The sequence below is a fragment of the Melospiza georgiana genome, chromosome 1, assembly GCF_028018845.1.
Source record: "Melospiza georgiana isolate bMelGeo1 chromosome 1, bMelGeo1.pri, whole genome shotgun sequence".
NCBI classification, from domain to species: domain Eukaryota; kingdom Metazoa; phylum Chordata; class Aves; order Passeriformes; family Passerellidae; genus Melospiza; species Melospiza georgiana.
This window is the reverse complement of record NC_080430.1, coordinates 119,899,448-120,015,440: the sequence shown is the minus strand read 5'-3', so window position 1 is coordinate 120,015,440 and position 115,993 is coordinate 119,899,448. Positions and strand designations below refer to the sequence as shown.

General features: G+C 38.3%; 2 protein-coding genes and 1 non-coding gene across 8 annotated transcripts; 1 reads left to right on the top strand and 2 right to left on the bottom strand.

The window, feature by feature from the left end:
* The first annotated feature begins 14,133 nt into the window (after window positions 1-14,133).
* On the top strand, window positions 14,134-88,939 carry PDE7A (phosphodiesterase 7A). Of its 2 annotated transcripts, XM_058042506.1 has the most exons (13): window positions 14,134-14,310; window positions 53,895-53,955; window positions 61,117-61,200; window positions 73,755-73,906; window positions 75,547-75,610; window positions 77,903-77,998; window positions 81,025-81,125; window positions 83,174-83,305; window positions 83,598-83,689; window positions 84,303-84,447; window positions 85,287-85,383; window positions 86,362-86,442; window positions 87,722-88,939. In XM_058042506.1, the coding sequence occupies exons 1-13, from the start codon at window positions 14,173-14,175 to the stop codon at window positions 87,931-87,933; spliced, it is 1,455 nt and encodes a 484-aa protein (XP_057898489.1). In that variant the 5' UTR covers window positions 14,134-14,172; the 3' UTR covers window positions 87,934-88,939. The 2 variants fall into 2 exon arrangements, with proteins under 2 accessions (XP_057898489.1, XP_057898554.1); XM_058042571.1 differs by lacking the exon at window positions 61,117-61,200.
* Window positions 88,940-91,467: 2,528 nt separating this feature from the next.
* MTFR1 (mitochondrial fission regulator 1) lies at window positions 91,468-115,489 on the bottom strand. 5 transcript variants are annotated; one of them, XM_058042809.1, is made up of 8 exons: window positions 115,476-115,489; window positions 109,072-109,214; window positions 105,808-105,906; window positions 100,551-100,669; window positions 97,017-97,258; window positions 95,013-95,274; window positions 94,743-94,911; window positions 91,468-93,127 (listed from the first exon to the last, which is right to left on the bottom strand). In XM_058042809.1, exons 2-8 carry the CDS (start codon window positions 109,135-109,137, stop codon window positions 93,068-93,070), a joined length of 1,017 nt encoding a protein of 338 aa, XP_057898792.1. In that variant the 5' UTR covers window positions 109,138-109,214; window positions 115,476-115,489; the 3' UTR covers window positions 91,468-93,067. The 5 variants fall into 5 exon arrangements, with proteins under 5 accessions (XP_057898792.1, XP_057898645.1, XP_057898949.1 ...); XM_058042662.1 differs by having other exon boundaries at window positions 115,447-115,487; XM_058042966.1 differs by lacking the exon at window positions 115,476-115,489 and adding an exon at window positions 115,141-115,379.
* Window positions 103,253-103,325, bottom strand: TRNAV-AAC (transfer RNA valine (anticodon AAC)). Its single transcript has one exon. It is a non-coding gene; the product is annotated as a tRNA-Val (tRNA).
* Window positions 115,490-115,993: the final 504 nt, after the last annotated feature.

The following is a 115,993-nucleotide window of genomic DNA, read 5'->3' as shown; positions in this document are numbered from 1 at the left end:
CTTGTTCATTCCAGTAAACTCAATTCAAAGCTTTGGCAGACAACTTAAGTGACAAGACATAAACATTTTTTTTCCCGGCAATTTAAACTAGAGGCCCCTGACATGATGTTTTAACTAATAGTAATAGACTTGACTTTTTCAACAATTTACTTGGGAAACACCAGGAATTTTATTTCCATCTGTGGTGTATGAGAAATTTCTGAATATCCTCCCCAATTTAAAGTGGGTCATGGAGGTAGCCTTAACTAAGATGTAAATCACAATAATCTGTCCATCTTTTAATTAAAATAGGAAGTTTATTTAGCTTTGACAACTCAGAGGTGAGTTTTCTAGGTCTCTGAGTAAAAGTGAAATAAGAGAGTTCCCGAATTCTTTATTTTGGCAGTGCTTTGGTAATTTACTTTGCAAGTAGCTGTAGTGCTTTAAGGCAGTATTCTACAACTTCTTATAGTAAATTTACAAATCCACTGTTCTGGTAGCAAGGTTATTCATTTTAGCATGGCCTAATCAGCTACAGCAAAGAATCAGGAAGATTAGCTTGAACAGTATAAATAAGTGCTTTGACCTATTTCTCAGGCCATTTTACCAGAAACATATTAGGACACAGCAGTACCACATCTTCACAGTACTGGTTCTTTGGGAATCAAGACTTGCTTTTTGTCCTCCCCAGCAAATACAACATTTCTTCAGCACCAAACAGTTCTCCCCCGTTGTTCCTCCTTCACATAGTTTTCATAATTCACCCTCTGACATCTCCTGCAGTCTTTGTCTATGCAAGCTCTTTCTCTACCCTGCACCTACCATTCAACTGTTCTCTCCAAAATTCCTGCAAGCTGGCTGCTTACGTAGATAGTTCCCAGGAGGGAGGGGATGCAGCAGGGGAGATAGCAGGCAGTGGCCATTTCTCTCTAAAGCTTCATTAATCCCCACATTGGATTTATTGCCCTGTCTTAGAAATGCTCACTTAATTGATGCCTGAGAAAGGTAAATTCTTTCTGAAGTGCTGATGAGTAACTATCTTATCTAGAGCCAGAAAGGAATGCCTGTTCAGTGGCTGAGTTACAAGTCAAAGAATTAAAGCAAAATGCAATCCCAGTTGGGGAATTACAGATTAACGGATGAGAAAACAGAAGTCTAAGTTATTTTTCTTTCCTGAATGTTACTTACTGTGAGAAAGTAAAAATTTTTTTTAAGTATTTCATTAGCATAAACATTTCACCAGTAAAGTAAATAAGCAAAGGCATAAACATGAATGTTATTATGCACATAGCTACTGGAAATATTTCGCAATGGTCAGAAGACTAACATTTCAGTAAATTAGTAGCTTCATTGTTAACCATTTATCACAGCTGTTCTTAAGGGTTTTTTTTCCTCTCTTTGTTATGACAAGACCTTTCAGCTGGAAAATAGTCAGAGCTGAAACTCAAAGTCTGAACCTGTGGGATCACAGTTGGCTCAAGTTAATCTTAAGGCTGCCAACAAAGGAGCAGTGCAAACTTTCACTGATTTTCTTTCTTGCTATTATTTTTTTCCTTAGTTTTCAGCAAAATCAGCTTTCTGGTCTGACTCATTCCACAACTGGCATCATTACTAGAGCTGATGCAATGGAAGCGGTGACATCACACCTTTTCAGCAGCAGTAAAGCCTTACATTGTTTTCAGCTCACCACAGAACTGCACCTTAAGATGGATACAGGAGCCAGAACACCATACATGCATGAAGCACAAGTAAATTCTGTGGAAAATAGCACAAATAAGGAGAATTAAGACTGCTCTGGACTTTGTGGCTAAAGGATAGGCCAATGTTTAACTATATATTAAACACATTGGAGACCTCTGCTGCCAGCTTAACACTGCCATGGGTACGTGACACAAGGTGCTGTTCTAGTTGAAATGTGCTCTGCCAATTCAATTTGTTCCAACAAAACTCTGGCAGGTTACCTTTGCCCCAGCAGGATTAGTGCTGCAGCAGGTATTGGTTGCCCACACGGCCCTAACGCTCTGTGGTTCCGGCCCAGTGCATTTCCTCTGCAACCAGGATAAAAGCAGACAGGCGGCAGAGAATCCTCACCGAGCGCTCTGCTAATTTGACAGAAATGTAATCGTGTGCCCACACCTGATCCAGATCAAATTTGTACTGCTGGGTGATGTGGCATGGCCCAGAGCCAGCGGTAATGATTGTGGAACCACAGCAGCCGGCGAAGGCTTCTCCTGCAGAGGAATTGCCCGTGCAGGAGACTGCACACAGCGAGTGTGGCCTATCGCTGTGGAAACAGCCTGTGCAGGCTCCCCAAACATGCCCCGATCCGCACAAAAGAGCCAGAGCCAAGCCCTTGCCAAACCACCTTTCTTTCTACCCTCAGAGGCAGAGTGCTGGGTTAGCTTCTGACTGAGAGCATTAGGCACGGGAGTGGAAAAAAAAAAAAAAAAAAAGGAAATTACATGTCTGAGGTTTTTCTTTCGGGCAAGTCTCTTATAAAAATAAAGGAGTGTACAAATGTCTTTGTTTCCCTGCCAACTTTTATAAGAACTAATTAAGACCAAGAAGAGCTTCATTTTCCTGTTTATTTCATAGAGAGAACAGCTAATGAATTTAACCTATTGATGATTTTGCAGCTGCCTGCTTTAATTTGCTTATGATTGGGAAACAAAAAGTTAGTGTAACAGCAAAGAGCTGCCAAAGGCGGTGAGCGGTCACTGGTGCGTGACCAGTGATCCAGCTGTGTGATCAAATTTCAATTAGGCAGCTGTGACAACAGAGCATGGGCTGTCCTTCCGAGCAAGAAAACAGAACTGAAATTAAGGCCACTGCTTAGCACTTGCTTATTTTCAAGTCGGCTGATTTGCCCATAATAAGGTCAACATAACCATAAAGGTAGAGACTGCTGGCATTTATTCTCTGCCAAAGAACATCTTGAACTTTTCAACTTTATGATTTATTGATTGATTGCAATAGAAAATTCAGGCCACAAAATGCAGTGGTAATTGCTATCAATAAATGAGAAATTCTGCTTTACCTGAAAACAATTTTCAGAGGGAAATATTCACAGGCCTTAACATAACTCGTATTTCTTAGTTCAGACCAGTGGATTACATGGCATTTATTATATCAGGGAGTCCTATGGGCTTTATGGAAATTGTCCAGAATTCAATAAAGATTTTTATGATTGTTATAAATTCTACAAAATATTTTTTAACGTCCTTTTGATTCTGAATGTGAGATCCCAACCCTCTATAAATCAGTGACAGAACTCACAGTTGAGATTGACAGAAAATGAGCACCCAATAATTTGCAAGTCTTATTTATAAAATTTTCCATAAATTACTGTACATGACTGGGGAACCTTATGGGTTTTACTCACAATAAACTTTATAATGTTTTTTTTTTTTTTTTCCAAATGTGGCAGGGCGAGGATGATTCACTTCAGAGGAAGTGAGTTACTTAATTTTCTTGCTTTCCTTAAAAAAGAGCTCTTCAAACTTTTACATGTTATTTCAAAACAATTTGCAAATATTAGCCAGGGATTCCCAAACTCTGGTATCCTAGCAGCAGACTACCTAAGCTACTTAAGAAGGCATGGGAACTACTGCTGCCCTGCTGCACCATCAGTCCCCAGCCAAGGTTAACCCTGCAGCAGCTTCTGCATGAAGCTTTGTACAATCCTAACAACTGGAAATTAGACTATCAAATAATAGGTAACTCTCAGATTTCCACTGTTAATTTTATTCCAAAATCACAAATCTGAAGCTGCGGAGCTTTTTTCTGGGAATCAGGGCAAAAGCCCTTAGAGCAAGTAGAAATTGGCCACCAGAACTTTTTGGTTGGAATGTAGCAGTATTATAAAGACTTATAGGGTGTGGATGGAGTCTGTGCCATAGAAAGGGGAAATGGGTTGCTGCAGAGTGCATGTCAAATCCAAGGAGAACAGGATCCATATTATGTATCACTTGGTAACATTACTTGGTCAATATATGCTGCTACTGTTTCACATCACAATCCTCTTTGCTGGTGCCAGGCAATAGCAGATTTCACCCATTTTCCTTTTCCTATTTAATTTGAAAGTCACATGAAATTTAAATTAATGTATTGTTACAAATTGCATAGAAAACAATGGTTTTTCCTACATTTGATAAGTAGCAATTATGAATAAGTTTGCTTGATGAACATTTGTTTATTTTTTCCAACTAGTGTTTAGAAAGATCTATTTCATCAATTGTTTCCACAAATGGACATTTATGCATACAGATATGATAAAGTGACAAGGAAACAAAAATATAACTGAAAATTGAATTATAAAGCAATTTAAGCTTTGAATATATTTGCTGTTTGGGACCGTAGCTTCAGACTGTACATTTATCCACATTTTGCAATAAAACAGGCACTTGTAATGCAAATAGTATTGACTTGCAGTGTATTAGTATTAATTCTGACTTCCAACAAATTAAATTCTCCCATTATCTGGGAACTGATTATTTTGGCTACAGATGCAATGACATGTCATTTGCCCACAGATCATCTATTTCAAGATCACAGCAAGATAAGCAATCTTTCGCCAAATTAAGCTTTTTGGGCCTGTTCTCAATTCTTCATAGTCTGCAGAAATGTCAGCACTTCTATTGGGGTTTTACACTCATTCCATCTTTTAAGACAGGGCTTTCTACTTATTTTGTGTAGTCAGAAGTTGGGTGTGTAAGTAAAACCTCCTGCATAGAACTAAACAGACATTATGGTTTTTCCTGGTTTTAGGTATTCTATAAAACATGCTGCCTTGCAGGTTTGGAACAATTTGCAGACTAGCACATTTGTTCAGATTTTATACATTTTAGTATGAAATTTCTTACTAAAGAGTTCTCTTAACAAACACCCTGAGTCCAGGGTAAGATGAAACATTATAAAAGCTGCTTATTTTCTTAGGCCTATGCTTGTATAAAAGTAGTCTAGAAACTCCTAGTAATGTAATTTAATCTAGAAAACTGCTGACATGGTATTGATTTATGTAGATTTAACTGATGTTCTGACACGACTAGAGGGTGCTCTCCATAATCCCAGCTCAGCAAAGCATGTAAGAACACGCATAAAATTAAGTATATGCTTTAAACCACTAACACTTTATGCCAATTAACCCATATTTTCACCACAATTTCTGCTATGCCTATCTTGTATCATAAATATATTACATAAATATTTAACATATGTAATATATTCCATACATACATTACACATTGCTCTTATCTGTTATATATTTCAGTATGTTACTCACGTATTCCAATGAATATATTTCTGTGAGATTTTAAAACTAGATTTTCTGAAATGAACCACTTTTTAAATTATGTGGTATCTGAGTAACTCCTTACATAACGCTGATTTACACCATGTAGGTGAGTTTTTATGACACAGATGATGTGGTCTAAGGTAGGCTGACTCCAAAAGGGGCACTCCCACTGCTAGTTACATACCTGCACCTTGAACCACCTGTGCTGTTTGGCTGGTCCCACGTTTTATGGGGGGCGAGGAAGGGGGGGTGGGGCTAAGAGTAATTTTTTTTCCAGTTTAGCTCTCTAAAACTCTCTTGGCTTTCTCTAGAGGTGAGCATCAGTGCTGGTAGGAGCAAACAGGCAGGAGGAGTGAGATGGAGGGGCATGGCCTCTCTGCACAGCAGGATCTACTTTAGCACAACGTGTATTAGCAAAATGTGCATTTGAAAACCACATTTCCAGTGCGCTTCACACCATTGCAGGGCTCAGCCTCTTTGTTTTACTGCACTAGTCTCTGTTTCCCCACCCTCTCCCCCATACAGCTTTTAAAACACGAGACTTGTCTCTAATTAACTGCAAAGCTGCTTTTAAGAAATTGATGAAAAAATGTTCTCCTAATACTCAGACTCTCTTTTATCTGAACATAAAAGTTTATCAGAGCTAATCCTTTTAGTATGCCCTAGTCTTACAAGAACAATTTTCTTTCTTTTGGTCGAGACAAAGGAGTGGAGGAATTTCTGTAAACTAACCCTCCCATCACTTTGTTGCATTTTTGTTGACACATTGGCAATATTCCTTCCAGTTTTAATGGCATTAAGCACATAGAAATTTAGTGAGTTGTAAATGTGACAGGATGCCAGTCACCTTTTCACAATTGTTGAAAACAAAAGGTCTAGCAAAGAATAAACCTAAATAAAAGCATGGCTAGTCTCTTGAAAGTAATGAAATCTTTTTGCTGCATTTGTTCAGGTAGTTAATGGGAAGACTGGCAGAATGTCAGATGCTTTTCCAGACTTGCAGGAGAAGTCATGCTAATGCTAACCCTGACACATTCTTTCCTTCACAAAGAAATGTCAGGATGCTACATGGCAGAAAAACAAGAGTAGCTTCAAATTTTAATCCTCAAACTTCTATTGCTGTAGGATTTGATAGAAGAGCAGTTCCACCAATGAGCTGAAAAGGAAGAAAAAATATTTAAATCCTGATTAGTTTCTGAAGCAAGCTCAAATTTAATGGAGAAACTGAGGTAGTATGCTTAAGCATTTTTTGAAAAGGCAGAAAAATAACTGCTTGGCATATAATGAAGACATTTTATTTGAATACTAATTAGTATCCAGTTTTACTACTAATGTGATCTTCTGAATGAGATTGTTAATTCTAATAGTAGTTAATATTAATTTCAATTTAACTTTTTTGTGAGGGAATAATTGCACACAATAGCCCTTCAATAAAAATAAAATTGAATAGTAAAAAAGCCAAAATGCAAGAGGAATGTAGGTGTAAGAGAAAGACAGTAGGTTCCTGTATGTAGTCATCCAAATTTTCAGAAGTGCAAATGCTGCAAGTTACTCCAATTCCCATTTCTGATTTTCTTCATACACCAAAGAGAGACTGTTGTTAAAGTGTCCTTTTGTTGCTAGAAATTTTTCATTAATTTTAGCATATATAAAAAAGCAACTAGTCTACATTTTCATACAAATAAGCTTCTGCAACAAGGGAGTGTGCTCATCTTTAATACAACCAGACATAAATTAAAATGTTCTTTGTCTGAAGAAATTCTAGTGTTACTGCCAGCACTGGTCCTATAAAAACCAGGACTAGTTAAAGCTCATGCTTGATTTATTTATTTTTTTAAAATAGGAATTGCATTAGCTGCTTCTCCTGTGGGCTCATTTCACTACAGAACTTTCTGCAGAATTAATTCAGTGGAAAGCCCCTTCTGCCCTAGAAGATGGCAGGACCCCAAGAAAGGCCTAATTTTTGACCTATAAACAGCAAAGTGCTTTCCTGTGATTTTTAACAATACAACACAATGAGATTAAAAAAACTTTGTTGCTTCAGCCTAGGTGGTAAGCAGCAACTTTAGCTCATTATTTCACTTCTGTCAGCATTTGATAGTCTCAGTTTAAATATTACACAACATCTTTAGTATATATCAATAGGCCAGTAAAGGATCAGCTGTAACATCAGGAATCTTTTGACCTTAAATATGACTTCCAAATCCAAACCTAACTCTAATCCATAATTATAGATAATTTTTTATAAAATAAAAGTCAAAATTGCTTTAGAAAATCCTTGCAAAGACTGTGTTGAAAATTACACCTTCATGTAAAGAAATCTAGAAGGACGTGCAGTTTTAATGAGGTACTGAGGCATAAAACATAAAAAAATAGCTACCAAACAAAACAAAATAAATCACTAGATTTTCTAAAGATAGAATGGGAGATTGATGCTCTATAGTTTATCATGGAGGCTGCCAGGTACTGTACACTGAGTGGCATGCTAAGAAGTGATTCATCTGGTGAATGTGCAATTAATTTGCTACATCTGTTCATAGGGGTCCAAACCCACCTCCATTACCAACATAAAAAGCTGTGAATTTTCAGATTCTAATAACACCATTAAACTTATAAACTGCACCTCGGAAACTGCACCTGGGGTTCTCATATCCTCCCACTCTGATATTAAAAATATTCTGCACATCAGCTGTTATTATTCATGTAAAAATGACACAAAGAGAAGCTTTCTCCACAGGCTTAGGCTGACACCAACGCCCTTAGTCATTTAAACTGTAGTCTAAGGATTTTTGTCCAGGTAAACGCAATCATCAGAACTCCACTGTTAAGTGGAGACCAGTTAAGCTGTGTGCACTCCAGCAAAAGCTTTTTAGAAGTGCATTTAGAAAGAATTATTCCCAGTCATATGTTCAGTGGAGTTACAAAAAGCTGGCTTTGAACCCATATTAAATTTGTGACAGTCTGTAGCTGTGTTTAGAACTGAATTTTGTTAGCCTGTTTCCACAGTCAGACCTGTTCCTGGAGGCTATAACTTGTCAGTAAAATTCCAGTCTTAAATTAAGCATAGAGGATGATTCTTGGGGCTGGAAGCAAATTAAAACTTGAAATGCTCTGGGATCACTCTTTAACTTTCTCCTCCAGCTTGCTGGTTTTGGCATAGAATTGGTGCATATCTATTAGCCACTGTCAGCTTAGTGAAACTGAAGTTATTACAAACATTGGAAATATTCTGAACAGGTTTCAATATAATACTTAAAATACCAGAAACTGAAGCAAAAGCAAACAAGCAGTCTGCCCAGACAAGTCAAACCAACTTTATCTGCCTCTCCAGCAGAGTGACAAAACCTGTAGCTGATGGGAACACAGCCCACGTGACTTAGCTTGTCCCCGCTGACGCCGTCCCTCGCCACGGCCCACCCTGACAGTGCCATAAACACCATCGCATATCCCACTTCATCTGATTGCCTGCACAGACACTCACTGAAGCACACTTAAATTGGCAGAAAGGTTACGCCACGTTCCTTCCTTTCAGTAAAGAGAAAGACGACTTCAAAGAACAACTTGAAGGGCCTGCTGTCTTTCCCTTAATTATTGACTGTGAAATTAGCCTTAGGCAACTACTCTCCAAGTTAAGCCTCTAAAGTCAGGAATGATGAACCTGGGCCCTAGAAAAGATAAAGCTATTGCAATACGGGTGCAAAAAATGACTGCAAAACATTCCCAGAGGAGTTAGCATGAGTTGACAGGATATACTGAATACCATTCTTCAGATCTCTTCCAGGTCTTAGACTAACTCATTCATGGAATTTTTACTGCTGAGCTGTTTTGAGAGCATGCTTATTAAAATTGCAGATGACAGAGAGGCAGGAAAGTCTGAAAGCATATTGAAGGACAGGACTAGTATTCAATCTTGACCAACCAAAAAAATGGGTTGAGGAAATCACAGTACACTCAGGTGAAGACAAGTGCAAGTTATCACACTCAGGAAGAATGAACACACTGAGGGGATGATGCAAAGTTCTGCAGAAAATATCCAGGGTGCAGGGGTTGTCGAACCAAAGTGGAGACAAGAATGTTGTATTGCCCAACAACTCAAAGGAGCCCGATGCAGACCCAGGGCAAGGCAGAGGGAAGGGACACACCAAACAGGGAGAGAAGTATATTTCAACTGAGCTGCCAGATGTCTGAAATTCCTATGGAAATATACAGTATTCACTCAGACAATAACTCTGGGTAGAAGAAAAGGACTATCTGGTCATATGCCAAAGAGATGACGAAAACAATGTCTAAAAATGCATTACTGGGGATGTAACAAACAAAGACACTTTTTACTCGTCTAGAGAATAACCCTGATTTTTAGACTACATAACTTCTTCAGGTAAGAATAAAAGCTAAAGCGTCTTGTGCTTGTTTTGATCACGTACCTGTACAAATAAATATTTCCTCTGTTCTCAGGATGTTTTCAAAATACAAGCACATTATGCCTTTGAGGATGCTTGTTTTCCATTTTGTACAGAGAGCACGGGAAAAGCATCCTCTTCTGCTCAGACTGTTCAGTTCTGCTAGTGTTAGCTGGGTGTGCCCCAGAGAGGCACTCTGTGCTGTGCAGTTAATCCTGCAGAATGTCTTGCTGGAGTACCTGTGTGATTTCTTCTTTTTACTGTAACCAGGAAACTAAACTAACTCTGATTTTGTGATCTTCCATCTCCCCAGTTTCACAAGTGCTGCTCTTTGTGATAAATCCGGCCATCAGGAATGCTTCTTCCTTGCTAGACAGCACCCTGAAAATTATAATGATGTGTAAAAGACATTATTGCAAATGTGAAAAGAAACACTGAAACATTATTAATGCTCCCTAGATTTGAATATTCTAATTAGTAGCTGTATCTGCCATGATAAAGAATTCACAAGACACAGGGCTTACATGGCTGAACTGTGGCACCTCACAATATCCTTTGATGCATTTAAGACATGCATCACCATGGTACTCAAAGAACTCCATGGTTGAAATTTAATTCAAACAAAATACTCTGAAGAAATACTTTAGAGTTGTTTAACCTCTATGACAAAAATCAATAAAACCCTCTTTCTTTTTCTACAAGATCTTAGTGAGTGGCAAGTGAAGACAACAGACAGAATAGGCAGAATGCAAGTCACAGAATATGCATTCTTTTTGCAACAAATGTACTTAGGCTGAAAATACGTGACTTACCCCATAATTTTAAGGCTTTGTCTGTCCTCCTGAGGTAAGATTGGGGGTTGGAACTAGATGATATTTAGGGTCCCTTCCAACCCAAACCATTCTATGAGTCTCTAAGAGTTTTTCTCAAGAAATAACATCAGGCTAATATTAATAATTTCTGTATTTATTAAAAAATAGTAATTTGTGTACTGAGTACATCTCACTTATGGAAACAGTCACTGCCTGGAAAATCTATGCTCACTTCATAACAATGTGTTTCAGTTTCCTTAAAGGTATTTGTGTAACATTAATTAGAGATCAAAGATAATCTGAGGGGCAACACTGGGTACGTTATTTAAGGATATACTGTCTCAGACTGAAAATTAAAGTGTCCTTAAAGAACTAATTTCAAATAGTCAGATGGAAAATATGTAGAGCTGATAGGAACCATAAAACACACTATCAATAATCTTCACTTATAGTTTGACCATACAGGATTGCAATTTACACTACTTATATTATGAAAGTAAGAATATACCTTTTTTTCCCCCTAAAAAACATGGCATATTTTTGATGAATTGAATTTCAGATTGACTAGAATAAAAATCCATCCTACCTGAGTATACAGAAAACAAATTCTTTTTCAGTAGAAAAGAACAAAAAGTAATTTTGAAAACTTATTAGGAGAGGGAAATCCTGACACCAGTGAAGCTGGTGGAATCCTATCAGTAACTCGAATGCATTGCTGATTTAATGTAAGCAGGCCAAATATGAGTAAACTTTCAAAGAATGCACAAGAAAACCTGACATGTCTTAATTACTGGGGAAAAAAAAAAGCTGAGTATGTTATTTTACCTTGAACTACTGTGTGCTTATTGTATCTTGAAATATTGCATGCACGCATTATAAAATATTGAGAATGCTTGTGAGATTTTTATTTTTTTAAAAAAAGGGAAAAGCAGTTGAAAAAAGCTCTTAAGATACAGCAGTTGATCCATGTCCTCTTCATGTGTCCATATGTTCTTCTGCCTATCCATGAGACAAAGTGGGATTACAGCTCTGCAAAAGAATGAGGTGCATTTGTTAACTTCACAGCTCAAGGTGAAATGGCCATCAGTCCGCATGTATAAAACTACTTGCTTCTAGAACTAGTTCAAACAGATGAAAATCCTCCATACAAACCACCTATTCTTTCCAAATGGGTTCCTCCAAAGCTGTGTCATTGCCTATAAATAACCACTATCATGTGAAATCTAAACCTTTCTGCCAGTAAGCAAGCACTGAGAAGAACAATGTATTATGCAAAATTAAATCATATGAATCATTTTGCAAAATCTGATTTTTAAGTGGGTACAGGCACTTCATATATTATTCAAAGAACAGAAACGTTCCCTTACCTATCACGCTATATTTAGGATTTTTTTATGATGGAGAAATAAAAGAGATGAAAGGATGGGGGGGAAAAAAGCAGTTACAGAGAGACAAAGGGAGGCTTAGTCCTAAAAGAAAAAAAAAGCAAAGTTTATTTCTAAGTGTCCCAGCTAATATGATGTACATAGCTATGGACTAGTAGATCATGTCATGGATAATTCCTTTTCTCCCTTAAAGTGCAATTCTTGGAATTGTGGAATTGTGTTGTTTGCAGGAACCTTATTTTTTATGTCAACAAAAATTGCATGGTTTTACATCTTCTTCTTGCAAAAAATCCCACCTCTCCCCACTCTAAAAATGAACCACAAGGGTTCAAATGCAAATACAAGCTCCCCAGTGTATTGCATTTGATGGATGATGCATTTTGAAACAAACCTATCTTTCCACGTTTGATTTTCAAGCAGCTGTTCAAGGCCAGGCTGTACTGACCGGTGCTCAGCCTCCTGAAGGAGCAGCCACAGAATCCAGATCTGACCCTGGTGACACCACAGCCCCCTGAGTGCTGCTCCCCAGTGTCTGGGCACAGCCTGTGGGATGGGCAATGGGGAACTGAGGGCTGATGGACACAGAACACCCTGAGTTGGAAGGGATCATCACAGTCCAACTCCTGTCCCTGCACAGCAGGACCATCCACAAGAGTCCCCACGTGGTGAGAGCATTGTTGGAACACTTCTTGAGCCGCCAGGCTGTGACCACTTCCCTGGGGAGCCTGTTCCGGTGCCCAAGCACCCTTTGGGTGAAAAACCTTTCCCCAGTATCTGACCTAAACTTCTCCTGACAAACCTCCTCCCATTCTCTTGGGGATGACATGTTATGACACGGGGGCACTGAGTCAAACTCTCCACTTACCACCGTTCTGGCCCTGGGGTTCCAGGAGCCCTTGGGTCTCACCCAAGCAGCGCTGCACCTCGGGTACTGTGTCCAGTTTTGGACCCCTCAGTTCAGGAAGGTATTGGGGTGCTGGAGCAAGTCCAGAGAGGGGAAATGTAGTGGCTCAAGGGTCTGGAGCATGAATCTTAGTAAGAGCAGCTGATGGAGCTGGGGGTGTTTAGGCCCCTGGGAGGGAAGGAGGCTCAGGGGTGACATTACAGCTCTCCACAGCTCCCTCAAATGAGCTTGTAGCCAGATGGCGGTCGGTTTCTTCTTTCAGACAACCAGCGACAAGATGACAGGACGCAGTCTTAAGCTGCATCATAGGAGGTTCAGGTTGGCCATTAGGAAGAATGTCTTCACAGAAAGGGTGGCTAGATACCGGCATGGGCTGGCCAGGGAGGCGGTGAAATCACCGTCCTTGGAAGTGTTTAAGGAGAGATGGACGTGGCACTCAGTGCCATGGTCTAGTTGTCACGGTGGTGCTCGGTCACAGGTTGGACTCGATGCCCCTAGGCCCTTCCCGGGCCGATCCGTTCCAGGGCTCCGCGGCTCCAAGAGGAGCTGAGGGAGGGAGGGAAGGAGGGCGGTGCCGCCCCCCGCCCCTGCGAAGGCGCGAGGGGGAGGGGGCAGGGCGCATGCGCGCGGCGCGCGGGGCCCGCCGAGCCGCCCCTGCCTGGTGCGCGCGGACGGGGAGAGTGTGGGCAGCGGTGACGTTATGACGCCGCTCTGCGCGTGTCGCCAGCCGCGCGACCCACGCACGGTCCGCCGGGCTCGTGCCTGCTGCTCCAGCCGGGCCGCCGCGCGCGGGCGGGGCGGAGGCGCCATCCCTCCACCTCCTCCTCCTCCTCCTCCTCCTCCTCCTCCTCCTCCTCCTTCTCTCCGTTCTCCTCCTCCTCCTCCCCCTCCTCCCCGGGTCCCCTCTCTGGCGGCCCGGCCCCTTCCCCTCGGCAGAGCGGCGCCTCCTCCTCCTCCTCCCGCTCCCGGCTGTGCCGGACAATAGGGGCGAGCGCGGCGCGTGTCTCCCCCAGCGCGGCCCCCGGCCCTCCATGCGCGGCGCCGGGCAGCGGGGCTGACAGCGGCTCCCGCCGGCGGCAGCGCGCCTGAGGGAGGGAGCGGCCGCGGGCTGCGGGCCGGGACTCGCCGCCCCGGGCGCTGACAGAGCCGTCCCGCTCCGCCGCCTCCCCCTCGCTCCCGCCGGCGGCTCCCGCCGGGCTTTGGCGGCGGCGGAGCACAAAGGCGCGGGGCCCGGCGCGGCCCGGCCCGGCCCCTCGGGGGGCGCGGGGGCGGCGAGGAGGCGCCGGGCCCCCGCGGGGCTTCGCCGCCCGTCCTTCCCCGCTGCGGCGAGCCCTGCGCGGGCAGGTGCGGCGGGCGAGGCCGCTGCCCCGCGGCGGGCCGGCGCACCGAGGCTTCGTCAATGGAAGTATGTTACCAGCTGCCCGTGCTGCCGCTGGACAGGCCGGTGCCGCAGCACGTCCTCAGCCGCAGAGGGGCCATCAGCTTCAGCTCCAGCTCCGCGCTCTTCGGCTGCCCCAACCCCCGGCAGCTCTCGCAGGTAGGCACTGCCGCTGGGCCCGCCGCCCTTGCCCGCCTGCCCCCCAGTACCGGCGCGGTGGCGACAAAATGCAGCATTTAATATTTTTATGACTGGTTATTGGCGAGGTTATTTATTTAGCATCGCTTGCGATGCGGACGGCGAGTTCCGTGGGGTTTTTTTTTTTTTTATTCTGTAATTTTTAAGCTAGGACTGTGTTTAGCTCTTTTATTAGCTTGGGCTTTCTTTGAAGGGTCCAAATTTCCTATGGGGTTGCCAAGAGCTGCAGCGACTTTACTGAAATGGTGAACTTGCACTGCAGTGTTTTATTTGGGATGCTCTGCTTTTTCTCTCTCCAAGTATTGAGGCTTGGCAATTTGTCTAGAAGAAGACAAAGATCCTTGGCTTTTTCGTTTCCACGGTATTGCTCCCAGCCCGTATTACATCAGTCACAATGTGAACTGTACTGTATTTTGTTTCATCTGATCGTGTTGGAAATACTGTGAAAAAGGTCATTATAACTCTCAAGACAAAAGGCACGTTTTCCTTGTGAACACTGCCCTAAATTTCTGGATGTGCGTTAGTATGGTTTCCCAGCACCCAGTGATAAAATTATATTCTGGCGGAAGTCTCTGGAGAAAATCTGGAATTATGGTGGAAAGCATATGTTTTAGTGGAGTCAGCCCGTTTTGGCTTCGAGGGATTTCCTATGTCGAGATTGAAAGGTCTATTTAAGTGTTGTGAAGTATGTTGTCCTTACAAAGATGTTGTCTTTGCATGTGTAATGGTAATTTTTTGTTCTGTACGTTTTTGGTGTATCTTATTAAGTTATTCTACTTTTTTTTTTCATGACTTGCTGTGCTACACATACGTCTTTGTGGAAAGTACAGGGCTGCCAGTCGCTTTTGGCTTCTTCGCCTGTTCTGTAGCAGTGGAGCTCTGTGTGTGTGTGAGCATTAGGCATATGTGTATGTATGTTTGGACAGGAAAAATCAACAAAATACTGTGTTAATGACCAGGAACTTGTATGCATGTGGAAACAATTATTAGCAGGCAGATGAAGATGAACATATGTTGGCAATACTTCCTTCCCTGATATACATGTAATAATTGCCAAAAAACTTTGGTTTTATGGCAAATTAATTTTCCATGGCAAAATTAATTTTTATGGCAAATTTAATTTTATAGCAACCAGGTTGAGATCTTTTCCATTTGTACTGCTTGTTCTGAGCTGTACTTGGTGATGGTGGCTTTTCCATATATATAAGTCCTCTTGAAGGTCCAACATTTGGTTCTGTGGAGATAAGAGTCTCCCTTCTTTGAGGCATTCATGGTTTTCTGAAAAGGAATGGGCAGAATGGTCAAGGTGATACATTGTATTTCTTTTTGTATGGTCTCCAGAACAGGTGATGCATGAAGTGTACACAAGCTTACCAAATTACATCTGGTATTGACATTTAAAGTGCTTTTTCGTTAACTTTCAAGCTTCTCAATGGATTCCCTATTTTCTGGCTAGTATGCCGCTCAAAGAAGAGGTACTTGAATAACCTGTAAAAAGAGAAACTATTTGTGCTTAACCAGGTAGTATTTTGTCTGCATAAACTAACGAGTGACCAAGTTTATGCAGTAATAATAAGGAATTAGGATATTTAAATGAGGAAGCCTTTGCTGTTATCTGACATCTGATTAGCTTTACCATTTTTCCTCTTTCCTTGAAGTCTCCTGCAGACAATAGGAAGTGAATAGGTCTGCCAGACCTGCAATCACGGGCTGGTGTAAATGATGGACTAAGAAGCATCACCAGTGAGATTCGTGATTCTGTGTAACTTGTGAATGTAGCTTCACCTTACAAGTCTTTTGTGAGACATTCCAGTTTCACTTCTGTCCAAACAGAGCTGAACCCTTAGCAGTTTGTCGTTTTCAGTCCTCTGCTCCAGCTAGCTTTGAGCAATAGGAGTAACACTGGAGATATGTACCCAAGGAGCTGGTATGTACAGCCAGCATTTTACAACTAAGAGGCATTTAGCAGATTTTCTTGGAAAATGTAAGGCCTTGAAAATTACATTCCCACTTACAGATTAAAAATGACTTGACATGATTGAGTCATAAGGTGTTTTAGGCTTATCCTTCCAGCAAGAAGGTATTTTATATAGGAAACATACATGAGATTGATGCACACTACATTAGACATAGCATTTAATTGGACAGTCCTAAGCAGGCAAATATTTATCTCTTAATTTATTAAGTAGAATTTCAGTTTTGCTGAAGTTTCTTTGTATGGATTCAAAATGTTTTCAAAATTCAAAATGTATGTTTTTTTTTAAAGCTTACATAAAGTGGTGCTGGAAATGACCTCGAGGATTCTGGTTTACTCCTCTCAGCCCTAGGAAGGATAAATTGTACTTGCAGCATTATTGGCAGATGTTTGTCTAATCTGTTTGCTTAATCTATTTTTTAAGATATAGTCTTATGGGATGCAGTGAGTTGACATAACTCATTATTGCTGAAGGTTAAAAGCCCTGACATTGGGCACGTGTTATTACTGCTTCCTCTATGCCATCTCTGATGCTTGTCAGGTGTTTGCTCATTCAGTTCACTAAAACAGCACAAAACTAGCACAAGGAGGAAATTTGGCAGCTTCCTGCCATCACTTGGAATAAAAGAGGCTTATTGAAGGTTTTCAGAACTGATTTAAAGGAAAAGATGGCACCGCTACACTTTTGAAAGTCATAAAAGCTTTAAATATTAGAAATTACTCAATCTCACTAGTCAACTGTTCTTAATAGTGCTTAACACTTCTTGTCATAAAACAATTCTTTCTTAATACTGGAAGTCTTAGTTGTGGTGATTTGCACCTTTTACTGTATGCAATAAATGCAGAGAAAGGCTTATTCCTTTTTCCTTGTAGTTTTCTTTTATGCATTAATGATTTCCCTGTAGTCTTAATTTTTGTCAATTTCAAAGTCTTTACAATATAAATAATAAAGGTAACATCTGGAGGTTATTTGTGATATCTATTTTTTAAGTCCAGTCAGGTGAAAAGCTGCTGTTGTATGGGTATATACAAATGTTTCAGTTAATAATCCTCTTTAAATATTAAATAATTTTAAGTGCTATTGTTAAAAGCTGGTTTTGAGGGTATTTGAATGTGTAAGTGTGGAAATGTGGATATTTCACATTGATGAGATTTGAATTTAGGTTCACTATGAGATCAGGTGGATGTTAACTAGTACCTTGGATCATACATTCAGGGTGTTCATTCCATATATTACAAAATTATGTTTTTCAAATTAAAGCTGAGCTTTCAGAGAACAATTTTTGATTTATTGCCTCATCTAGTTTTTAACTTGGGTTGTTAATAGAAGTTAAAAAGTTTCTAGAATTGTACTTACTTAGTGTGAAAATTCTTAGTCTGCGTTTTTATGAATAAGAATTTTTAATGAAAACCACTTCACAAATGTAGCTGCAAGCTACTTTTAGATTGCCCTGCATTGCACTCCCCCTCACCCCACGTTGAATTGACATAAACATATCTAAATGAGTAAGAAAACTTTGGCCTAACCTGCTATTTTTGACTCATTCCCATCTCTCTACTTTGTAACTGGTTCTGCAGTCTCTTTAGTTCCTCCAAAAATGGCATCAATGGTATCTAGTAGCAATGTCTGAATAGAAGTAAAGATCTAGCTTTAGGCTTTCTGTTTTTAAATGATTGAAATTGATGATGACAAAGAAAGATATGTCCTAATGATGAAATTGCATGAAGAGGGAATGGAGCAAACAGTAGAAGACTCCATTTGAATCTCAGAAATGCAGGCACCCTCTGCAGCTGAAGTGCCAAGTGCTGCTGTGCACCAGGCAGTACCATGGCCTGCAGCCTGGTATTCAGTAGCCCAATTCATGACCCTTCTTTGCATCTCCATTTCATGCAGGTGAGCAATGCAGTGTCAGACTCGGTGACTCTCATACCTGAACAACAGATTGTACATCACACATATGGAATCCTATGGAATTGGCTTGGGGGATGAAGTGGGGGGAAAAGTCACAAAGACCAGCTAGAAATATGCTGCATTGGTTGATCCTTCAGTGAAAAGTGTATCCTTCCACTTCCCCAGCATTAGCAAAGTGCTTAGACTACCTTTTTCTGTACCTTTTTCTGCATCACTGTCACCTGATGTGATCCAAACGTGTTTGCTCTGCACGTAGCACGGTAAGTTAAAAGATGCAGTTGAGAGGAGTATTTATATGGTCTGGACGTAGACACTGGTCTTTAATCCCATGGTTGCACCTTTTTGCTGAGAGAAGTGTTGGCATGACCTATTTTTCCATTGCAGCTGCTCATTTCTACTCCTGCTCATCTTCCTCTTAGTTGTGTCAACTTATTTTTTTTTCCTTATTTTTTTCTTTTTTTTTGATCAGGTTATTTTTCAGCCATGGCTGACTCATAGTACAGTTTCATAAATGATTGTGACTGTTAGTGAGGAGGAAGCAGCACACCACAAGGCTAGACTAGGAGTAGAAGAGCAGTAGAGCAGCAGAAGGAATGCCTTACATTGGTCCTACTACTGAGTGTGAAACCTTGTCCTCAGCCCCTTTCTTTTCTCACCCACCATTTTTCATAACTTTTCTTCTATACCTTTCTAATCCTCTTCATCAGTGCTTCTCAATTGCTGGCTCTTTCATTAGATCTCGCCTGCCATTTCCCGTATCTCTACTGCATGAATAATTAATGAGTTAAAATAATGAAATAATTTTCACATTGTGATTCCTAGCCTCTGGAATGAATTCTGTGTTGCTGCTCTGCTTGCCATTCCCTTCATCTTGTATTTATTGTGTCTGGTTGCTGAGATTGCATCTATTCATATGAGAGGGAGAGACTGACGCTGACTCTACACACAGCACAGACAAGTTCTGAGTGAGGCTTTCATACACTATAGTAATTTTATGTGGCAGTTCATTTTTAAAATGCCCTGAGTTTTATGACCAATTAACTTTTCCATATGTTCTAGTGTAAAGCAACATTGGTACTTCATTCAGCAAAAAGGTCATAGCAGCTTCTTTCCTGGCCTATAATTGTCTATGTAAGATCTAAATAGAATAATAGTTTAAAGTCCCCATTAATTAGATTGTCTTAACTCACCAGAAGTCAATTCTCCTTTGTCCAGATTGTGTAATAGTATGTTTGTGCTTTGCATGAACCTCAATTTTTAGATGCTATCTTTAAAGAGAAATTGATTTGAAAAAAGAGATTATAGCTATGTGCTCAAGTTGGGAAATACGGAATTTTAACCATAAAACAATTTTACAAGAAGTCAGCATTAGTATATGAATATTCAGTATTCTATATGAACTAATTATATAGTAATAGCAGGCAAATACAGATTGTTGGAATTCAGAGTGTTTTCTGTGGGATGTCTGTTTCGGCAGCTTTCCTGAAAAAATCCCTATTTGCTAGGTAAGTGTGTTTTTCTAGGTTGGATGAGAAAAGCAACAGTGTCCAAACTCAGTTAATTCTGAGTCAATAAGCTCTGTTTTGAGTTAATAACATATCATAAAATAATGTAATTTTTCAGACATGTCCGTTCTACAGTTTTGGAGCATGAAAAACAATGCTGAGGACATCTGCATTATGAATCTTTATTTCTTTAAATCTTCTGTTTTTGAAAAGCCTACAGTGGAAAAAAATTGCTGGTAATAGAATGGTGATTTGTTAGAACAGTTCTCTATCATGTCAATAACCATTGGCTTCTTGTTTTCTTGTGTTTCCCTCATCACTTGGTATCTGCAGCTTTTCCCTGGTTTTGTGCTGAAATTGTAGATTTCTACCCTAACTCAGTAATTTTCTTGCATTGGAGATCTCAGATTCATGGCTGCATTTCCAAGTTGTGCTAGGTTATGGCTCATATATATGAAACACCTTTTGGATTGGAGCAAACCTGTTGTATTTGCTTTTGTTCACTGCACCTGTGTGGGAATAATGAGTAATTTGACAGCTCAAGTTAGTTTGATGGTTTGCCTTTCTTTTTTTTCCTCCCAGAAATGTGGAACCAGAGTAGCTTGGTTGTCCTTTACTATGTAAATATTTGTTAACACATGTCAGTATTTTCCTCATGTGAATTTATACAGTTGTGTGTCTAAGATACAGATTCATGTATCTTATGATTGAAGGAATGTAGTGTGTTCTGTTAGAATGTCTTTTCTTTGTAAATGAGGGCACGAAGATGGACAGGCTAAAAATTGGAATCTTAATCTTGGTGGTCATATTACATAAAGCATTTAGAGTAAATCATAATTTCTGTGCATTCACAGCTGAATGAAATGTTCAGTTCTGCTTGAAAAAAGTCTTTTATATAAGCAAGCACAAATCCATGGTGTGGGCATGCACGTGCATGTAGGGTCTCACAAGAAGTGTGTGTCTGGGACCAGGACTTGAACACAGACTTCTCAAGTTCTAGTTCAGAGTTATGCACAAAATCCTCCCTGGAAGCCTTGAAAGAGTTTGAGTTTCATCAGATTTGAATTTTTCTTCAGTTTGTTCTGATTATGTCATTAACAAGTAACTGCAGTGTAAATAACCACCCTGTGTAATCCAACAAGGCAGCCTGCCAAAGAAAAAATGTCTTATTATAAAAATGCAGTTATGGGAAACTAGATTTAGGGGTTAGTTGGAGTGTTGTTGTGTTGTTTATTTGTATGTTTGTGTCCTGGCTGTATTGTAAGGAATTTGTAGCCAAATATTTTGTTTTCTCTCTAGTTGAAAATAAATTTGTGGCTGTTATCTTGCCTTCCCTGCCCTCCTCCCTTCCATACCTGGAGAATTTTTTACTTCTGTTACAGCAGCCTGACTCCTGTTTTCCTCCCACTTCCCCCCTCTTTGTACACCTTTGATATGGCAATCTGATTTATTATCTTCCTGACCACACTCCCACAATAATTATAATTAGAGATTCCCGGAGTCTGCTTTTTATCACAAGGTAGAGGGTGAATTCTTTTCTCAGCTCGTAGCTGAAGTTGTGAAGGAGCCAAGGTTTGCAGCCGGCCTTCCTCCTCTGCCTGTGTGAGCAATCAGAATGTGTGCTGCCTGTGTATGCAGCAATGAGAGTCTGAAGAAAGGTCTGTATTAGTAGAATATTTTACTATTTCTTCCTCTCCTATCTGCCAGATGAGATATGTGGAAAGAAAGACACTGTTTCCTTTACCAGTCACAGGGATTTTTTCCTGTTTCTCCCCCCATGACGGACATAGCTGGAGGCTACTCTGACTAATAACACTGGATATTTAATACATGTGAAATACAGCCTGTTGCCCCCTTTAGGGCAAGGGGTCAGTTCTATCCCACAGGGTAAAGAAAACCAAAGGAAAATATAAGAAACTTATTCCAAGGCTGTGAAGGAAAAAATCACAATGGGAACTTAGACTTCAGTAGGTGGATCAGCCTTGGAACAGAAAGGATTTAGAAACTGCGTGGAATTTCTCTCTGATGTGATGGCTCTTAGTTGTCTTAAGAATGGAGGTACTTGTGGTGTTGGGATGATAGCAAGCAAGTAACTTTGCTAGGGACTCAGTTATATCTAGATCAGAAAAAGTTAACACTCCCACAAAAACTGCTTTGAATAGAATACTCTGGTAGTGGAGGAACCATCGCTGTCGTGGCAGGAGCGGCACTGGCCAGTGTTGCTTCTTGCTTTGTGTTTGTAGCTAATACACCCCATATATTGATGCTGCAGTTGATCACATGCACAGGAGGAGGTTTCATGTTTAGTCAGGCATGAACTTGCACTCCATTTTCTTAAACTTTCCAGTAAAGTTCATGTGCCACAGTAATCTCTTGAAATGTGTGTGTGTGTGACAGGGGTGCGTGTCTTATCAGTAGTGCCTTGTCTTCTCTTTTGCAATGGTAAAGTCCTGTAACCAGTTTTCAAAAAGCCTGTAACGCTTAAATTTCCTTGATTATTATGTGTGGAATTTTAGACTTCAGCTGCAATAATTGAGCTTTTTCAGGTTTTGAGCAAAAAATAAAAAAACATGTAGTTTTTTTATAGCTGCAAACATAGTGTGAAACTGCTAAATAATAAATGTCTATATATGGATGGTAAAGGTCAGGTTTCTTGATGGCATTGTTTATTATGAGATTTAGACTGTACATTTGTAATGGAGTTCTGCCACTGTTCTGTTTCTTCTGTTGTGAAGTCTGAGCTACATTTCTTTTAATATGGCAATAATAGGAATTTCTGCACTTTACACTTAATTTAAACAATATATTTAATAAGCTTGTCTTAACTTCTTTTCATTTGGACAAAAATAAACTGATTATATTTTTGTCCAGATAAAACAGTGTTTAGCTCACAAATTGGTAGACAAAATGGTAAAGCTTTATTGCCTGAATTAAAACCAAAAAATAATCTTGAATTTTTAACCTTGAGAAGCTCATAGTGTCCCAAATGCTAAAAAAATTGTTGTCTCCTCAATATTTTTTCCTTTTCTTTCAAAAAGGATAATGGTTGTCCTTTGCATCTAGTCCTTCTGCTTATATCTTTGTCACTTGAGATTATTGCAGGAGTTTTGCAACCTACCATAAGTGAAGACTAGAAATCAAACCTAGCAAATTGCAGGTACTAAATTCCTGAAGTTTTGTGTTGGGCTTGTACTTTGGGATCTGTATTGACTTTCAGGTTCTTTTAAGGAGGAGAAGGGCTTCATCTCCATAAGGGTGTTGAATGGTTGAAGCTATAGTTACCTTGTATTTTTTCTTTTCCTTGTGATATTGTGATGTTATTTTTGCTATGTCCTTCCATCTTAAGTTCAGGCCTGAAGGGATTTTTTTGTTTGTTTGTTTTAATTAAAGGCCTCTGGTTAAAATTCTTCACCTATCACCTTTTGATACAATAGCCTGTAAGTGAAATAATCAGCTGTGCACTATGCAGCTAATCCATTTTCATGAGCTTTTTAGGAAAGATGATTTGAGAGGATTAGACAAGGAGCAATTATTCATGATTGGCTGAATAAATAGAAAAGACAATTAAGACTAATGAAGTTTAAGACATTTCTCATCATTCTTAATATTGTTGTATTTATATGAGAACATGGGAAAGAAGCTGTATGCTGAAAAATTTGATCGTTTTGGAAGCAATTTGTGAGTCAGGAGATGAAATTTTTCTCTTATGCTGAGCGTGGGTGATGAAGGGTCTGGGTAAGGTGGGAGAAGAGAAAGGTCAGTAAGGCTAGAAAATGCATCTTGAGCTCATTTCTCAGTGTAATAATACATGTTACAGAAGGTTTTTGTTTCTGACTCTCCTGAAATTAAGATTGTAAACATTAAGTACAATGATTTTTGTGTTTAATGTGTCATGAGAAAGAGAAGGGCAGTTTTTTAAATTCTGCCTTGACATGTAGTAATGCTGTGCTTGGTGCTTGGAGAGGCTTTGTGGTTGATGATTATTGTTGACAGGAGCCATAGTTTTTATTACTAATATTATTTTAAATGGAAATTCTTTTTCAGGTATGAGTTTTATTTAATGTCTGCAGTCATAGTTCCAAGGTGCTTTTGGTGTTAAATGTAGAGGCAGTATTGCTTGCACAGTAATTGCTTTTAGCTGCCTATCTTTACTCCTGCTCTAGTGCTGACAGTTGCACTCCTCTGACCCTGTGGAGAGCTGGTTTGCTGAGCTGCAGCAGCAGAAAGCCCTTTAATTTTTGTAGCAGTAATTTTCTGCTCATTTGTCTCTCCCTGGTTTTCTTGCAGGATCTGAGGAGTGTTGGTGCACGGGAAGGAGCAGGGTTATGCGGGCAGAGGCCACCCAGAGTATGTGGCAACACTGACTCAAGTTGTTTCCATTGCAGTTGGAGGAATGTCCAGAACAGCTGAACTGTGTGGAATTGTTTCACTTTCTTGGCAAACAAGAGTGGGCTGATTAATTCCGTGGTGCTGTTCAAATTAAGTAATGCCCTGTATTCAGGTATTTAGTATTTCCGAAGACGCGTTGTGCACTCTGTGTCTTTTATCTATTATTATTCACATGGCTTCAAAATCTGTAGTTTCATCTTTATTAGGTGAGTCCATGGTTCTGTGTGTTTCAGGTATTAGACTTGGCTTGTTTGAACACTTTAAAAGGACTGTTGATAACTTTTGAACAAATTGATTGTACTTGATTAAGTACATTAAGTCAAAAGAATCTGTGCGGTTTTTTACCTGTAAAACATCCAATTTCAAAATTTGGGTTGTTTGACTTCAAATTATGAACAATTTTGGTTTTCTTGTCTGTATGAGTAGTGATTTAGAAATAATGTATAAATGAAAGGTAGTTTTCCTGTGAAACTGGAAGTGTCTTTCCTCTCTGCATATTTTTAATGAAAAGTGGCTATGGTTGCTAGAGTTTATAAATTAAGTATGTGAGAACATGAGGCTCAATCCTGTCATTTGTCTTTGGAGAATTGTTTAGCATACTTAAAAGGCTTGCTAGTGTGTGTTTGTATGTGGGAGTGAGTGTGTATATATATAAATATATACATATGAAAATAAATATATTGATATATATGAAAATGTAACTGAATAAGGATATGGTAGGTGCTGTGTAGGTTCAGAAAAGTGTAAAAAACAGTATTCATTGTAGCATTTGCTTCCATGTTGTCCTGTCTCCATCAAGTCACAAGACAAAATTATATCTGCAAGATAACAATTTTGGTAATATTTGTTGCTCTCAGTTGATCTTTTTGATCTTTTAAGTAAGAAATTTTACTTACTAGATTGCTAGCCTTTATCAGTTATAGTGAAGTTTTAGAAGCTTTTGGTCAGAATGACATGTTTGTTGTACAGTTGGGAGTGTTTCAGGATGATGTCAGGTAACTGTCGCGATTCTTCTTCTTAGTCCTTTTGGTTTTCCTGGTTCCAGGTTACATGTTGTTAGATATCTCCTTCAAACTTTGTAGAGCTTGCCCTGAAGTGTGTCTTAGGCCAAGGACAGTCTACCACAATAGCTGTTCTTCATGTTACTGAGTTGCCAAATCAAACAAATCTGGATTGACTGTGCACATGTGTGCACAGTTGTTCAGCCATCCATTTCTGCTGAATTTAGTAGAGATCACAGGATGCTGATTATGTTGATTGGCAGAATTATTTTGAATCATGTCCTGAAGTGCATTCAGTCCTGTGGAGGTATTTGTGTGTGGGTTCATTAGAGGCCTGTGGGGAACTCAACCCCTGGCCTAGGAGCAGTGCCTTGAGCAAGTTGGGATGGCACATGCCCAGAGTCTGCCCAGAGTAGCACCAGGAGAACATTCCTGGGAACTGTCAACATACAGCAGATAAAGTAGGCCATACTGCCTGATACGTTTGCTGGATAGTGATAGAGGAGAAGAAGCTGCAGCAGTAAATGTATTTGCTTCTATGTCGTGCATGCTGGCATTTGACAAGAGAATGGATCAGTAGCAGATGATGGCTCCGCAGCTGAAGTAAAACTTGAGGATGGAAATGGTGATGTGCATGGCTGTCCTCTCTTAGTAACTTTTCATCTTTGCTGTAGAAGGTACCTCATGAAGGTTATGCCTGAAATCTCCTTTGTAGTTTTTGTGAGAGCAAAGACTGAGGACTGACAAAAGGCATTATGAGAGATGTGCCACCAGTGCCTTTTGGGGTTTGTTCCTCTTGGGAGAAGGTGAAGATCAGATAATTGTGTGACGTGCGTGATAGCAGAATATTACCCCGGCATGAGATTGTTGTGAAAACAATGTGGTTTTGTTGAATGCACACATTGATCCACATTTGTTTCACCCATTGTATCCTCTTCCCTCTGCTGCCTGCTTTGCAGCATTGCTTTCTTTGTGTTGGTACATGGTGGCTTAAGCCCAGATACAGCCTCTCTAAAACCTTCCGTGAAAGTTTTAAGTGTCTTTATGAGGCCTGGTGCTTCACTTCACTCTAAAAGTGCCAATGGAAATATTTGGGAAATAAAGAAGATGGACCTATTGTGAAAGTATTATTTGTTAGAATAATATGTTAAAAGGTTTTAAGCAGGTTTCTGCTCTTTAGGGCTTCCACTGATCAGTGCTTTGGGAAACAGAAGGAAGCGGCTCTTGTCAGTAAGAGAGAGCTGTGAGCTTTTAAATCTTCCGTGGACACCTAGGTGGGTATGTGTGCGTGTGTAATAGTGGTGTATGCTTTCATCCCTGCTTCTTGTGACCCGAGATTCTTTGCATGTGGATATGGGCTGTGCTGCTAATTCTCTGCAGGGAATGAGAAAAAAAAGATCGTGTGCTGAGTATGGCAGTGCCTACACAATAGAGGCCCCCAGTGAGGCAGTAGTTGCTGAGTTACAGTTTCCAACACTGAGCTTGCTTCTCAGTTGCTTCTTCAGTGCCTCTGTATTAGTTTTTTCATCTGTGTTGACAGATTTTACTCTTCTGTTGCAGTGGTCTTTTAAGCCTCTTGTGGGTCCTCACAAGGATGTGAACAGCTTTGCATGTGTCTGGTCCATGGTGTTTTCTCATAGGTGCTGTTATTATCTCTGCCTCCAGTTTGGGCTCCCTGTGCTGCTGCCTTGTCTCAAATTCCAGCAGATCCAGGACTGCTGACTGCATGCAGCTGGGATAAAGGGGCTGTATTTGAGGTGTGCCTAGCGCATAATTCACCAGCAGCTTCAGCAATCCTGCTTCTGGATGGCAGGCTGACTTTGGGTGGGTGCAGGTATGAGAACTGTACTCTAACTATGGGGTGACAGGATCTTTCAGTGTGGCTGTTAAAGGGCTTAGTCATTTGGAAAGAGGAGTAGTTTTTACTTGGGGTTGAAGGGACTTGAAAAAGGAAGGGCACAGGGAAAGAGAGAGAATCCTGGTTTTGGAAGTGGACCTCATTCTACTGAAAGTTCAGATGGAGACTTTGTTTACAGTTTCTATTTTCTGTATTTTTTTCTTAAACTATACTCTTCCTTTGACTGCTGTCTCAATGTCGAAATCAACCAGTTGGGAATACAGGCCTGAAATAGCTTACAAAGGGAGGCTGTGGAAATGTGATTTTGTCCTTAGTCCACAGATTAGCAATTGGAAAGGGTTTGGTAAAAGTACCAAGGCAAGATGTGGGTTAATTAGACCCATAACAAACTGAAATAATTCTAAGTTTCATCCTTGACCTGACAAAACTTGGTTATATGCAAAAAGGGAATTAATATCATATCCTGTCATTGCAGTACTTTCTCAATACCTTTTTTTTTTTAATATTCAATCCCAGGCATCCTGCAGGTTTTCAACGTTTTATGAGTCCATGGCCCTACACTTTCTGTTTCAGGAAAGTGAAACATATTAGTGACAATTCCTTGGTGCATTCAAGACTGTATTGTTTGGGTTAAACAAAGATGGAGATTTGCAGTTTGCTAGGCAGGTGAAATGGCTGTGTAGTTAACATAGGTAATTAGTGAATGGATTATGTTTTTTAGTTTTCTAGTATGTAGGTCTAACCCCTATGTATCAAATTTTTTTTTTCCAGTTTGCATTTCTGAACTAGCAAGTTACACTTACTTGGCTAAAATGTGCATGGGTTGTCTGCATTTTAAATCTTTCTCAGTACTGTTCTGAAAAATAATGCTGCAGTAAAATTAAGTCAAAGTACTGTTAAACCTCTGCTCTATGGCTGAGAAAGAACGATTGTAGGTGAGATAAGGGATGTGGTTTTCTCTGCCCTAAAAGCAGTGACCTCTCATGTCCTGTGTGATGTGGTTGAAAGGCACTGCTGAAGTGTCCGTCTCCTTCAGCATCTCTGTTCCAGCCTCAGCTACACAGACACACAGAAGTGCATCCTTTCACTCAGATGTTTTTGGAGTCTCTCCTCTTTCATAAGTTCCCTTTCCTTGTCTTACTGGCTCTCCTATAGGCTGTTTTGTCTACTGTAGAAAATGGGAGTTCTGCTCCTATACTTTAGAGGGGAAGAGGGAAGAAGGGTCTGGTTAGTCTGTCATCCTTCATGCTGCTGTTTGAGATGGAAAAGAGTTGAGCATGAACGCGAATACTCTGGGGTCTGAGCATGTAAATGGGGGCTCCAGAACCAGTAGTAGAGAATTACTGGGGCACATACTGCAATAAGCATTAGTGCTGGCCTCTTTAGTGTTACTTTCACTTTTAACTGCAGTGTATTGCTTTTTCACTGAATGAAATGAATGTGTTTAGGCTTATTTGCGAAAAATTGCTCTGTTAGAGAAGGATATGTCTTTGATGATAGCTTTTTTATGCTGTTTCTCCAAGACTTTCTAAGCCTTCAGCAGCAATCATGGGTTATTCTGATTACTGGGAATGTTTTTTGCTATGGAGAGCAACATGATGTCTTCTTATTCTGTTTTAGACTAGAAAGCATCTCTGGTTTTAAAAAGTTTTCTTAGTAATTCATAGACACTAAAATACTCTTGGCATGATACGCAACTGCATTTATCTTTCATGAATGTTCACCTTCCTGAGTATATTTCAAGTATTTAAGTGTCAACTTATTATTTGACTTATTAGTAACCATTTTGAGGAAAGGACTGTCAAGCTGCTTGTTTTTAAGGCTCTAAAGCAGTGTTTGAATGAAACTAGCTAGTGGACAGATGTGTAGGATCTGTGCTCGGTAATGCTGAGTCTTCATCATGTGTGTACACTCCAGTAATCTGTCCTTCTTACTCGCAAGATGAAGCACATAAATTTAGTATCTCCTGCTTTCTTGTCTAAGAATGTTGGTTTGTCTTTTTTTTTAACTTCACAACTTCAACTAGAATTCATCAAGCAAACGTGGTATTTAGAAGTGTGAGCTGTACTTTTTGATATTAAAAACACTGAGGTAAAATATTTCAACATTAGTGTGAAGGAGAAAAAAACCTGGATGTGTAAAACTAGTAGGAAGGCCAGGCAAAAGGCATAGCTGAGTGTGTAATTTAAAAGGAAAAAAATATAGGTGGGGAAGAGGATTTTCATGGGTAGATTTTTCACATACTTGAGAGAGGAGTTCCTCTGTAGTGGTGTTAAGAACTGTACATTCTTTACTCTTGTCCTTTGATTCATTGTAAGGGTACAAAGGTGGCCTAAGTGCAGCCCTCTGGCTTCTGTTGGCAGTGGTAAAGGGACAGATGAGGTTATTGATTCATTCTCTGTGTCAGGCACACACTTCAGCAAGAAAGGAAGACATTAAAACATGGTATATGAGGATGGACCAGTTTTGGAATGAAGAAATCTTGGAATTTAGAATTTTCAGATTTGCTACTTTAAATTGTCCTACAATCATCAAACCATGGCAGAAAGGTGCCTTCTTAAAGATGATTAAGGAGTTTTAGGTATTCCAAGAGCAGCTCTTGAGGCTATGAGGCACAAATTAATTCTAATTAGCCCATGGGTGGAATGTGTCATTGAGGTTTTTAAAACCTGTTCTATATGGTAGATATCCCAGCATGTTTTTCAAGATGTTTCACCATGTTAAAATCCACACAATACCACCTGGAGGGTTCTTCTTTAAATTGCCAGTCTGCTCGGTGATGTGTATCTCCAAATCCAGCTGACAGCTCAAAGCTCTGAACATCTGCAGTGACCACATTACATAAATGTGCTGGCACGGCTGTCGGTTCCTCCCACGCATTCAAATGAAGCTGGTATGGATGTACTGTATCTTTTTAATCAGCTTTGTCCGGCCATCTAGGTGATTTGTCTTTGGAAATGATGTCAGTTACTTAAGAATTTGTGGTACCTCATGTATAGGCAAGGAAAGTGTGCTTGTAAGAAACTGAGCAGGAGGAATGAAAGCTGAATAACCTGGTGATTAAGGTCCTTTCTGGCAGATGAGACCTCCATGATGTTTTCAGTATTTTGTCTCTTTCTGAAAACTGTTTTCAGGGTATGCAGGTAAGTGAAAAAAAAAGGAAAAGTTTTTTCCTGAAGTGATCTTCTGTCTGGTAATTTTTGGTGGTGTCTGTTACGTGTTGTTTGGAGAAGTGAAGTAACTGATTTTATGGGTAGTACTATCTCTGTTGGTGTTGTCTGGAATATAAGGATGGCCATGCAGAGAAAGTGTACAGAGCAGTGTTCCAGAAATTGTATCTGGACTGACAAATGTAACAACTCCAGTTGCAGCTTGAATATTTTTTTACTGAGTTTCGAAGGTCACATAAACTAGTTAAATACTTTCCTTAGAAGTTAACCCTTATACCTGTTACATAATTTGATGAGTTCATTATATTTGCAGATCAGAATGATTTAAATAATTTTATTTAAAAAATGCTTTTTGCATCATGGCAAATAAAAATTATTTTTGTATCCTGTTGTTTTCATTCAAATACAATAGGTGAAGCATCATAATAGCAGCTATTGGAATTTACTTTTTTTTGTTCCTAGGCTTTTATTCCTAGTAGTGGAGGTCAGTTGTTATCCAGTCCCTCACTTTTTAGCTTTTATTTCAAGCTTGCATGTTTTCAATACCTTAATACTTCAGATAAAATTCTCAGTATTTCTGTAACAATTAACTTTTGTTAGTGTTTTTCTGTTTCTGTGAAAAAAGTGGAAGTCTAATGCCTTTAAATTGTAAACATAGGTAGATGTTGTGTCATAAAATTAATGGGTGATTTTTATGTTTTCATATGTTTTGTGCTTTTTAAAATAGGTTTTTATCTTATCCATTCCATTGTGACCAAGTATATTATTCTGATAGTATTTTGACATGGTTTGGTGCTATTCCTGAAAGCAGTTCCTTGATAGAAGATTTCTAAGAGACTTTGAGGATCTTCATTTTGAGGGTGGCTGGGGGATGGAAAGAGCCTTGCTAATTAATGCCTGACTACATCTTTTCTGTATTGTAATGAAAAACTTTTTGTGGGTATTAATGATGTCAGTTCCATCAGCACACAGAGTGTTCTTTTGCCAGCACAATAAGGAACCTAATGTAAAGTCATCACACACCTTCAGAATCTGGCAGCCTTGACGTCTTGGAGGCCTTCATTGTGTCATATGAGTTCAGCTGTGGGCTGTTGATTGTTGCAGAAATCTAGACAGGAGCGTGAGGGGGAAAAAAAGAAAGATGTCCTACTTGGGTTTTGTAGATTTAAATGCAACTATATCAAGATACTGCAGATAGTTGTATCAGTTTTGTTAAAGATTGAACTGTCTTTATAGGTACTGAATTATCCTTTTATATCAACACATGGAATGGCCATGTTACTTCACTGGTCATAATTACAGAATTGATTTCCCTTTTAAGAAGTATCATAGTTCTTGGCTATTTGCAAAGCTCAGGATACAATCTGTATAATGCTTGGCATTATGCACTTTTTAGCTTTTTTTTTCCTCTTGATTTGGTGATTTTTTTTCATACTTTAGTGTTGAATACTTTTTGGTAGCTTGCCTGTCAGTCTTGACCACAGTTACAAAAAAGTGGCGTAGAAAGCAGGATTGCTTCCCTCCCAACTGTTTGTCCGTGTGTCCTCCAGCCCACCCCGTACATTTTTTAGAAATGTGTATTGACAACAAATATGCCACGTTATTGTTAGCAGGACTGTTGTCACTCTAAGGGACACACTGCATGCCATTGATTTGGTCTGATGGAGTTTGACACCACCTGCATTTTGGAAAGAAAAGATCTCTTACCTACATTGAGATCATGCATGTGTAGATCAAGGAAATGACTCAGCTGGGATTTTCTATTGGAGAGAGGGGTTTGGAATCAGAGCAGCCTCCTGCACATGTGTAGCAGGCTTTGACATGCACGGCTTTAGCACATACATGGAGGCAGTTCCCATAATCATAAGCTGAGAGTCTGTTCTACACTTTGTAGTATCAAATTATCTCAGTGCCCAGAACTTGCTGCTGTGCTCAGCATGATGCCAAGTTGCTCTCTGAAGGATTTTCATATATCTGGCACTTCAGATTGGTAAGTATAGGAAAATCGGAAAGTTACTTTTAAAAAACTTTGCCCGGACTGGTGTGTGGATGCGTATGCGTGCCTAAATGTAAAATCAGAGGTGAAAAAATAATCTGCTTGTTGAGGGAGGCAGGAGTATGCCTGACTTCACTTCTGGATCCCTGTTTGTGTGGACTGTGAAGTGCTGACCAGGTTTCTTCTGGATTAAGCAGGTGGTGGTGATGCTTAGCTCTGACCTGCAAGTACTTAATTGTCATGAGCTAAAGAAAAGCCTGGGAATGTTGTCTTCCCCTTTCTGAGAATACATGTGCTGTTGACGTTGAGATTTAGGAATTCAGTCACTTCTCACAGCCTCTGTGGAGAGGTGAGTTACTCTTCTGGCTTTGCAGAATTCTTGCTTCTCATATTTCAGGAGAGGTTCTTGTGCCTCACTACAAGCCAGGCTTCCCCAGCTTTGACAATGATGCAAGTCTGATTGTGGTTCCTTGAAAATTGTATTTGTCTCAAAGGTTTGTTCAGACCTCCATCACCTGCCATTTTTAATGTCTTAAGAGCAAACAAAAATAAGTAATGTTGGTGTTAAACTTTCTCTCCTACTTTTAGTCTTATCCACAGCGTAGCAAGGAGGCTTTCTGTTCAGTTGTTCATTTGGTTTCTTATGTTTCACCCTTTATGTTTTAAATAATAAAAATACTGTCAGTTATGGAAATCACCACTCTTTCAGTTTTTAAGGGAGTTTATCAGAATGGCTTATATGTAATTGTTAGGAGAAAAAAATAGCAAAGTAATCCATCAGGGAGTTTGTCAGAATGTATTTTATGTGCAAAACATCTAGGAAAAATTAAAGCAAAATAAATAAGTATGCAGTGGTATTTGTTTAGAGAATAAAAGTTAAAAGCTAAATTCCTCTTTCAAGGGGTTCGTGATGTAATTTAAAATATAGAGAGGAAGGGTTTGAGTGTTGCTAAGCTTTGGGTGTTTTCTAGGAAAACCATTTTATATGGAGTGATTACCATGAAAATATTGTGGAGATTTCCAATAATCTCATGTGCTGGTGGAAGATAGTTTATTGTCCCTTCATGTGGTTTTGTAGGGGATATTGCTGTGACCTTTATTACTTTGCATTCAAAGGCATTTTTTAGATTCTAGTTGTCTTTATTTTTTTTTCTGTGAAAAAAGGGAAAAGTATTAGCATAAAAAAGTACTGGTTGATGCAAACTAAAATTTATCTTGTGCTTTCACAGATGTACACTGCTTTTCAAACAGTATTTTTCTGTAATACAATAATAATAATCACAATTCTGATTTCAAAGCTGTGTTTTCATGGTCTTCCAACATTACTTGCAATAAAGATTTTTTTTTTCCTCCAGTTCCTTATTTCAGGAGCCTTGCATTTGTATGAGCTTGTCCCACTCCTCCACAGCATGTCTGGATTGAGGAAGAGGTGGAATAATACATACTGCCTTAGGACAAGCCGTACTTCAGCGAAAGGCTGCAAGGTGGAGAGCTGAAGGGCAGCGAGCCTCCCGTGCTGCGTGCCCATGGCATGGGGGAGGCTGCGTCCAGGAAAGGAGTTCAGCTTATTGCTCCTACTTCTGCTTCTCCGAGGTTGAGTGCTACATTGAAACTTGTTTTGCAAAATTTGGGAATGAGAAGAAGATAGAGCAAGGGCCATGCACTGAGGTGCCAGTCAGTGCCAGCCCTGGCTGTTGTACCCCATGCAGCATTGCAATCTCTCAGTTCAAGGTGGGCTGGAAGAACTTGAAGTACTCTTGTACCACTAAAAAGCCATAACTTGAGAATGGGGCATCAGTTTTTCAGAGAAACTGTGCTATACCTGGGGATTTTTAAGACATCAAGCAATTATTTTTATTAAAAAAGGAAACTTGAGCAGTGTTTAGTCTCATTTCAGTTATTATAAAGGAGGAGGCTCTCGAGCACTGCAGTGCCATTTTGGCTAACGGTTCAAAGCTTTGTACATTGTTGTATTTTCAGGATCAAAGGCATTTTGGCATGAACTGTGCACTTGAAAACTTCCTCTCATCATTACGGACAGATTGCTTTACTGCTAATGCCCTGTCCACACCTAGCCCTGATTACTGCACTACTTACAACCCTAGTAGGCATTGTCTGCCTAGGGAAATGGCTTCAGACTACTTCTAAAGATTTTTATTGAGCTATAGGGTTTGTAGATAATAGAAATAGCCAGTCCAGTGTTGAAAGTTCAGTTGTTCCTGGAAAAGTGTATCTCATGTCTAGAAGGATAAAAATGGATCAGTTTACAGAACTACCTTAATTTTTTTGCATTGTACTATTTTCTGTAAAATGTTTGTACTCACTGGTTAAGAATGCTTGCTTTAAATTAGTGCATTTGGTTCCAGCTTACATGCTGAGTATATTTGTATATCTCTGTATAAAGATTTCTCTGTTGCTCAAGATACATTTTAATCGTATTAACTTTAGAAACAGATTTTTGTTTTCCATAATTAGAAATTATGAGTAATACATGTAGTTTATATCTTAAAACACCAGAAGTGGTCTCTGAGATGATTGTAGAGTTTTTTTAATTTCTCTCTTAAGTTATGTTCTGACCAATAGCTTCTTAGTTTGATTGTTGGTTTTTTTCTGGGATTTTCTGTTTTGTTTGTTTTTGTGTTTTTTTTTTTTTTTTGAGTGGTTTTTTTTTGTATTTTTTTCCCAATTGAAGTAAAACAGAAGAGCTGTGAAATAAGTTTTCTTCCCTTATGGATATAACTCTAAAGATAATCACAGCATTTAGGAAATGTGCATTTCAATTGCCTCTGCAATCCATGTTAACATCCTTACATGAATGCATAGTGAGATTTTAGGATTTTTTTAATGTTTTTAAGGAAATCCCTGCCTCCTTTATTGCTAAAAATGTACTTGCTTTTGTTGTGAAAAGCATTTTAACCATACCTTGTGTTTTTTTGTCTGGGAAGAACGATGGCTTGGATGTATTTAAAGGGCATCTAAATGCCACTCTGGAGAACAAGATACTTCCCATGCTTCCATCTTGTAATTGCTTATTATGTGGACATCAAGCTAGATCACGACTGTATGGTTTTTATTTGTTGAATGCTTGATGTGAGATCTTGCAGCCTGATTTGCCTTTCCTGCCCTCTTCCTCTCCTCCACCCCCCCTAAAGAGGGAGATGCTGAGGCTTGGGAGCCATGCTTATGTGTAGGCTGCATGTGATTAAAAAAAAATTGAAGAATACAGTTCTAGCAGTCTTAAGTTGTGTGCCCAGAAGAGCTGATATCTGGGCTCTGATCTTGATGCTGGGCTGGAGTTTGAGGATGAATACTTATTGCAGAATCATAGTGTGGTTTGGGGTGGAAGTGACCTTAAAGATCATCTAATTCCATCCCCTCTGCCAGGGGCAGGGACACTTTCCAGTAGACCAGGTATCCAGGCATCCACAACTTCTCTGGGCATCAACTTGTGAAATGCTCTCATAGTTTTGATGAATGATCTAGAGGAACCACTGAAAAAATTAATTCTTCCTTTGGAGTTTGAGCCCTTTGCAGTATGTGAAGGCTATTACCATTTCAGACCTTCCACTTTTTAAGTAAAGAATTATGACTTAGTTATAAGAGCAACAAGCTATGTGCATAAATTGACTTGGGAACTCTGAAAAATAAAAATGTAATCTTACTCTTCGTCTATTCAACAACAGTGAGTATATGCTGTAGGAGAATTGCTAGTAATCTTTGTTTTTTTAATATATATTTTTTGAGGTGAGTTTAAAATTAAGGGCCTCATAAATATGGATTATAATAAAAAATAATAATGTTTTGGCTAATGATTTGTTGCCAAATATACCTTCAATGCAGGGTATTTTCCAAAATGTTGTATTGCTTGTTTAGAAGGACATGTCTGCATCTTCCTTGAAAGACATAAAAACTACTTAAGAGAAATACTTGTGTGTACTTAATAGAAAGTACTTAATGCTTTCTATTAATACTTTATTAGAAATACTATTTCTATTAAATACTTAATAGATATACTTGCTTTATGTATCTCAAAGCAGAATAAAAAGTTCAGTGTTAAAAATGAATTTATTATTTCTAGGATTTGAGACGTTTTTGCTCTTCATAGTTTGGAAAGTAAATGAAAGACCAAGAGTTGGGCTTTTCACTGGTCATTTCAAGGAGTTCTCTGGTGTGGTATGCCATAGGGCTTCACCCAGGCAAACTGGTTAGCCACAGCATGTGCTACCTTTCTTTTCCTGTTCCCTACACTATTTGGTGGAATATGATACAAAAGAAGGGACATTAGAATGAGAGAGAGTTGTTCAGAAATTTTTGATTGCATGAGGGCAATTTGTAATTTTGTGTAGAAAGCAATACGAAAGACATAAAGGCAATTTTGGTGGGGGTAGGCTGATTTTCAGCATGGGAAGCAAGGTTCTGTTGTGTGTGTCACAGGCTGGCTCCCCGTGGAACCTCCAAAAACCCAGGGATCTTGAACTGCAGGCAGGGTTGCACTTCTTTGTATATTTCTTAGCTATGTGTTTGGGAGTAGTCTTTGCACTTTCAGTATTGTTCCCTTTAGGAGCAATAACATCCATATTCAGTAACTTATTCTAAAGAAAAAACTGTTTTTAATGTTTTCTACTGTTCTTTTGTTCTGCATGATCATCTGTATTTCCACCAGTCTTCAAATTGTGTCAAAATGAGAAAGGCTTTAATTGTATTGAGGTCTTGTGTCTGTCTTCCATCATATTTGGTGCAGTAACTGACAGCAGATCCTCCTTTCCCCTGGAAAACAGGGTGACTGATGCTGTGTGCCTTTTGATCGGTGAACTCCCAGCTCTGACATAAGGATGAGAAGCCTGGAATTTTGCTACAGTCATAGAAGCTACTCTTCTCCTTTTCTTACCTCCTTTTCCAACTGTGTTTTGGGAGTTGCTTGTCTAGCTTGCTTTGTCCTTCTGCTCCTTTCCAAAAGTTCCTCTGTAAAATTAGTTCACTACATTAATAAGATGATTATGATCCAACATACCAGATTTCCCCTTTTCTGTCTAAATAATATGAAATTAATGAAATTAATTGTGTCTTGATATTTTTAGTTTGTCATGCAGGCAGCGGAAGTTTAGTCCTGGAGATAATCCTGTAGCAAGCTGAAATGGCTTCTTGCAGAATAATGGGATGATTAGTGATGCCAAATTTGAAAACAAAACTGGAATCTGATATCAAAAATGTGTGTGATTACCACATTCCTGAAATACATACAGAGCTACTGGTCATGATTCTTGGTTACAATATAAGATTTTATCATTAGCTTGTGTGCAAACAGAGAATACAGCAAGCGGACTAAACCCCAGACTTCAAATAGCAAGTTCACCCAGAGTAGCTAACTGTTGCCTTAATTAGATACAGCTTCAAAGTATATGCTAAGATTTTTCCACTACAGCTTTTTATCACTTCCACAAGTTCAGCCTGCCCTATACAGATGCTTAATTTGTATGCTGGGCCCTGTGATAAAGCTATTTCTGTCGATGAGATTCCAAAATTGTAGGCACTGATGTCAATGCAGATGAGGTTAGCCTAATTTGGTCAAGAGAGGGCTATGCCATGCAAAATCTTCTTTACATGGGCACATAAAGGCCAGTGCCAAGACTGACAGGTGTCCAGTGGGTGGCCAGGAGCTTCGGAGATAAACATTCTTGTTGGTAGTGCTACAATTCTTGCTTCTTTAAGAAACAATGTAATAATTATAGGACTGTTTTCAGCATCCCTGCAGGATAACTAAGTAAAATGGTAATGGCTCGTAATTTTACAAATGTAGATCTTCTAAATCCTATTGAAATAACGTCTTTTCTATGCTTAATTCAATTTCTGTTTAGTGTTGAAATCCTGACAATGAAAGCAGCATCTTGTTACCTTCAAAAATGGCATATTAAATTCAGAGGCGTACTGCTGTGAAATTGCTGTAAGAAAAATTACTTGAAAGTGGTTTTTAATTGTAGGAGGTCTTAAATGTTGTAAATGTGATAAAGTGCACACTCAGGTTGAATAATGAGGAGTTTGTACAAGGATATAGTTCTTGAGAGAAGACTGTAGAAAGATGCTAGTGGTAGCATCCACCTTTTTTTCTTATGACAATGTGTCAGCAGTGAAGTGTATCAAAAATGTATTAATCTATTAATAGAACACTTCCTTTGTATGCTTATTTCCATACCTCCTTCCATGCCTCCCCTAACAGGATTGCAATCATACATTGTTTTTTGCCTTGGAATTTTTTAAATATTAGTTTTGAGCTTATAATTCTTCTGTTCCTTTGTCAGCTGCTTCTTTCTTAGTATTGACCTATTAGAAAAAAAGCCAAACTAAACAAAAACAAGTATACTTTTTTTTTATATCCAGGAAAATATTTCTTACACTGACATCTCTGTAATGGAAAGCTGAGCCTTTTCAGTGTATTTCAGTCTCAAACACAGTAGTCTTTTTCAGTTCAACACCTGCAGACATGAGGCACAACACTACTGAAAAGCTCTCTCTGTTTCAGGGTCAGCTTTATCTGCAGTGGGTGAGAAGCTGAAATAAGTAGATTTGGGTTTTGATGAAAAGTGTTTGGATGCATGGATTGCTGGCACCTACATGCTGACAGAATATTAATGCAAGGCAATAATTACATGTTTAAAGCTGTGTAGATGTCTATGAAACATAAGGTTTTGTATGAAAATCCCTTTATTAAACTTCATTATCAAATTTTTTGAGCATTTGCTATACGAAATCTGCATTTGCTACAGGTCAGAGAATGAGAATTGAGAAGTAAGAAAGGGTTGTGTTGGTGGCTCAATAAAATGAAAGGTGGGAAGCTGGCAATAATATATTGTGGCCTGGAAAGCAGGGGAAGGTGTTGAAATGGCAGGTGTGTGTGCCATGGGGAAGTGTTGGGTTTTCAGCTTACTGTCTCATTAGAGCTTCTTCAAGTTTAGGGGGTTCAGCTGAAATTGATCTGCCTATCCAATTCAATTGAAATAGGACAGTCTATCCTTAATTGGAAGACTAAAAGCATTTTTGGGTACGGTGGGCAAGCAAATTCTGCAATAAGTGTTTAGTGCAGATGCATCTCTAGATGAATTTCATCTGGGAAGAACACTGTAACAGAAACTAACTGCTATGGTTTGGATTTCTATAACGTGTGTGTGGGGGGTTTCTGCTGTTCGGTTTTTGTTAATTTTGGGGCTTTTTGTTAGTTTCATTTGTTTGGGTTTCCTTTAAGCTTGAAATGTTAGGGTTTTTGTTGAGGTGAAAGTAGTTGCCTGTAGTTGGCCAGCCTTTTCTGTATTTCATGTACTGTACTATGATACCATGTGTGGCTTCTTAGTTTTGTGCTTTGCCTTTGGTGATCTTTCTTTGACACCCTTTATTCTTCATTAACTCTGTGATGACTTTAAGTTAATTATTATTTTCATTTGCTATCATGAATTAAATACAGTATTGATTTGTGAATTTGACAGCAAATGGTGTAACCAGTTTGTGTTTGTCCTCTGTAGTTCTCCATTTACTTTAATGGAAATAATCACAAAGTAAGATAATGAAATCCAGACTTTATTTATTTCGGATATTCGGTGCTCTCTGCTTAATTTGTGAAAGTGAATCTTCCAGCTTTCCCCTTGAAATATAATCTTTTTTGACAACCTAATATTTTTATGTGATGTCTAGCAAGGAAACAGAAACAAAGATCATTTTATTACTGTCTTTCTAATATTTAATATAAACTGTTGGAGCTTTAGCATATGCCAGTGTGCCTGGGGAACTGCTGAAATGTGTTAGGTTTTGTTTTGTTTTGTTTGTTTTTTCCCTGTGGGAATTGTTAATTTTTTAAAAATGAGATTTGAAAATTGAAAATCCTTGCTTAAAGTAATTGGTAGCTGTGTTGCTTGGGGAGTCTTAGTAAGCATGAATATTTTCATTTTGTGTAAACTGTTCTTTAAATGCTTCCTCCAAAGTGAATGGAAGTGTGCGTGAAGGGGTTAAAGGGAGCTTTTAGCAGTGCTGGATTAGGAAAAACTTGCTAGACAAGAACCAGGCAGGAAGATCTTCCTCTAGGCTTAGAGAGAGGTGAGCCCTCGTAGCTATGGGAGTACCCATCACTTAGTCAAATAGAGGCTTTTGGTTGTTACAATAAATTTTATTTCTTTCCTTTTCACGTGTGAATGAGGAAGAAGCCCAGGGAGCAAGGGAAAAGGATCATCTCACATTGTAGCCTGCCCCTGTGCCTTTTAGCCTTCACTTATTGCACTGCATTGCTCTCTCCTCTGAATTCATGAGCTGGACAGACACATCTGTAGAAATTCATCCACGAGCTGCTGTGTGGGGAGGCCCTGAGTGCTTGCTGTGCTCCCCCTCCCCACACACCCTTCTGGAGGCTCTGAGGAATCACGGGTGAGCTCGTGGTGTTCACATAAGTGTAAAAGTTATTGGGAAAGCTTCTCTTCCAGGCAAAAAGCTTAAACCTTGGAGGTTTTAGAAGACTTGTTGTGTCCTTTGTGTCTTGTATTGGTAGTTTGTAAAGAATTATAAAATACAACTTGTGTGACTTTAAGTTCTGTAATTTTCTTTTCTGGTTGTTGTGATGTGTTGACAGTTTTGCTGTGTCTTTCTGTGAGATTGTAAACTCAATGTTTTTTATTTAGATTCCAATTTAAATATAGCACAGTAAGATGATCTTTCACCATTCAAAGGATATGCTTTAGAAATAGAACATAATTTTTTTATTCCAAAGTCTAAAACATTGGTAGCTTTTCTTGTCACACGATAATGTTCAACTGTTCTCACATTGCTGGGTTACTTGCAATATGTGAAGTACGTGGGAATTGAAATTACTGTTGATTTGCTTCCAGTATACCATTCAGTCTTGGCAGAAGGTGTATTTAGCATGAAACACAGTAACTCAGAGCAGATAAAACTCAACTTCTTGAGTTTTAAGTCTAACTTTACTGAGTGGATTGCAGTCTTGAGACCCTGATGGAACTTTGTCTTGTAACAATGGTACAGTTCTTCAACTCTTTGAAATCACAGATGAAGGTGTTTGTATTGAACTCTGAGCAGGTTGGCAGTACCTGCCAACAGGTGTGGGCAGATACTTGCTGCTGTAGACCAGTCCTGATTGAGCATCTGTACAACTGCTAATATGGTTCTCTGTTCAAGGTGATAAGACTCACTACCTCCAAGGGTTAAAAATTAACATTTCCAAAAAAGTAAATGACAAATACATGTGCTCAACTTTGTCCTTTTTCGTTCGTTTTTTTTTTGGTTTGTTTCTTTAAAGAGGCTTTAAAAAAAGTGGTGTATAACTCCTTTCCAAAATCTCTTCTCTGGAGAAGAGCAGAAATCTTAGTTCTGTGAATTTAAGCAAAGTCCTAAAATGCCACAGTAAGCAAGCATTCTTTGAAAGCGTGTGTCTGAATAAATCAGAGGAAGAATACTGTATTGTAGAACTTCAGTTAATCTTGTGGTGATTTGTTTTACCTAAAACAATAAATTTCAGCGTCTCTATAGTTAAATGATCTAAATTGGATTGCTTGTCACTGAGACAGTTTATACCATATAACATTTTTTCTTATGAAAACACATCTAGTTAAAAAACTAAAGTTCATGATATGACAGAGGTAGTGAGTGTTCAAATTTGTATTGCAAAAGAATAATTTTAAAAAGAAGTAAACTGTTTAAAGGTGATTAATCTATGTGAGGAAGTTAAAAAAGTGTTTTTATACCCCCCTCAACTATGATAGGTATGATATTGCCTTTTTCAGTGTTGCATGTCCATTTCTGTCAACCTGCAAAATCATGATGTTGAACAAATAAGAGGAAAGATTTAAAACAGCCAACAGAAAAATGCAGTGTTTAATAATGTACTTTTTTTGGACAAAGATTTATATGATTTCTTCTCTCATCCCTTCTAGAAATAAAGGACACAGCATGATCCTAGTAGTTTTCTATTGCTATGTTGCAGTAGCAATAGAAAATTCGCAGATTGGTACTAAAATGCAAGTTGTTGACTTCTTTAATTCATTGGGATTGTATCTTTTCTAAGGGGGATTTCTTTCCTTTTCTATCTTATGAGGGCTGAAATGAAAGATTTCTAAAACTGAAAAGTGTTTCTTAAGGGTGTAATTTCTGCCCTCTGGATCTGTGGCTGTTCTTGACTTTCAAAGTTCATGTTTTGGAGTTCTCAGCCCTTGGTTTAAGATCAACCAGCCTTTTGAGTTTAGTTGCAACAAGTGAGGCAGTTGGATGGTGATTAATATGTGGTTGTGAAGGTGATTTTTGCTAACTTTCTTAGATTTTCATGTTTGCTTATTGCTTGCTAGCTCATATGTGGCTTTGTTGATGAGTCATTGTCCCTGGAATTATTCAAAAGATGTGTAGATGTGGCATTTAGGGACATGGTTTAGTGGTGAACTTGGCAGTGCTGGGTTAGTGGTTGGACTTGATGATCCTAAAGGTCCTTAACAACCTAAATGATTCCATGATTTTGTTAATAAACAGCTGGAGTAGTTGGAATCTTGTACCTAGTTGCAATTTGGGCTAACATGGCAAATCTTTTAAATAAGAAGCTGAATTGGAAGTAAATTGCTTAGATAACATTTTAAAAGAAGATGTAAATAGAAGTAGCATTTGTAAAAGTTGGTTCTTGTGTATACACTGTGAGATTCTATACGTTCTGCTCTCAGTATCTTATATCAGTATAAAAATAATGGTACATTTTCTTATTTTTTTCCCTTGAGAGCAGTGTTTAGTGGTTGGGTTGGGTTGCAGCAGTAGCTACCCACACTTGTTACAAGAATACTTACAGATTACCATTTAATTATTCTTTTTGAGTGAAGTCTGCTGGAGAAAGAGATTACACATGATATATAATGAGACAGGGAGAAAAGCAAAGAAAAAATGGAAATGAGTTGTGGGTTTTTTTCCACTGTGTGCTGATGAATCTGAAAATGATAGGCCTATTCCTGTACTGCCATTACATGCTGCTAACATAGTAAAGTTCCCAGACTGGTTCACAGCAAGTAATAGGTCAGTCAGGAGTGTATCCTAGAAATCAGTGTGCCACAGGCCTCTGTTCTGGAAGGGGGTGTTTGAAGGGCATAGGAGACTCCATGGAGATTTCTTTTCTGGGCCAGGTGTACAGGTGCAGGCACATGAAATCAGGTCATTCTGGCAAGTAGGAGTGATAAGCAACTTTATGCCTCCAACTGAGCATAAAAACTCAGGTGGTGATGGAGATTGACAAAGCCCTGCTGTATTTAAAACAGAGCATCATTTGAGACCCAGCAGTGTATCTGAAATCTGGTGCTTTTGTTTCAGCTCTGGATTTCTTGTAGGTGTTACTGAAATGGTTTTTTTGGGGGGGTTAGAGCATTTAAAGGCACTTCTGCACAAACAGTAGTTACTAAGCTTTGTAAGGTAACCCTGAGCCATTCCTCAGGGCTTATGAAGCTCAGGAAAATAACTAAATACAGAAAAATATTGAAATAGATGGGTATTTAGAAATACACAAGTAAAATTGGGATCCTGTATGTGGTACTCCAAATAGCAGAGTATGTAATAGGAAATCATGGGTTTCCACATGGAGCCTTGCAGATCTCTAGGAGTGCATGTGGAAATAATTGGAGCCTTACAAATAATCATGGTGTGTTAATGGGGGAGCTATTTTGAATGGGTAGGGGCATGTCCCATATGATGCCTGTTTCCCAATGAGAGCAAACTGGTGTCTTTGGCAAATTCCTTAGTGGAATCTTTGTAACAACTGTTTCAAGACCCCAGTTGCTTTCTGCTGTATTGATAATGCATGCTTGTCTTATCAGAAATAGCACAGAGAGGTTTGTTCAGTAAATGCAAAAATTGTAGCAAAACATGCCTTTGAATGCTTAGATGCATCTACATTGCTGCATATCATCAAGTCTACATTGATGCCATTGGGATATTTCTGTTTCTTTAGAAGTGGTAAGAGACATCAATTGTACATGTGAGCTGATGGTAAGGGGAGAGGAATAGGTAACAACTTGTATGTGAATGTTAGGTACTGTAAATCTTGCCTTATCAAAGGTGGTGTCTCTGCAGACATTAAGAAAATGGGTTTTAGAAAAACTGAAAAAGAATCTGTTAGAAAGCAGTAAAGAGAAAGAGAAGAAAGAAAATGAAACAGCATTAGCAACTTCCCCAATAAAAAAAAACAACAAAACAAAACAAAACAAAAAAAACCCAACAACCAAACAATGGCATCAGTCTCAGCTTCATCTTGAAACTAAGAAGCACACAAAAAAGAATAGATATCATGTATGATATCTATTCTTTTTTTGTGTGCTTCTTAGTTTCAAGATGAAGCTGAGACTGATGGTGGTGTCCACAGTTGAAGGGTTCCTGCAATCCCAGAGCTGAGGCAGTATAACAGGGAGTAGTTAACACAGAGGGAATTTAGTATTACCGCATTTTTATGCAGTCTTCTACCTGCAGGTTTGCAGTACTTACTAATAACTTGGAATAATTTCTTCTTTGTAAAATGTAATCTCTTTTACATTTGCCTTGCTGTTGTTAGTGGGGTTATTCAAAGCAGCACTTTATCCAAAAGAAGCACTTTAGCTTCTGTGTTGATTTGTTAAACTTCTCACACAAAGCAGTGCACTTTCTGATCTTACTCTGTCTCCAATTCAGAATTGTATTATCAAAACAATCTTTTCATTTCCAAGCTGTAATTAAAACAAATAATGGTCTAGTGATGCTTAACAAGCAGTCAAATACTTTTATTTCTGTGTTCTCATATTAAATTTATGCATGAGACAGTTTTAAGATAACTTCCAGTAAGAGAAGTCTTCTTAATTAAACCACTTAATGGTGGAAGACAAAAGAGGAAAGGGTGATCACTTTGTATAGTTCTGTTTGCTAAGATAATGTATTTCTGAAATTGGTGGGAGAAAGTCTTGCTCCATGCACCTGGGGCAAGACTGTGCACACACTCCAAGAACATCTTCATGTGTTTTGAGACAGGAAAACCAGATTTATCAGGGAGGATTACTAATAGTGGTGACAGAGAGGAAAGCTTGACATTTCAAAGAGTATAAGGCTATTTATGCTTGAGTTTTATTCAGAGGGGAGTTCAGTCTAGAAGCAAATCACCTCATTGTTCCTGTTTGCTGTGCTCATTTGATTGTTTTCTGGAGTGGTTTTGGTATGTGCTAACCAGGCTTCTTCCAAACGAAACTGAATCATTCACTCATTGTGTGCACCTAATGGGCCTGAAACCTCAATAAGGTTGTAGGGGTTTGATCAGTTACTGGATCATTTTTTGTCAGCTTTGAACCTCCTGTGGTAGGATCTGGTTCAGGAAGTTGGAGTAAATATGGCCTTCAAAAACAAATTAAAACTCCTGGGCTTCATATAGTATAAGTGTAAAGATCTGAGCAGCAGGTGTGTTTTGATCTGCTCCAGTTGTGCCAAATTGTAATGCAAATATTGCCTGATGCCATTTATTGTGGGTTTGTTTTTTTAAAGAAACATCAGACTAGTGGTGATTAATTGTTAGGGTGTTTTAACCTTGTCAACTATTTGGAGGTGGTAATGTTTTTAAATTTATCTCTGTGACAGTTGGTATTTTATGTGGAACTTTACAGAGCTTTAGATAAGTGCAGCATTCGTGAAGTGAGGTACCAAAAGGCCCATTCTGAATGTTCTTGCCTTTGGTTTTGATCTGACTGTTTTTCTGGGGCATGGGGACAGGGCAGAAGATAAATGTTTGGAGTGTAATGGTTCTGTAGGGATTCACAGGTTGTGCTGAGAACATGATTATAGCTTAAAAGACATCATAAATATCCGGAATCATGATATAAAATGACAAAGAGCTCTATCCCACTTAACAAATCTCCTTAATTTAGTAAACATCTGCTGTGGTGTGTGTTCCCTTTTCTTGTGGAAGGGAGGAAATTAGTTTCTTAATGTTAAAACTACTCCTTTGGTGATCTGAGCTAACTTTTGTGTTTTGAGCACATATTGGAATTTGGAATTGATTTCTTTGGCAAAAAAAAAAAAAAAATAGGAAGAGCAGATTCTTCATATAAATTTGCTTTCAGTTATTCAGTGTCATCAGTTTTTAAACTCCTTATTTTCCTACACTGTTCTTTTTTCTCCCCCACTGTAGCTCCTTTTTTCCTAGGTATTTGAGATTGATTTGTATTTTTGAAATGAAACACTTGTCAGCTTAAAATGACAGAAATTAGAATGAATCTCAAGGCTGCACCAAGCATATAGGACTACTTTGCTGCACAACCAGCGTTCTTGGAGGAAGTTAGACTGCTTTCCAGCCCTGGGTAGGGCTGGGGAGGCTGTAGCCAGGTTCAACCCTTGGAGCAATAAATAAAAGCCCCATGCCAGTTCAGGCATGAGTGTGAATGGCTAGTATGAAGGATGGCTTGGTATTTAGTGGACAAAAGAAGTTAGACAATGACAACTGGTTTGAACAATTGCCCATATTCCGTGCATTAATTTTCATTAACATTATTTATAGCACGTTACTATAAAAGCAATTTTGAAATACGTTTTGAAGTTCAGTTCTTAGCAGTTCTCCAGGTGGCAGAGATAAAAGGAACTTGTGAATATCACAAGTGCTGGAATCTGCTGGAAACAGGCTCTTCATAGCATTTGAAGGCAAGGCAGTATCCTGACTTAGCTCGGGTGTTTTGACTACTGGAGTTTGATCCTATTGTGTGGCACACTTTGCTGTATTTAAAGATGATGACAGGATGTAATCACGGTTTTACATTTCCGTTGGCATTTCTGTGGGGTTTAGTAAGGTTTTACTACTTGCCATGTCCTCTGCTTGTAAAACTTTCTTGTTGAGTCCGGCGTTGTTAGCGGGAGGAGCGGGGCAGAGCCCATTGCAGGGGCTGTCAGGTGACAGCTGCTGCCTGCCCTGTGCCTCGCTGCTGTGCCCTGCTGCCTTCGGCACTGGCGGCCAGCGGGGGAGAGTATGCTTCGGCTCTTTGGGGTGATCCAATGGGAATTGCATTGATCTGGTGTTTAGCTCTGATCCTCATCAAATGGATTACTTCTAAGGTAGGCCATTTAAAAAAAATGTTTTGGCTAACTGGCTTTATAAGTAGTCTGAGAGAAAACAAGTCATTAAGAACTTCACAAGCGCTTATTTTTTCCTTTTTAAATCTAATCTGTTTTGGAAACATCATTTGCCATTTAAGATTGTGTTTCTTAAGTGTTCATACATGATTTTGCAGATCTTGACTTTTGCTTGCCTTGAAGTGGGAAGGAGTGTGTTTGTAGCAGTGCCAGTTAGGAGAGGAGAAAAATGGGATCTGAAATGGCTTCAGAATGGCAGGAGTTGGCTTGCCTGTGTTACCAACAGATTTCCAGTTTTATAGCACCTTAAAGCCTTTGTGAAAATAAGGAAAAACAATTTTAAACATAGTGAGAATAATACAAATTAGTGTATTTTGCTTCCTGGACAGGATATCCTTTTTGTATTGTTGATTTCAGAGTTGCAGGAGTGGAAATACCAGTTTTGTTTGCTTATGTGAAATATCTACTTTACTTTGTAGCCTTTCTATTTGAGATCCCTGTGTTTTGCAAAATGCATGCTTATGTTAGGATTAAGTTTTTACTCTCTCATTCCAAAGAATGTAAGTATCCCCATAATGAATATTTGTGCTGGTAAATATAGGTGAGATTGGTGTCTGGAGATGAGACCAGGCTCTTTTCAGCATAGCTCACTGCAAGAAGGAAGAATAATTTTAATGTTGCATTATGAAGGAGAGCCAGAATAATTGGAGAGAATTAAGGAAACTGAAAAAAAAAAAAAAAACCCCACAGAGTTCCTGCATTAATAGATAATTTTTTTTTTTGTTATTGCTACTGATACACATTTCTAAAATTTTTGTACAATTAACAGGAGAATCTGAAGAAGCATGAACTTGAGTTTGTTGTGAAAACAAGCTTTGCCAGGCACCCATGCCTGTACTCTTCAGTCATTGCCAATAACGTGTTTCTAAATTTATTAAAAGCAAAAATGGTCAGGCTTAGTTGCTAGCACTTGTGACAACTTTTATCACATCAAGAAAGAGACCAGGATGCCCAGTGAATGTTCACTTGTGACTGAAGGCAGATTCTACAGATTTACAGCCTGTGTGCTAGACCAGTACATAATGTGCATTTTGCTGGTATATTGTTGAACTGCTGGCTTTTTGGAACTTGACATAAAAACCTGTTCAAGGGTTATGTCTAATCCAGTTTGGTCAGAGATTGTTTTAAGGTGGGGAAAAAGAAAAATCCCAGGTAGCTGACATAATACAGTTAGGCATAAAACTCCCTGCTATTTATGGTTGTGTTTCTGCATGTGCTAGTGGTTGTTTGTTTTAAAGAATTAGTGGTTTTGTGTTCATTCAATTACCTATTTTGCCATTGCCTTGATGCTATTCTGATTTAGTTTCCTTAGGCAATACCCCTGTGTATTACTGTCCTCACTTAAACCAATTGCTTGTGGGGTTTTTTTAAGTGTACATTCTTTCTGATCAGTTGTCAAGGTTTTGTTTGGTATATTTTCAAGTCTTGATTTTTTTAATGTTGGTAAAGCTTTGGGTAAATTTTATGCCACATGATATATATCTGAGGTATAAAAGAAAAAATAGCTTACAGATGCTTGTGAGATATATGTATCACTAACATTGATAACTATCAGTCAAATGATAGCTAAGTTTAAAAATGGTTGCCATCTGTCTTGGGAGGCGATCATGTGAAATAGCTTTATATGGAAGAAAATATTAAAATTATCACATTTGAATATTTGAAGGAAAGGTGGGGTTCCTACTGCTGATTAAATTTCAGAAAGGCAGTATGAATGATGTTTTCTTACTACTGGTAAACTTTCAGAGTAATGCTTTGAACTGCAGTGAAATTTTTAAATAGTAGTAGGACCATTTTGCAGTGGCTTACCTGAATTCATTGTCAATTTAAGTGCTTCTGAAGAGCATTTTTCTGTGCTTAATGAGTTAAAAACTTGATGGTGCTTTTTGGAAAACTGACTCTTAGCATGGATCTTTTAAATACTTGAAATAAGTCTAAGATATGTGACAGTCTTGCTTTTGAGATCTAATAATAGTTGGAGAAGTAAGGCCTTAATTAGTTTGTCATTCTCAAGACTTCTAGTTCATAAATGGTCTTATGATCTTAAATGCTTTCCAAGGGTGTATATTTGAGGTAGCATAACCAGTACATTGCAATTGGTATAACAACTTCTCCACACTTGTCTTCAGAGCAGTTGAGACAAATGCTCTGATAGCTCAGCAAAGAGCTTGGACTAGAAAGTCAGGTAGGTAAAAACACTTGCCTTTGTTGCTTTCTGTCCTGTCTTTTCTTTCCCAGCTTCTGAATAAAAACTGAGTAGCAAAATGAGGGTCATGTAATCCATCAAAAAGCATGGATGGTTCTTTTGATGGGTGGTACTGAATTTTGAAGGCCAACAGCTCTAGCAGGTGTCGTTAGAGAATGAGAACAGGAGTTGTTTTGCTAGACTGTCCACAAGCTGGCCCTTGCTGAAATGAAGTGCCCAGCAGTAATGCTGGTGCTCTGCTCTCAGCAAGATTGGGAAGTCTGGGATAAAACTGATACATCAATGGAAACATTTCTGTTTGACACAAACAGCAGCAGGTGCTCCGTTTCCAAGTGGTACATGCAAATGCTTGTGCTCCCAAGCATCACTGAAGCGGTTTCCCTTTGAAGATGTATCTGTGTGCTATTTTGGCATGTTGTTCCCATCGACTGGCCTTTAATAACTTTTTATACTCTGTGAAAGGATATTCAGAGAGATCTGACTTAAATCTAAGTTCTGGTAGATACTCCCTTTGCATGTTTTTGCAGAGTCCTTGTATCAGTGTTTTTAGAGGATTAATGGATCTTCCAATTTAGTTTGAACTTCTTCCATTCACCTTCCACAAGTATGTCTCAAAGGAGAAGAAAAAAGGAAGCTTTTTGACTGTATCACCCTTCTAAAGAATAAATGATACTCTAATATGAAACTGAAGTTTAAGGTGAGGCTTTGACAGTGGAACTCCAGTATAAACTACCCTTCCCCTTCATCTTTCTGACATCCATCTTCACGGCTGAAGCAATCAGCCCACCCAGGTCAGGTGGCTGTTCTGGTGCCTGGAAGGGAGCAGAGCAGTTGAGAATCTCAGGTAATCATTTGAGGAATTTGTTAAATCACTTAGGATCCAGCACATTCCCACCAACCAAGTTGTCCTTGTGCTTGCAAATGGAACCTGCCTAAACACAGACCCATGAGGGTTGTCTTGTCTTTGAGCACTAGTAATTCTGTCTGCTTGCTGGAATGGTGCTTACTTGTTTGATTTTTGTGCAGAGGGTCAGTAATGCTGTTAACAGGTACAAATCTTCAAGTAGACAGAGAGGTGGTGCAGAGATTTAGAAATAAATTCTTATGCTAAATGAGTATAAATATTGACAATAACATGACAACAAGTAATATTTTCTGATCCAAGGTCTCTGTAGGGTTATTCAGTGTATGCTATGGTTGTTTCAACTTTGTAAGTAAGGTATATTTTTAGGGTAAGTATGGTGTTGGTGTCTTGGTGTAGGCTACAGAGAATGGGCCTTTGATTAGCTATGAGGAGGGTGGCATTTTTGGTCATCAACAAGGGTAAAATCCTGCTGATTAAGTTGTTTGAACAGTTTGGTGCTTGGCAGTAACTTTAGTTCTTCAAGACATGTTTGTCTTTCCTCTTATCAGTTTGCTGTCCAATCATATCCCAGGAAAAATGGAAGCATTAAATCTGATTTTTTTCCTTGCTGGGTTTAAGTACTGGAATCGACAATATATCTTAAAGAACCCCACAGAGGGTATTTTAAATTATTTATCTCTTCCTTTTTCCTTGCATTTTTCTGGAGTACTGTAAGGGGTAGAATAACAAATGCACTGTCAGTGTTATTTGAAGTGGGAAAATAGGTGATGCACCACAGCCTGCAGGAGATGGTCTGTTACGTATTTGCAGGGTAAGCTGACACAAAGCAGTCTGTGTCTGATGAGTGCAATATTATTTGTTTGCTTACCACAAGTTGCTAAAAAACCTCTGTACCATTAGCTTTGTCCTTTGTCTCTGACTGCCCACCACAGTGCTCAACTCTCTGTACCTCACTTACTTGCTTGGTCTAAAGATAAGAGATCTGACCACTCATTATCCCCCCCACCCCAACATCTGTTGGTGGAACTTGCTGATACATGTTTTCCTCTTACCTATTTTATTTAACAAATTTCAATGAAGAAGTGTCTTTGAGACCTCAGTCCTTTTAGCGGAATTAGCTGAAATTGTCCTGCTATTTGTGTAGTGTTGCTAGTGAAACTGATACGATAAATTGTCTCTATTTTTCCTTAGAGAACCAAACTTTAAGGTAATTTTACTAGATTTGATTGTTGCAAATATGTCCTTGCAGAGCAAAATCTCTTGTCTATATGAGCAACTACTATATTTTAAAAATCTGTTTTAAAAATCTGTTTTGTATTTGATATCATACATGGATGCACTACTTTATACATACTGCTTTATCTAACAATATTTTATTTTAGGGAGCAAGTAATATTTTAGAATCAACATATCAAAAGGGTTTCTTTTTCAGTAAATTTTTGTATATTGTTTTCTTTCTTGCAGACTAATGCTCCAGTTGTATGTGGGTCTTGTAGCTGCATGTGTGCTTAGGTTTCTCCTGTATTAGATTACAGAACTGTATTGGACATGTCCAGAAATCTGTGATGGACAGGTGCAAATTGCAAGTTAGCACTAAATTACATCACTGATTGTGCCTAGTCGGTGATATGAAATGTTCCAGGCTATGGAAAATATATTTAGCTGAGATTTTCTGGAACTCAAAGGCAAGTTTAATGAAAAACATTGAAAATGTTAGTGAGAAATCAGCATCATTTTCTGGCTGAGTAGCTGTATTTCTACCTTTCCCATCGGGACAGGCATACTGCTGTGAGAAATGCTGTACAAACATATATTGAGAAATTATTAGCATGGTTTATGATCTTCCAAGAAAATATAGAACAAAGGCTGAGACAACATAAAAGTTCTGTACAGGGAATTCTTCCTTGTAGTCTTTACAACGGCTTGGACCCCATTATTATTATTGGACCCCATTTGGAGCTAGGTGTTTTGGTCTCTTCTATAATTGCATATTAATCTTACTTTTGGAAAAAACTTCTACAACTTCAAGTGTAAGGTTTTAATTTTTGTTTTGGCATGAAAAATATTTAAAAGAATAAGTGTAACTTATGAGTTTGGAGTCTAAGCACATCACTTGTACAGATCACGGTGATTGAGGTTACTCATCTTTAGTCTGTCTTGGAGTTCATTTAGGTTGTTCTGTAGATAGATGCATATCAGCAGTTCTACCTTTTTGCTTTTCCATGTAATTTTTCTTTCCTTCATTTCCTTCAGAATTCTTCTCAATAGGCAACATTATTTTTTCTGTCCTGTTTCCTAACATGATTTGATTTCTTATCTTTTGAACTTGCACATTTTCAGGCTGTTGTGTGTCCCCGAGTTAGTGTTGTTCCTGATGTGTACATAGAAAAATGGATGATTGTGTTTGCCACCAGGCTGACTTTTATCTGAAGTTCTCAAAGGCATGTGGTGACTCTTGGTGGCATCAAGGACTTCACTGTCCTCAATGTAAGAAAGAAGTGTGGTGTGCAGAGAAAGGTCATAGGAGTTTCTAATATGCACCTCCCACAAAAAATCTTATTTCTGTAAAGAAAAAATGGAGGTCTGCTTGTGAAGGTGATCCTCTCATCCTAGGATTAACAGGTAACATTAATGAAGGCCTTAGGAAGGGGCAGAAGATGGTCAAAGTACAATAAAGGCACGGTGTGAGGCTGGGTGCCAGGTGAAATCATGCTTTGCAGACTGTGTGAATCCAGTGAGAAGAACATTGCTCCAGTTTTTCGCTGTTAGAGGAGAAGTTCACCACTTCATAGGGGACTTCCTGGATTGTAACTACCACAGTAGCTTAGTTTGTATGACACATAATGTGTGCCATGTAGGTAAAAAATACAGTTTATGTGGGAGTATCTCAGTCTTGTGCATGGATAACTTGATGACTCTTCTGAACTTTTATCATCAAATTTGAAATACTACTTGCTGGCTTTCTCTGAAATGCCTTTATGCATCTTACCTCAGTGATACCTTGCTTTGCCTACAGAAAATACAAGGTGGAATGAAAGTAGCATGTGGCATCCTAGGGCTGCAGTAATGGTGTAATTTCACTTATTACATCTCTTACCTTTAGAAGATGGAAATGCCCCATAGGTAAAGGTAGATATATGAACCAGGAACTGCAAGTATTTGTTTCAATATGGTGTTCTAGAGGGTCATGAGGAGCACTTTCTTGTGTCTGCATAATCTCATTCTGTGTCTTTCCTATTGTGAGGAATGATTGAGGAACATTGGAAAGGAATATATGGGGGTGTTTTTAGCCACACTGATCTTGTGTTTCATGATCTTTTCACTACCAATTCCTATCCTTCCTTTGTTCCTTCTTAAAGCAAAATCAGTCTATAAATATACTTGAAAAAGGCATTTTGCATGAAAGACACACAATTTCTAAAATTAATATTAAGAGCTAAAATGGAAATGGTTAATAATTTTCATTTCAATTTAAAAATTATTTTCTTCTAACTTGCTTAAAATACACTTTTTTTTTTCAGAGACGTGGAGCAATTTCCTATGACAGCTCAGATCAGACTGCGTTGTACATTCGTATGCTAGGTAAGCATACCGTTTTCTATATTGCAACTTCCAACATTTATGATTGATTTAAATAATAACTTTTTTATATCTCTGTTGAATTGATAAACTTAGCATTCTCTTTCTCCTGGATAATATTTTGGTTAGAATCTCTACAAGAGTTTGGGTTCTTATATGTTGACTTGGGTTTTTTTTGGTTGTTTGCCTTTTTTAGTTTCTTTTTTCCTGAGTTGAACATTGTGTAGGATGTTTTACTCCTATATTGAAGAAAAAGGAAAAGTCTTATAATTAACCCAATGTGTTTGGTAGAAGTAAAGTTTTCTAAGTGACTCATGATTGATCTTTCTGTAATAGAATTTACCACCTCTGCCTTGTATCTTTCTAGTTAAAACTATAGCTTAGAGAACACTTATTGGAGAGTCATCACACATTCTTAAAAACTTCAGTACTGAGGCTATGAAATGTGCCAGGTGTTCTTGGAATAATGATGTGATTTTAAACAATATTTTTATTGTTAATCCTAAATGTGACTGGAGAAAGGAAAGGGTACTTGACAGGGCTGAGTAGTTCAGTCAACTTACTGAGGAGTGCTTCCAGAGTAGCAGGGAGATAAAGGGTAAAGCCCAGTTCAAACAAAAGAATGGTATTGGGAGGGGAAAGCATCCAGAGACCCTCTGTGGTAGTGAGTGCACAGAAGGACTTGAGGTCATTTGTTGAGAGGAGAAAGATGGAAGGCTCTTGCAGATCTGGCTACCAGATTCAGTATTTCCCACACCTCTTCTGGAGGCTGCTGGTGGTGCAGATGGCATGGGGACTGTGTATGTGCTCTAAGTCTGTTCCACTGCTGTGTGATGCCACTTAATTTAACCACCTTGAGCTATGAATCTGTGTTGAAATGGACTAGGAATGCTTGCTCACAGGAATGATGTCTCACACAGCTCAATGAACACCAGCAGCTACTCATTACAAATTCTTAACCATCTCCAACTAAATCAGCCAGAACATGTCATTTTATGCCCTGAGTCTTTTCAGTTTAGTTGTATATTGCACATGTTCAAGTCCCCAGAAATTCATAACTGCATTGTCTCTGAATTTAAACTTGTAAGCTATAGGCATGTGTGTATAAGAATTTATAGTCCTAACCTACATATGTAGGAATATATGGTCATATATACATATAAATTCAATTTTGACTTAGCAGCTTCACTTTTTTTTCCCGGTTATTTTGATTTTTTTTTACATTTGTGTAGCTGTTAATACTGTAGCACTGACTGTCTAATGAAGGGGTTTTGATCAGAGAATTTAATTACTTTGGGGATTTGTTTAGATGAGAACAGAAGATACTGGGTTCTAAATGTTTATTGAAAAAGCTGCTGGGTTGTTGTTGTTGTTGTAAATAGGTTTATTTTGTTTTCAGAACTTAAAATGAAGTAGTTAGGCCCATCATTTCTGCAGAAAGATTTGTGATAATGCTCAAGTAAATCTAGAGAGAAGCAAAACATGGCTTCCTCTAGGTTTTGATAAATCCATATGACTGGAGAGAAAAATTTAATTTGTCTTGAAAAACTTCCACTATTCTCATAGGTAGAACTGGAAAATATTCAGAACATGATGTTAAGTAAATTAATTTTTCACTTGTACTCTCATTGAAATTAATTATTACATAATGAGATTGATGTTTGTTCTGAATAGTATAATTCTTGCTGGCATAATTCATTCATGCTGTTCTGCTATTCAGAAGCAGTAAATCTTTTAAAGGATTGACTTCCAACTTAGGTGGGGGAGGAGGGTACTAACAAGCAAACAAAAAATTGCTTATGGCATGTTTGAATCATTGTTTGGTAAATTTGTGTTATTTTCTCACTTAATAGATATCACTTGGTTTATGCAAATCTTATCTGTACTATACTGTACAAGATAGCAACTATTTACATATTTTTTTTGTACTTGTAAATCGACTGTAAAAAAGACCAGCCTGAAAGCTGAACAGTTGCACTCATCAGTATGTAGAAACATTCATATTGGAGTAGATTCAAGGGTTAATATATTCTATTACAATTTTTTGCAAGAAATGTGAAGCATTGCTTTTCCTGCAGTATTATTAGATTTTTGTTTTTGTTCTATTTATCCTAGAGCACTTGAGCAAAATAATCTATAAGGAATCATCAGCTGTAACTTAATGGGAAGTTAGGCACAGTCATGAGCAGATTTGCCTTTTACTTGGTTGGTTTTATTCTATACTAATGGAATAAATTTATCTAGTAATAAAATGTACCTTGATAAGGTGTTTATCTCAGCAGACCAAAAATGTAAGGCCAAAACCATCTACAATAACTCCCTCTGCCTTTGTTTAGTTGTGCTGGCCATGAAGTTGCTTCATTCAATGGTTTCAGGCTGTTCCAATGGTAAATCCAATGGAAATTCATTTACACCAAGTAATTAGGAATTCCTGTGCTATGGCAGTGTGTCCAGGTTCAATTTAAAAGATCCTGTTTAGGAGTATGCAAAATAAAAGCTCACTCCTAACTGCCTTCATCAGTGTGTCGATATAAACAGGCAGCGTTGACTGGAATGACTCATCTGTCATACCCCATTCCCAAAATATACACTAAGCCACTCCCGTGTGCCTTATTTACTATTTTAAAATATAGATACAGATGCAGCATTGTAGAATTTTTCTTTTAAGACCTTGGAAAGGCTAAAACATCTGCATCACCGCAACCACTTTTCTCAGCAACTATGGGGAATTCTCAAAATATCTTGTAAGTGCTTCTGTGTAATCTTGATAGTTTTCTGATTTTTCTATTGCTTTTCTGGTTTCCTTTTCTTGTTGCTTTATATTAACTGAAGGTTTTTCTACTGTGCATGGGGTAGAAAGTGTGGGACACTGACTGCTTGTATTGGTGAGCATGCACCTCTCAGCTACAATTGGAGCATTTATCTTCCTTTAGAGGTCTTGATCACTTCAAATAGGAAACATTGGAGAAAAACTACTGTGTACTGTGCACACTTTTCTCTGGTAGTTTGTTTTTGTTTTCTGTTTGCTTTAATTCTGTCACATTCAGCTGACCTGTCATCTGTTTCTCCGACAAATTTAATAGGAATTTTAATCTGTGAAGTTATTAATTCTGTCTGAAAATCCTGCTCTTCACAACCTCTTGGCTTTGACTTGAATCCTTTACCTTGAGGTGGCTGTTGTAATTTCTGCTCCCAGCTGTCCTTCATGGTCTCTGAGGTTTCTGCCTCTGCTCTGGATGGCCTCAGCTCCCCAAGCAGCTGCTGCATTGTTGCTGTGCCACACTGCAGTGTTAGGGCAGCACCAAGTGTGTGCTGGGTAACCCTAACGCCCAGGGATGTCAGCTGTGGCATTTCAGCTGCCTCGTAAGTATCAGAGCTGTCCTTGTGGTGTGAGCAGGAATCTGAGACAGGGGCAGGAATTAAACAATCTATTTCAAGGTAAGTTTTGTTACAGCCCTGATTACTTTTCAGTTTTCAGTTATAGCTGCAAACCTCCCTCTTACATTCCTTCTTCCATGATTGATTTAGTCTTCAATTAAGTTTTTGCCAGTATGATCTTTGTCTTAAAAATGCAAGCGATCCTGATCATGCAGGACTATTCTGGAAGAAAGTGTAGCTAAATACTCAGCCATCAGATATTGTATCATTTTTGTGCTCAGAATAAAGGTTGGAAAGGAAAGCTTCACATTTTTAAAATCTTTCTGTTGATTCTTTGGAATCGGCAAAACTCACAAAGAGGGAAAAAAATTGTTCCTGGAAGTCCAGTATCATTAAGATGCTGGACTTGAATGTGTTCCATGGAGCTAACACAGGAATCTTTCCAGTGTGGCTGAAAGTGGCTGAAGAGATACTTCAGATAAAAACTGTCAGTCAGCTTGCTGCCCTCCCCCAAAGAAATTTACCTATAAGCAAACTGCGGGATCTGATGGCTTAAAAAGATTGTGTAAGCATTTCAATATGTTTGTAAGGGTCTAAATAAAGAAATGTTATTCATAAGTTCTTTTGTTTTAGGTTTGAATTTTAATTGTCTTTTGGCTACTGTAATAATGGTTGGCTCTGAGGTTGGACTTCTGTTGCTGTTTGAAGGAATTATGTAACAGTGTCCTATTGATTGATAAAAGTAATCTCAAATCTGAGATATCTTCTGCTTTTTTGTGAAGTTCTCTGTGAAGATAAACATATCTCTTAAAATTAAATTCTGCATAACTTCACAGTCACAGGATTGCAAAACACTTGTGCAGGATTTCCCAAGCAATTGATGTGAACATGTTATGTTGTGTGAAGGTACAATGAAGTGGGTGCATTTGGGATCCATTAATCTTCTGCAGGTTACATTAACCAAAGAGTGAATGCATAATGATGATCCAGTATTTCTGGATGTTTTGGAACTAACTATACATATGCACTAGAGATTAGTTTCACTGTGCCAATAGCGCATTATTTCATAATGTGCTGCCAGTTATCCCTTTTTCTACTTCTGTTTATTTAGAAACTTCAGATGGATGTATGGTATCAGAAAATTCCACTTGTACCAATATTTTTCAAGTACATTTATGGTCTGAAATCTTGAAAAATGCAGCAGTTCTGTACCATGATAATGGAGGCATCTCTTTTGCTTTTGTTTTGGCACGAGGGAATTTTCTGCTTTGTTTGCTGTAATGAATTCCTGTCTTGTAGAAGGGCTATGTTTTTCCAGAATAAATCCAGTTGTATTCTAAAAAAAATAATCAATTGTTGAGATATTGTTCTTCTTCTTTTAATCGCTTCTTCTATCATGATTAGGGAGAGAGAATTTTGTTCAATCACTATATAATGAAAATATTTACCTTCCTTGCTGGTAATTCCTCATTTTATATGTATGCAAGTAAATACAATTATTTTAGCTTTTTCTTACTACAGCTGCCTTTTTCTTAGTTTGCCATGTGCATTTTTAGTATACAATTCCTTCTTTGGCTAAATACTCCTGTAAATAAATATTCAGATCATTCCTGTTTAAAGTAATGTAGTCAGTTGCACTTCTTCATTTTACTTGCAGAGAGTTTTTCTTGCTTTCCTCCATAAAGTTCTCAACATTGCAGGCATTTCAAGGGTACCAAGGATACTATTATTTGTGTTGTTAGTCTATGCTGTTAATCAAGGGTAGTAAATGAAAAAGAACAAAGCAGAGAGAAACTTTCTGGACATCATTTATCAGATGAACCTGCTCATTTTGTTATTTGCAGAATTCCATATTGGTCTTCAGGTATTTTTCTGTAAATTTTTCCTATTTTTGACACTTAAATTGTTTGCCACAACCTAGCCATACACTGTCTGAAACTATTTGCTGATTGGTACCGTGGTTTGTAAATTTTAAAAGTAAAAAACTGCATTTAAAACTAAAAATAAATCACAAAAGCTATATCACTTTTTCTGTAAAAAATTAGCTTCACTAAAAAACCTCTTTTATTTTCTTTTAATTTAGCTGGTGAACTCATTCACACAGCTGTAGCTATGCCCGATTACCCAGATAAATATGAGTGAAAGGTAATGAAAGTCGAATTTTCCTCCATGCACACTGTTATTTTCATATACAGCTACTAATGCATTTGCCCCCTCTCTTCCAAAGTTTCCTCTCTTTTTCATTTTTGTTAATTTATTTTGTAAATAAAATTCACCAGTTGCTTGTGCCTAACAGAAGAGTTCTACAATTTGCTGCCTCTGTATTGCCTGGAAGGAAACAAGTCTCTTGCACTCTGCTCAAATGAATGCTTGAAGCCTTTATAAGTAATATATTGTAAGTGGTCTGAAAATTAATACTTGGAGATAGTATTTGGGTTGCTTTCCCTTGCAGCTCAGTTATGGTTTTCAGTTAAAATAAAAAAGGATTAATAACTGAAGGGCACATGTATTTACTATATTTTTACTGATGTGTAAACTTTAGGGGAGCCCTGGGCCTGCTTACCATTTTGTGGTCCTTCCAGCATGCCTCACAAGATAACATTCATGTAAAGTGCATCACTGTAGATGTGTCAGTGTTTATAGATATGTATCTCTAGAAAGATACCTGTTAGGTATTTAAAAGCATATTTACTGAAGCGTAAGTCAGTACCTTTAGCTATTTTCTGATAAGTTGACTGCTTCAGTGTTACACATTGCAGGTTAGAAAAGAAAAAATGGAAAAAAATGCTCTTAAGATGCCTCTGACTTGATGAAAAATAAATAGCTGTATTTTTATTTAGTTCTTATAAACTAAATCATGGTGCTTTTTTGTTAATTACTTATTTTGGTTTCATGTGGGAAGTGCTGTGTTTGAAGTGAGGTGAATACGACACTTGATAGATTCTCATAATTAGAAACCACAACATTTGCACATCTTAAATTTATCTTTGTTAGAGTTTGAGGAGGGAAACAGTATTGCATTTGATTCTCGAAGATTTCTCCAAATTTGTAATTACAAAAGGATTTTAAGTGAAAGTTTTTAATGCAGGTGAACTGCTTATATTAATACATACAACTATCTAATGAAAGAATACTGATCAGCTTTCAGTTGGTAAAATGCATAAGTAGAAATCAAGTAGCATGCTAAAAGATTGAGGTTGAAGCTAATTACAGTGCAAAATAGTTTGATCAAATTTTAATACTGAGTTTTGGTATTTTAATAGGCTCTTGTGTAATATTCAAACAGCTGAGCGCAAGTAAGTAAATGCTAGTGGGAAAATATTTTATAATATAAAACCATATTGTAACTAGCTTCTTTGCTAAAAGCTACCATTTCTAGAAGTTGAATCTTTTTTGTATTCTACAAAATGTTATTGTTGTATGTGTGTTACTGAGGAACAAATCAACTTTAAATGTTCTTGTTTTCTGTCATATTAAGGTGCATTTTTACCATACTGGTGTAGCAAGCTCTTCCTAATTTCATCTGAATGCTTATCACATGCTTCTGGCAACGTATGCTTAGGCAGGAGAGATTTTGGCAAGAAAGCATGTGATTGCATGTTTAACAAGTCTTCAAACTTTGTTTTGAATTTCACCTTTAAAACAAACAGCATTGAAGTAGGCCTATTGTTTGAATTACTCTCCTCCATTAAGAACATGAATCTTTACCCCTCCAGGCTATGTTCATTTGCATTTTATCTCTGCCACTCTTCCACACTTTTATTTCACTCTTGACCCTGTTTCTAGGAGATGTGCGAGTAAGAAGTCGGGCAGGATTTGAAACAGAGAGAAGAGGTTCTCATCCATACATTGATTTCCGTATTTTTCACTGTAAGTATTTAAAAGCAGATAAATGACAAATAAACAAAGGCCTCCATCAATTTTAACAACTGAGCCTCTAAAGTAAAGTTAGCAGCTCTTACAGCAAGACGATTTTTTTTATACTTCTTAGGAAAATCTTTCATTCTAGCTCATTACCAAAAATAGAAGAGGAATATCTTCACTACTAAATATTTTTTTTAAAAAAATTATCATTTTAAACTCATTGAATTTAGACCTGAATCCATATGGAAATGAAGATGTATCTTCTAAACAGCTACTGATGTGTGTGCTGTGTGCTTACTTGGCAGACACAATCTGTTGAGGAGAATACTTTTCTGTTTTTGTAAAGCACTAGAAAGGCCCTGTCCAGGATGACGCTTGAACAGGATTACAGTAATATCAATATTCTTGACGTCATCATAATGAATGAACATTTACATCTACTCAGGTGTGTAGCTAGGCCTTAAATTTTTGTACAGAGACAGATCTTAAATAAAAATTGAAGTTTTAGGAGAAAGTGGCAGCCTAAATTTTTTTGATTATGTGTTTGAGAAATCTTTTATTTTTTCAGAAGTGTTACAAGAAGAATATTTTTGTAGAGAAAAAAGTTATATTATCCATCCATATTATTACAACTAAATTTGTCAGTAGTTGTTGTAATATAAAGTTTTGACACCACCAAACCAATATGCAGGAAAAGTGCAGGGGATCTGAGTCTTAATTAAATTATGCCAATAATTAAGCTATTGTCATAAAGGATCTATACCAGCATTGTATCAGCACAATTCCAAGTATTCTGAATGCAATGGAGAGATTCAGTAAAGCCGATTTCATGGTAGTAAGTGTGGTTGTTGTAATTACTTTATGAATAAAAATGAGTGGCAGAAACTGGTCTTATACTCTGATCTTAACTGAAGTTATAATTTTTAAAAGTAGATAATTTCTAAAACTCTTAAACTCTTAGTTTTGTTCAAAAGTTTCATAAAAATAGGTGAGAAAACAAAGTTTGAAGAGTGTGCTATGTAGATTTTTTTCAATACAGAGGATAAGAGTTTCATCTCAAGTCCTGATTGAGTATAATAAATTCTCTGCAGAAATAGCATGCAATTTATGAAGTATTGTAATTCTTTTTGTGTATATATATATATGTAGCATTTCATGCTGATATAGGAAATGCTAACAAGTATTAAAATAACTGCCTGTTAAAAGGCAGTCATATGATATTATTGCTGTTGTCAGATTAACTGGTTTTTATGGTCCTCATCACACTGTTTCTTTCCATCCTCATGATTGTGCATCAGGCAGATCATGACTAGTCAGTAAAAGAACTTTCACACCCTTTCTCCTTGCCCCTACTTGTTGAGACACAGCCACCAGCTTTTAGCAACATCACCTGTGGTGTTTAATGACAGCAAAAAATATTGCTAGGAGGGCCAAAAAGTTCTTTGGCTTTACCTTCCCATGCAGGTCAGTTTGTCTGTTAGTTTTCAGAGTTGTCATATTATAGGCAGATTTTTTTTGCACTTCAGGACTGTAGTTTGTTGAAAAGGTGCTCTGACTTCCAGGCTCCTGCCACATTGTGGAGTTTCTTTCAAAGTCAAGAATTCCACACAATCTCTCCCCATATTAGTAGGTTATCTAGTAATTTGCATAAATGTGGGATTCTTTTTTATCCCTAAAATGTTTTTTTCCCCCTCTCTGCAATGCTAATTTATTCCTGATCAGTGTTTCCTTAATTGTTTTAAGTCAAAGAGATTTAGTAATGCACTATGAGACTGCCAGTAGAGAGAAGTTGCAGGAATCAGACTTGACCTAATTTTTAGGATATTCTTCCTGCCCGTTCCCCTGCCCTCTCCTGGTTACTTCAGAAGGAGTTGATTCTGCCACACAGAGGTACATGACTGAAAAATACCCATTTGAGCGATAACTTGTGAGAGGAGTCAGCCAGCCCTTCTTTCCTTGGGGCAAATACTGGAAAGGGTCTCTTTAGCTGAAGCAGACTAAACCATCTGAATGTTGCTTTTTTTTTTTCTCCCCACCACAGCTGATCCTGAACATCAGTAATGCATGGACATGCTTCCTCCATTTGTGTTTGTGTAGTTTCACTGTAACTTCCTTGTACTATCCACTATCAATATTCTGTGGTTCTAAATTGTTTGCAATGGTCATTGCTTATGTGTTTTGCAGAGGATTTATGTAGTTGCTGTCAGTCACAGCGCTGACTGTGACTGACAGCATTAGTGCTGTCGTGTGTTTTGCTTAGCTAACTTTGGTTGTTCAGCATTGTTTTCTTTTTCTGTCAATGATGTTTTGAGAAGAGTTTGAATATCTTTCAGGAGGGGTAGCTAATAATATGCTGACCAGTCTCTTCTCTAATATTTATTGATAGGCTCTTAACCCTGTATTTTACTGATAGGTTGGAAGAGTAGTGAATTTTAAATGCATTGCTTAGCTTCATAACACTATTTGAACTCACAGCTTCAACAAGTCTTGCCGAAGTAAAGTTTGTCAGCACTTATTTCTGAAGATCACTTCTATATCTTCTTAGGCATTATTAGCTCAGCCTCTATATTTCATCCCAAAATTCTGTAACTGATACGTGAATATTCAAGTTTCTAACCTGTCTAGAAGTATTCTCAACAGTAACTTTTAGAAAGTTTGATTTTAGGAGGATGGTTGGAAAAATACTGTTGTTGTTAGGACAGTGGAATGGGAGTAATATCTGAGCTTTATTAAATGCAGGATTTCACTGATGATTAAGCTAACTTTGATGGTAGTTTTCCTAATACATTATCTGTTATTCCAGCAGTCTCCTTTTTATAGGTACTTGCAGGAACTACCAAGAAGAATAGCTTAATACATTTTTGTTTTAACAACACTGCTTCCTGGTGAACGGGCAAAGTGAGGATTATATTCTTCTTGTTGGTTGGCAGCTGGTTAATGTTATCAGTTATCAGCTTTTCTGTTACTGTGTTCTGTTGGTTATGCCTGTGTGGGACCATGGGCATAACATCAAGATGGCATCTTAAATCCACCATTTCTGGAAAGGAGAGAGCAGCCAACTTTATTCCTCTGAATTTCTTCCTCAACTTTCTTCCTCTGAATTCACTGTTGCACAGTAAAATGCATACACTATAATGTTTTATTGTAGTGACTGTAGAACATTGGATCTACTTTTCACTCCATGAGAAACAAGAAGGGAGTGTTGCAGTTCGCTGTGAGAATGCAGCATGTACTGTTTGGTTTTCAGGGAAGCTATTGAAGAAGTGATTGCAGTGGTTATAATCACTCTTACTGTCTTCTGGTTTACCAATAGGCTACGGTTTACATGAATACTTCAAAATTTTCTTTACGTTGCTTGAGACATCATATCCAGTAATTCAGTCTTCAATGTTGTCAGAATATGTTGATAAAAGCTAATGTGAAACAAAATCTTTGATAGAAGAATTGGTGACAAGATAAAAATATTCCTTTTTTTCAGAAAGAGTAAACCAGCAATAAAGTTGTAGACTTTGTTTTCTTGCTATTGAGAGGTTGTCAGTAGTGTCTATTTTTTTATATATGTATGTATGTATGTATACACACTACCCGTAAGAAATTTTGATTGTTAGAGGTGTTCCTAGCATGCACAAAGAAAGACATATATAATGTGCCCTAATCACTCTCTGTTTCTCCTGAAAAAAAAACCCAAAGAGTGAGTGTACACAGTGATATGTACATTATGTTATAGTAAGGAAGTGAAGCCAAAATGAATGAAGATCAAATAAATAATTAAGATAACAAAAAGCTATTGAGAAATGTCATATGCAGATACAGCTGAAATTAAGGCTTTTAAGCTTCCTTTTAGGAAAGGGTTGTTGGATATAGTCTGGAGGAACCATATAGAAAAATGAATATTTTGATTTTGCAGAGAAGAAACTGGTTTTCTTATTGTTTTTCCTGTTGTGCTTGGCCTAGAATAAGTAAGATCTTGTCAAAAAGGTTTTTAGAATTCTCTTGTGCCAGTCTTATCTGAGCATGCTTCTATGGGGGGATGATGATGTTGCCACTACATGGGGCTCTGTTTTGTGTTTTATAGATAACCAAATCTGTCACATCTGCGAGTTAAAATATCTTAGAAAGAAGAAGGGATTTTGAATTAGTCAGTATGTGTTTGGTAACATTCAGGAATGCTCAATTTTGAAGAAAATAATCACTTGCATACAGAATAATGGTACAGTATAAGACTTCATTGAGACTTAGATGATTCTCCTTAGCTGTGTATGGAGCCTTTAAACGGGGAAATGGAAAGAAAGGAAGAGATGTTTTATAGGTGATGGATAAATCTAATTCTCTTCCTTGAGAGTACAAATACATGATGAAATTCCAGAGTTTACCTTTTTTTATACAACCTTCAGACTGTTTACTTGGAAATTACCATTTGTGGATTGTATTATAAGCTATTCTGAGGTCTGGCAAAAATGTCAGCATGTGCTGTTTCAACGATGTTTTTAACTTTCTGGTTCTTAGCTCATGAACCATTTGAAAATGTTTACCTTGAACAGTGAGTTTAGACTTCCCTTGGCTGAGATTCCAGAATTCAAAGAGATGAGTGCAAATCCAAATTGATTGCCTGAAACAATTTGAAAAATCTTTGTGTAGCAGCAGCTAATGATGTGTTTGGTGATGCCATCTAAAGATTGAGATAAACTAAGCAGAGTCCAGATTAATTTCAATGCCCTTTTTGTTTCAGAAAATAGAGGAATTACCGATTTGGTTATGTTTAACAGGCATTATCTGTCTTGTTCAGCAGTCCTCTGTGAAGAAGGGTGAGTTTCACAATGAGTAAAGTAATGCAGGAAGATTTATGTGATCACAGCTTGAAGTATTTGTTGCCTTTTGAAAATACCATCACTGAGGAGTAAAAAGCTTGCACTTGAGAGATTACGTCAAAAGCTGCCTTTCTGTGAATGATGCAATACTGAATTTGTCTTCTAATTATTCACAATCCAGATTATTCCAGTAAATTGTGTTCTGTAATATGAGAGAAATTTTGACTTTGATTTAGGTTGGAGAATGCAGTTACACAAGGGGAAATCAGAAAATGCTCCAGATACAGTTGTATTGGCCAAATGAAAAGAGTGAGCTTGAAGTGAACTTGGTTAAGGAAGATGTGGAGATAAAAAGTTTTAATTGAGAATATAGAGCAGGTTTGTTTTTTTCCTTTGTTATTCTAGATGTTTCTTCTTTCCAAGCTACTGTGGAACAGTCTGTGTGCTCTGGAGTCTTGCACAGGTACAGGCCACTCTGTATTTCATTGCTGGCTTAAGTTTGACCATAGAAGAAGACAGTGATATATTCTGGTTTTTCCCCATTTCTTTTGAACCTCTCCAATGAATTCTTTCTCCTAATACCTTATTTAGAAAGACTTTTTTTTTGTATGCTGGACAGTTTGGTAGAAAATACCTGAAAATTCTTTTGTTTTCATCTGCGCTCCCAGTTTGACTTTCTGGACTGACCATCATAAAGTAAAGTAAAGGCTGGTAAAGGAAATTAATTTTTTGTTAACCATGATGGGCTGTTTTTAGATTCTTTTTTTTTTTCTGGTGATGAAAAATAGACAAAAAAAGATGAGTTGCGAGTTCTGTCATTCATTTACTGTAGAACTGAAGATTTCTAGGACACCAAAGAGAGGTGGGTTTTTCTGGGAAGACAGCAAGAAAATGATTTGGCAATGATCTGAAATATATTATATTATCCTTTTGGGAAAAGAGTTTGGAATCATTATATGTTGAGTTCTTCAGGAGGATAAGTATCTTGATTAACATGGCATAACCCATTTTGTAAAAGGCTGTGTTTGTATATATTTTGTATATATGATGATATTCCTCTAAATAATTAGCTTCAGCGAGGTTTCTTAGTTTACAGTATGCTGTTGTGAATTGCAGATTTGCCATGCCCAATGAGTGGATTAGGGTTAAAAAATCCCCAAAAACACAACTTCAGGATTGCTGGGCTTATGAAAACTGGTAAACTGGTATGGAAAGACTGCCTTGTATGTAGTTTCCTAGTCCTGAGATTATTGCAAAGTGTTACTCATTTGAGCACAGAAATGGCAGTGTTTAATCCACTTAATTTTGTATCTTTCCTGAGGTGTTTACAGAAATTCTAAGATGAGCCAAAATTCAAAAGAGGTAAATTTGTAAAGTCCTGTAGATATCTTTTCATGATGTTTTTTTTACACTTCTACTACTGTGCAATGACTTATAGTGCCATTGGAGATTTGGCATTTATTTCATACTGAAGTAGTCTAATCCCTTCACTTTGAGCAAATTCCCTCAAATTAGCGCTGTTTGGAGCAGAGGATTGGACTAAAGGACGTTCAGAAGTCTCTTCTGTCCCTTCCCACCTAAATTATTCTATGGTTCTGTGCTTTGCTAAGGCAATGAGATCCTTTTGCTCTGTAAGATCCTTCAGGAAAAGTTATTTTAGGTGGTGGTGATGCCTAGCACTTCCCCTCCATCAGGTAGCGTCTGATGAAAACCACTAGAGTTTTTAAGAGAGTCGTGGTAATTCTAGACTTTCTCGAAACCTAATTTATTTTTCTCATTCCATTTAGAAGACACTTGCAAGGCCATGTTTGTTTCATTAATCCTTAACCCACAGCATATTTTTCAGCAGTCGTTATTATTTGGAAAATAATGGAAAATATTTGGAAAATAAAAAAATATTTATGAATGTGTATGTAGTTACATATTGTACGTTAAAACCAAAACAGTATAGCTTAATATTTTTTTAAGCAGAAGTAGTGTAGTGTCTTAAAATGATGCTAGTCTTCTAAGTGGTTTTAAGAAAGACAGGAACTATAGTGAGATAATTTAGACCCCAATAATCTAAATTAGTCTTTTTATGTAACTTGAAAATCCTTACTAAAATTATATCTTCCCAAATGAAGTAATAGTTTTATATAATACTTGAATACTGAATGTTGTAAAAATATTTTAAAATTCAAACCATGAGTGGTAAAATAGCAACTCTTAATTTAAAAAAAACCCCACAAACATTCATGGATCTAATATAGTGCATTTCTTAATAGTTTGATGGGAATAGATGTGAAATTAGAATGCTTATGGGTCCCTCTAGTGGTGTGAAATGCTAGATCGTACTTTATTCATAAATTGAAAATTATTTGTATCATGAAAAGATGGATCTTTAGAAAGGTGCATCCTTAGATGGTTTTAATTGGCATGTAAAATGGAATATTTCTTTCCAACAGATATGGACAGGTAGTGGAAAATTTCAGATGATGTCTCAGGTTTAATGATAGTATCTGCTATGTCAAACTGTTAAATGTGCAGTTGGGTTAATGTGGAAAATTAATGGGAGATCACTTCAGTTAAAAGAAGATAATTCCTTCATATTTTGGGGGAAAAGCCTCATCTGGTGGGCCAGTGCTCACCTCAACTTTCAGTTTTTACATCCAAACATAGGAAGGATCAGATAATCAAATATTTTTTTTCCCCTTCATTTCCTTAATTTTTTTTTTGGCAGTGACACTCATGATCCTCAGTTAAGCTCTTTCTGTTGGTGTGTAGCAAAACTCAGTGCTTTTTATAATGGATAGTTTTCTATCTGCCTTTTAGGCTGTAGCAAGGAAGAAATGGAGGTAAAGTTCTTGAAGCTGGATAGCCTTGTTTTAACCAGATTGCTGTTGGAGGGTGTAAGTCTGTCTTTGCATTATAAGAAAATTGAATATATTGCTAGGATTTAGGGTTCCATTAGTAATCAAACTAAATAATAATTGTTATTCTTCCTTTTGTGGACTGTCCTTAATATACAATATATAATTTTAAGACTAAATCTATCAGTATATTGTGATCTTTTAAGTGATTGTCACTTGTCTTTACTTTGTTTTTTTATATTGGCATGAGAAAAATAAATATTTAATACCCCTGTGAAATGTGCTAAAACATTTTATTTTAGGGTTTCATGAAGTTAAAAGATTGGGAGTGGGAAGAGATTAAAATTAGCGTCTCAGAATACAGATGAAATCTGTTGCATGAAGGCGACTTGTGTTATTTTATTGCTATATATGCATCACACTAGCAAAATAACTGATATTAATAACCAGAATTACTTCTTTTTCTTTATTTTAGAGAAAGGAATTTTTTATTATACCAGCATCTCACTTAAGATGCTTAGAAACAAGAATATAACCATTTTAATCAAACAAACGAAATGCCCCAATACCTGTGATTGATGCTTTGGATAACAACTCTAATTTACAAAGGAATGGCAAGAGGAAGTCATAGGACAGCTGGTGTTGTGCAGGCACTAAGGCCTACAGTTCACCTTCTGGTTCCTTGCATCAAAAGCACTTCCCAATGCTGTAGTGTCCTTTTTAACGTGTTTATCATCCCAGCTTTGCTTTCATTCTCTTTCAGTTCAAAAGGCTGTAAATGTCCAATTTATTTTATTGTTCTAATTTGTCCTTAAACTGTCCTTGTGAGCAAATAGTCAATATTGGATATTAGAAGGGCATTTAGCACACTGAAGGCTCCAAATGGAAGAAAAGATATTTGGGCTGGGAGATGTTTTTGCAGCATGCTTGTTCATGAGCAAATGCAGTGCGCTCTTCATTCTTCACTGTCTTCTTTCCATGATCTGTACATTACTGAGCCTTGGTTTGGTAGTGTCTCTGAAATTAGCATCTCTTTTCATGACTCGTGATAGAAGCGGGGAGGTTGTCATTCTCATATTAATCATGCATCTAAAGAGAATGAATGTGCCAGGAGAGAAATGCCAAGTTTCCATTGCACAACTGTATCATTCATTTCACCAGTCTTTTCCATTAACTGGCCTTAGCTGATCTGCCAAAACCACATAGCACTTGGTTTTTGTATCCTTAATAATAATTTATCTGTGAGGGAAAGGAAAAAAGCAGGCACAGTAGCTATCAGTGTTCCTGCAGCTGGAGAACGTATCTTCCCCTCACCCCGTTCCTTGAAAGCCAGCTATTTTCTCTTTCAACCTCCCCTTTAAATTAATAACCTATCGAACCTCTACAACTGACTTGTTTATTGTGAATTGTCCTGGGGTAAGTGTTTAATGTTAAAGAGAGAAATTTAGTTTTTGGCTTAGTGTAGTCCCACAAATCAGGTGCTCTGGAGCTGCAGAGGAATTGCAAGGCTCAAAATCTCTTCTCTCATTTGGAAGTTACTCTGATCATTTCAGATCTAAAGGATAAGACATTTATTTAGTTAAGGTGTTATTACCTACCTTGGGCTATCCATGTGCAATAACTAATAGCTCAAAGGGAAGCTCAAAGCCATGGGGAGGAGCCGCCCCAGCACAAGCAGGGGCAGCCCTCAAGTGACTTGGCAGAAAGGAACTGGATATCCTGGTGGGCACCAAGTTAAACATGAGCCAGCCATATCCCCTTGCTGCAGAGAAAGCAGGTGGTATCCAGGCTGCAGTAGGAGGAATATTGCCTGCAGGTTGAGGGGGGTGATCCCTCTCCTATGTGCAGCACTGAGAGGCCTCACCTGGAGTCCCAGTCTGGGCTCCCCAGGAAAAGAGAGACATGGACATACCAGAGAGAGTCCAGCAAAGGGTGAGGAAGATTAAAGGGCTGATGAGAAAAGGCTGAGAAAGCTGGAACTGTTCAGCCTACAGAAGGCTCAAGGGCAAACTTCTCAATGTATGCAAATACCTGAAGGGAAAGTGCAAAGGAGACAGAGCCAGGCTCTTTTCAGTGGTGCCCAGTGTGAGGACCAGAGGCAATGGGCACAAACTGATGCACATCAGGAAACACTTTTTTGCTGTGAGGGTGGGTGACCAAGTGTTGACACAACCAGAGAGGTTGTGGAGTCTGCATCCTTGGAAATACACTAAAACCTCTGGGAGATGGTTCTGGTCTAGGTGACTCGGCTTGAGCAGAGGAGTTTGACCAGATGAACCTCATCTGGTGCTTTCCTACCTCACTAGTGCTGTGATTCTGTAATAAGCAGCGCTGCTGCTAGGAAAGCTGGAATAATGCAGGCTTTGCTTTTTTTCTTTAATGAGGGGTAGAAAACCTATGATTAATTTGTAGTAGTAGTGGTTTAAGAGCTAGGCCAATTTGGTGATAATTTAGAGAGTTTAAACGTATTTGTAAGATGAATAAGTGTCAATAGCTTATTGTGAAAAGAATGATGGTTCAGCTTCACAGAAAACCAAGTAACTTGTTTACCTCTCTACCTCTATCATCATCAGAAACAGTCCTGAAGCAAGAAGATGTGCAACCCCTCCTAAATGACTTTGAATACAAGTGGAACACAGGCTTGTACTGCCAAATTATTGCACTTCTGTGTTCTGTTGTGTACTTTGCTGCCAGAAGCTGCTGTTTTCCTTGTAGTACCTACAGTGTACTATTCCCTCCAAGATTAACGGGTGGTACCTGTGTGGAGAAACTCACTTTGTAGCATGACAACAAAAACAAGTTTGTAGAAGACCACTTGAGAACAAGAAAATTATCTCTGCTTCCAGAAAAGTGCTCATTTTTCCTGCTTCAAATATGTTGTTTTATTGTGATTTAGTGAAGTTTATGGCTTTTGTATGTGAATTTGTGGATATTTTAGATCATTTTATAACCTAAATATAGCCATTTTGTATTGTTTTATTTTCAACCCAATAATTTCTGTTGTGAAATTTGGCTCTGAAGGAAGCCAAATTGGATCAAGAGCGAGGGAGAGACACTTCTTACCTGTAGCATACACTGTATTAGCAGCAGCAGCTGTATTGCTCCCTGCTTCTCTATTATGCAGGCTGGTAGTGCTCAGACTGTAACCTCATGGTCACAAATGTGCTTAGAAATATTGGAGGAGTAATGTAGCATGACAGAATCTATTTATTTTTCTGCTGTACACATGAATGTTGCTTTATAAGCAACCTTTATCATATGTAGTACATCTGTTTACTTAATAAAAAACCCCCTGGGATATATTATAGGTACCAGTGTGTTCAGAGGAAGAGCCCTTGGCCTTGAGAATGATATCTTGAAGAAGGATAGTTCATGGGGAGATATCTGTGTTAGCCCTGAACTTCAGTGTCCTGATGAAGTGTTTCAGGCATGTCTGAAAGAACATTCAGTTGTGTCAGTTGAATTTCTGTAAACACGGACCATTGGTAGGGAATGCTGCTGTGTTTGATTAGGTGCTCTATGATCATGCCACTGTCAGCTCTATTTAGAGGTGTTTTATTAGTGTGTTTTGGGAATTAATATATTAATGTAATTGCTATGAGCTGGTATAGAACAGTAAGCAAATTGGAACTTCTGCAGGGAGAAGCATTAAAATGGATAAAGATTTATGTTACGCAGAATTAAGCAGCTGTCGCTAGGAATCACTGAGAACTTTTAGTTCAGATTGTCAATAAGGCCACACCTTCCTGTGTACGTTTTAGACTGACTTTAAGAATAAAAGTTGTAACTCCTTATTCACCAACTTCAAATATGTCTCATTTTTGGAAGGACAAGAGGTCTGTGCTACGGACTTGTGATAATGGTTTTTTTATTATCTGCATTTTTAAAAAATAGCATGTTGGCGTTGACTTCCTTATTTAGTACCTATTTTTAAAATTTTACTATTTAACATGAGTCATTTCAGGCAGGTTGAGTGAATATCAAGATAAGATTATTGGCTTCCTGTTGGTTATATAAAACTGCTATTGGAGGGCACTGTTGAAAACAAAGTCAAGGCTGAGTTTGGCCTAATGTAATTCAAAATGAGAATATCTGGCTTGCTACAAAGGAACTGTAGCTCGGTGTAGTTTGATGCTGGGGTTTTTTAAACACTCCAGGTATATCAAATGGAACTGGACATAAACTAGTATTGGTCATTTGTGTAATTCAGTTAACCTAATAAAAGTAAAGGAAAATATTTGGATTAATCTTTGGAAAGAGGCTGAAATAATTTTCTGTTGTGTTTTCACCATACTGGGAAACAGAATTAGATATGCTGTGAACATAAATGTCATAATTGTTTGGCAGAAGAGTGTAGTTATTTGAAAAAGCACCAAAATTACTTGAGTGTGTTTAAAACTTCAGCATAGTAGAGGTAAGAGATTTTCTGAGCTCTAAACTGTAAAAGTAATTTGTACTTGCTCAAAGCCTACTTGTATCTCCTGTATCAACACTCAGTTTCTGATACTTTCTTGCTGGTGTATATGTCATCTTGGGTGATTTGGTAGGGACATGGGTTGGATGTGTATCCATGACACCTATTTTCAAAAATAATTTGTTTGCAGTACTGTGTGTGTTTTTAAACAATATCCGTAATATTTTTCTCCTTTTAATAACAGAGTTCCTTAAAAAGATGAGTTGCAGCTATGATTTAAGTATTTGTTTTTCTTCACAGGGTGCTTACACAGAACATATTTTTTTCGAATCCGTGGCTCTGTATTTAGTATTAATAAAAATATCTGCATTTGTGCTGAAATGTTTGATACTCAAAAATGGACATTATCTTTATACCAAACTTCCCTGAGCACTTGTCTTTTTGATAAAGGTTTTTTAGAGAGAGTGTTTATTTTCTTGTTTTTTGTAGCAAATTCTGAAATCGAAGTCTCTGTGTCTGCAAGAAATGTGAGAAGGTTGCTTAGTTTCCAGCGATACCTGAGATCTTCCCGTTTTTTCCGTGGTATCACTGTTCCAAATTCTTCAAACATTTTAGATGATGATTATAATGGACAAGCAAAGGTTGGTTGCTTGATTTTTTTTTTTTTAAGTATGTTTTTCTAAATGCTTACTAGTATATATAACTATATCACATACTAAAAGGGCAACCAAGCACCAATTTTAAGCATATTTTTTGTGTATGTATTTTTATCTGTTTATATATATATATGTACATATTGTAATGAAATCCAGACAAAATTTCATGGTCTGTAGCAAACTCCTCTACTGCCCACAAGTTTACTCAGATCATTATTGTGTTGCTAGTGTTTTTGTTATTGATGTTTTTTTGTTTTGTTGCCTTTTTAATTACTGATGAATTAAGGATACCCTTGAATAATTAAAGAAAAAAATGGAGGAAAATGTATCTGTATTTAAGAAATGTAATGGAGCAATTTAGACAACTGTTCCCTTTCATTTTTAGTCTGACCTCACTAGTGAACAACTGGAAGAGTGACTGCCTAAATTCAATAAAGTGCAGTAAATAGATTTCTCAGGACATGCTTATGTCAAACTGACTTTCTCTTTGGTAGGCATTTCTAGAGAAGAAACGTGATAGCTGGAATACACTTGTTCAGCACTAAAGCAGGGAAAGCAGATACTGGGAAGAGAGTTGGTGCTAAGGGAGCAGCTACCTGGATAGAAAGGCTGCTGTATTTGCCACAGAAGATGGAAAGTGCTGAAGGGGATTGAACAGGCAAAGGTTATTCAGGTTATTCAATATCCCAAAGGCTGTGTCACTGCATGCAGTGCTTTTTTGTCATCTGACACAGAAAAACAATATACTTACAATACAATGGATGTATCCATGCTGAATATCATCAGGCTGTGGTGTACAAAGATATTGGAGAACCTGGAGAATGGATCTTAAAAATGTACATGCAATTTAATAATAAACATATACTGTTAATGCTTTTGTTTCTTCTGATAGCAGAGTTTTAGCAGCTGGTAGAGAAAAGCTAGAACCAATAATAAGATCACAAAACAGCTCTACCAAGCTAATGAGAATAGGAGAAGGCAGGAGTGTTGTAAAATGTGCTGGACAGGTATTTCTGATGCAGGTAAGGGAGGCAAAGATTGGGACTGCTCAGCTCTGGTGAGGCCTCTTGCACTGTTTGCTGTTCTTGGTCATTCCTATTGCGGGAGGAGCAGTTTATGTGGAACAGCTGTGATAAAGATGTGCTAGTTGAGTGGGGTGAAAAGTCAAAAGCCAGGTTCTTAAATTAAAATGCTTATACAATGGCTCAAATATCTAGTGAATCATGAAGATACTGTTCTGTAAGCAGGGGAAAAAAGGAAAAGGTAAACAACTACACAGAGATTAATTTGCTAGTCTGAATGCAGAGTCATTCTGCCATACTATTTCTGATTTGAACCTAATTGTTTTTAATTGTCTTTTGAGAAACTGCTGGAAGATTGAAAGGAGCATCTCCAACCAGTTCTGCCAAGGCACTCATTGTTTGGTTTTTTCCCTCCAGTCTTTTTATTTGTAAATGTGTGATGTTGTTCAGTTATCAGACAAATTTAATTATTCTTTTACTACTATTTTTTATGTAGAAATTCTAAAGACTTGATCTGTCTCTGAAATCTTAAATATTCCTCCAAGCTACAGGAAGATAGACATATACTGATTAAAAAATGACAGCTTTTGTGTTTCTTTTCAGTGTATGCTGGAGAAGGTTGGAAATTGGAATTTTGATATTTTTCTTTTTGATAGACTGACAAATGGTGAGTTTACATTTGGTATTTCATTTGTGCTTTATCTTCTAGCATAACTTAACTATGGCACTTATGTTGCAGTGTTGTTTGTGATTGTTTGCTAAAAAGTGCAAATTTCTACAGGTACTACTTATTGATTTAATAGTTTTTAATCTGAGTCCTAGTTTGCCTGATCACTCCATTAAAATAATGATACTGTCAATGTTGATACTAATAATTGATTTTTAGAAGAGGCCCTTGATGTACTTTAAAGGTTGCTGTTCTCTCTTAGTAATTTGAAGTAGTAATTTGAATACAAATTGACAAATAATTTTATGATCTTTGACTTCTTTTTTCAATTATGAGGTGCTGGTGATTTTTATGGTTCTGTCCAAAAGGTCATTTATATTGACCAAGTATTTTTCTGATAAATGTAGTGTTAGATAGAATAGTTCTATTACTTTATAGTGCTGTAAGAGGCATGTTGGTGTTAATCCATTACAATTATGACATAGAATACCTGGAGAATTGGGAGTTGAGCAGAGGGAGGCCGCTGTACACATCATTTGCACAACATAGAAAAGGGAAGAGAACATTTTGGTGACTTTTGTGTGCCCATTACAAATAGCAGTAGGAACTGCAGGAATAGTTGGTTAAAAAAACCAAAACCCAAGTATTGTTCATTTGTAGGCAGAAAAGAGATCTGTAAATGTGCTGGGAAGGAGGGAGGGCTGCTGCACTGGGCAGGGTGAAGTTTTGCATTATAATCTCAGCAATGGCAGCTGGGTTTTGGACAGAATGGAAGGAGGAGATGAGCAAGTCCAATATCACAGTGACATTTGTGCCAGTGTGGGAAGAGAATGGAGGGCAGCTCTTGCAGATTTTGCAGCAGTCATGTGGAGTTGCAATTTAAGTTGCCAGAACAAGAAATTAAGTTCAAAAAGGAGAATGTGGCACCAAAAGATCTTTTTCTCTTCTGTTTCATTGAAGGGGTGCTTGGCTTAACCCAGTGAAAAAGTAGTAACCTCACAGTTATATTTAATACAGAAGTTGGATAGAAAAAAATGAAAATAGCAAGGACTTGTAAAAAATAGAATGCTTATATAGATAATGATAAACTTTATATAACTGAAAAAAAAAAGCTCTGTGTACAAGTTAACATGTAAGCATAGCTTCTTTGGATTAGTTTATCAAATGGGAGAAGTCTGAAGTCATCCTTCTCATAAGAGCCCGCTCTACCTTTTAGATGTGCTTTTTTCAAATACATTTAAAGCACTACCAGAAGAGCTTCTATAGAGCTTCTATTGTGGAAGCCTTACAATACCACCATCCATTTTGCATCCTAATTAAATAATTTTGATCAGGCAGCCTTGTTCTTGAAAGTTTGTAAGGGCAGAATGCTGCACATAAAACTCTGCTGGATGAGCTGCCCTGGATGAACCTCTGTGGAGGAATTTCCCCAGTAAATGTTGTTCCAAGAATTGAATATTTATTTCATTGTGAGGATGTGACATGAGAATGCATTAATTCTAATCTAGTAATAAACTTGATTTAGAAGAAGTTTTTGTCTTCTTGTACCTCATTTTCTGTCTGTGCTAGGTTGTGTAATGCTAAATGAAGTTTCTCAGCCATGACATCATTTGCAGAGCAAATAATGGACAAGCTATTAAAAAATAAACATTGTGGACTGTGGCTCTTAAGGTTTTACTTATTTTATCACTGCAAAAGATTATAATAAAGCTATGAGTAGATAACATATATTATAAGCTTGTAAGAGTGTACATTTTTTGTAGAGTTCCAAGTGAAAGAAGTCCAGCAAAATATATTATGAAAATGAGAGAGAGCATATTTGCAATGTCCTCTAATCAATAGTTGTCTAGCTTTTCTTTTTGCCTGATTGCATTTGTATTTTGTATATGTGTTTGTGATATGTTGCATAAATATAATTATTAAATGGAATATAATTATAATAGATTTGCATGTTGAAACAGGTTTTTTAATGTTCAGTAACATTTTCTTCCTATCAGTTGCCATTGGACAGTTGGTGAATGCATTAGAATTAAGCAAAACCACTGGTTACTAGAGACAGCTAATGAAAATTTGTCTGTAGTAAGATTTAAATGTTACTAGAGACAGCTAATGGAAACTTGTCATGTAGTAAGATTTAAATATTTATGAATTGGTGTAGAATATCATGACTTGGTGTAAAGAAGTTCGCTTGTATAATTTTTGTGACCAATTTGTTTGAAATGATACATTTCTTATGGAAGAGTCACTGATTTTATGGCTTCCAATGAATTAATATTTTCATCTTATTTTTAGGAAACAGTCTAGTCAGCTTAACCTTTCATCTGTTTAATCTACATGGACTAATTGAACACTTCCAATTAGATACGATGAAACTTCGTAGATTTTTGGGTAAATACAGCTTTTTGTTTTGATAAATATTGATGTTTTTCTGCATTTTTATACCTTAACTGAAGTCCTGGTTGTAGTTTAGAAAAAAGGTTTGAAGGGTACTGATGCAATCTACATTGTGCAGTGATTTAAATTATATTAATTGCGATGATCTCTCAAAGTTTTTATGAGTATAGAGTTTTCTGTGTTAAATCTGAATAAGTATTAAGAAGTGTAGTAGTTTCATAGCTGATGCTGTATTCTATTTATTAATTCTGTTTAGTATCTATGTGCCATTGTATGACATTTGCACTGGGAAGGGCTAGACAGCTCCTTTCTTTGTTCTGATTTTTAGTTCTTTATTGATCTTTAATTTCTTTTATGATACAGTTTCCTAACTGTATGGAATATGTCAGAAATATGTTTTGGTGCCAGTTTGGTGTTACCCCTGCTTGCTCAAATTCTCCTACGAGTAAGCATTGCACTGTGGACATAGTTTCTCCCTAGACAGAGTACAGGACAATTTTAATTTAATGTCTGGGCCTGTGTCACTGGAATGCTTCTTTGAAAATAATTGTAAATGCAATGTAGTATATTCAAACCAAGTGCTACATTCACTTGACAGAGCTGTCTGCATCCCAGTACATAGACAGGTGCTGGTATGAGACCTCCGTTCTTTGGTTCTTTTGTGACAGTATCTTTTATTTTGTGAAATGGGATGATTTTTTTTAACTGACCAGGAGAAACAAGTTTCTGGTCCCCTTCAGCAGTTTTTCACAGTTTCAGAGAAAACAATTCTGTGGTTACAAAGTTTGTCACTTAACAGGGGAGCAATCACATTTGGAAGTCTTTCCTCCCCTTTCAAGTAAGAGAATGTTTTTGTTTTCACAATTTAGTTCAGTTCAATTAAAAAAAATCAGTTCTGTCTTGCAGTTCATGTTGTTTTAAAGTAGACTAAATTTTCTCCAGTTTCAGGAATGTTAATAAACTGACCTTAATAACTGGTATCTTGGAGTGGAGGAAAATTATTATAGAAATCTGGTTTTAGGCTTTTCAAGTTCTAACTGAATGTGTTTTTTCTTTCTCATCTGGTTAGTTGACATTATGCAGATGATAATACTGGAAAGATGAGATAGAAATTACTGGCTTAGTTAACTGTTTATCAGAAGATGAGAATTCTAACTAGATGTGACTATTCAAGGTCACAATCCACTAGAATGAGATTAGACTTTGAAGAAGACAAAATTTATTCTAAATTTGAAATTCAACACCTTTCCCTTTTTGATAATGCCTTCTACTTAATATCAGTAAAAATTTCTGTCTTAGGTTCTTTGATTTTGTAATGGACTTTCTTCCAAATACAGTTTCTTACCATGAGCACAATTCTTCCCTTTTCCTTTAATCCATAGCAATCTGAAGATCAAATTCCAGAAGACTAGGATAGCTCAAATGGTCCAGTGCTACACAAAATTCACATTATATGAGAATCTACTGAAATCTTTTTAAGTAGAGAAATCTTGATTTTAGTCCCCTATGGGATCTTAACTCTTTTTTTGTGTATGTGTGTATATATATATATGTACATACACACACACACACAGAGTCTTTCAGTGATTTCCATCATGTGCTTGGAGATCTGCATCTTCTTACTGTGTCTTTATAGATTCTTATTCCAGACCTAAACCAGGGAGAGAAAATGCAAAGTGCTGCATTCCTGAAAACAGGGTGGTTGTGCTACTCTGATTCTGGCAAACTATGATCAAAATGTTGACCTAGGTCTGCTTTAATAAAATAAGTAAGTTAGGAAAATTGTAAAGTTCCGGTGGCTGGATCAGCCTATGAAGCCATAATAAAATTAAAAAGAAAGCCAGAGATATATGCATCCATGCACTTGATGTGAGGAATAGGTGGGAGAGGGTTCTACTGCAGGTTAATGAAGCCCAAAGCCATTTATATTGATTTTCATTACTTTTCATATGAGCTGTCACCTATCCATTGAGTACTATTGAGATGACATAGTGGTGACAGTATTTTGACTTGTCATGAACCTCAGCTTTCACAAACACCATGTCAGTAATGCTGTAACATTACATTCACAATTACATGGATTCTCTGGCCTTGTAAATTGAGTAGAAAAGGAGCTTGTGGGCATGTTTGTTTGGTGGGACTGACAGACTGTAGTCAGACAGGAAAATGTTCTTTTGAGGTTTGCTTGGAAGAACTAATGTGTAGTTCTTCCAAGCAAACCTCAAGACTTTAGAGGTAGTAGGCAAGACTTTAGAATACAGTTTGATTGCTGTGCTTCTTCCCTTCAATCCTTTTTAACATTATAGTTTTTCATTCCCTGTACTTGAGCGAATGTTGATGCCCTTCAAAGAATTTTGCCTGTAATCTTCCAGGACAGTCAGGAAGATGGAGGAAAGAAGTTAAATAGGGAATATTGAATCTAGGTGTAGTTAGTCAGACTAGCATCTAAATGAGGTTCTTTTCTAAATTGCATATGGGCTTACATTTGTCTGAGTACCAAGTATGAGCAAATGCCTAGAATACATATAGAAGTGGTCTTCCATGACCACTTTCCTGAATGGGAAAGAAAGACCCTTCATATGATGAAGAAGCAATGCTTAATTCCTCTGAAGTCCTGTTTGTTTTCAGGTCATGATATGAAGTCATCCTAATGGTTTGGTAAAAAGCGTAATTTTTATTTTTATTCAGTGTTGCCTCACCATTCAGACAGATTGTCAAAGACAGCCTTCCTTGGGAAGTTCTCAAAGTCAGAGTATCTCAGATTATATATTGATTTCAAGTTGTTTAATTTTTGCTCTGAGGTGACTTTACATGTAGTTGATTTCCTTTAGCAAACACTGTTTCTTTGCATAAAAATCTTACAGCTGCATCGTGCTTCAGCTGACAATTTATTGACTCTGATGCTTTTATTGTATGTAACTTGTGATACTGCATATTTCTGTGCCTAATGGGGCATATAAAATGGTCTTTGAAAAAATTGCAATTTTATTTAAATTTGGCTTTTTGTTTTTTTCTGGCAGTTATGGTTCAAGAAGATTATCACAGTCAAAATCCTTATCATAATGCAGTTCATGCTGCTGATGTGACTCAGGCCATGCACTGTTACTTAAAAGAGCCCAAGGTAAGGAGCATTCTCACTTTTACATCACTCATACACACAGAAATATGTGTTTGTGTGTATATGCATATGAATGGATTGTGTGCACCTATCACAGAATCATTTAGGTTGGAAAAGGCTTGTGAGATAGAGTCCAACCTGTGACCAAACACCACCTTGTCTACTAGACCATGGCACTGAGTGCCACATCCACCTAAACACCTCCAGGGACGGTGACTCCAGCACTGTGGACAGCCCAAACCAATCTCTAATCACCCTTTCAGTGAAGGAATTGTTCCTAAGGTCCAACCTAAACCTCCCCTGGCACAACTTTAGACTGTTCTCTATGCTGTCACTGGTTACCTGGGAGAAGCAGCCAAGCCCCCTGGCTACAGCCTCTTTTCAGGCAGTTGTAGAGAGCAGTAAGGTCATTGATCTTACATAAACCTACATGCATATATCTATGTGTATATACACATGCAGGTTTTATCAAAAGTAAAGAAATCTAAGAACCTAACAAGAAACACTTCTGAACTCTCCCTTGCCTTCCCTGTTGCTGAGGCTGGGGATTCACACTTAGTGTGCTTTTCTTTTTCTCCCCCTCTGAGCTGACATTGTCTTTTGTGTGACTTCCTGCTGAACTAGAGCAGGGAATTAAAGTTGCAGCTGTTTAATATAGTGCTGTGCCCCAAGACATTCATATAGAATTGCAGCCTGAGTCAGAGCTGGCAACAATAAACCTGTGTACTTGTCATCTGGGGTGGTTTTCTTCTTCCATAAATTATCATTACCCTTGCTTTGCTCATCTTTGCTGTTACTCAACAGTTTACTTCTACAAGATGCAGTTATAGCAATACATTAGGAGTTCTCTTTGGCTTTCTTTTTAAGAAAGGGAAGAGTGGCAGACCTTAAGAAGCTAAATTAATTTAGTGGTTGTTCCTCTACTACTTAGACTGCTATCAGGCTGCTTCAAGTGATGTCTTGGACAATTTCAGGGCAAAGTCCTGTCCTTCTGTATTAAATTGAAAGCTGTAGTGCTCTGTAGCTAGATGAAAAGTTATCTACTTTGATGCAGATTATCACCAATCTGGTATTCCCTTGAATAGCTCCTTGTTCTGCTTCTGAGGTAAAAACAAGTAAATTTTGGCTCCATAAAACCTTTTTCAGAGGCTCTTTGCCCACTCCTCCCACTCAGTTTCTCAGTGCTGCTCTCAGACCAATTGGTGCAGTGAGCCTGATCAGAGCTGGTACAGGATGAGCTTTTTTATGGCATCCAGTTTGGAAGCTCTGAGCATTTTTTATTTAATACTCGTGATGGAAGTTTTGTAAAGCTTCAGATACAAGAATAGGCTTGGTATTTTTAGTAACATGTGCAGCTACAGTTCAGTGTACTGTATGGGCAGAACTGTCCTCTCTGTTTTAGTGCAAACTAGACTTTGTTACTGAGTTTAAACTTTCAAACCTCTCTACCACAAGAAGGAACACCTATGAACAGTGACAGTACGTCCATGTAGATGCATGCTGAGTTAATTGACATGGTCTTTGAAAATATTTATTTGTGGCAGATTTTCCTCCTTTGGTTCTGGTCCTGGTAGACCTTGAAATACAATTTTGCATAAGAGTAGAAATACATTCTAAATAGTTCCAAGTCTTCCAGAGCATTAGTTTCTTCTTCTTAGGAGGAAAGGCTTTCATGCTTTTTAAAATTTAGTATGAATTTAAAGCAGAATAAACACAAATGGACTTGGTGAATGAGAGAGAGAGCTAATTTTAAGAATTTGCTGCTTTTATGGGGTCTGGTTAGGAATCAAGCTTCATTACCAGACACAAAGAATTTTGGATGCTGGCATTTTTTATGAGTGGACTTTGCCATTCAGAAAGAATAATGCTTAAACCATTGCTGAAATTTTGTAGCTTTTGCGGGGGAAATACTGTGAAAAGTCAGTGGAATGTTAGTTTTACATCTTCAAGATTTTCTCCAAATTTCTGTTGGCTGTTAATTACTGAAAACATTCATGCACTTTTTCTAAGGCCTTATTGCATTACTAACATTTGTTGGGTTTGCCTTGCAGCTTTCTGAGTCTTTAACTCCATGGGATGTCCTGCTTAGTTTAATAGCAGCTGCCACACATGATTTGGATCACCCAGGCGTTAACCAACCTTTCCTAATTAAAACAAATCATTATTTAGCGGCTTTATATAAGGTAAGGATAAAATCAGTTGTTTTGTTAAAAACAGGTTTGAAAAGGAGTATAAATTGTGATGTGTTTAGCTAGTGGTAGGATGGAATGCAGACAGTGTTTCCATGTCACTGGGATAAAAAAATTGTGCAAATTAAGTAAGTGTTCAGGATTTGTGGGTTTTAATCTCTGGCAAAAACAAAAAAGAAGAGAAGAAAATAAAACACGAACCCCAAAACACAGCCAAATTGTATATAGCTCTTCAGCCTAAGAAAAGGGCATTTACTGATGTGTGTTATTCCATTTTAATTCACAGAATACCTCAGTATTAGAGAACCATCACTGGAGATCGGCAGTGGGGTTGCTGAGAGAATCTGGTTTATTTGCACATATGTCATTAGAAAACAGGTATGTTTATACCACATAGTATAGATTAGTTTCAGATAGAAGCAATCTGTCAGCTAAGAGAGCCCTGCAAAACAAGATAAGTTATTGCACAGCAGTTTTGAGTACAAAATATAGAGATCTATTTTAAGAATTCCTGGATACTGTGCTGGTAGAGTAGAGCAGTTCATGGTGCAACGTGATACTCAGAAAATAACATGTATTGCAAGCACATTGAAGGAGTGTATTCATGTAGTCAAGCACCTGTTCAGACTAAACTTGGCAGGCTTTTCTCGTTCTGCCACCACAACTGTAGTTTAAAATAGAACATCTTCACCTACTCTTGACAAGAAATAATCTTGAGACAATCAGTTCGTGCATTTTTAAGGAAAAAAAAAAAGGAGGGGGAGGAAAAAAGCTAAAAACTGTTTTAGTCTTTCTGAAAACTGCCAATGAAATATTCTGATATTTCTGTGAATGTTGCAGGAATTTTTCAGGAAAAGAAAACAAACAGTTCACTGAAAATGCTTATTATAAAGCTTGTATTTCTACAATAATAAATATGATAAAATGTCATGTAGATCTAGTGATGACTGTTGTTCTTAAATGATATGCTTTTGAATGTTTGTTATTTCAGGCAGCTGATGGAGAGCCAGATAGGTGATCTCATTCTCGCCACAGACATCAGCCAACAAAACGAGTACCTGTCCATGTTCCGATCCCATTTGGATAGAGGAGATCTATGTTTGGAGAACGCGAACCATCGTCACTTCATCTTACAGGTGATCTTGCTGCTCGTACTTTTGAAAAGAGCATTTTAGTGGGAAAACTAATTTACTGTAAGTGCTTCTGCCAGGCCTTCTCCTCCTTTCAAAACGGAGCAGAACTGTCTTTTAGACTTTCTGTTCCATTACAAAGAGGTTGTTCCTCCACTTCAGTTCCCACAGCCAGCACTTCTCCCAAGTGCTGCTGTGTGTTGGTAAGTCTGATAACTTGGAGCTGCTGAATCGAGGTATTTCCAAGACAAGGTTTAGCTCTTCTAACAACTCCATTGCAGCCTCAGAACTGTGAAATGCTTTGTCAGAACATATTTTGGGGAAGGAAAACACTGCTGTTGTGAATCAGTTTGCAGTTGTGCTAGTGAGCTTTAGCAAACTTGAAAAACAAAAGCCTTGAGAATCTTCTTAGGTTTGTAGGCATTTTCTTACTAGGTTCATATTGTGGGCCATAAGAGAAAGTGGACAAACAGATGAGAAGTTCTATCTTGTGCAAACTATTGCTAAAAATACAAGCATGAGAGCCAGAAATGGAAACCACGGCTTGTTTGCTTTGATGCTTCTTTTTCTGAAGTTATTTTTGGTTCCTGTACCAGTGAGTATACTAAATATAGTGGTCCTGAAATACTTTGAGTTGACTGAATTTCCATATTACTCAGGGATGATCATGAGATCTCACAATTCCCTGAGTGTTTTTTAAATATTACAGAACATAACTTTGGAGCAGAAGTGGTAGGTAGGTTTGTTATTCACAAAACCTAAAATAATCTGCTCTCAGGAGTTAAGTAATTACAGGCACTTGAGTTGAAGACAAGACGATCTAACAGTGTGTGTTAACTTGTTAGATGGCTTTGAAGTGTGCAGATATTTGTAACCCCTGTCGGACATGGGAGCTGAGCAAGCAGTGGAGTGAGAAAGTAACGGAGGAGTTCTTCCATCAAGGCAAGTAAGAGTAGAAGTACCTGTTAGTATATCATGTATTCAGTGTGGAGAGAGTGTCCATGAGCCCTAGTCCATTTATATTTTGCACTAACAGAGACGTACAGTATAGGAGTTTTTTACTTCCATGGGTTGTGTCTCCTGCAAAAGGTCAGAGTTACTAAAACTCAGCAGAGAATCTGCTTAGAATCTGAACCTAGAATGGCTGCTGCAATACATCCTTCAGCTGAAAGGTGTTGCAGATTAATAATTATGGCCACTTTAAATTGCTCTAGTGGTTTCAGCAAATTATGGAATATGTTGATCATGTTCAATATTTAAGCTTCAGCTGTGAGGCCTGTTGGTAAGCAGGTAAGAGCCAGGGAGATTTTTAGTTACTGTGCAGTTTAGACTACTTCTGTACGCAGTTAATAAAGCCTTTCATTGGCAAATGGAGTGAATTTACTCCATTTTTATTAAATTGTTTTATAATAAAATTAAGGGTAGTTTGATGGACTTGAGACCTGCTAATTTGCACGTGAATATGGTAAATGGGGAACAGACTGCTTTATTTGGTGCTAATCATGTGAGACGTAACCTTAGATAAAGGTGATGGGGAAGCAGAAACACAAATTGCCTTTAGCGAGAAATTTCTGAAAGCTAAGCTATCCTCTTCCATATTGCTGAGGGGGGATTCATTTGTCATTTCTATGACAGTGTAGGTTTTGCAGGAAAGAGGATGCTAATCCTTCAGGAAACTTGTGGTTCTATGGGGTTTCTGTAATTACTGTTTGATGAAAAATACCAAGTATTTAAATACAGTAGTTGTAAGTTGTTAGTCTGACAGATCTGCTTGGGTTTTTTGGAGTTGGGAAGAGAACTAAATGCATTCCACCAGCTGCAGGGTAGTATCCTTGTAAGCCAACACTCACAGCTCACTTTTGTTAGTGTTTGATTTGGTTGGGATGATTTAATGGTTGCGTTATACTTTTGTTTCTTCAGGTGATATCGAAAAAAAATATCACTTGGGTGTGAGTCCACTTTGTGACCGACAGACAGAAACTATTGCCAATATCCAGATTGGTAACTGCAATTCACTTCATTCTAGTAGATTTCTTTCAGCATGCAATTTGAAAAAAAAGCACCTTATGGATACATTTCCTAGAGGCTGAACATACTCTGTGTGCGGCAGCACTTTATTATAAAGAGCAATTCTATTTTTATTTGTTACATAAACCTCTCTTGAATTGTTTATGAACGGTGCTGCCCTGACAATCCTGGAGTCCCTCTGTTTCCTCACAGAGCAGGTTCAGCTGTCTGACTTCTCCACACTGCTGCCCAGAACTTTCCTCATCTGAAGGGTGTTTTGGGAAGAGGAAGGTCCCTTCCCCTTGCCATATGGCCTTGGGTGCCTTTTGCAATGAGCTTGTCACAACTGGGCATGATGGGTTTAGCTTTTTGGAATGTCAGCATTCCCTTTAAATACAGCCTTTAAGGAGGGTGGTGGGCAGAGATGTGATGGAGAATGGTGGATAGCCATTATATTAATAGTTTTTGCTAACCTGACTTGGATTTAAATAGTAAAATGTCTTTTTATAGTAAATTTTAATAAAAGTTGATTATGGAGGTGAAGTGGGACTCAGTTAAAAACATAGTAAAAGAAAAAAATTTAACAACAAGCACAGAATGAATTAATGCTTTAGATTGACACAAAAGCTGATATGTTCAATCAACTGCACTGTTTAATTTAGAATGCTAGGAATTCATATCTTTTTTAATTAAAAGACTCAGTTTTGGCTATCTTACCATTGATTTTTTTGCTTCATGTAAATAAACATTACAAATAAATGAACATGTGCATACACACGAAGTACATCAATGCATTGTTTTGTGGCCTTATTTAAAAAGTTTCTAAAATTTGTATTTTAAAGTATTTTTAGTCACCCTAGTATTGTGAAAACAATATATTATTTTTTCCCCTGTGTAGTATAATTCAGGCACACTGAAGGGCAATTAATTATAAAATCTTTTTGAACTTCAGGTTTTCTAAATTGTCTGACTTAGTTGCTAATGTTTAGATTTCTCTCCCCTTCCATATTGTCCAATATTTGTCTTCATTTGGTCATTGCTGTGAAAGAAAGAGGGTAATTTTTAATGTAGTGTATTGGTGTTCTTCTGACTGATTAGTAAAATCTTTTACATTTTGAGAGATTTTTTTTGTAAAGATGCCCAAAATATTTAAATGAGTATTTAACTGCACATTTATTGTTTGCTACTAAATGCTATTTAAAGTATTGAGTATTTTACTTTTTCTCTGTATTGTTTTTTTATTTAATCTGCCTCTCTTTGCTTGTTTCTGAAGGCTTTATGACTTACTTAGTGGAACCACTGTTTGGGGAATGGGCCCGTTTTTCCAACACGAGGCTGTCTCAGACAATGCTTGGCCACCTGGGACTGAACAAGGCAAGCTGGAAGGGAGTGCAGAGGGAACAGTCGGGCAGCGGTGACGATGTTGACCCCACTTTTGAGGAAATGGACTCAGACATTTTACCTCAGGAACCTCGATTGTCCTGACCTCAATCTCCAAGACAAAACTGCCTCTTCCCTCGGTATCTGCACGGTTGGATTCAAGGAGACACATGCCAGCCCAAGGTTTTGGTAGAATGGTAAAATGATGCCAGCATTATTTATTTCCAAGTTTTCCTTTGACACAGACCATTTGACCCAGAATTTTTTTAAGCCGCCAGACCTGAACATAGAGCAATATGCACCCGCCTCAGTTGGTTGTCGTTCGGAACCTCGAATATGCAAAGCACAGCAGCGACCGAGCCTCGGAGCAACGGGACGGAAGCGTCGCCGTGCCCCCTGGCTTGGGTTTTCTCATGATATTTGGAATACGGTCTTCAAATCTAAGACTTGACATGGATTGTTCCACTCCCTTGGAATTTAGCAAGACTTGCATAAATGTGTTCAAAGCATACCTTCCACTCAGTCCCTGTTTTAATACGGAAATGTGAAGTGCCCATCCTCTGCTGCCTCTGGCAAGACTCGATGTTTACAAATGTACTCTGAAACTGTCGGTTCTAGACTTAACCTTTGCGCATGGCTGTGAAGGAACCACTAACTTGGGTTTTTTGCTTTTTTAAAAGAAAAAGATCAAATTTGAGACTGCAGCTCTTGTTTCTTTGGATGCCAGAAAAGCCTCCCATTTGCCATAATTTTGTTTGTGCACTGGGAACTGAGCATTCATCATAGAGCACAGCCAAGCTTTACTCCAGTGCTGTATGGGAATGCAATTTTTTAACAGCGAAAAAACACTTCTGAATCTGGGAAGGGAAGGGGTGGGGGGGAAGCGTCCGAACTGCATTGCGATTCTGCAGTGGGAACATCGCATGTTGTTCTCACTATTGTACACTTGAACTGCACATGCAAGAAAAAGGTGGAATGTCTAAACACCATAATCAGCTCAGGGTATTTGCCAATCTGAAATAAAGTGGGATGGGAAGCGTGTCCTTCAGAACAAGGGTACAAATGCCCCTTTCGCTGCAGCGTGTGTGTATGTGTGGGTGTGTGAGTTTGGGACGGGGGAGGGCGGGAGGGCTCGGGGAAGGGTTTGAACGGCAACATTTTTTCTTTTTCTTTTTTTTTTTTTAATTTATTCTTTTAGAATGTGACAATTTCATGAACAGCCACACTGGGGAGGAAACTGTAACAAATTGCTACAGATGCCTTAAACTATGCACAAAGCTAAGTGACCAAATTTGTTTTTGATTTGAAAAAAAAATAATAAAAAAAAGTGCATTGTTTACGTATTCCTCCCTCTACTGAAACATTACCCACTGATGGGTTTTTGATGGGAAAAGGAGAAAATGTTTTTTAGGACAAAATTAAAGGACTAATTTTAAACTTAAAACATTCCATTTTTGTAATTTGTTTTACATTGTTTTAAGTACAGTAAGCACAACTGTAATCTAGTTTGAGAAACTGGTGCTTTCTTTTAGTTCATTTGTATTTCCCTGTTATTATTGTAAAAGACTGTTTATTAATTCTGTTTACAGTTTGTTGCAACAGCCATTTTTGGAAGAGAGCTTCAGCGTAAAGCCATTTGTAAAGGCTTTGCCATATTCATTTTAATATGTGCCTGTTGCTGTTAACTTTTAATTAATAAAACAAAATCTTTTCACATTATGCTCCTGTACATTTAAGTTATGACTGAGTCCAGCGTTGTGGAAAGGTAGCTAAGGTTGCAGTCAGCTTCCACTGTAAAACTAAGCCAACTTTGGATTTGAAAATACTAGTCCTCATATGCCAAAATTTATTGCCTCTTGGAGTTTGGCCTTTTACTGTTTGAAAAGCAAATCCTGACTTACCTGATTGTTTCCCTTCTAAAACTGTTTATTATTCTTTCATGTTCCCTGAAGTAGTATCATTAATCTCAAAATGGCCATGTTTAAAGAAATAAATTTCTAATGAAACCATTCTTTTGAGCCTGCGTGAACTTCCTTCCTTCGCTGTCAGTGCAAGTTCTTGATGTTGACTCCAACACAGAAGGACCAGATGGGACAAGGAGCTCTGGTTGTAATTTTCAGGAGAGAAGAGCCATTTTTGACAGGCTGCCTTTGAAAGGGTGCATAAAGCTGGGAGAACACAGAGGTAAGAACTGTATGTAATGTAGCACAGAGAAACTGAGAGAAACTTAGCACAGAGCCAGACTTAACTGGGTTAAATGTGGGAAAGTAGTGATTCCTCTTGGACCTTTCTGAATGAAACGTGCCAAACTTGCAGCTGTTTTCAAAATGACAACTAAGATCAGTCTGATGATGCCTTCTGTGACACATTTGTAAAAAATGAACTTGGTTTAAAGAGCATCAACTGCATTTTAAGTTTTGTGACTTGTTACAGGCATATGTTAATATGTAATTTTAATGAAAATTAGTAATAGTATAACAAATAGGTATATGGAGTATTTCAACATAGTATTTATAAAGAGCCAGTGATTTTTAACATTGTGCAAACTTGCCATCCTTTGCTCTGACAGGACCCAGAAGAGCTTGTCAAAATGTAAAATAGGAGGAGGAGTAGTTTTATTCTAAGCCACCCTTCCTGGAAAGGGGTCTCTCTACCAGACTGGTAGAAAAGACTGCTTCTAATCCCACCTCTTCATGCATGTGGAAGTGCCTCTCATTGGACTTGAAATAAGAAAAATGCTTTTTCCATGCTGGCTGGGAGTGCCCTCTACAAATCCACACTGAACTTTAACATTCCTGCAGCTTCAGCATTTCATGTGAGAGCTGAGAGCCCACACACACCAGGCACAGGAGACAGGGTCCCACAGCCCCTGGGAGCCCCTGGAGCCCAGAGCCCTGCTGGGGAAGGGGCCAGGCCCCCCAGCTGCTCACAGATCTGCTCCCAGCGCTGTTCTGTACACAGACAGACACAAACGGGCCTCAGGTCATGGCCAAGGGGGCCCAGCCTCCATGGGCAGCCTTAGTTTGAGCACTCGAGGTGTTTTTCTATGGGCAGTGGAATGTGTGCAATTTCAAGGAAAAAGATACACATTGAGGTACAGTGGAAGGTAAGTTATTTGATGGCACATTAGTGTTTCTGGCACAGATGACATTTCTTTTGCAGTAATTTTACATCACTGCTAAAGCTCACTTCATTTCTGGTGCTGGATACCCTAGTTGAGGTGAGCAGTGTCTGGTGTGGATGATCCTCATGCTTTGCCCTGGTTTAACAAGGCAAGTGTCATCTTGAATTTTACAGGTTAGTGATTTAACTGGGCTGCCAGAGGAGCTGAGCGTACCAGGGGACGGAGAGGCTGTTCAGCAAGTCCCTTCCTGCTATCCTTGTGGTGAGGCATAAACGCCCCACTGGCTCCTGAGAACCACTGTTTGTTTGTTTGTTTAACCAGCATGCAGCTGAATTAACAGTGCAGGGCTGTTTCACAGCCACCCCTCCTGTTACTCCTGCTGCACAGCAAGGTAAGCAAACCAGCCCTGGAGGAGCACTACAAGGAGATTGTCACTACACTGATTTATAGTCACTGTAACAGAATGGAAACTTCCATTTTTGTGGCTGCTATCATTTGTAGAGTACCACAAATCAAATATGGCATCTTTATTTTATCTGCTTTTAATTTTATATAGTGGCAATAGAGCATATAATACAAAACTTAAAACCAAAGTTAACTTTCACAAAGGTATTTTAAAGGCACTTAAAAGAACTGAAGGATTGAGTGGCCAATCAGTAGGACTGACGGCAGAGCACTTTGGAAGTTACATTGTGTATGTATTAACACCATTTCAAGTTCCACACCAGAAAACAAAGCTCCTCCATGTACACCCTACATTCCAGTTATAAGCAGCAAAGCCTGCCCATCTTCAGTAACCTTGTCAGAGCCATTCAGCTGTCTTTATTTAAAAAGTGCTGCTTTTGTCTTTTCCTGGCAAACAGAAGCTCCCAGAGGCAGTTGTATTTGTCCCAATAGCTGGGATCAGCTTAGAGCACCAAAAATAGCCAAGCTCAGCGTTTTCAATGCTCATCCATGATCACAGCAAACCGTGGCTGTGCTTCAGGGTGCACCTCAGCTGCAGCTCTTGGTTCCTGAACAGCTTTTCCACCCTGACTTGTACTTACTCTACACCTGTGGAGAGCAAGAGCTCAGGTGGTTGGTACAGGTGTGGCAGGAAGCAGCTGCTGCATCAGAAGGGCTTCCCCTGGAAAATTGGCCATGGGCAACAGCTTATCCCATCTCTTCCCTGCAAATGGGGCTACGAGGGTTTGTGCAGGCCCCATCTGCCAGAAACGTACCCAGGGAGCCAAGCTGGGCAGAAGGTGTCCATGAGCATCTCCCAGAGCAGCACAGATGAGCTGCTTTTGGCAACTTGCACCCCACAGTACTTTGTACCTTTGTTTTCTTACCTACAGCACTTTATGCCAACTAACATCTACTCTTTGTTATTTTAATCTGCTGCTATTTACTGCCTATTTCAAATTCCCTTGACTACCTTCTGACAGAGGCTCCCACAGCATGATTTTTCTCTTTATAATGGCCACAGGATGATGCAAGCAGGTTTTACTCCCTTACCCTTGCAAGCTGAGGTGAAACAAACAAAAAACCCTGCACAAAAATGTACTACTATGTATAATTCAGGAATTTTTTTTTAATTTAGGACCTCTGCAGCAGGTTCAAGTTTTCACTTTGTGTCAGTAAAAATCAGAGTGCCTTCAGGTTTTCTTTGGGCTAAAAATTTGCTACAGTTAAGTTTAAAAGAAAGACTTCAACATGAAGATTTCAGTACAAAATTACACACTGTAGTGCAAATTATAGGTAGAGCTCACATAAAACTGGTATTAACTTAAGGATGTATCACCGTCATTATTAACATGTACACAAATTTTTAAGCTGGTCAGTTATGCACAAAAAATGTTGTATGTATAACTTAGTGTTCATGAATTAAATCCATCACCTAAATCTGAGTGGAAAGCCAAGCCTGAATACAAAATTAATACCTGAGTATAATGGTCCAATTTATTCCCTTGATAAATCACCTACATACAAACATGTTTAGTGCCTTGTTTCTGCACTTCACATTAGATCTTTCTGGGCTGTAAGAAAAGAGACCTCTCAGTACTAGTGCTATTTGCAACATAAAATATTTTATACAAAGCAGCTTAACAGTCTTTTGCAGAATAATCTTTAACACTAAGATTTTTCAATTAAAGTCTTCATCTTTCCTGTAGACTTCAGCATGTGTGGTCCAAACTGGAAAGAAAACCAGAAACATGTTCAGATTGCTTTCAACAGACCCCTTGTTGAACTATCCATCCAAGTAGTAAAAGCAGAACCTGGACAGAAATAATTTCCTTTATCACCCGCTTCTCTGCATGTGGATGTCACAAAGCAAGGGGAAACTTGTGTTAGCATGTTAGCAACAGCTGAAATTGCTCAGAGGAGGGAGGCCACGACCTGCTGGAGCAGGGCTGGAGGCAGTTTGCTCCAGCACAGTAAAATGAGATGGACACAGCTGTCCCTACACCTTGACAACCAAGTGCTCCAGCAGCAGTTTAACAGTGCTTCTGCTCCTACTCTACCCTGTGTTTCTGTGCAAGTCCCTTTCAAAACTGTCATACAAGTCTGATCTAACAAAGTTAGATACTGGTAAGTAACTGATGGACAGAGTTTATTAGCTCGTTATGGAGCAACATCCTATCATTTAATGAAAATCTTGTTTCCTTAGCTCTTGAGGACTTGATGGTCCTTTATATCAAAAGATGGATTGTAAATTTCAAAAACAGAAAATCACAAAAAAACCCTGTCTGGATAAATATTGCCAACTTGTGTTCTCCTTAACACACCAGAGATGCTGAGGAAATGTGATTAATTCTTGGGAAACATCTAGCCTTTTATTTGAGAAGAACAGCCTGAACATTACAGAAATAAACCAGTACAGGCCAAAAGGCAAGTAAGTCAACACAAATTAGCTGTAGTACTCAAAAGTCCTGAGATTTGTGGCAATAAAATGTTATTTTCCTTAAAACTTAATTCAGAGCAGAACCAGCTTTTGGACTTTCATGTGCATTTTTTTGATTGCACAAATGAAAAAAAAACCCCTCTTTACTCTTCTTCTCTGGTTCCACAGCATAAGGCTTCAAGGATTGCTGACACACAAAACTGATCTATACCAGGCTGGTTTTTACATGTACATTGATAGAGACCTGTATTTTGAATGTTCACTGCTTAAAAACCAAATTCAAATCCATCTGAAATAAACTAGAAGCCATTAATAACTTGTGCCAGGAGGTGGACTTCAAATACAGTTTCATTTTAACATTCTCACACTATAAAGAAACTGCTTTCATATGCTCAGCATTCCCAATTGAAGAAGCATTTCCAATAGAAGAAGCTCCCTATACCCAAGAATCCAGCAGACATTCGGAACAATTAATTTTCCAAATTCCTAGGAATGTCTGATATGTTTCAGGATCTTGCTTCTAAGTTTCACCTGCACCAGCCGAATGGTTAAGGTTGGTAGTAACAGGCAACTCAGTTCAGACTGGATTCCATGTGAGCCCTTAGCAATGGTTTTCTGAATATCAGATGCTGTGGCAAGAGAAAACATTTTTGTTTTAAAAAATTACAAAATTGTAACAAGACTTTTTAAAGCTAGGGCCAAGACAGTACACAATCATAAGACTTGCCACTAAAAACATTTGACTGCCAAAAGTCCTGGCATATCAGCAGTACTTCACAGGGTTCTGTGGACCTAACAAATGAGATGCTCACTTGTGTAACACCTACACACGTTAGCAGAAAAATGTAGGTTGGTTTGCACAACTATAATTTAGTTCAAGGATGTGTTCAGAATCAAAATACTCACCAGCACTACCTCAGTCTGTGTCTTTGTTTCAGCCTTTGGAATCACTTTTTCTGTTTCACCTTGGCTTTCATTTTGGTATCGATACGCAAATTTCTTTTTGAGAGCTTCTGCTATTAATGTTGCAGGATCTGCAGGCTGAGACACTTTAGGTTTTGTAACTTCTAAGGATCTAGGAAAAAAAATGGTATCAGTATCTGTCTCACCCTGAAATAGTTTTGAGTCACAAAACCAAATCACGAATGCCAATCTTGGTACATGGACATTTGTTACCTTTTCACCGAGCGCAGTTTCACACTGTTCATGTCTTTGAGGATTTCTAGCATGTTTGGTACTTCAGGCTTCTTTGGCCCGTTTTCCACCACATCCTGGCCAGTGTTCGTTTTTTGGTTTTTCCTCTCTTTAATGAGATCAATTGCAGACTTACTCTGACCCAGACTTGAGGGAGGGGGTGGAGGCAGAGGAGGAGGAGGAGGTGGTGGCAGTGATGGAGGTGCAACAGGGACAGCAGCTGAAGCAAGTGGACTTGACCCAACTACAAATAAAACATGCAACACAAGTCAGTTTACTTGTGACTGCCCTTCATCTGTCACAAATGCTCAGGTAAGAAAATCACTGTATTATCTTTAATTGAGCCCCCTCTATCACCTTTAGATTGTAATTTCTTCATTCCTAAACCACGTAAACAGGTTCAGCTAAAAAATCCTTCTTGAAAAGTTAGAAGTGTCCTTTGACATTCCAGTCCCAACTCTAGGTGCATCTGTGTCCTTACTGCAGTGGCACAGATGCCATGGCATCTTCTGGTTATGTTCTGCCCCTAATGTTACCAGTACTTCCCTTTCTTCTCAGAGGCAGCTACTGAGCTGGCAGTCACCATCTGACACAGGAGCAGTGTTTGTCCCTGCTTATCATCACAAGTAAGAAATTACCATACAAGATTTTTCAACGTGAATTTCACAGCTCAAACAGTGCTTAAATTGAAGCTTATTCCAGCTGCCCGAGGTTGAGGATTTTTAGGCCAGCTACTCATCTGTTTCTACTCATAGAGATTCTCACAATAATCTTGATTTTGAGTTCCATGTATACTTTAGGTAAAAATTTGTGTTATAAATACAGTAACAGTAATAACCTGACAAATAAATGAAGAAACCTCTGTTTAATTGCACCTTAAAAAAATAAGAAAAATCAGATCAAACCAGAGTTTTGAGCCTTGGAGTATAAAGCGTGTAAAGATATTTATAGAAATAAAACAGAAGATCTGTAGGAAAACACACAGCATCATTATCACATTCTACCACAAGAGGGAGATAAAGATGATAAAATAAAAATTTAATTTTCCTGATAAATAGAGGTAAAGGGGGAAAACAAAAAAGTTTATACTTATTTCAAATGCCCCCACCCTCCCCCCTATAATTAAAAATTCAAGAGTGAAACCAGGTGATCCTTGAAACTATTTCATAGTTTTGAATATTAGCAGTTCAGGAACAATGAAGTAACTCCTATCAGTTAACAGCTAAAGGAGCATCTGAAAAATCACAATATGATTTCATACACAAACATAGGCAAAGCTGTACTTGTTAAGTGACCTTAGGAAAGAGTGACAACCAAATGCCTGTCATCTGCAGCAGACAAGGGCCCTCTCCTGCTAATCTCTGAAGACTTAAACTGAAAGGAGTCAGAGTTGATGGAAACAGGAGAAAGAAACCCAGGAAAAGAATGATTCTGTTTACTACCAGAAACAGTGCACCACTTTTGGTTCCATATGGACAATGTGTCTGGTCCCAGAGATGATTGCAGTAAACAATTAATTGCCTTTTCTGTTACTTGAGATGTATATTATATATTCCAAAAGCATAATTAGCATCTTGTATGAATACTTAATGATATCAGAGAGCCTATTTCCTCATTGAATGGAAAGACTTCAGTGTCAGTAATTAAGTTACATTCTTTTAGTTTGGTTTAAGCCATCATGTTTATCATGAGCTTTGCTCTGAAAGCTGTTTAATACTTCTTTACTCATTCACAGATTCAGAGCTCTGGCAGATTTACAGACAAACACGATGACTTTAGGAATACTAAAAAAATACAGAAAATCTGGCAAGTCATTTGTCTTCAGGACCTACTCTGTACCCCTTGGTTATTGTGCCAAACTAACCAAAACAATATGGAGAAGTGTTTGGTGTTGCAGTATCTCACAAAAAAGAATTAACACAGTAGTAATTATAAAAGGAACACATCATCAAGTAATTTTTCCTAAGAGTGCAGCAAATTTAATACCTGTTGTCAAGTTCTGCTGTTCTTGCAAGGTTACAATTTTGGCTATCTGTGCTCTTAAAGAGGCCAGTTCATTTTCTAGGGCACTGATCTTCTGCATTGCTTCTTCGTTTGCCATCACTGCAATCCTGGGCACCGGCTCCTCCCCCGCCGGGCTCTGCAAGGACGTTTGTCTGACTAGGGGCTTCCTGGAATGGTGTGCCTCGCCCGGGGGAGGCTGGGTTGTTTTTAACCAAACTTCTGACCTGTAACAAACACATCACAACATGTTTGAAGGGCTTTGAAACAGACAAAGACTAAAACAACTTTACTTATAAATCAGGGGTACAAGTTGAAGACCTGACTTCAGAATTGTTTTTGTACAAACACTTCCATCAAAACCGTAAATAGTTTAAGGTAAATAAGAGCTTTACATCCTTTCTCTTTGCATCATGAGCTGTGCTGCTTCTCTTCTCCCAGACAGCATTTTGTAGAATCCTTGGTTTCAGCAAGAAAAAAGGGATACATTTCTTCTTATCCCACTCTATTTCTCGGCCTCAAACCTATTATATATTTCATATATTGTATATTTCGTAGATATATTGTATATTTCATATTTCAGCAAGAAAAAAGGAATACATTTCTTCTTATCCCACTCTATTTCTCGGCCTCAAACCTATTATATATTTCCTATATTGTATATTTCGTAGATATATTGTATATTTCATATTTCAGCAAGAAAAAAGGAATACATTTCTTCTTATCCCAAACTATTGCTCTGCCTCAAACCTACTGCATATCTCATTTGAATTAAGATTTTTCTTCCCTTAAATGCTATCATTTTTCCCCTGGGCAGCAAATAGCCATTTGCAGTTGATTCCTTTGAAGAAAGAAGAGTCTCTTGGTTCCACAGGACATTTTTTTGTACTCTTTGGATTTCTGAATTTTTAAAAAATTAAAAAAAAAAAAAATCCAATTTTAGCAGCACTGGGAAATACGGAGTGCACAAAACACCTTAGCGATGCAGAGACTGCTTGCCAGTTGATGGGAGAGGGTCTCATATCAAGTTTTCTAACACAATAATTAGAAATAGAGAAGAAAATTTCCATAAAGTCTTTTAAAGAGTCCATGACCTTCCCTCTGCTTCTCACAAGAAAATGTAATTCTGTTGCCTTCCCTTAATACCCATCAAAGCTCAAGCCATGTTAAACACTGAGGCATTATTGAGCATCTGCTCAAACAAGTCCAATAAGCCCTTACAAAGACACCAGCACTTTAAAACTGTTTATCTCAAGAATCCGAGGAACCTGATCCAGTTAAAGATGTCCCTGCTCACTGTGGGGGCTTGGACTAGATGGCTTTTAAAGGCCCCTTCCAAGGCAAGCTGTTCTATGATTCTGTACGTAGAACTGATAAGGATTGATGACAACAAATCATCATAAACTCTAAAACACAAGATGCAGCCACATACTTAACTCCTCAATCCTCCTTGATGTCAATCCCCAAACTTCTCAGGCATGCCAGGATTCCATTGTTTATTTAAACAGGAGAGTGAGAATAGGGCCTGGTAAAAGGACTTTCTGAAATGGGCAGAATGGCTCCAGGCTAACCCAGCCCAAGTGCCCCATCACTCTGGATGAGTGGATTGAGCTGCTGTGGGTGCTCATCAGGTTAGAAATGCAGCTGTGCTAGACCTTATGCAAGAGCCAAGATTTAAGGCTAGAACAAGCCCTGTGCTCTGACCACATCAAACCAAGATTAGATACACATTTAAGTCCTCTATGACACTGACAAAAAACATCAGCACAACTTGCCAAAATTTGATCAAGAGGAATTGAATATTATCATGGATGCTGAAATTTAGGTGGTGTTATCTAGACAGAAACAGAGAGCAATTCAAGCTGAGAACAGGATACCTCCTATAGCAGCCACCTCCCTGCTCGCCCAAAGTAAGGTGAAAGGAGCCAGCGGTCATTTCACTCCTTAAAACCTGCCTGCCAGAAATTCTTTAAAGGAGAGGAATAGCTAAACAACAAAGGGTATTTTCTGCTCAGAGCAGTAATAGAGATGTCTTGACTGGAATCTAACACTATGGAAAAATATTATGCCTGAGTTGTCACTATTACTCTGACTAGGGGTAGACGAAAAATTATTTGTCATTTAGTTGCTTCCCGTATAAAACTGTATTTGCAGAAAAAAAACAACGATGTCTGCAAGACTGTTTACTAAATTTTACAGTGGATAAATATTGAACAGTAACACCTATGTGATCCTGTTGAAACAGAGAATTTCAAATGCCTGGAAAACACCTAATGCATACCAGCTCCACTAATACTGCGCACAGACGTAATAAACTGTGCACACTGAAACAGTCATATTTGCTAAGTAATTCACTTCCTGTGCTCCATCATAAGCTGTTTGCCTTAAGGTCACTATGTATCTGCAGGATTATTTTAGTCCCATCCCACATCCATCTGTCCCTGCTCCCCCTTCCCATGCAGACGTTTTAGCAAAAATGCAGTCCTACATCTTTCACAATAGGTTCTTTGAAGCACCAAAGACCATTCTCCCTGTTGTCCCCATTAAATGTAAGAGCTTTACAGTTCAAGCCTGTACTTGAACTCAGGAACAGTGTTTCCCAAGCAAGTGCTGATTTTTGTGACTCCCCTCTGGGTTTGTGAAATTAATGTGGCGGTGCCAGAATGTTTGTTATGCAAAGCTTCACTGTAACAAGTCATGTTGGAGGGCATCTAGGTCATTACTAACCTATTTTCAAACCTGTGCTTTCAAATTAAGAACAGTATCCTCCTGTAATCTCTGAAGCCAACAATCTGTGCCCTTCTCTGACAGATTAGTTTGTTTAGAAGAAAAATCTCCTTTGCACTACAGTACTGTACTTTTGTTTCTGCACAGTCTGAACTGCAACCTGAGTAGGATGGAATAGAGAACTTCATCCCTTCAGCCAAACTGTTTCATGTAGTGACAGAGCTGTGTAGAACCCTTGGTCCAACTGGACATAGGTGATTACATGCTTCCCTGCCAGTTTTTGTTATGAAGTTTAAAGATGTGAAACACAAACCACAATTTTATCACTGTACTCAGCAGACTGCAGAGCCTTAACCAGAAAGGTGAAAAACAACATGCCAATTACTGGATTGCCAGAATGACCATTGCTGCTAATGAGAAGCTGTACAGTTTGCTGCCCCGTGGTAATGACAATCTCAGGAGAACTGGAGAATCACTGTTACCAATTTTGCCATAGCACAGCAGACATTTTCATTGCTTGAAGCTATTGTGTGCAGTTCTTTGCAATACATCAATAAATAAAATCCAGAGTCTTGCTTGTATAATGTCAATCTCCTGTATGTCTTCCAACAAGTCTTGGTTTCGTAATCCTGTTAGTCTAACCTCTACTACTTCTTTTCCAGACCCTACCTCTGTCTCTTCTCCCAGCATTCAAGTGCTCTCTGTTAATTTGTAATGCACAGTAGAGTCTTAGTAGACAGAAGTTTCTTTCTCTCAGTTAAGAAGTCCAGAGAGAAGATTCTGGAAACATACCTGAGCCTTGTAGAGACTTCACCTTCTTCTTCAGCAATCCATCCCACATCAGCAAAAGAGGCCACTGCATCTTCTCTGAGGTGAGCAGGAGTGTTTCCTTCCGCGACTTGAGAAATGAGCTAGATTTCAAAGGCAAGATTGAAGGTTTTAGAGTCAATACTTTCAGCCCAAGTCACATTTATGTTACCCAATACTTCTACTGAGGCTACATGTAACTATCAACACACACATGCACAAAACACATCTGTAGACTTGAAACACTTATTTCTGTCCTGTGCTCAGTCCAGAATAATTTCATTGACTTCAAACTATTCAATCTATTCTGCTGAACACTTCACAGAAGTTCATGGCTAACTACATACACGTCACATGATGCTAATGAATACTAAAAATCCAATGCAAATTATTACCTTTAAGACAAACAAACATCAACATTCTCACAGTTTTCTATACTAACTCAAATAGTATGTTTTTAAATTATATTAATGACCAGTAGTTAAAAAAGACATCAAGACTGCCAATACTTCTTAAGTATTTTGCTCTAATTGAGTATTACTTTTAAAGTGAAATTCTGCCAAAGTTTCCCTTTCCCTACAACTTCTGTACAAGAAGTATGTACATTGCACAGGGGAAAAAGCCAACAATCAAAGCAACCCCAAAACCAGGCAAAAAGCCAATTCTACCAGCTCAGTAATCACAAAGACTGTGAGTGAGAGGTAGGATGCAATCATAACATTATACATTACGTGCTAACAATCTTATTTACAACATGCCAAACAAATGGACCATTTTCCAGCATGGTTCTGGCCATTAGCTTTACAGCTGTCTGAAGCCAAAGGTGAGCAACATTTCAGAGTCTGGAACCTTTCTTCAATTTCCAGTTAAGTGACCTGAATGGTGATTTGAAAAATTGTTTTGACCATCAATACACACTCCACAGTCACAACTCAACAAAATGGTTTCAAATCTATTTTGAAATACTGGCTGCTTCCCCAGGTCAGAAGAGGGAATGTGTTCAGAGTCACTGGACTCCTCAGCAGCCTGGGATCAGTATCTCAGCAGCTAAAAACTACTGAAACAACTTTCAGTAATTTGTTCTGCTCAGTCTTTCCCCTTGAGTTCCATATCTCCAATGCATATATGCCCCAGCTTTGCTTGTATTCCACAGAATCACAGATCCTTAAGGTGGGAAAAGCCCTCTAAAACCATTGAGTTCAGCTGTTAACCCAACACTACAAACAAGCCCACAGCCAAATCTGCATGAGTTGTTGCAGCTGATCAAGCGCTGCCTGTGCCAGCAGTGGCCGAGGAGCTGGAACACTGACAAAGATGGTGGCAGCAGGTGCCAGTCTGCAAGGGCAGCCTGCACCCAGACCATCACCACTGAGATGAGTTTTCAAGGCAACCCCACTCTGTAAGAGCCAACTACTATGAAATGTTAGCATTAATCTGAAATTGTAGCACACCTATCACAGTAGGACTGCAGCCTGGATGAGCTGAAACCACTTCAGAAGAACATCCACACATATTTTAGTAGCAGCCTCTGATACAGAACTCTCAGGAAGAGAGAAGTTGTGGGCTTGGGGCTGTTTTTTTTCCCTGGGAGTTGCTGCAAACAGCCTTAGAAATTGAGATTAGTTGCCTTCACCTCACACTCTCACTTGTATGAGAGTCTTTATCACAGCTCCCAGGAGTGCATATTGGCACCATCAGATCATTTGGAAACAACAGGGTTTTTTCCAGGTAGCATCAGCACAGATGGTAATATGTTTATCACATTAACAGTTGTGCCTAATACCATTACAGTCTGCCTCTCTTTAAAGCAGTCTAGAGAATACTATATTGCATGTTAGGATTTTTGCTGTTTGAGGTTTCCTTGGCATTTTTCTTTTTAAAAATGAATAGAAATTTTCAAGACCACAGCATTTGTATTAATGCTAATGGCAATTTTAAAAGATCCATAATACACGAGCCACTTTTTGTAGGTGATACAGATTTTTCTGGCAGTAATATTACCATTAGAAGATTGAAGCCACTTTTAAATAAAGATACTACACATACTTGAATCAAAAATAATTTTCTAAATCAACAGTAAAGAATATATCTATCACTGCCAGAATTCCTGCATAGATAAATAACTTCTAATCCAAGATTTAGTAGTAAGCCTTCTGTTATATTATGATACAAGTTTCTTCTTAATTTTAATTCATATTTGTATGTAAACAGAATCTGCTTGTTACCCCATATACAGATGTTTCTTTTCTCTATCCCTAAAAACAACAAAGCCCTCCCCAGCAGTGGAATTTGAATTTCAAGTTAATGCAAGATTTTTAGTGTAATTTGAGGGTGAAAAGCCATCACCGATCTCTCAAAACCTTCACCTGCCTATGAACACCTCTGTGACTACCCTATTCCTCCAGTCAATTCCAGCAGAAAAAAACCTGAACAACTGCTCTGCCAGCACCTAAAATAGAGAACAGAGTACTGAAAACAGAGATCACGTCCAGTTTCTTTCTCTGGAAACTGTGTAGTTGCTTTCCCCTCTTGTTCTTTCCCAGGCCTTCTGCCTATCTTAGTGTGCATGTAGACACTCTGAGGGCTGCAGACCCATCACGGCTTTCTGAGGACTACACACACTGTACTGCTCTGGGACACATAAAGAACCATCGAGTCCAACTCCCCAGGAGAGTCAGCCTCGCCAGTGTTTCCACCCGGTTTCGAACCGGGGACCTTTCGCGTGTTAGGCGAACGTGATAACCACTACACTACGGAAACGCCGCTCAGCAGCGCCCTGGGGCACGCTCCCTGCTCGCTGCTCACTCCACAAAGTGCCAAGCACAACAGAGGGGTTAATACACTTTTATACACAACAGAATAAAAACCTCTTCTTCCCAATTACTAATACAAGTATGTATTAAACATTTGGAAACACTTCAGGTAAGACAAACTCGCTGTGATTTTTCAAATTAGCCCAGTAAATTCAGATGTTTGTAACATGCACACCAATTTATTAGCAGACTTCCACTGAGTTATCAGGTATCCATCAAACAGGAGAAGCATGAGACTAAAACAGAAATGCTGTAGTTAAAGGATGCTATCTTGAGAGACACTACTGTAGGTTTGGTTGAATCTACCTAGGCTATACTGGCAAGTATAATTTTATTTTCTCCTAAATACTACATATAAATCTAAAAAATTTGACACACAAAAGATCCACGTGAACTATTTTCATTTGTTTGTGCCATATAGAGTGCATAAGGTACATAAGCTCTCCCAGTTCTTACTGAATATGTAAGCTGCATTTTAGTATTAAGCAGTTAATTTAAATGTTGACTATGGCAAGATCCACAGTCAGTAGACTTCAAACATCAAAATGTTTGGCTACTATTTTTTTTCAGACTACCTGAACAAAAGCATGCTAGAAGGTAAGTATGGACATTAGAGATATTCTTTCAATGAGTCTCATCCATTTATCATAAGGAAAATGCAGACCTGTGAAAAGCCTGATGCTCTGGGGTTAGAAACATTGATTCCATACATGCACCCTCAGATGATGCAAGCAAGATTTGATTTGTTTGTTTAAACAGAATGACTTACAGCAAGGTTCAGCTCATGGTCCTTTCATAATAGAGCTAAAGCTGGCAAGAAAGAAAGAGGAAGAGACAGCTATAGGAAAGTGTCAGTTGCAACAGCACGAAAACGATCGAGATCAGTATTGAACCTCACCATAGAATCTTAATGCTGAGATAAAGACACAAAGAGCAGATGTTAGCATCACATTTAACATGTTCAGCACTTCATATATTAAAGTAGAGTCCACACACACCATATATATTTTAATATGTTTCAAGGTTCAAATTTTGGAATTCCTATTTTTAATTAAATCAAACCTTACAACTGTACTTCTACTTTCAGGATCCTTTCCTTTCATCTCATAGACAGTGAATGCTTATACTTAGTGTACACACAAAGCTGAATGAATGTCTCTTTAAGAAGACTAAAAAGTCAAATATTATACTTATTTGAACAGAATTCAGACAAAAACATATTTATGTATTTATTTATTTATTTGCTTAAGTACTAAAAATAATCAGGAACAGATTCCCCAAATACATCTTACCATCCCTTTCAAGAATATAAACCAGAAATGTCTTCTTTTATGTACAATATATTAAGAGAAGTCAGTATTAGGCTAACTATCTGCAAATGAGCATCATCTTCCCCTGTATGGCCTTTACAGCACAGAAAATCAGACACACAGGAGGACTTCACTACCTTTAAATCTGAGGCACAGGGAGCCTTCTTGCTGGCAAAACACACACTAATTATACATTCAAAAGTTTAATCCAGCATGCCATTTGTTGTCCCCACCTGCACAAAACTCCACATTCCTTTTTTTTTTCCATCAAGCCACTAGAAATGTGAGATGGCTGTCCCATTTCTCAATGTAATTTTTTAAGAGAGGCAAAATGATAGTATGGCTTTTACTATCCCACCAATAAGGCTTCTATGGTAATCTGAACTATCTACTGTAATTTCAAGTCTAAATATTGTTCATACATTTCATTTATGATACAGAAATTAATTTAAACATTGAAAAATTTAGCACTGTGGAAATTACTATATGTTAAGTGTGGCAGCTGATTCCCTCCATTCATCTTTACACTCCCCACCCTTGCTCAGCCCACAGAACATTACTCTCTCAGCTTGAATTTCAAACACTAAATTTCTCCAATTCTATACCCACCCCCTACCCCTAACACCAGAGTTGAAGAGATTCTGTGTAACAGCTTCCACTTTCCCATCTGTTCCTGAAAGACTCATTATAGAAAGCATGGCTTTTCTCTTCCTTAAGCTTTTACACTTGCTCTTTACCCTACCCTTTCACCTACACAGTGCTAGCCTTCTATTTCAAACAAAACAAAACAGGGTACTCATGTTCTCTTGTAACTAATTTTTTGATTTCTGATAAAGTTGTTTATTTTCCCAAGTATTTTTAATACTGTTCATCTTTACATGCCTCTTAAGCCTAGCTTATAAGTACTGTTTATATAAATAAGTTTCAATCATTTTTCTCTTTTATGAATTTTTTTTCAACTTTCTTATTTGAAAAAAATCTGAACTGGAAGCAGAGAGAAGTTAAGTAATTCTCCTATATCTAGTTTATCATATTCTACTTTTACAAACCTTCTAGTCATGAGCAAATCCCTTTATCAGCATAGTGAGAAACAGATTGTAAATTGCTGAGAACACCTACCTGAAAGTGAACTCTTGGACACTGTATAAGAGAGAGGTTAGTACCAATTTTTCTTACAATACTTCGAGATGAACCATAAGGCTTGCTTGACCAAAGCACCTGCATGGGAAAAAGAGAGAAGCCAGTTGTTAAGGGAATTGAGTTTTGCATCATATTGTAATAGCTCTCCCTAATTCTTCCATACCATGCTTTTGCTAAACATATTTAGTAATTTCTGTCATGCTGGAGTAGGATATAATGTTTATACACTGAATTCTGTCCCAGGGAACTCCTTACATTCTATCCCCAAACTGGCACAAACACATTACACATCATCAGCACAGGCTTTAGGATTAAGCCTAAAGCCAAAACAGTAAATCAGGTAATGCAGAAGACTTCAGGAGCTGAAAGTACCTTCAAAAACACAATATTCAAATTTCTGAGACAATAAAGAACCTACATTCAGAGACACCTCTTTTTATAGGGTTTCAAGAAAAGCCATTCCATCATTAAAAATCCTTGAAGTCACATAGTTCTTCGTTTCTCAAAATATTTTTTTCTTTTTTAATTAAGAGCTCTTCTAACAGGAATAGTGTCTACCCTTCTTAGTGAACATAAGTATCAGCTACAATAAATATGAAAATGTAACTGTGAAATTAAGGAGCAAAGGAAAGTAAAATGCAGAAAATAAGACAAAATTGTTGTAAGAAAGGAACTTTCTAGAGAAAACTGCCCACAGCAGCTCAACACACCAGGCTTCATCATAACTGTTTCTATTTCAATTTATGTTTTTTCTATGTTGTTTCAACAGGGATTTAATTTGCTTCTTTTTGTTGTATTTAGTATTTACAACAGCTTTACAAAGGAAATAAAACGGGAGTTTAATCCTAGGAGAATACTACAAAATGAGCCAGAACAGAAGCAAACACCCTGGAGAGAAGTAGGAAAGATTTCAGCACAGGCAAAGGCAACAAAAACAATGCAAAAGAGAAAAAAAATAATGAGAAGACTCTAACACAGGGTACATTGTTAGTAAACAATTAGAACATTGGATGGTAATTTTAAAAACTTGGCCAATGTTTAATTATGGGTGTAAATATGAATTTACTAGTCAGACTTTAGTTTTTCAAATATCATAGCTTCAAGCAAACTTGACATCCTGGTAATAGAAAGAAAATAGGAAAAATCCAGGCTATTTTGATTGGCAATGGCAATATTGTTTGTATGATGACTGTAGTGGTGCTGTGGGAGTTGCATAACACACAGCTGAATATTTTAATACACTAAGCAAAGATCACTTCACTACTTGTAGACGTTGAAGGTTCTATTAAAAAGGAAAGTTTATGTTCCATGGTATTGATCCCCAGATTATTTCACAAACTTCACACAAACATGCCTATTTCTAACTTCTATCCTTCCTTCCTCTGGCTTTACTGGAATGTAAAAATTTTGACAAAATAAACGTGCACTGCACATATGCTACATCCACACAACAGAGCTGCAACTTCACCATGAATCCACTCAGATCTATTTTTTTTCCATTCTATAAAAAAAAAAAAAACATTCTCTTGCTTAACACACTGCTAAGCTGAACACAAATTTTTCAATGCAGAGTAGTCTATTGATGCTGCATTTTGGTTGCCTCAACCAAAACTCAACCAAGACCTCACATTTGTGCCTATCACCTGCTTGTTTACACGTCTGAGCAAACAGCAGGTAGATCAGTGGCCTTCAAGAACAAGTCACTGACAAACAGCACCACAGTAATACAGTCTCATTATTCACAACTAATTCTGATCAAAGCAGAACCATTGGCAAAAGACTCAAAGTGATGGGGCACTGGAACAAATAATGCCAGTCAAAGGAAGGTTTAATAAGTTGCAGAAGTACTTCCACAACAGCAAGACAGTCTAGACTACATGCTCGATTACCAACACAATGCAATGCCTTTTAAAAAAGCAGCAAAACTTGTTTGGATATTGCTCAGACCACAGCCAAGCTGCTGACGAGCAGTCAAAAATATTTGGTTTCCAAATGCCCTTGGGGCTCTTTAACAACTGTGGTTTGCTGCACCAAAATGCTGAGTGACTCAGTTTTGGTACCACAAGATACACCAGGACATTATTGTCATGACACTGCAGGCAAAATGGGGATTTACAAGGGATTCAAGTAAAATCAGTTCCCTGCTCAGCTGAGCTGAGGTCTCAGCACTGCTCCAACCAAGTTCACACAACTTCTTGTTGACTTGAAGCACTGGCTGAGCAAGTCTGCAAAATGCTACTTAGTCATACACTGCTATTGCATCAGCGCTTCACCGTGACATTTGGAAATGTAACTGCACTGTCACAAACTTCATACAAGCAGAGAATGGGGAGAAAAAGACTAAAAACTTCTCCCTGTTTAGGCTGAAATTGCTGAATTACTACTGTTATAATGCAATACATTCTCAATCTTTGAATTTTCAAAGTTACATGAAATCTCAGATCAAAATTCAAATAAAATCCTAAAATACTTGATGTCAATCTTCATTAACACTGTATAAACAATTTGGTCTCCATAGATTCCCAAGACTGATAAATACAGAGACACGATAACACTGACTTAGCTGTTAAGGATTTCCCCATTAAAATATTTCAAAAACTTACAGGGATTACTACACTGAGGTCAACATTTGTACTCAAAATAGCTTCCTAAAGGTCAGTGACAGAGCAGCTGATGTGCAGCAGTTCTCTGTCTCTCTCTGCTAAGCATTCAAAGAAAACTCTCTATATAGAATTCTCCGAGAGGAGAGCTATGCTGGCCTGTTCCTCTGTTTACCCAGCAAAGAACACAGCTGTGCTGCTCTCATGCACTGTTACACCTCCACAAGAGGTAACTATAGCACAGAAGAGGAAAATGTAGCACAAGTATAATCACCTCAGTTTCATGGGGCTTTTGTATCTCCAAGGTAAGAACAAGCAATAAGATTATTTTTTTAATCACTGTTAGAAAGAAGATGGAATTCTCCTTCAGCTTCAAAACACACACGGAAGTCCAGCATGAACAGCAATGTTTAAAAAGTAAACAGTTTATTGGAACCACAAGGAACTGCGTAGTACTTTTAACACATTTATTACTCACTATTTCAGTGCTCAAGTCATAAACTTGATGACTTCTCAGCAATGCAGAATCATCCCAGTATTGAGTGTACCTAAAGCGTTCTTCTAGATAAGCACAAACTAAACCACATGAAGTGCTTTCTATACCTTATTTTCTGAAAACATAAAGGAAGTTTGAAACACTTACTGATTCCATGTTCAATCCAATTTGTTCAAAAGCCATCCTAATTAAGCGCTTCAGCCAGCAAATCATCAGGACTGGAAAAGGCCTTTCCGAACTTGGATTTAAGCCTTCCAAACCTACAAGGCTGCCAAGGTTCCATAGTAGTTCTGAAATGAGACACATAAGAATTTTAGATGCATGTTGTGGAACATGTACAGAAGTAAACTGCTAGATTCCTAAAAAACCAATATTTAGATAAAGGACATATTAGATGACACCAATACCTTGTACTGTAAAACAAAGGTGTTCAGAAGGCATCTACTTAATACAGGAAACAATGACTTTTTAGTAGTGTTATTTTTATAGACTCATAGAATTGTCTGAGTTGGAAGGGAGCTCAAAGTCACCCAGTTCCAACCCTCCTGCCATCTGCAGGAGCACCTTCCACTTTCAGGTTTGCACAGGGCCTCATCCAACCTGGCCATGAAAACTTCCAGGAATGGGGCATCCACAATTTTTTTCAACAACCTGTTTCTGTGCATCAGCACCCTCATGGTGGTATCTATCATATCTAACCCAAACCTATCCTCTCTCAGTTTAAAGCTACTGCCCCTGTCCTGTCACTATGTGCCCTTGCAAAAAGTCCCTCTCTAGCTCTCTTGTAGTCCCCTTCAGGTACTGGAAAGAAATCTAAGCTGTTGTAAAGTTAACAATTAAAAAGTTGTGGAAATGACTGCTCACTTGAGCTCGGACAGATGATGGCGTTCAACAACTCTAAGTGAGCATCGAGCCCTATGGAACGCCTGCAGATGGGGATTAGCACTGAGACTGAAGTGCCACACTCATTTCTAAACTCATTTCTATGCAGGAACAGACTGCAGAAAGCTGATCACCTCTCCTGACTCACATTCTCTGACAGCTTTGTTGTTCCTTCCTTTTTCCTACAACTAAGGAGAGAAAGGAAACATGGAAAAATGACTAATGCAGGAAAATTACATTAAATACTGTAGATGTAGGACATGAAAATATTCAAGCAGTTTATCAGATTAGGCAGATTTCAAATTTTGTTTATATACACTTCCATTCACCTGACTCAAGATGGTTTTATTGCTCCTCTAGCAAAAATAGTGTACCTTTTCTTTAACTGCATTCTACACCAGCCATAATCTGGACACCACTGAGAAGTGTATGCCACCAAAACCAGGAAAGGAAGCCACAGATTTGTGTTTACATTTCTTTTGTGCAGCAGGCTGGAAACAACACTCTGTTGATCCACCCCGAGCAACGTATTTGTAGTATGAACAATGGTGTTGCTGTAGCCACTCTATATACAGACAGGGATGACTAAAGCAATGCAGCAGCAAGGAACTGGCACTTGGAAAGATGGAAAGTCAGGAGATGGAAAAGCTCTGCTGTTTGGAGAAGCCAAACAAGCCCTACAGTTAAACCATCATTGTTTCCATTACTAATTGTTTTCAACAGTTTACAGTTCCTTAGTAATAATGTACCTCTTGTGGAAACTTGGCAGAAACAGTACAATCTTACAGTTATCTTTTTTTAGACAGCCTTAAAAGACAGTTGATATTAGCTTCTCATCATCATAGAATTTTCTTTTGTTTGTGACTAAGCTTAGAAGAAACTATTAATTTACACCAGGAGATTAGAATGAAAATGACAACTGTTATAGGAAAAACAATAGGGAAGAATAATGGGCTAGCTACCAAACAGCCATGAATACAAGTTACACTCATTCACAGTAAATAAATAAGTCATAGACTTCTTTATAGAATGCTTGAGAAGTCTATTAGAGTAGCATCACCATCTACTTGATCTGTTATTCCTTTAGGCATCTGTTATTCCTCCCTTACACAGCCCACTGTATGGACCCTGGATCTCACTGATACAATGCCCCACACTGGATTTGGCATCCTATCTGCCACTGTAGCATGCAGTGACACAAAAGAGAGGAATGCTCCTTTAAAGGGGGAAACCTGTTCCAAAGGTGTGATTACACGTGATCTACTCCACCTCATTCCAAAGTCCAGACTTGTTCAACAAGCAGTGTGGAAATCAAAGGAGGAAAAAAAGAAAGCTGCATCAAGACAAATTCAAACAAAAGAAAAAGTTAGGATACAAAAAAGCACAAAACTTGTAATAGTTTTGCTGAGCAACTGCAAAGACAGGGCTGGCTGACAAAGGCAAGTGGTAGGACTAAAAGGAATGACTGTATGCTGATGCACTGGTCTCTCAGCCAGCTCCTAGGTTTAAAAGAAGTGAGAGTTGTGTTTTCTTCCAGGCAGAGAAGAAAACTATGGTTTTTTTCCCGATTAAATGAGAGGTCCAAGTCTAACAATAAAGACAATCTGGACAGAGGTGAAAAGTGAGTGTTAGAACTTCCTCCAAAGAAATCAGAGCAGGTCTAGAAAGTTTCCAAGAATTTAGAAACCTAAAGGCAAACAGGTAAAAGAACAACAAAAACTGACAAGATAACCAATTAAAAGCACAAAACCAGATGTAGAAAAAAAGTAGCACAACATGAGGATGACAGAATAGTGTAAATATGAAGTAGTAAGCTAAAAAAGGCAAGCTACACAATGGGTTCCATCTCACAGGCATAAAACAGTCCTACATGCATTAGCAGCAAGAGGCAAGAGAGACAACCCTGATGCAGCAGGAAAGAGAGCAGTGTGTGATTTGGACAGTCAGAATGTGTTCAGTGTTTTCACCCGACAGGGGCAGGTAAGACAGACAGGTGCTAGCACAGAATACAGACAGTGCTGAGAAGTTATAAGCATCCAGGCCAACAGTATCTGGTGAATTTCACCTCGCAAAGTTCAGAAACTTGTCAAAGCAATTCTTGAAATACTGATAATTAATTTCAGAAACTTGGTCAACGGGATTCAAAACCCCAGGAATAAAAGAAGGAGCATGATGACACAAAGCATTGGAAATAGTCCAAAACACTTATCCTGCCCTAAAACATTAAGGTGACCCTTTATAATTCCAGCTTCCAAGGCTTTGATGACTGAACACAAAGGGCATTCATTCAACAGAACAACTACTTCAGTAAAACGAGTATTTATAGTTCACTTTGTAAGTTATTGTTTCCTCTGTAGCCTAAATACTTCAAGTATTTGAGACTGGGGTCATCAACATCTTGCTCTTTTCAATGACCTGTGTGTGCTTGCAGAAGAAAGTGACTGAAATCAATCTGTAAGAGCACAGAGTAGTACCCAGTTCCTGGACTGCCTTCCTTAGTTTGTGGCTCTAAGGAAAACCACCAGGTTTGGACAATCCCCAGTTAAACTGTTATCTAAATGAAAAATGCTTCTCAGTGTATTTTTATCAGATTATGAGTTCACAGAATTACCTCCAGGCAAACTTCATACTTATTTCTTTCAGACTATGTTGCACTCTACCTTTCTTCACAAAACTCAACTATTTCACAATTGGTTTGTGTGCCAAGAACAGACAGGGTTCATTCCAAAAGAAACTGCTGGACAGCAAGAATGAAATCATTAGCAAATTCACCTCTCATGCCCTGTATACATGCCATTTTCAGAGGCAGAAGTGAAATCTTTATGGCTTTTAGTAAAAAGAGTAATACCTCTTTTAAAATATTGACCTTTATTTATCTTCTCTCTTCTTGCTGCTACCTACAGTAAAAACAGTTTAATTCCCCCAAAATTTCCATAACTCAATTACTACAATGAAGAGCCCTGAGGGATAGTAATATTGCCATAAAAATGGTCCTTCTGCTCTGCCTCAGCAAACCATTACAAGGATGAGCACCACTCACAGACAAGATCACCAAGGAGCTGTAACACAAAGAATTACATTTCACTGCATAAAGCATGAAGGGGTTGGAATTTCATGGGTTCATTGAATGAAACCCAGAAATTAGCAATGCTGAAGAACTTCCTTACTGATATGGAATTATGGAGGAATTCCTTGGTTTAGAAATGAGGAGGTCAACATTTCCAAGCCCCCTGAAGCTTGTCTGTCCCAACTTATCCCAACCACTTTTGCAGGCTCTGTTCCCTACTCTCATATCAAATAGCAAGTCAACAAAGCTGAGAGATAATACCCCTGATAATTGACAAAAAGCTCATTAAAAAAATATCAAAGCTCTGGAATCTCTACACATAAGGTATAATATCCAGCAAATATGAATAGAAGCCCTTTGACAGACTTTTTAGTGAGTCCTACAAATGAAAGATTAAAAGAAAATCAGATGCAACTGCTTTCAAATTGAAATTCTTCTATGAGTTTTTGCAATGTTGTATTTATTCAGGTGCCCTTCAGAGCATGAGTTCCTGCTCTTTAAAAGAAATATAATATTCATATTCTTTTTACTGAAGGTTTCTCTCATTCACTTAAGGTCCATACAAACATAAAAGAGAATGACTTAATGGGATTGATGGAGCAGATTAGCCTCAACAGAGAATAAACAAAGGTATGAAATCTGAAAAATGAAAGGTGTAGTCTCTAAATTCAAAAGGCATAACTTTAAGAAGTTTAAAATTTTTAAAGAAGCATAGGTTCAAAGGAATACCAGCCACATAAAAAACAAAATGCAAAAAGACCAGGCTCCTCCTTATTTAAGCACGAAGTAGGGCAAGCATATCTCCCCAGTCTTTTAGGCTAAGACTCAAGTCCATCTAATAAGGAAACATTTTTTAAAAAGTAATAAAGGAAGATAAAGCAGAAACACCCCATTATCACAACAGCCAAATGGGCAGGAGAATCTCTGGATAAAGGACCAGACTCTGGCCCAAACTGACACAGACCAGCTTCAGGTAAAGTAAACATGCATTTGGCAGAGGTCATAAGCCAGAAACAGGAGTCTGTTTTTTGGTGTGGAAGCTACAAGTAATGGAGCAGCCCAGTACTAAAAGAAACACCTGTTTGGAAAGATATGGAGAGATAAAAGTCAGTAAATGCTACAGGGACAATCTAAGCTAGTACTGGTATGAAATTTAAAGCAGGAATTGAAAATCATACATACTTGCAACAGAAGTTGCTAAAGCTTTGTTAAAAATATAGCCTTGTCATATTTACCTGATCATGCAAAACCCTATTAATTAGATTTCATTCATGCTATCCCATCTTGTCAACTTAGGACAGAGAAAAAAAATCCAAGTTTCAGCACTAGTTTAATCAAAAGCCTTTGCTCAACAATGATTATACCTGCACAGTGCACTGTGATACCATTGAGAGGTAAGTGAAACCTTCAACACCTACAGACCACAAGGTATTATGTGACAGAGACTACCAAACACCTGCACTTCCCTGCCGGACAGAGAGACAGACAGACCTCCCCACCAGCTGCTGAGAATGTCAGCTTTCTGCTACAGCTTTGAGAGACAGCAGCAGGTAAGTCTTACAAACAAAAGGGCGTGCTTGTCTGAAAAAAGCATTTAAAATGTCCAATATTCTCCCCAGATATCTCTCTGTGTAACAATGCTGAGCTCCTACACACAGCAACCATGTTCTACCTAGTGACCCCTACAAAGCACATATTTGCATTCAGCAACAAGTAACCAGAACTTTTAGACCTGATGTGCACATGATTAAAATGACTGACTCATTTTAATCACCTAGGTAAAAGCCAGTGGGGATCAGAAGACATAATTCCTATTCATTTAATCTTTTTAAGTCTTGCCTTCACAAGAGCTGCAGAGCACTCTGAGGACAGCACGTTAATATTAATGAAGTACTGCTGACGCTGTCAGGCAGAGATCAATGCACTACGATTGATTTCAGCATTCAAACCCTACTCAGCCTCAATATTTGGAATTTCAACAGCTCGTTAAACAAAAGGAAAACACGCACCCAGCAAGTTAACTTATTTATGACCACTACAGAAGAACATGAGCACGGCAGCAGTATCACTAAAGGTGCACACAGCAAGCAGTGTAAGTTTACAGAAAAGAAAAATTAAACCACCATGCCCCTTAGGGTTCATTTTTCCTCTTATACGCCAACTCTCTATTTTAAAACGCCCTTAAAGAACTCCCCATATTATCTCCACATGATCTTGTATTTACATTATTCCCCGTGACCTGTCACCTTCTCATCACAGCAGTTCACCTGCACGAACAAAAGCTTCGGCCCAGCACCCCGAGGCGCTTCCACGCTCCTGCCGGCACCTGCCCTGCCCGGGGACGGCGGGGCCGCCCCGAGCGGCCTGTACGTGGTTTCCAGGCGAGCTTCCCCTCACGCACCGCCCCTCGCCCGGGATCAGCCGCGCCAAGACGGGCTGCCCGGGGGGAAGGAAGGGGCTGCTCAGGAGGGAGGGAGGAAGGGGCTGCCCAAAGGGAAGGGGAGAATCCCGGCCGCAGCCGCGGCTGCCGCCACTACCGCTGCTGCCGCCGCCGCCGCCCCCCCTCGCCTCACCCGCCGCCGCGGCCGACGCGCTGCCTCACCCGCTGCTCGCGCGGCCACTCGCGACCCTGCCCCGGCAGCCAATCGGCGGCCGGCTCGGCGCCGCCCCGGCCAATCGCGGGCCCGGCGGCGGGCGCGGGAGGCGGGACGTGGCGCGCGCAGCGGGGGTGAGGCGCTACCCGGCAGGCGCCGAGCCGGCAGCGGGAGGGGGAGCCGCCCCGCCCCGCCCCCTGCGCGGTCACGTGAGCGGGACCCGCCAATAGGGGCGGGACACCGGGAGCTCAGCCAGGCCGGATGTTCTTGGTCCCGCTGCCTCGTGGGGGTCGGTCTCGTCTCCCCGGCGGCCAGTGAACGGGATAGAGGACACGGCTTCAGGCTGTGCCGAGGGAGGTTCAGGCTGCCCTGTGGGGGTTGATCTCGTCCCCTGGCAATTAGCGAACGGGATAAAGGACACGGCTTCAGGCTGTGCCGGGGGAGGTTCAGGTTGGACGTCAGGAGGAATTTGTTCACAAAATGGGTGATTAAATGGTGCTATGGGCTGCCCTTGGAGGCAGTGGAG

Coding starts and splice junctions, on each gene's coding strand:
- MTFR1 (XM_058042809.1), bottom strand. CDS start 109,137: ATGATTTGCTGGCTGAAGCGCTTAATTAGGATGGCTTTTGAACAAATT. Junction 97,259..100,550: donor GAAGTCTCTACAAGGCTCAG/GTATGTTTCCAG, acceptor TGTTTGTTACAG/GTCAGAAGTTTGGTTAAAAA. Junction 95,275..97,016: donor ACAGCAGAACTTGACAACAG/GTATTAAATTTG, acceptor TTTTATTTGTAG/TTGGGTCAAGTCCACTTGCT.
- PDE7A (XM_058042506.1), top strand. CDS start 14,173: ATGGAAGTATGTTACCAGCTGCCCGTGCTGCCGCTGGACAGGCCGGTG. Junction 61,201..73,754: donor TGATTTCCGTATTTTTCACT/GTAAGTATTTAA, acceptor TGTTTTTTGTAG/CAAATTCTGAAATCGAAGTC. Junction 83,690..84,302: donor CATATGTCATTAGAAAACAG/GTATGTTTATAC, acceptor TTGTTATTTCAG/GCAGCTGATGGAGAGCCAGA.